Below are 144,179 nucleotides of genomic sequence, written 5' to 3'. Positions count from 1 at the left end.
TCAAATATCCACTTTTAAACATATTCCGCTTACCTCCACTTACTTTTACAGCCTCTCTCTTACATACCTCCCAATCGAAACAACTAGAGTACTTTGTCAATGGGTGCATATATTATGGACCTTCAAAATGCAGGCAGAATAAAATACATTAAAAAATTCTTAAAAAAAAAAAAAACAAATTTATTAAATAAACAATTAGATTTATCAAATAGCCACTTTTTAAACATATTCCGTTTACCTACATCCACTTTAACCACCTCTCTCTTACATATATCCCCTCGCCTAAATAAAAGTTAAATGTTCCCTGTCCCTCTTCTACGTTACCTATAAATACGCTGTAACTCTAATTAATTAAAAATGTTTTTATTAAATTTAAATTTAATAAGGTTCAGGTTGACCCAAAGCCGCTTGGTTTTATATTTTATTTTATTTTTTCTTTAAAAAGAAAAACACACATTCCCAGGTTACGAATAACTTGAAAATATTTGAAAATCTCCTACTGCCACCACACCAAGCGGAAAATATTGCTTATGTTGTGCTGGAGGACTTAGCCAGCCGAGAAATTGAACAAACTACGCCTGGGTGGGACCCAAACACGATATCAACTCAGCCACTGACCGGTCATAGATATATTTATTAAAGTTGTATTAATTTTAAGTTATTTTATTCTCATGGTTAAAAATGATTTATTTTTAAAAATGTAGGAGAATTAAAAGAAGTCCGTGAAAGGAACACACAACGTTTTATATTAAATAATTCAACAGTTTTGAATTTCGTCTATCTATAAATTTGTTTCTACATTTCGTTTGCATTTCAAGATTGTGGCCGTTTTAATGGTTCTTTCTTATTAGCATTTTTTTAAATAATTGTCATTGGGATAGGGACGTTTCTTTGTATGAATTGTATTATTTCTTGATTGAAATAATTAAAATTTTTAAAATTATTGTATAATTACGAGTTACACAAATGTTATGATTTCAGAGGAAAATTTTGTTAGCTTTAGAGAAAATTTGAAACATTATTTTTTGGAAAAGTTGTCTACGAATTAAGAGGGTATCTATTTGAAGTAGAATAATAGAGAAATAATTAGTTACAGAAGTAAGAATTAAAACAATGTGTAAAAGTAGGTATGACAGTTGAAAATAAGAATGAAGTAGGTACTTATTTATTTATTTAGACATATACAGTACGTTACACATTATGAGGTAGATAATATTATATTAAATTTACTTGGATACGGTAGGTACCTATAATGCTTGTCCATACCAAATTATCAAATTACGAATGGATCTAAGGTGAATCCAAGTATACAAATTGGGTATGAAAGTCACACATTCAGATGAAAATATATAACTGATAAATTATCTAGGTACCATAATATAACTAATAGCCACTTGTGTGCCTTTTTTGTATTTTTTATTTCAAAAATATATGTTAATACCGCACTAGAGTCCCAACTGCCCCCAACAGTCAGTGAGACTTGGTGTATATTGTGAGGCTGAAGTTGGTGGGGAGGGAAAGGATACGGGGAAGAGGAAGGTAGGGAAGTACCTGGCTATTCAACTCTGGTCACCATGCACAGCTGTTTCAAGGGACGTTTCAATTCTTAATGGTGGTCTTACACTAAACTGAAAGTATCTTCCACTCTGGAAAGTGTCGAAAATATACCTTATATTATTTTAAAATAATAAATTATGATAAAAGAAGAATTAATCAAATACAATTTGTTTGCTCACGCCGGGATTTGAACCGGCGACCTCCGGATTGCTAGTCGAGAGCATTTGACCACGGATGCCCTAAAAATAAATTATAATGGCAGTCAATAATTTTTATTTTTTATGATTTATTTTCTATGGTTTTGCAATAATTATCCATATAAGAATGGGATAGGTAGTCTCCCTTTTAAGGCAATACTAGAATTATCTTCCAATAACACTGAACTTCATTAAAATAGTGTCTTCAATTTCGCTTTGGGTGGCCAATGAAAACAATAATTATCACACGACAAAAAATAAGCATTTTTTCAGAACGCACAACTGACAAAACGAAAATAACAGCAATTCTAATTTCACGTGCAATATGTCGTATTTCGCCTCTTGATGGCTTGAACTAATTAACAATTTAGAATTTAAACGGAAAGGAAAAAAGCTCGGCGAAAAAAATAAGCATCACCAAACTTAGTCCGGCGCCAGTTCTGGTCCAGTGAACATTGTGACGCCCCATGTCTGCTTTTGCAGTTTATTATAGAAAGCTTCATTTCTGTAAACGAAAGTATTTTAACTTGTATAAATTTCCTACAATCTTATTGAAAATATGTATAAAGTAGGAAACTAGGAAGATGAAGCTTGATACTATTATATAAATGAGAATGATTAATGGCCGCCTATTAAAAATAATAAAAAAATGTGCACATACGTCATATCATGTTCACCTGTAAATATTTTTAAACATTATATTTATTTACAGGGGTATGGAGAAAGGATACAATATCGCACTCGCTTGTCTTGGCACACATTATTTGCTTCATTCACATTCATGCAAAGCATCATATGCATTTCTCTGTTTTTCAACAGAGACTTGAAACGACTCAATATTACGTAGATAAAATACATTGATCGTGCCACATCTTCCTGGGATGTTTCTGACTTCTTTCATTCACTTGTAAGTCATATTTTCGTGACATCGGGGCGATGTGACCAAAATATTGGGTTTTCTTTTTTTTATGTCTTGTGCTATGTCTCAATATATGGACATTTTAAAGAACGTCTGCATTAGTCACCCTACTAGTTAATCCAGATGATTGCGAGGATGCGGATATTATACACTAATCTACTTGCAACGTAAACTAACTAATCTATTTATCGCAGTTACATCCATTCGATAAATTTTTGTTTTAAATTTTTATTTGTGAAAGCTTAACCAATACGACTCTTAATTTTTTGAACACCGGACAGATTTGAGAGGAAATAATTGTCATTTTGCCTTCAAGAAAAGTTAATAACGCGTGCTATAGACTGAAGGACCCAAGGCGGATCCCTGCGGTACCCCTTGGTCCTTGGGTCTTATACTGTGATATCAGATGACAGATCCGGATCAACTCTTACCAAGTTAGGGGTTAGCAGAAAGGACTAATTAAGGACAAAATTATATTATATTAAATTCTTACGACCTTTCATAAACTTGACTGTTTCAAGCCGCTTTGAAAGTTACTTCTAGATGTCTTTTGTAGGTACAAATCAGAATCTTGACAACAATTTTTGGCGATAAACATTGATTTGAGTTTACTTTTAAGTCGTTACCTACTTAATAAGTAAATTCCATATTGAATATAATAAATTCGATTAAACTCATTTTGTTAGGTGGGCAACTGTAGTTTTTGCTCAAGTATTTCATAATTAAATATGCCTATTCTATTCGCAAACACATTTTCCATTGTTTTCCAAAACACTATTTAAATACTAGGATGCTATTTTTATAATCTTTTAAACCTAATACATTGTTTTTGAATTGAATAGCTAACTACAACATAGTTATTTGACTTCAACGGTTAGTTAACATATAAAGTTGTACGTTAAGATTTGCCCATGTGCCAACAATGTAGTAGTTATGGTCAAACAATGGTTCATCAGTTTGGTTAAGATTTAGAAAATAAACCATTGTTGTGAGAGGTTTGATAGCAAAAATGCGAAATGATGAAAATAAGATTATTGTTTAATTCAATTGTTAATCTCTGAAACTTTGTGACACATTAACTTACAATCAATCTCCAACCTTCAACAAGGAGTTGTGGGAAATGGAACACTATATAGGTACCTTGAATTCATCATTGTACAGAACATGTTACGATAAAACAAGAAATCTACTTTTCTGGGGCAACGCCTTTTTGTGCGGTGAGTTTGACGTTTTGGAAATTATAGCAGCTATCTGTAATTTCTTGACGCCCTCCGTGGTCGAAAGGTAAGGCTCTCAACGAGTAATTTGGAGATTGCGGGTTCTAATCCCGGCGTGCGCAAGTAAATTTTATTCGATTATTTTGCGTTATTTAAAATTTTATTAATTTAAAATAATGTATGGAATATTTGCGGCACATTCGCTTCCTGTTCCATAGCCCTGGTGAAAGACAAGCATTCAGAATTGAAACGTTACTTGAATCGGCTTTAGTTTGGTGACCAGATCTGATAAGCCAGGTATTTTCCCATCATCCTCTTCTCCAACTCCTTCCCCTCTCCCCCTACCTACAGCCTTGTAATATTAAATAATCAAGACCTCATCAAAAAAATTAAAAGCTAATGAGCTACGAAGCAAACATATCAATTTTTCAGTAAAAAAACATATGAAGACGTTTTTCTTAAAAGAGATTGTTTTTAACGTATTTTTAAATGCTCGGGCGAAAGCCGGGTACCTACCAATTACTAACTATCACTATACACGTAAAGGAGTTTTTGTAGGAACGATATAGATTTTTTGCGATAGGCATTGCCCTCAAACCACTTTGCCCGAATTCAGCGCGTTTTGGTAGTCTTATTTGGGAAGTTGTGTAAAGCTGAAATGAAAGAGAAGAGGAGAGGATGATTGTAAAAGGTTGGCTAAAGCCATTTCAAGCAATGCGTAACGTTTCAAAGTTGAATGGTGGTCTCTTACTTGGATAATACCTACCTACTAAAAGTATCTTTAGCTCTGAAAATAACTATATCTTATTGTATCGTAGGAATAACGGACGTCTAATGCAATCTGTATTCAAATGAGTGATACAAAATTCTAAATTATTTACAGTAGGTACTTAGTTGACGTCCGAGGAAGACCCGGCACGACCAAGTGAATCAAAAAATACTTGTGTCAGGTCACGTCAAGAGTCAGAAAAACAGAACAGTGTATATGAGATGATATATGAATGTCAATGAAGTCAAGAGACATTCTCTTTGCCTAACGCTGCAGAAAACGGCACGATGGTTAGTTTTTTTAGATGGTTAGTTAGGTTAATTTAGTTACGACTGATGTTTATATTTTTCAAAAGTACCAGATTTCGATAATCGAAAATAATTGAATATTGGTAACCCAATACGGGCGCCAAATCAAAGCACGTGCTCGTAATTGGTCAGAAAAGGCGCTAAAAAGGGCGTTACAGAAGGGTCCGGCAGATTTGAAGAAGGAGCAGTGAATATTATTTATTGCATATCCAGTGTCAAAGTAAACCGAACATGCTAATGATGCGTAGGCCACAAGCCAAGAACATGGATATGCTATCAAATTACATTTTGTCTATGCGTGAAAATGACATCTGCCGTTTTAGGCAAATATTTTGTAGGAACCTAGTTATCTACTTACCTTCTGTGGTCATTCATCACACGACACCATATTACTGAGCGGAATTTGGACTCATCCATAAATGATGTTCTCCTATGGTACAAATGTTACTTGCCTCCAGTCTTCAGTTCTTCTCGTCTCGCTCCAATACTCTTCCACACAGTTCATCCATTTTTGGTCATTGGTCTTATAATTACATCGATCTTTAACTGCATTATAAGATCAAAACTAGAAGGGCCCCATACTGACAATACTACATAGAATTATTACAACAAAATACAAGTTATCTTTATATGAGAATGCATGGTGTGTACCCGCGATTAATGCATCACATGGATTTGCTCTCTTAAATTTTCTCAACTAGAGGGAATGGGGCTCTTACAGTTACATCGGAACTTAAGCAATAGACAGCTTACTCTAAGGTCAGCAGATTTAGATGTTAGTAATCGTCTAATCTAACTTTCTAGGTCAAATCGAGCCGTTTATTATGATCGCTCTTTTCGTGTAACAGGCCCGCTCATCTGGAATAGACTTCCGTTAGCTCTTACTAATCTCCAAAATTAGGCTGAATTTAAACGGGCCTAAAAAAATTTTAAAAATTGCTACTTCCTCAAACTTTTCGGTTGCCTTTGTATTGTACCTTTTTTAAAATGTCTGCTCCGAAGATTCTCATTTCTGAGCACAAACTACCTCCTGTTTTGTATTATGTTTTAGTTTTAATGTTCATGTTTTGTCCTGTCTTTCTGTCATTGTTAATCTAAGTTTTATCATCACTTTGTATAAACAGTATATTTAGTGTTATATTATTAGATCTGTATTGGGTAAGGCACACTGTAGGAATAATTTTAAGAACATGACCACTAATACTAAATTACCGTTTTTATGTTTGTTATAGTAAAGCGTACTTGAAGTGAAATTACACTAAACTGCGCTATATAAATGCCATGTTATTATTATTATTTAAAATAATAAACTCTTTTATTGACAGCCCATCCCTCCTGGAATGCTGTAATTTGTTCGTACCAAACAACTACCGCCAGGGTCGACACCTTGACTTGTTGTAAATTAAGGCAGAACTGACGTTCAGGCCCAGAATAGAATGACAAGAGTATGGTGAGTCAATTTTTTTTATTTAAGTGTAGGTATATAAGTAGGATAAGTACATTGTGATAAGTAGTATAAGTACATTGAGTAAAACGCACAAACTTCACAGTTCTGACAATACAAAAATTACTTTGAAAATATGTATTAATTTTCCTCCACAATAATAAAAATACGTTTAGCACTTCACAAAATATTCGTAATTTTGTCTGTCTTTCTGTGTCACTCTGGTTCAATGAACTCTTTCAATAAAGATTTATTTTGAGTCATTTTTAAAATTGGAACTGATTGTGTGACGAATTCAGAAAAGCGGTAAAGCGCTTACCAATGACATAATACTTAAGTAAAATAAAATTTAATTGTTTTGATCTGATGTGTTAAGAATTCAGAACCAGTGGTTTTTCGCAGGTTTGGACTAATATATTATTATCATTTATAATGTATGTGACGATGTATGAATGTGAATGAAGCAAACAATGTGACATGTACCGAGACAGGGTCGAGGGGCATTTTCGCGAAGTCCTCCTTTTGCTCGACAACTTTGCATTGTTTTGTCCGTAATTTGTTTCTTCGTACCGTGTCCGCTCAATCCTATCAAGATGGTAGCCGTATTTGATAGTTCCTTTTTATTCCACCAGAACGCATGAGCGTTGCGACTGTTGCAAGCTGCTAAGTCGGAGTAATCAACATTAGTCAAACTAGTAGTATCTACTCTGCCAACCCTTACGCACCAAGGATTGATGGTTAGTTCTATAGTAACAATAGTTTATAATTTATTTCATTCACAAGTTTAAAATTCCAAAACATGTTTTTAAAACCATCCCTCAAAGACATGACTCTTGGTAGATTTTAAAAAAACATCTGTTTTTGGTTTATTCATAAATTAGATGTCGGCATGCGTTGATTTTTATATTTCATAAATGATTGAGAACCATACGTCCATTTTTGAGTTCTGTTCTTTTTTTGTGCCATTTCGGCGTCGTTTGCGTGTTGTATGTTTGACCCTTTGGTTTTTTTGGCTCATTTTTTTCAACTTGGGTCCAAACTCATTCACAAATTTAAGTTGATACCAAAATTGGTATACAGACTTTACGGTACTTACCTAAAATATAATATAGGGAAGGCACAAGACAAATTAAAACAGATAAGTAAGAAAGTAGTCACATGAATCAGATTTTTTTACAATTATTGTTTATCGTGTATAAGCGATAGTAGACCTCCTGTCAGGTATTAAAGGCCATTTAGAAGCCCTGATATAACTTATATGGACTTTTCTTGTGGGCTTATTTTAAGAATATTATTTACGCAGAAAATACGGGATCTGCAACTAGGAATACACAAGCAAAAAATGTGTATATTCTTAATGAGCCTTATATCACCACGAATATCGGTAAAACGCATTAAAAATTGCTTGGCAAACGCCTGGAAATGGTCGATTTTAGCAAGCCGGTTCAAATCCCGGCGTGCGCTAGTAAATTTTGTTTCATTAATTTGTGTTGTTTCAAAATGTATTAATCTAAAATAATAGATATTATAATATGTATAACTGTATTTGTTGACCAGACCTGAATTGCTAGTTACTTCCCCACGTTTTTCTTCTCCATCTCCTTCTCTTCCCCACTACCTTCTGCCTCACAACATACCCCATTTGCGGATGCCATAGACTAACTTGATCGAGATGATGGTTTAGCCATAGTTTCCATAGATAACAATTTTCATAACGACAGAGCTCACCGTTTGAGTTTTTGACAACTTTTTCATGAAAACTGATAGAGAAGATAACTAAAATTGACAACTGTATTAAAATCTTTCCAAGAATGACAATATAAAAAAAGCATTTTAAATTCATCAAACAGCAGTAGAAAAATAAGGTATTGTGCGAAAGACAAGTTTTTTAATGAGTCTCATTTACATGGAATTTATATAGAATTACCTAATATAATGAAGCTAGCTAGTTAGATAACCTGCAATAGTCTAGGAAAAGAGAAGGTAAGTTGTATAATTCAATTTAAATCATCATTCAAATTGACCAACAAAAAACTTGATCCCAAATTGAAAACATCTTCGGTGGGTAACGAACTGACCTCCAACGAAATATAATAAATAATAAAATTAAATCGTCGCTTCTTAGTCCCAAATCCCAACAATTTATGAATATCATTCGTCATGAAAACCCAAACAAACCGTTTAATAGGCGATCCACTGTGTAAAAATATTAAATAAATATAAAAAAATCCGGAATGATTAACACTTTTTTGAACGCCGCGCTTGAATACGGGTGATTAGAGTTAATTCTTGAATTATTATTAATTTATTGTTGGATCTTTGGCCCGTTCCGCGTTCAAAAGGACTCACCTTAAATAGCACCCATTTAATATGTGTGTGAAAGGAATATTCGTAATAATATTGCTTTCTTGACCTGAATAAGAAGGGAAAGTATTTTGTTTAATAAATAAATACCTACATATATTTTTATGGGACTTAGTACCAGTGACGGCTCGTGGCTTTTGGGTGTGATAGAGTGCTGATTTTTAAAATTTAGACACTATTGATGTTGTTTAGTCTTAAATGTAAAAAAAAATTGTAGTTTAATTTTTTGTGTGAAGGTTTTCAGTAAATTTCATTTTGGCAATAATGTTGCACAATGAAGCAGTGTGAACTAGTAGAGTGCTAATAAAATGGCATTATTGATGTTGTCGTATTTGAAAAACTTTTTTTTAAATTTTTTTCTATACCAAACCACACAAACCCTACAGTCGCATACGCAAATTAATTATAATATTTTTTAAATTAGCGTGATCCCTCTAATATTCGTATATACATATCTCCCTTTCAAATAATCTTGTTCTTCTTATAACGCTTATAATCATAGAATAAAGAAGAAAACTAGAAGTGCCTTCCTTATAAATTTGAATGTAAATAAATGTTCCATTTAGCCTATGATTCTACAGCTATGATCCATCCCATTTAAATTTCGTAAACAAAGTTTTATATTGAAAATTTAAGATCCGATTGAACAAATATTTGGATCACGAAACACGTCCACGAGGCATTTCTTGTGTTTACTTTATTCTATGCTAATGAGAGAACCTTACACCAAGTATCTATTTACATAGTGAAATTCATTTCATTAGATCGCCTATTACTACAAAAGGCTTTAATAATGCACTCCACGCTTGATTCATCAACCGATTGCATTATTCTTTACCAATCTTCGAATTTATCTGTAAGTGCATTGGATATAGTATAGCATCGTATTAAAATCTTATATAGCTACCGTACATTCATTTATTGGTTAAACTATTTAAAGACAACATTTTTCTAACGAGGCATCGGAGGAATTGTATTAGAAAGCTGCGGTGAAACCACCTTGCAATAAAAAGGATCTCGTTCATTAGGAGTGGCGAGAAGGCTGTAAACCGTATTGTGCCTACCTTCATACCTAAATAGGTACCCAGCCAGCACAGAAAGGTGGTAGTAGTCCATTGGATTCGCCGACACGTTGCGGGGTGACTTATTGGCGGGCTCAGGTTAGTTAGTTGTTACAACGAGATTTTATATCTTCAATTTAACGCCATCAGTACCGTTGACTCATTTTTCGAACCTCTTGGAATATTCACTTACTTAAAATATTATGAGAAAAATAAATTTTTAAAGCATGGAGGAAATATATAGTATGTTTTAAAGTTTGCACCTACTATAAATGGTGTTTGAAAACTCGTAGTACAAGCGGAAAATTGGTGGATGTATATCACATTGAAAATCCAAAAAATCATTTTTTTCGATATATGTATAAAGATTTTTTTTACCATGTTTCATTGTCTTCGCCATTTAAAAAAAAAAAAAATTTTATAGTTAATACCTCACAAGAGTCCCAACTGCTCCCGTCTGGAGCCAGTGAGACTATGGCATCCCCAATTGGGGGATGTTGTGAGGCTGAAGGTAAGTGGGGAAAGGAAAGAGGAAGGTGGGGAAGTACCTGGCTATTCAGATCTAGTCACTAAACACGGCTAAAGCCATTTGGAGCAACGTTTCAATTCTGAATGGTGGTCTTACACCAGGGCGATACTGGTAGTATCTTCCACTCTGGGGGTTCCACCATTAAAGGGTTAAAAAAACAAAGGTCCTTTGGAGAAAGGTCTACGCTTCAGTGCATTTTAAAACACATTAATCTGCTTATGTATTCGACTTCGACTCGATTTACTGGAAAAGTAAACCTCAAACAAAAAACTTATTTCACAGAATCGTCTCAGCATGTGATGTTGATTTGCCAGTATCCTACAAATACTTGAATTAAAAACCCTCGATTTTGTGCAGAAATGTACTTTCATAATATATCGGTACACGTGTTCGTGCAACTGCGTTGATCCTGTTTTTTATATTATGACGAAATGCGAAAATATTAAAATTAAACACGTGTTCCAACATCGCCATAACAGTGATAGTTTATTACGAAATCTGTCAATTCATTCGTTAAAGACCTGCAGTCCCGCTTTTAACAAGATTCTGAATAATTTGAAGAGATTTTTAATAAATTTGCAATATTTTTAACATGACTAAGTTCCTCCTACGTGGTTGTAATCATAAATTCGTATTAAAACTTAACCTGTATTATTGCTGTGAATTGAAATCAGTCAGAGTTGGCAATCAGGCCGATATTGGGAGATTTTACCAAATCTTTTGGCAAATAATAGTAATAAATTAACACAATCCAAAGAAAATTAGTCTGCAGGCAATTCTTAATCAAATTAGATCCTTCCTAATGTGACATGAATTTGATATATTTTCACTTTATTAGGTTTCTACAATAAAACTAAATATATCTCTTTATAGACGCTAATAAATAATATTTGACTTTATTGTGTTGAAGCCGTTAAGCACCGATCAGCCTTAAATGATTGCTCAAGGATTTTATACCCAAAGGGTTTATAGTCAGACTAAACGAAAATGGTGCTGTTTTGAGAATTAATAACAATACTTAGGCTGTAGTTATCTACTATCCTACTTTTTTTACATTAGCTCTACATAGCAGGCCATGAGGGAAAAAATCCCTCAGGGTCCATGTTAATTTTGTGTCATGTCTCAGGCCATGTCTTTTTAGGGACATGAAGGAGAGTCAGTTGAGTCATTCCATAGGTCAGAATTACAGGAGAGAGTGAATGAGATGATATATGAATGTTAATGAAACAAGTGTGTTTCAATACAGTTAATATAAAATAATATAAAAGAAAACAAGGTGTCTCTCTTGATAGCAAGCTTTCTTTTCGAGATCACATAACTGCAATCGTTAATAAATCCCTCAAACTACTTGGTTTCATCACTAGAATCACTTCGTACTTCAAAAACGTAAATACCCTTAGAACTCTTTACTGCTCTTTGGTTCGCCCCCATCTTGAATATGCTTATGTAATCTGGTCTCCTTTTTATGCTGTCCACATTCGACGCATTGAATCTGTTCAACATCGGTTCTTAAGAGGGATTGCTAGGAGGCTAGGTTTAGAAAAAGGCAAAGCATAAACCTTTGTCTACTACTGTATTTTTCATTATACTTTATTCGTGTTATTATTTTGTAATTTAGACGATGTCCGTTAATAAATAAATAAATGTATGGTGGTATTACTTCTCTTCTTACCGCTGTGTGGAAAAGTTTAAATAAAGTTTTTTTTTTAAATGAATGTAATGTTTGGAGACCATTCCCACAGTTAAGATATTTTGCCAAATAAGGCATGCTGTAAGGAAAAAAACAGTATTGGCGTATTATCTTGGTAAATTGGATTCCAGGGGGAAAAAACCATAAGGATTACTCCACCAGTAATGGGAAAACTAAAAAGGCATCATCTGGTGAAAAACAGGATTCATTGCAAAGACAGGAAGGATGCATAATGCATTATACCCAGCAATGGGTAAAGCAAGGATAAAGTATGAGAATTGTAAAAATAAGTGTACTTTGTTTTCTCCTAAAAAAATGGACATATTAGCATCAGGATTTTAAAGCACATTTGATACTATGACACTGCTACAGGAAGGTGAACAGGTGAACTTTCATGGTGTTCATTACACAATTTTATCTTTAAATACTAAAATCCCTTGGTTACACAAGTAGGTAGTCAAAAGGGAATGAAATCAATTATTGTGACTATAAAAGTGTATTCGGGACTCCAAATGATTAGTCCTTTTGACGACATCACTCAGTTTCCTATATTAAATAATGTATTCATATTTTTGCTAAGTCAAACACCACCTCGATACCTTTCACCTGAAGATATCGGGTGTTGGTAAAAAATCTCAATAAAAATAACATAATAGTAGTTCAGAACCTCACATCTGGGCGGCCAGCGGGTCGATTCTTAGCCATACAGCCTCCAACCTTCAGTATATAAGCCTCTGACTGTGGCCACACTGTACCGGCACTGTATAGGTAGAACCTTCTACCTCCCGACCAACAATTCAGCAGATCGCATTCAATTCAATTGCATTCAACTCAACTGGGTGATAATTTATCCAACAATTAAATTAATTTCTTTTAAGCGCAGCGAGAACCACAGAAGGCTCAACGGTTTTGAGTAGATAGTCAATTGTTAAACTTGAGTCAATACTGTTAAGTTTGCAACTATTAAGTGAAAGATCTTTTTATTAATATCTATTGAATTTAATATTTTTTTTTGTAAATTTTGCATGTACGTATTTTGTTATTATGAACACGTTGGTCGTTGTGGAATTTAACAAAAAGTATCGACGTTGTTTTTTTTGGAATAAATTAAACCTAAAATATAAGTCATTCCGAATATATCTGAATACGTGTTCACCCAGGTGGCCTTGTTAAAATGAATGTAATAGACGAGATACAAAACTTTTATTATTTTGAAGAATACGTGTTCCGACTTCCACATAACATATTCTTGTATTACTGATAACTTGTTATGATATTTGTCATTCGTTACAGGCCTCCAGTCCCACTTTTAACAGGACATACTTTGACCAGATTTTTATTAAATTAACAATATTTCATATCAGTAAATTATCTCCTTAAAGGAAAGACATACCAGACTATTGTTAGACCCGCGATAATGTATGGCTCCGAATGCTGGACTATGTACAACTCCTACTCTAGGCAACTCGAATCAGCAGAAATGCGAATGCTTAGATGGACGGCAGGAGTATCATTAAAAGATAAAATTAAAAGCTCACGCATTCGTGGTAGCCTGGGTGTCACTGACATAAACAGTAAGCTAGAGGAACGACAGTTAAGATGGTATGGGCACATAAGACGGAGACCACCAGACCACACAGTGAAGCAGGCAATGTCTATAGAGCTTCAAAGACAGTCATCCAGAGGTAGACCAAAGAACTCCTGGATGACCCAATGCTCCAAAATCCTACAAAGAAACGGCCTAGATGAAAGCGACACTCAGAACCGAAGAAGCTATAACCTGAGAACGAGAAGAGCCGACCCCAACAGCCTACCTAGGCAATGAGTTGGGATAGTGCTAGGAAGAAGAAGTAAATTATCTCCGTGTGTGCATGTCTTACATATACATCTGGATGAATGAACTCAAAATTTGAGTGTTCATCTTCAAAATTGTAACTCATAACGAGAAGGATTTGTACGGGTGATAAAGTAGGTACGTAGGTACCTACCTAAAATGTAATATTTTAATTTTTAAGGAAATTATTTTGATTTTTTTTTCAAAATTTGAATTAACACATTCTATGATTTTTCACGGGTCTGCAATACACTGCATTAGTAAAATAATAAGGATCTCCAAGTAATCTAAAAACATTAGACTATCAAAATTTAGTACAAACAGTTTGAGAACCTCCGTCGCAAATCTCCCTGCAACACACAACGAAACGCAGCAATTAGATGAAAGGTCTCAGACCATTTTACAGGCGGGTGATTGATGGTCCAATGTCCAGCATTCAGTCTCCAGTCTCCCTGGAGAATGTGTATATTGATGATTCAATACCAGCCAGTAAGCATCGCCGCGGTGGGGGTCAATCAAAATAGGCAACTATTTAAAAGTGCCCACTTTACATGTTAAATTTTGTATGTCCCTTTCACAAATAAAGAACTTCTTAACCCTGGATAGCTAATATTGTTACTGTATCTCAACAAGTAAACCATTCGTCTTTTTGACGAACAATTTTTGAAGACATTTATTTTATTATTTTTTTATTTTTTATTCATTTACGCCATTCATATTAATTTAGTGTACATTATTACAAATAAACATAATAATAATTAAATAAATTATAATAATTTTATAGATACAAAATGAATTAACGTAATCCACAATAAAATCAACACAAAATCAAAGAAGATAGAAAAAAGATATTAATATAAGGTATTAAACAACAAAACTCAACATAAAAGAAAATGTAAATAATATATTGCAAATTTAATAATGTTAGCGAAACAAAATGTTGGATATTTCTGATTTAAATAATAGTATGGAATAAATGAAAATATCAGTCTTTGAAATGAGGAATTAATAAAGTTTTTTTTTTTTTTTCAAAAGAAGCAAACACATTGTGACTTGACATTTTAAATAATAATGTAATTGGTTTTAGATGAATGAGCAAAGAAAAACTCTGGAAGTCTCATCTTATGATTTGGTACTCGGAATGTTATTAACTATTAGTTATTAATTAGTTATGTAGTAAAATACAGAATAATGAGTCACACATCGCATGCGAATCAATTTTGTGGACCTATTTATTTTGGTAACCTTTCAAGTTGACACAACTATCTGGGAAGCAGGTTAACACTGAGTTACAAGTTACAATTGAGAATTGACTTACTTAGTCGGTCCTTATGTAAACTTTCCAGGTTCTTTTAGCAGACTTGATATGAATACAATATGAGGGACCAATACATCCAGGATCCAAAACATAGACACTGCACGGCTTGTCTTAGTGGTAAGGTAATGATAAGTTGTCACTGAGGTAGGTACTCCACAAGTATTAGACTGTTGTTGTCAGAACAGGATAGGTAATTGGGTAAGGAAGTGAGGAGATGAAATACTGCCACATATGTTGTAGTTGCGTTAACAATGAGGATTTAATTTAAAGAACATAACAAAAACATATCTTTGTTCAAGTTTTATGTTCTCGCATTCATCACATATCAATGGCACTACTTTTTATCGATTTATTTTACATCCTAATTTCACCTTTTAACACTTTTAAAAAATAAAAATTTAAAAAACTAAAATTTCTAGTATCGAATAACATATATTGTTTTGAAAGCGTTGAACTGAACATTCGACAAAATTACTAGTAGTCAGTAGGTTCCTCAAAAACTAAACAACTTACCAACTTAACACAACCATGCGCACGAGTCTAGTGGCCACTCAATTGATACGTGACGGCTGCCAAAAGATCTCAACAAGTGCGCATCACTAGAATGGGTTCTTCTTTAATGTATCAGCCGGTGTATACCAGAACATCCTTCGGACAAAGGAGTTTTTCATATAAAGCTCCGTTGCTATATAATATGCTTGGAGAAAATATAAAAACTATAGGTACGTTAAATTCATTCAAGAAAATGGTCAAAATCTCCGTACTAGCTGAGAATGATGATTTTGGATCACCCATGTTGTCGCTTATATCATAATTCCTTGTGGAAGCTCTGTTTCGATACAATCCTTATTTACTTACTGCGCATGCACTTATTTACTTCTAAAATAACTTTTGGTTATTTATTATTATGTTACTTATTATTATTATTATCTACTTAATTATCGTATTAATATTTACTTTAATTATTGTCTAGCTAAAATATTTACTTACTTACTTTTTATTATAATATTATCTACTTACCTATCGGTTATTATTTACCTTTTTTTATCTAGTTATTTTTTATTTTTTCTTATTTCTTTATCTTATCAGTATGGCTTCCTATGCCTGTGTCTGATAAGCCAGCACAGGTACCTTGTACTTTAGTTAACAGAAGAATATTATTGTTGCCAACTTACTTAATAATGCTTCTTTTCTTTTCTTTTCTTTTGTTGACTTTTTTGTTTTTTGTTTTTATTTTTTTCATACATTTCTTACTAAAATTTTGTTTATTTTTGTCTACCGGTCTCGAAACGTCCGTGTCATAAACTTTTCTTTTTTTGTTTAAATTTAATTTAATGTTGTTATTATTTTAAATTTACATATATGTATTTTTTAAATGATATTATTGTAAAGCTGCACATCTTGATACAGGAATGCCCTAGTGAGATGTGCAGAGTATGCTTTTTATGTAAAAACTGTTTTTTGAATTAAATAAATAAATAAATAAATAAATAAAAAAAAATACCTACTCTCTGTAAAAGCATTAAAAATATACAGGTATTTGAATATTATAATGCTCGTCATTTTGACGAACGTTAGCTATCAAGGGTTAATAAACGTATTTTTAGGCATTTTTTGCTTTTTTTAGTAATGCATAATGTGTTTATGGGAATGTTGAGCAGGTTAATTGTGAGAAGGGATGAGGAAGGTTGGTAAATACCTATCTAGCTAATCATATCAGGCCACTATATAGTGCTAAAGCCATTTAATTAAAGTTGCGATTCTAAGGGCATTCAGAAAAGTAGCTTCGATACTGTAACGAAAGGCAAATTTTTTTTATTTTTTTTTATAGTGAATACCTCACAAGAGTCCCAACTGCTCCCGTCTGGAGCCAGTGAGACTATAGCATCCCCAATTGGGGGATGTTGTGAGGCTGAAAGTAAGTGGGGAAGGGAAAGAGGAAGGTGGGGAAGTACCTGGCTATTCAGATCTAGTCACTAAACACGGCTAAAGCCATTTGGAGCAACGTTTCAATTCTGAATGGTGGTCTTACACCAGGGCGATACTGGTAGTATCTTCCACTCTGATATTATGTATTTATTTATTTATTGTATATATTCTGTATTTAACGATTATTATTTTATTTCTATTCTTAGGTTTGTGGAAATTACATAATAAAAATGTTTTCCCTTGCTGAGTTCTGAAATTGTTCAAATTTCGATAAGGAGCTTGCTGATCTGCACACTTAGTTCTAAATGGTACATAATAAATGTGTAAGTTTTTTTTCTAAAAATCTATAAACTATAAGCTTTAGCAACTTTTTGTAGGTAACTTGTTGAATACAACGACCCAATTTATTGTAATTGGATTATTTTTTTAACATCTTGGAGAGAAAAATGATTGAATCTGTCGGGTAAATCATAGATGGGTTGATTTTGTTAAAATTATAAAATGTCTCCATTCATAGGCGCGCCCAGCGTTAAAGCTTTGAGTTAGCCTCTATCCCAGTCCGCCCCTGTTTTCCGTATCGCCGGCGGGCAATCAAACCTTTAAAAAGCTAATGATGAGCCGGCGATTAAATTGACAAGCGTCAAATAAACGACCTGCTCACGTCAAAATAAACCACCTCATATAGTAATGCCCGTAATTAACACCATACGCCGACCTGAAGAACAACATAGGTACCTAAAGATATACTAAAGAAATTTTATTAAATTTGATTCACGTTAATCTGGCAGCGATTAATACTACTGCAAATTACTTTAATTGGTGTGAAAATATCAACAGATTTCACAAATTAGCATTAAGCGAATGCTGACATAATTACAATAACCTTTAGCGGATTATTTACTAAAATGATGCCATACTCAATATTATTTCACCAATATTTTTCGGGTACCTAAGTTTTCGCCCTCATAATGTCCACTCTTTCACGTATTCCATTGGTTTTTTTTTTTTTTTTTTTTTTTTTTTTTTTTTTTTTTTTATAGTCGGAGGCGGTTTACTTACGTTCCCCGCGAGCACTTAGGCCATAGGCCCATTGTACTATCTCCCATTTTACCTCATTCCCTTGCCAGTAACCCGGTCCCTTTTATGAAGTTCACCAGGGCTGTCATTGGATATGTGGCGATGTCTTCTGGTTCCACACTGTGTCTTCCCAGGTATCTGAGCCTTATTCCCAGCAGAGCGGGGCATTGGCACCATAGGTGAATTGGAGTCTCTTCCTCCTCTTCACATTTCCTACAGATGTTGGTGTTTTCCACTCCCAACAGTTGCATGTGTCTCCTGAGATGGCAGTGTCCCGTTAATAGTCCTACCAGTTCCCTCAGTGAGTTTCTGTCCATATCGAGTAGTTGCCTGGTTCGGTTAGGGTCCGGTCCGTTTATGAGTACTTTAGATTGCCTCATTCCGGGTGCCTTCTTCCATTCCTTCCAGTGTTGGGATTTGATCCACCTCTTGATATGTAGTTTGGTGTGGCAAGCTGCTACTCCTACGGCCGGCTCAGATCCCACAAGTGGTGCTTTCGCCCCTTTCCTTGCTAGTTCGTCAGCCCGCTCGTTGCCCTCAATACCTTTATGTCCCGGTACCCAGAGCAGGGTTACTTTATTGATGGTCGCCAGTTCTATTAGGATAGTCCTGCATTCCATCACCAGTCTGGAGTCGCATCGGTTACTTTCCAGTGCCATTAAGGCCGCCTGGCTATCAGAACATATGTTTATGTTCTTATTTCTGTACCCGATACTCATATTCTCCTGTGCGCAGACTAAGATGGCTTTCATCTCAGCTTGAAACACAGTGCAGTGCATTCCTAGAGGTATACTGAGTTCCCTCTTAGATCCCTGTAGACAGACCCCGGCCCCTGTTCCTTCCTCCATCTTGGACCCGTCTGTGAACCAGATTAGTTCCTGTTTGGAGTTTGGACCTGGGACCGTGTCCCATTCCTCCCTTGTGGGGTACGTCACTTTAAACAGCTGTCCGAAGAAGTATTCGGCTTGTTTGCCGTCCTGCTTCATCCCAGCCGTCGGACTAATTGCCCTCAGTCTTATTCCTATCTCCGTGTGACTGTTTCTGGGCAACTCTCCTCTCCATTGGCCATTGCAATGTAACCTGTAGGCTGCCGCCATCGCCGCCCCCTCTATTTCTATGTTTAGTGGGGGTAGGTTCAGCAGCACTCCCATGGCTAGTATTGGAGTGGTTCTCATGGCTCCTGTGATGCTTCTGCATGCAAGTCCCTGTATGTGATTGAGTGTGACCATCACTGTTTTCAGTGTTGTTCTCCTCCACCAGACCAGGGCTGCGTGCATGATCCTTGGTTTTACAACGGCTGTGTAAAGCCATTGCATCATTTTAGGTTTGAGACCCCACGTTCTGCCGCAGATTCGCCTAGTTGCCCACATCAGAGCACAGGCCTTTCTGCCTACAGTTTCCACCTGGTTTTTCCAGCTCAGTTTGGCATCTATGATGACTCCGAGGTACTTAACCGTGTCAGAGGGTTCTAATTCCTTTCTATAGAAGGTTGGATTGCTCCATCCTTCTAGTTTCCTTTTACGCGTAAAGATTACTAGTTCTGTCTTGTCTGGGTTGACTGACAGTCCTGTTTCTTCACACCATTCTTCCACTGTTGCCAGTGTTGACTGTATAAGGCCTCGGGTTGTGTCTGCATCCCAACACCTTATTATGGTTGCAATGTCATCCGCATACCCTTGCGTATATAGGCCCCTGTTGTTGAGTTTCCGGATGAGGTTGTCCACCACCAGGCTCCACAGCAAGGGTGATAAGACCCCTCCCTGTGGACACCCTCGTGTCACCAGCACTTTGATGCTTACCTCACCCCTTGTCACCGTAAGTATCCGGCCTGAGAGCATGTTCCTCAGCCACCTTCTGGTGGTTTTGTCGAGTCCATGTCTTTCTGCCGCTTCATCAATGGATTTAATAGTGGTGCAGTTAAATGCTCCCTCTATATCCAGGAATAGCCCTACCGCCAGTTCCCCAGTCGCTTGTGCCTGCTCCAGTTTGTACACCAACCTGTGCAGTGCCGCGTCGACTGACTTATCTGCTTGGTAAGCAAACTGTAACTCGTGGAGGGGCTTCTCTTTCAGTGCCCCGTCCCTTATGTGCCTGTCCATTAGCCTCTCCATTGTCTTCAGAAGAAATGAGGTGAGGCTAATTGGGCGGAATGCACCTGGTTGGTCGTAGTCAGCTCTCCCCGGTTTGGGTATGAACACTACCCTTGTCTTCCGCCATGGTATGGGGATGTATCCGAGGGCACAGCATGCCCTCAGGATCTTCGTCACCGGAAGTAGGATTGTATCTAGGCCCCTCTGTAAAAGTGCCGGAAAGATTCCATCCTCTCCTGCGCTTTTAAAAGGGTCAAACCCTCTGATTGCCCATTTAACTCTGGAGGGAGTAACTATTTTAGCCGCAGTGTCCCAGTCCTTACCTTCCCGTGTAACTCGGGCTGGTGGTGGACCGGTATCATCTGCTTCTAGCTTTTTGTAGCCGGGAAAATGTTTCCCCAGCAGTACCTCCAACTCCTCCTCCCAACTGTTGGTATATCCTCCATCAGCTTTTTTGAATGGGCCTTTTGCTGCCCCTGGGTCTTTTGCAAGAATTTTTTGGATTCTTGCAGTCTGTGGGATGGTTTCCACCTCCCCACAGTATTTCTCCCAGGAGCATGTTTTGGCTTTCTGGATTGCCACCTTGTACTCTTTCTGGTATTGCTTGTGGGCATCCCAGTTTCCTGACTTTTTGGCCTTGTTGAAAGCTTGCCTTACTATTTTCCGTAGCTCCTGCAGTCTTCTGCTCCACCACGGTGTTTTGTCCCTGGTACTTGTCTTCAGAGGGCAGCTATTTTCGTATGCCCTTATCATTGAGTCCCTCAGTACTTCTACTGCGTCCTCAATTTCTTCGGGGCAGCCGTATTTAGCTGGGAATCTTGTCATTCCTATATTTAGTTCCTCCGAGTATCTAGTCCAGTCAGTTGCTTTTGGGTTCCTATATGTATCGGTCCCCGTTTTGCTTGTTTCTCCCTCTAGTTTAAATTGTATGTGTCGGTGGTCCGACAGGGATGGTTCGTCCGATACTCTCCATCCTGAGACTCTTAATGTTCCTAGGGTGAGGTCTATCACCTCCTGTCTGTTACTTATAACGAAGGTGGGTTCCCTACCTCTATTAAGAATCTCAAGGTTCACTGTCATCAGGTATTCCAGGAGGTCCTGTCCTCGTTTGTTGATGTCCGTACTCCCCCACACAGTGTGGTGCGAGTTAGCATCTGCTCCGAGTATCAGTTCCCTACCCTTCTCCCTGCAGTCTTGGACGAGTCTCGTTATTTCCCTTGAGGGTGGTGGTTCCACAGAGTCATAGGGCATGTATGCTGATGCCACAACTACTTCCCTGCTTCTTTGGTCCAGCGTGACCTGTAGCTTCACAGCCACTAAGTCCCTACTGCAGTGTTCGGGTAGCAGTGTGCCAGGTATCCCTCTGATGAGAATACAGGCCCTGGGTCTGTCCCCCGACTCGTTATAATAGATTAGACCTTGGTTCATGTTTAGTCCTCTGACCTTCCCCCTATAAGTCCAGGGTTCTTGGATCAGCGCGACGTCCACACTGTCCCAAGTGACTCTACTGCTAAGCACTGCAGTCGCTGCCGGACTGCGGTGCAAGTTTATTTGAATGAACTGTAAGTTTTTAGCCATTACTGCCTAATCCTTAAGTCATTCCTCCTATTTACGCTCCTCGGTGTTAGGAGAGCGCACCGTGAAAGTGGCCTTCCTTATCCCAACATGCGCCGTCATCCCCATCTCCCTCAGCACCTTCACACTTTCCTCGTCCACACTCATGATCAGGCGATACATGTTCTTATCCCTGATCGAGTCGTGGACGATCCATTTTTTTGTGTGTAGCCGGGTAGTCTGGTTCTCCAGCAGTTGTAGCAACCTATCGGTGCTTACTGCTCCATTTTCGGGGATTACTGCCATAACCTTTACGTACTTTGGCAGTTCCTGCAACCCCACCACCTCCAGGTCGCAGCCCTGCCATTTCCGTATGGTCGGCACCATCTCCCTCAGCCATGTCTCTGACTCCTTGTCGGAGCAGGTCATTTTCAGGACGCCCCTCTGAGTGAAGCATTCGTCGAATCTGGGTTTGAACTGCCCCTTTGGGATGCTCAAAATCAGATCCGCGGCCGCCTCACTCACGAGGGCCTCCTGCTCTTTTGTAAATTCTTCCTCTCTGTTCCTATGTACTACAGCCACTCGAATTTTATTTCCAGCGGCTTCCGCATAGGTAGCAGAGGTGAGAATTCCTCGGGGCTTTTTCCTGGAATTTCCCGGTGAAAGCCCCAAGGGTTTAGGTTCTGGTGAGGTTCTTCTCCTCTTCCCAGCCTTCTTTTCCCCGGGCGTTCCAGGTTGCTCCCGGTTACCTTCTGCGGTCCCCGTTAGCTTCCGGTCTGTCCCTGGTTTGCCTTGCCTGGTTCCGGCCTTCGAGGTCCCTGGTTGTCCCCAGCGGACTTTTACAGTCCCTGGTTGTTCCCGGTTTCCTTCCTGCCGCCCCTGCTTCTCTCTTTTGAGTTTTCTCCTCGCAGCCCCACTGAGTTTCTTCCCACTGATGTGAATTTTCTTCACATCGTCTGACAGGGACTTTACCTTGTCTTCCTCAGCGGTGGTTGTTGGAGTGAGTCTCTTCTTTAAGTCCCCCCCTCTCCGCTGGTTCCCCGAGGGCCCCAGTTGGAGTCGGGGGTTCTTAAAGAAGTTATTTTCCAGGTCCCCTGATGGTCCCTGCATTTCCACGTCTGGATCCCCTGGGGGATCCCGCCGTGTTGCGTCCGTCGGAGGTCCTTCTTTATGGTTCCCAGAGGGCCCCTCAAGGGAAGAGTCCACCAGGGTGGTCCCATCTCTCCTCTCCACTTCCTCTTGGTTCCTCAAAGGCCCCAAGAGGGATGAGTCCACCGAGGCGGCCTCAACTCCTCCTTCCACTCCCCCTAGGTTCCTTAAAGGTCCCTCGTCAGTGTTGTTTTGGTTTTTGTTTTTACAGTCCATATTTGGTCCCACGAGTATCTAGGGAAATAAAAGGTCCACCCCAGCAGAGCCCCGAATGCTGGGGTAAGGTCTGTATACTCCGAGATGCGACCTTGTGTCTCGGAGGAACCGTTCGTGACACTGTTCCCCAGTGTCATTCAGCCCTGAGCACGGTATCTCACACCTTAGCTTGGGATGGCTATTGCAGGTCGTGTTTCCACTCCCTGAGCGATGGGTTCGCCACACTCCCTACGCTGGATTCCATTGGTTGATACTAGATACTAGGGCTTTCAATCCCGGGAATTTTTTTAGCACCGGTAATACTGTGCTAGCATTTTTCAATCTAGTTTTAATATTTAAATTATTATTAAAAAACAATTGTTGTAACAAATTAGCTAACATAAATTATTAAATAAATTCCACCAATATAAAATTATCTGCATAAAAAATGCATAATGCAATTAAAAACTTTTCTTGTAGAGAACATCTGAAACTGTCAGACGAATTGCATTACAATAGCGAAATAAAGTGAAAGCTCGACTGCCTGAATAATTCAGTGTGGTGATGGCACAAGACTAAATGCTGAATGTTATTAAGATTTCAATAAAACTTTTCTTTCTTCTGAAAAAACAGCACAACAAATATAACCTATCCAAAAATTTTTATCGTCAGTATCCGAAGATTGCAATTTTGTGCAATAAAAGACATAAAAAATATATTCCCACGGATTAAAAAAGGTCGTGAAACCAACTAAAATCCATTTATTAAGACAAGCGCAGCACCCGGATTACGGTGCCGACAAGAGGCCGGGATTCCTAGTTCACGGTTTTTGAGATCCCAGGTTTGAAAGCTCTAGTAGATACCTACATCCCACAAAATAGGAGTAACTCTGTCTAAAAAGTTAGTTACTCTCGCTCGACCGTGCTGGCAACATTGAGGTTTAGTAAATTTTTCACTCTTAATTTTGAAGTTTTTTGGCATTGCAATTATTTCGGTGACCAGATTTGAAAATCAAGGTACATTTTAACTTTCCTCTTTCAATTTTGCTTCTGGAAATTGAGGAAACCATAATCTCAATGGCTTCAGATAAATAAACAAAAAAACGAGAGAATTTCTATCATCGAAGCTGTGATTGCTGTTAAATATATCACACATGAATTCAAACCTCAACTCAATTCCAAAACACGTACAATTCAATCTTATCTCTAAAAAGTCAGTGTTAAATCTGAGCTTATTACTGCCTCGCGTGAGAATTAATTACCCAATCAGCATCGGCCGCACCGGCAGTCAGGTACCTACCCAAACCACTCCTAACAGTCCCTACTGCCCACGGACCAATTAAGGTGCGAGGAGGGTGGCCAATGTGGCCATGTGACAGCTTAATTAGTTGCCTGACTGAGAGTTGCCATGGTTACTGCCAGTTGAGGAGATAGGGACAGAGTTGAATTGACAGATGCTGATAAACACGTATAAATTTTTTTATGTTTTCCTTTATGTAGTTGGTATTTGTTTTTTTTAAATATTTTTTTGCTGTTGCTATGGACTGTAACTCATGATACTAACTTGTACACCAAGCTCGCTCTTTATACCAAGCCTACAGATCGACAAACGTATCTATGTAGTCGGGTAAATCGACACTGCACATTATAAATTGTACTGTTAAAAAAATACTGAATTTATTTTATCTGTCATTTTCATAATATTGTGTAACAACCGCTCTGTAAACTGCCATCTCAACACAGGCGTTTCACATCTAGGAGATAGGCAATACTTCATTACTGTAATTAAATCTAATATTAAAATAAAAAATAAAATTGGATACCAACTGTTACTGTGATCGTTCTAGTCTATTCATCTATAGATACCCATTTATTTGTTATATGTGTAACAACCTTCTCCAATCAAAATTTTGATATTCTTTTGGTATTTAACCCGTCGAGTAACGTAGTAGCCTTAACTCAACGAAACATATATAGCCGTTGCGTCACGTTGTACAATATTTGCCACCAAATGACACATCTTCGTGTTCTCATAAAAATCGTTCTATATTATTTTATATGATAGTCAGACATGTGATATAAACAATTTTAGAAAGAGATGATATCAAACTTTCTCTTTGCTTTTAAAAATGTACACTAATATAATTACGTTAAGAATTACATGAAATTGAATTTCAAGTGGGAATATTTAGGACGGGTTGTTTCAGAGAACTTGAACAATTCTTTAAATTTCAAAGTATATTTTCAAGTTCCGTTAAAAATTTAGTCAAGTTCTGTTATTATTTTAGTTTTGTCTAGCAACTAGCCTATAATTATATAATAAAAGAACTTGAATAGGAATTTCACAGAACCTGAAAATAAACGTTGAAATTTGATGAAATCTGACGGATTTTGAAATTAAATGATACTATATTGTCTAGCTAGAGGGTTCTAGGTTTAATTGATTATGTGGACATAATAATATACATGTTATTGTGGTGTACGCACCAATCTTATATATATATGTGGTAACTTATTACCTAATTTCATTATTACTTCAAAATAATTTGTCAACAAAATAGTAAAATAGCTGATCGCGAAGAACCATGTACCTACAACCCACAATTTGAAAATGTTCTATGGGTATCTACTTTGCAACCAATTCTAGATCTACCTACATGCAAGAACTCTGTAAAAGTGTAGGAATCCTCACAAACCAGAAAGCATCACTTATTTTATGGGTGAATCTAATTGTTAGTTTTGTACCAATAACGCTGCTTACACATTTTTTCATCCGCAATTTTCAGAAGTGGTTTTCTTGTCGCGTGTCGTGGCGACACTGTGTCATTAATTCCTAGAAACAGAAGCAAAAAGGTAAATTGTAAGAGTCTGTATTTGGTCATAATTAGTTAATAGCAGAATCCAGAGACATTGATCCGAATACAAAAACTAATCCTACGTGTTTCAATGAAATGAGCGAGTGTTGTACAAATGTATTATGTCGTATGGCTCCATCGAAGCCTGCGTCAAGTTAGCCTCTCAGAAGCCGGGCGTATTGTACTGAACAGGGCTCGTACATACTTTAATAGTAGGTACATAACTGCTGACCCTGTACAAATCGCAATTACATCCCTGTATTGAATTTGGTAGCTACTTCTGGTCTGGAACACCAAAATATTTGTCAGGCAAGGATGCTTCTCTTGTTCTATCAGTACTGCAATGGAAGATGCTTCGAGGTACTAGCGTCATTGATTCCTTCGGCACCGTACAAATTCGGGAAACACGCCATATGTGCGCAACATTGGTACACAGTTGATATTTGTCACATGAGATAGCGGAAATCAGGGACGCCCGAGGAAGATATGGTGATAGGTATGATCAAGTGAATTAGATACTCGAGTCGGGCCATGTAAAGTCAGAAATATTTTTTATTTATTTATTTTTTATTTATTACTTAACATTATAAATGATAACAATATGCAGACTTATATATATAATTTTTTCGTTATTATTCTATTTCTCCATAAGTTGAGCTCCAGGAGCTCGTGTTTATAGGAGGAGTATTTAAATTTAGTTCTAATGATTTTTTAAACAATAATCAAAAACTTTTGAAATAAATACAAACATAATATTAACATAGGTACACAAATTAGAAAATTGTGTTTTTAAAGATAATTAAAATAATACATCTTTTTACAGATTAAGTAAGCGTGAGGAAATTAAGGGTACAATATATCAAAAAAATTTAGAAAAATAGTTTTTTTTAAGTCAATCAAATTAATATATATACCTATATTTTTAACAGATTGATTAAGTATAAGAAAATTAGGGGTACAATATATCACTATTCAATTTGAGGGACTTAATCAACTTTTTGAAATGTTCATAATTCACAGTTTCGGTTACACTAATTTTATTTTTGGAAAATAATATATTGTACCATCTCACACCTAAATACGAATAGTGGTGCTGAGCCGTGGTCGTTCTAAGCATAGGAATGTCTATTAAGCCATTAGTTTTGAGTCTATTGCTTATGCTATCTGAGGGGTGAATTTTATAAATAAAATATTCTTTATAAATTTGATATAAGGCGATTCTCTTATACAATTCTGTGATAGATGGTACATTTAATTCCTGAAATATCTCTAAAGTAGGGGAGTCATATGGTTTTCTAAGGATGATTTTTATAGTTATTCTTTGAATTGTAATTATGGGCGTAAAGAAGCCTTAAAAGCCCCTATAGAGGAGTATGTATGAAACGATTTGACAATGTGAATGAGGCAAGAAGTGTTTGACAAGACCGAGTTGTTTGTCGATCCATCCTTTCTGTCTACCCCTGCAAAGCGGCGTGATGGTAAGTTAGTTAGTTTGTTAGAACTGTTCGTTTCTACGACTCGTTCTGGAGTTCAACAACTCGGCTGTGGAATGATTTGCCGGCTTCTGTGTTTCTTCCTTCCTACAACATCTTCAAGACCCATATTTACTTTTTCTTCTTATCAAAAAGACCGTCCACCCAACATCCTAGAAGATGACGTAGACCCTGAGGGAAATTATTTTTCTCAGGTCTTCCTGTATGGATTAAACGTAAAAAATGTTATTTCTTGGGATGGAACAAAAATATGCTCACTATTTGAGAGCTTTATGCTTGTTATGCAATGCGTATATAATATATAAATATGTGTAGGGGTGTAGAATACAGATGGAATGATAATAATGTAATCTAAGCCACGCCCACACATATTATATATTATATTACTTGTCTGTGACGACCCTATGGGATTGTATGACGAGCGATATCGTAAGATATGCCACGCCCACACATATTTTCGTGTTATATCGCCGTGTGTAAATAACTATCTTAAGAAATAACATGACTGGTTTACACCTATCAAAGTCTCTTTACCTTCGTAGTTACTAGAAATAATGATTTTATGATGTAACATATCGCGATATACAATATTATTAAAACTTATATATAAAACATATTCGATATACTTCAGGCATCATTTTGCTGGCATTCAACTGGTTATCATCCCCTTTGATAAATATACATATGAAAATAATTAACTTTCCCCTGTCTCCACAATTTTTGTCCATTCCAATTTCCCCTTAAATTTCCTACTCAACTCATCTTCGCCTCCTGAAAAAGCCCTGACATGAGTGAGCAAAGCACTGTACCTACAAGTAGTACAGCCTCCAGTGTACAGCCTCCTTATAGAGTTGTCAGTGCGCGAGAGACTTAATGAGATAATTAACAAGATGCTGCGGTATGTACCTTTAATCGTACCTCCTAGTTAGTGCAAGTTAGTTAGGTGACTGGCTGTATAGGTAGAGCGGTTCACACAACAAGTGATGAGGTTTGCTTGGATTATTCGGTTAGTTAGAATCAAATGCACTAATTATTATACAGTAAGATCATCTGTAACTATTATTAGTGCAGGAATATCGCTTTGCCATTTCCAATATTATCCATCTAATGGAGTAATGGTGTACGATGATAAAGAATTAAGCCCTTATGCGGAAAAACAGCGTTGTATGAAAAAGTGAGTTCTGAGATTTGGGCTGTTAAACAATTTATTTAATTTCTATAAATAGATTATAATTTTTCATGTATTTTAATCAGTTAATTCACGATATATGAGTAAAACACACGCAAAAGATTTTTTTTCGTTTTTAATAAAAAAAAAATAATAATTAATTCGATAAATAAAAAATAATAAAAAAATTAACACAAAAAATTAATAGAAAAATCTGAAATGGTCTTTATCACCATAGTGACAAATGTACAAAGCGCCGATCACACACACTGTCAGTTTTAATTAAACAATGGCCGACTTGTGCCAAGAGCGCGCTACCGGCCGTCACCTTAGCGCTGTTTTCCTGCATAATAGCACAGTTATTGAAATTTATATTTACTAAAAGTAAATATTTAAGCTTCATGCTAAAGGACTTACGACTCTAAAATAGCATATTGCATACTTTTTAGACCAAAAAAAAAACTTTGAGACATACGAAGAAAATGATATGACGGACTAGGTAATTGTAGCTAGGTTTTTGAAGAATCTTAAAAAAAAAACAAGACTTATACAGGGACATGTCACAAGGATGGAAGACAGATGACCACCAAAGAAATATAATAAGTCTGCAGAATGAAGTTTGTGCTAGGAGACCTTAATTTGGGTGCCTGGACGGTGGGGAGTTGAGGGAGAGTGTTGCATATAGACAATCTGGACTCAAGTTTTGCAGATGATGATGAAGCGTTTTATTTTTCAGCTTTTTGGAACCGATATAAAGATGACAGATACTCCCCTGGAGCGCAATAATTCATGACTTATTATCGCGCAACTGTATACTTATGTTCTGTATATTTTGTAACTAATTAATTCTTACGGGCATGATTTCGAATAAAACTAGCCTACAACATTGATTACCAAGCTGGTTTTCTTGTTGACCTTTAAATTTTAAAACACTGCTTTTTTAACATACCTATGTTATAATACACTTCTATTAGAAGACTGTGTGATACTTATAAGTAACTTAATTCCGTTGTGTTAACACGTTTTAATACTTATAGATAAAACCTCACAACGAAGTCGTCTCCTAATTGTTTTTATGCAGATGAAAATGATTAGATTATACTTATTTAAATAGTTACTGACGTCAGTTAAATAAGGTTTCCGATTTCCCAAAAATGGCGAAGTTATGGCTTTCTAAGTAATCATTAGTAAAATGTATGCAATCATTAGTAATATGTCCGGCCGACAGCAAAAATTAATAATTTGACGGCTTAAATTTTCGGTACTATCAGCATGTTTCAATAAAAATGATATATTTGTAAACAACATTCAATTTATTTTTAGGAGACGCTCTCATTCTATTCAGAGAAGTGAATCTATCAGACCCCATCACCTTTTTGTTGAACAGTACAAAACCTTCCTCTCGTGTGGGTGCTTAGAAATCAGAGGCCCCAGCTTAGAATGCAGACACAATCTGTGAATTCATTAATTACTCCGTATAATTCTACCCAAGGGAAGCGACAGATGAAATAAAACAACTTCATTACTTTGTGATGGAATTGTATTGATAATGGGTACATTGAAAACTTGGTTTCTTTCACTTATAGGATTTTTTACGACTTTTAAGCACGAATATAAATCATTTCTGGCGCTATGTATATAATGTATAACATGTAAATTATTCAAAATTTAAAAATAATTCGTATTGTAAATTTAGTATTTATTATTTATAGGCCAACAAATACTTTTACACAAAAGTGATACTTGTATGAAATCATAATTATACATTGTACGCAGGAGAGTGTGTGTTGTTTAGGAAATATTAATGATGAATGTCAATGTCATTATAAAGTAGGAACAAAATACGCATATTCCAGGCATAATAATTGATGACAAGCTTCTCTGGGAAGCACACATTGAAATTTTGACGGAGCTTAATAAAACAATACTTGTATTTATTTTTAATATACTAAAGAATGTTCGGGTAATAATAGATCACTTGCGTAGCGTCTACTTTGCCTTGTGTCAAAGACATATAGTACACGGTATAGCAGGCTGCGGGGGAGTTGCCCTTACTTTGTTAGGTTCCCTGACAAAAATGATTAAAAAAAGTAATCCTGCTAAAAATATACAGAAAGCCCTTCAGGCAACAAACAAAGTCACTTTTCTACTATTAAGACACAATTAAATTAAGACACAATTAAATTAAGACACAATTAAATTAAGACACAATTATATTAGGACACAAATAAATTAAGACACAGTTATATTAAGACACAATTAAATTAAGACACAATTATATTAAGACACAATTAAATTAAGACACGATTAAATTAAGACACAATTAAATTAAGACACTATTAAATTAAGACACAAAAGCCAAAACACGAAGGAGACTTTAATAATAATAATAATAACATAGCATTTATACAGCGCAGTTTAGTGTCATTTCACTTCAAGTGCGCTTAACTATAACAAACTTAAAAACGGTAATTTAGTATTAGTGGTCATGTTCTTAAAATTATTCCTTATATTATTACTTCAATACAGATCTAATAACTTAATGTACAGTTTATACAAAGCGATGACAAAATAAAGAATAACAATAACAGCAGGACAGGACAAAACAAGAATATTAAAACTAAAAAATAATATAAAACAGGAGGCAGTTTGTGCTCAGAAATGAGAATCTTCTCAGTAGACAAATAAAAAGGTACAATAAGGAGGCAACAGATTTTCCACAAAAACTGCGCTATACAAATCATCCAAATAATATTATTATTATAGCAATAACTAATATGTATTTCTCATCACTGAATGACCAACGAGAAAGGATCACAAGGAAATTGAAGACCTTATTTATTTAAAAAGGGTATCCTTGGGTTTACAATACACGTTTTATTTTACGGGTAGATGCGCGCTAAATACGTAATACAATAACATAGTAATAATACTTTCTATTATGTAATTTTTAAATTTGTCTCAATGTAATCCTTGTGACTTATCACTTATCGCTTATCACCATATTTAGATAACATTTCCCGAAGACTCGTATGTTTGGCATCTAAAAATAACCTTTTTAACACCTTTTTATGATATTTTTAGCATATTATAAATATCTCACGTTTTTTTGCATCTATGCCAATTTTAGCATTTAAGCAAAATGCTATAAATAAGTGACTCAAATAATGCCTAGCTGCTAAACGTTCACTTAATATTTGAAGAGTGACTTTTCAATGTCTACTAAGTAAAAAAAATAACGTTTCGAGAAATAACAGTATTTTACGTTTTGTACGTTTTTGTCAGATCTAGTGATTCTTTATTGTTACATGTTAAAACAAATTTAGATTCGAGTCTTGTAATCAAATCAATTAAATATAATTTTGTAATTTGCATTCATGAAGGCGCTTATTAGAACAACGCTTTTTCTGAATTACATGGAGAAAATTTAGTGATAAGAAATATTGATAATTTATTAAGAATCTCAAATTATTCGTTACCCGGTTAAAAACGGGACTGCAGGCCCATAACGAATGAATTGATAAGTTTCTTGATAAACTTTAAGTAAAATACCAATGAGTTGTCACGATGTCGGAAGTTCATAAAAATCCTAACATTATCGCATTTCGTCACAATATATTATTAAAACAAACGCAAGAGCATGAACACGTGTTCCAATAATATTACGAATTTACTAAAAGTTTATTAAGAACCGGCCTGCAATCCCGTTTTTAACCGGATTGCAGAAATTTGATGAGATCATTATTATCATTATTTAAAAAGAATGAAATTATTATATGTACTGTACCATTCGTTATTTCGGGTACTGGCATTATACCTAGCTTTCTCATTAAAAATTTAGGCGTATTAGATCTATCAAAAAAATTATATATAAAAATGCGAAAATCAGTCATTTTAAATACATGAAGGATAACGAAAGTTTTTTTAAATATTTATGTTGAGGGATCAGTAGGATTTATAGGCCCTGTTAGAAGTTCTACCGAGCCGAACCCTCTGATATGAAAATATCTGGAGTCGGTGAATTATTTTCCCATTTGATCTCTGGTAAGTTGACGTGTTGTTCTAGTATGTGTTTTGCTAATATAATGCACTTGCATAAATTTGATTGACTAGATGATCGTTTGTGGAAAAGTGTGTAGAAGGGTTTAGTTTTTCCTATGGGGAAGATTTAAATCGGAAGAGATACAAAAAAAATTGTTCGAAACACAAATCTAAATTGAAAAAATCTTCCGAGAAAAAATTAATTTCTGGAAAATTAATGTCTTCCGGGAATATTTATAATAATATAAATAAATCATAAATATAACTAAAGAAACTTGAAGACAATATCTCAGAGTGCCTCAGGGATTAACATAATCTAATTAATAATTTTTAAACTCAGACATTCGATGAATATGCAATCTAAACATTCATATATGTAATTTTTACATTCTACCGTAGACATTCAATGAATATGCACTCTAAAAATTCATATACGTAAATTTTTCACTCTACCGTAGACATTCGATGAATATGCACTCTATAAATTCATATATGTAAATTTTACACTCTACCGTAGACTTTCGTTGAATATGCACTCGTTTTATGTACCTACTAAAATAAAAGAGCAGTTTCGATACCTGCCCATTAAAAATCTCCCTCACTTCAGGTATCATTTAAAAGAAACGCTCGTGCACTTTGAACCCGAGTCTCGTTGTTAACAAGCAATCGTGCTAACTACCGACTCCCTATTTAACACAGTAACCTGTTTTTACTTCAGTTAAGTGGATATACAAGGGAGGTATACAAGGCTCTACCTTTAAACTGATTTGTACAGGGGAAAGAGTTGCAGCGGCGAAATACCGCTCCAAGGTGGAGCATTTTTCTTATATAAGCTGACATGTTGTTTGTGTTAGGTTTAATCAAATAAAAACTAGAACAATACAGTATGGGCCGCCATCATATCGGTTTTGATGTGAAGGCATCCAATAAGCATGTTAAAGAAATTTCGAACTATCTTTGTTGAATTAATAATGTAAGCCATTGTGACGAAAAAAAGTGCACAAGTGTATATGACGCAAGTTCCAGGGTGGTAGATACTTTCATTATGGCCCTGTAAAAAATCACCATTAAGATCACAAAAAATGTGTACTTACTTCATTCACTATACTCTTTAAGTACTTTTTATGATTTATCTCTAAACTTGTATAAAAAATATTGTACACTTTTATTTGACACTGAGCATTTTCTATATTCAAAATAATTTTCTTTCATACTTTTTCCTTATTTAAATTTTAAAAAATATTTAAAATTATTATCTACCAGTCAATCTGTGAGAAATAGTTAAGATGCACGGCGCAGGCGAATTCTCAAGTTATTGTTATACTAAATTATCTTTTAATTACTGTCTGTATCTGTGTTTTCTCCTTAAATAAATAAATAAATAAATAAGAATAAAAACCGCTCCAGAGGGTTGAAAGGGGTTGCGACTCTTGTGCGGTACGCACTCGAAAAAAATGTAATTAACACATAGCGCTCAAAGTTATTTCCATGATAAGCTATGAAGCTTACAAATATTAATTTAACCTTCAAAAATAATCAAGATCCGATATTGTTTACAATTTTTTTTGGTTCAATTAGAAAAAAAGCACTGATTAAACGGTGGATTAAATTTTGGAATCTTGAACGAAACGGTGAGGGTAAGGGTGAATGGTGAAAAATAACATTATAATTTATTAAAATATTTTCTTACCTTTTAAAACGTGTATTCAATCAAATTCGTTGAACTGTAATACTGTTTTAAATGATATGAAAATGTTTAAATTGTAAGACAGAAGGATTTTCACGGACTTGGTATTTCTGTATAAAATTTTAAATAATGCATTTGATATCTCAAAATTGCTCGCATCAAAAAGCTTTAGGATTTCACTACATAGTACTACGTAGAACTCGGGATTTATTTCAGTGCAGAAATTCTAACTACCATATGTATTCCTCTCAACCCATAATTCTGATGGAGGGAAATAATTATACCATACCATTAAGTCAGTGGAAATTTTCAATTTATCATTAAACAAAAACAAAATGTATTAACTATATATACTATTCATAATTAAAATCACATTAATAATAACGTCTGAAGTAGGCACTATATCCTAAAATCTTGATCACGCTTTTTTGTGTATAATGTTCGTCGTTCGCTTAGCGTGGACATACGCCATCCAAGACACCTCATAATTGGAAAAATTAAGCAACAAGCACTTTGTTCTCCGGACTTCAAACAATGCGTGCCCTTTCCAAATTAACTTAAGAGCGCGGCATTGACATACCGCCGGCAGCCTCGTTCCAACCTCTCCCTCTCTCCCATTAACCCGAAATGAACTTGAAAGAGAGATCGCGACGGATCTTTCGGCGTCAGAACCCTAACTCGACTGAAACAATAGTCAATAATGCCCTCGCAATAATTGGTTGGGCGAGAAGCATATAAAGGCCCACTGACCAAGTTAGGAAGTGGACTCTAATATGAAACAAATGCCCAAAGCAAACAATTATCCTAACAATTAGCTCTTTAAATGGAAGAATGGGCATTTTGGGAAATAAGAGTGATTTTTGGAAATTATTAGGAAATTAGTTCCTTATTAGTAAAGCATTGTGCTTAAGGCAATGATTTTCAAATTATTATTGTAGGTAATTAACTAATTAACTGATTAGTTAATGCTTGATTTTTTGCAATGATGTATTTTAATTTCTGGTATTATGATAATTGAAGGTAAGTTTACAAAAATAAAATGTTTGAAATAAGGTTTAAGACTTAATTAATGCGAACGTCGGGATAATGTACAGGGTTTTCCAATAAGAGGTGTTCTTTTGATATTCAATTGTAAATTGGTCAATGGTTTCGAAGCTTGTGTGGCACGTAGCGCCGTCTTGTTGAAAGTAAACGTTGTCCAGATCAATACCATCCAATTCCGGCCATAAAAAATCATTAATCATCTCTCAATAACGCAATCCATTCACCGTAACTGTTGCTCCTGCCTTATTTTCGAAAAAGTAAGGTCAAATGACTCCGCCGGACCATAAACCGCACCAAACAGTCACACGTTGAGGATAAATAGGCTTTTCAACAATAACACTTGGGTTTTCCTAGCCCCAGATGCGACAATTTTGCTTGTTGACGAAGCCACCGTGGTGGAAATGGGCCTCATCACTCAAGATGATTTGCATTTGATTCACTCAAGTGAATTTTAATGCGTTGTTGAAGCATGTATCGTTCCATTTTTATTAATGGCGTAGTTTCTACTTGTTAAATATTAAAAAATGACAGCTTCAAAAGTAACCATATCTGCCGAAATAGCGGGCTATTTAAAATAACACCTCTTATTGGAAAACCCTGTATCTACTTTGTTTTGCGCCGTTTAGCGGCAAAATGTATCACGAAATTACACAGGCGTGAATTTTACGTACCAATATTAACACTGCCAGAATTGAATAACATTTACTATTTTTCTTCATTATAAGCATTACCCCCGCTATACTGCCAAAGCAGTTTGTCGGCAGGTCAATTTCGCAATATTAATTATAACACTAAAGCACACATATAACGAGAAACCACAATATAGAAAATATGTATAGAAGAATAAAATTTCATATTACTGCAATACAAAGACATAAAATACATAGACAGATAGATATAACACAGTCACACACACACTCAGAGGCAAACTACATTGTTATACTAGTTTATTAAGAAACAATGTGAATTCTTCTTGATCAATTAACTATTATTTCAGCAATTTTTTGAGTTCAGTGGTACATTTTGATTCACTTTTTTTAGTAATTTTTGGAATGGATTTTTGTTTTTAATTTATGGAATCAATTGGCATAATGAGAATGGATGTGAGTGAACGAAGAAAGAAAGAGGAGAATATATGAAGGAAATGTGAATGGTAGAAGTCGGGGACGTCCGAAGAAGACAACGCACGATCAAATAAAGATGAAGCCTGAGTCGTGCAATGTCAAGAGTCAGATAACAGAAGATTAAATATGAGACGATGTGTGAATGTGTATGGAGCAAGGAGTGTATGCTAAGACCGAGTTATTCTTCGGCTTCCTCTCTGCCCACTCCTATGGGGAAACGGTGTGATGGTTAGTTAGTTGGAGAAATACTTTTATTTTTACGATATAAAATATTATTTCCATGCATAAATAGTTAAAAATTAAAACTTATTACAAACAACATTTTTCAAAGCGGGCAAAATGAAGTGTATGAAATCAATTGTGACTATTATAGTGTATTTAGGCCTTCCCAGCAACGTTCAAGTTTTTATTGACTTACTTGCTAGTTGGGAGCGGCTCTGGTGCGTTGTGCGTCTCGTAGGCGTCCGTGCGACGCTAATGAAATCAAGGGAGACATATTTTAAAACAATTACACCAAAATAACAGTGGCAAGTGGCAACGCCCCCGATCGCTTAAACGTTTTTACATCTGTAATCACCTACTCAATCATTTCTTTATTTACAATTATTAAGAACTGGTAGTTTCTGCTCTTGCTATTGTCGTATATTATCAATGAATAAATAAAAGTTATTCTTTATTCAACGTATATTATCAATTTGTAAGTACAGTGTAGTCACCTATTTTTCAAGATTACATAATAAATAAATGGTTTATCAAGTGTTCATTTGATTGAACACTGGACCAGTTGATAGGTATGGGTGAATAGCAGAGCAGTCAACCCATATTATAATCATTGTATGTTTAACTTCTCTGTCGAACGGTTTTACACACTACCGTAAGAACATCCCTCCAAAAAACGGACCGAATTAGGCTTTATAAGGAAGGCTCTATTTTCTATGGAAGGTGAATAGTTGTTATTGTGTTTGTGTATCATCTCCCATGTTTTAATTGTAGACACAACAAATAATTCATTGAATTACTTTTTCATAACATTTTTATTGATGAGCTACAAAACTCATTGTAGGATGAGAGGAACTTAGAATACATAGGAGGGAGTTAATAGGTACAGTTTTTAAATTGGAATTTTGATATAAAAATTGTAAGTGTCACATACAAAACAGTACAAAAATAGAAAGAGAGAGGTTAAGTTGAACAAACAGGAAGAAACAAAAAAAGAAAACAAACAGGGATATACACATAAGCACAAAGTCAATATCGGAATTTAGAAGAAGACACTTACCCACATTACCCAGCAATACATTGGTAAAAATAGATTATGCTCGATTACAAATACAGGGGATAGAAAAGATGAGAGAAAGACACAAAACAAAGTACAACACGATAATAATTACGCATTTTCGATTTTGTATGTTTTTAAAAAAATATTCTTTCAAATTATTACTATGAATTTTTGGATTATGCTGGCTGTTTTTATACATATCTGGAAGAGAGTTATAGTGTGAAGGCAATAATTTAAAAAAATATTATCTAGACATATGACGTTGAATAATTCAAGGTCGCTTCACAAAGCCCGAAATAACAGAGCGTTAAAAAGTTACCTAACGAAGAAAAGAAGAGATATCTAATAGAAAAAAGTTAAGTTTGGTTTTTACAGATGATAGATGTCGCGAGCATTGAAAAGGTTTAAATTTGTGAGATAAAAAGCAACAAAAAAACATTTTGCTAGATGATGAAAAACATGTTTCAACAACTGTTTGTACACTTTTTGTAAATTGCGTAGATGTGTGCAAAAATATAATAAATGAAAAAAACATATACGTCAATACAAGATCATCGGATAAAATTAACATAAATTTTCGGATCGGATCGAAAATAGATGGTTGGAAAAAGTTACGTATTGATAAATGTTTTAATACCTGGTAATTACTTAGCAAATCCAGTATTTGTACCTTTGGATTTAAGTCAGTCATCGTGCTGAATATGTATAATCAAAAAGACCCAATACATTTCAATGCTAAGGAATTTAGCACGGGAGTTCACATAAGCTTACCTTTAAGAGCAACTGAAAAACTGAACGTAGGTGAATTAGGAAAAATAATGATTGTGCAATGAGAAAGAAAATTTAAAATTTAACAGATGAGTCAGACTAATTGGTCTGTGACTACAGTAAATCCCTCATACAGCCCTGACTCAGTCATAAATATCAATGCATTTAGTGCAGCATTTAAACGTACTCTCCCAGGCTCGTTTGATAATTAGATAGTCCACAATGCGGCATCTGTTTTCCTCAGCATGAAAAAATCACCGTCTTTGTAGTTTGAGCTCAGGTGCTAAAAACCGAACCATTAATTCTACCCACTACCGTACCTACATACATCGCAAAGGTGAGAGGCGGCTTAGTTAAAGGTGGTCACAGATAGAATAAGAAGAATAACTCGTTGTTTGAATTTGAACAAAGAATAGAACGCGGAAGATATTTGAAATTTTACAATTCCCAGGACCCTTAGAGTTAGGTAACTTTGGCGTTAAAATTCTTTGTTATGGAGGTTGCAAAATAACAAAAACATGACCTTTGATTCTTCGTAATTAGCAGTAACCGAGCTTTGTGTAAATAATAAGTAACAAAGTAGTATACTTAGAGACATAGTAAAAATCATCGAGATACAAAGAGCAGATAATTGCGTGAGCATGGAAGAAGAGAACGTGTCAAGTAATTTATGATTTTCTTATGATCTCCTCGGAGGCAATGGGACTGTAAAATCTCCAATTGGGTTCTGTTGTAAGGCTAAAGGTAGTGGGGAGGAGTACGAGATGAGGAAGAAAAATATTGGAAGCACCTTGCTCACTGAACACGGCTAACGCCATTTAACGTAAAGCTTAGATCCCAAATGGTGGTATCTTACCAAGGCGATACATAAAGTATCTAGCGATTATGAGAAGGGTTAAGGAAGGAGTTATAATAGGTTGTAAGAATTCATTTGTGGGATCAGAGTATATTTTCGGACAAAAGAGATGTGTAAAAATCATGACCCCAGACTTCTTTTGTTTGCTAGTTTTTAGTGATACACACACTCTTCCCACTTTTTGCGGAAACAATCAGCTTCGCGTCTTATATATTTTATTCATGACTGTAATATTTATTCTTTGAATATTGACTACTTACAATTCTCACAAACGTAACAAATGCCAACAAAAATTCAAACAACCAATACAGTGAGTAAAATTTACTACCAACAAATTGCACACTGTTTAATGATCACATTAGTACAAACAAATAAAACAGTAGGTTCAGTAAAAAAGCGTTAATGGTACAAATAGTAAAGTTAGCTGTTTTTTTTAACCCAGAGGTCGTGGGATCTACTCCTTGCTGAGCTTAATCATATCTTTTACTTCCTCATATCTTTCACTTGGCGCTTTTACAGTCACACTAATGTTTGTATTTTCAGTGAGAACTTTAAGGTCTTGTTCGTTGTTTTAACGTACTCGTAATACCACACCTCGAGGTTAGTAGCGGATTTTGTCATCATCGTCATTATCAGAAAACACCTTTTTTCAGATCAGCAACATCGTCAGCTTATTAGAAGGTCGAATGAACCAAGCCCAATCTAGATACTAAGATTATAGATTACGCTTTTGGAGTACCAGTTCCTATGGTTTAAAATAAGTTTTCTCTTGAACCGAGACACCAAAAATAGCAAAATTCGTAGCGGAATTCACCTCTTCAGAAAATCACGTCTATGATGTTTTTTGTAATAAAGATGTGATTTAATATGTTGCTTGTTTAATTTTTTCTATTGTTTCAGAGCTAGCCAGTTAGTATCAAGGAAGGTGCACTAACAATTGCTTTCAATAAAATCTTTTCGTTTTACTTCATCGTGCAAATTTGGATAGTTAGAAAAATTAATTTATTTTTCATTGTAAAATATCAAAATAGCAGTTACCGATAATTAATCTGTGCGAGTAACTGCGTTTTTTTAAGACAACCACTGGAGTGACGTTCACCCAAATTCGGGTTGGTAGGTAACTATTACGAATTAAAATTATTTTGAACTTTCCGTAATCAGCTTATATGTCATTTGATTGCTCCTATCGAATACCAAAAGAAGTCACGAATGTTCCTGTCAAGGTAAATTTTGCATATAGTTTTGTATCGTTTGGTCGCGTGTAGTGTGCATGTATAAATCTAATAATTTACAATTAATTTGTAAAAAGTAAGCATCTGATTACGTGCAAAAATTGCGTTTTTTAAATGTCTTTGACTATAAACATTTCCAGTAGACCATAGACGACAAGACATCATACATAAATAACATTCAATATTGCCCCAAATAAGTACAGGTGACTGATTATTTAAAATCCTGTTAAAAACGTGACGGCGTGACGGAACGACATTTCCTAAGAAACTATCAGTACATCCAGAACACATCTGAACACGTGTGTATGCAGCTTTGCATTTTCTCCGTGTAGGGAAATTTCCGAAACTAACATACATAATCACGCGTTTATAAATTTTTCAATTTAAAAAAAAAGTATAAAACCTAAAATATGTTAAAAGCGGTGGGTGGATTAATTGTCTAAACAGTAAGCAGTTTATAATATTGGGAGGTTTGATTTTTGGAATGAGCGCGGCCGAATCCAAAATCGAACGCCCGCAAATAACTATCGCTCGAGTGGACATGTAAGTAATTGATTTCACCCTTAAGGGGAGAATTTTTATAAAATTAGTAATTTGTACATATTATAGTGATCATTGACTGTCCATTGAACGATTGAATCAATCTAGTTTATCGCAGATCCTGGAAACATAATATATTTTTATTAATTTATTACAGGCCCTAGTGAGCTTTTACATTATATTTTAATGTGAAGATGATTGACTGAATTAGCATACCTATAAATCAACCAAAAGTAATGGACACAAAATAGTCTAAGAAAGTTACACCGAAACAATAGAAGTCATTTCAGAATAATGCCATATTAGAGGATGGACCATTAATCAATGGACATGTGCAGCCGGGACCATTGAAGTCAATTGCATTTTAATGAATTGCATGGTCAGCTGCCAAAATTATGTTTCAAGTGCCGGCAACAACAAAGAAAAAACTTATTGGTCAAACCCTGCCAAATTTACTGCTAGGATCCCGCCCCTATCTTTAAAAGCCTTCTTTTCACAACAGAATTGTCTAGAATTGATATACGATTTACTTGCAATTCGAAAGTCCTAATTTCGGACAATTGGCTCTGAAAAGGACTGTTTTTGGTTTTTGTTAATCTCGGAGGTGGCGCCTTTTTGTAGCTTTTCGATGAAATATTTTTGAAGCTGTCAATGATGAATGGATAGTGTTTTTTTGCGGAGTGGGTCGGAACAAATTAGCAATTGTGGGCTTCAAAGAAGGGCTAATTTGAGCCTAATTGCATTGTCTCCCTTGACTAATGATGCACGCTTAAACACTTCGAGATACCTAATTGGTATGTTCATTATAAAAATGATCAGCTGAAATAACTGGTGCATATTTTGATATTAGTAACTGTTTCACTTTTAAAATAACCTTAAAAATATACGTTCATAGTACCCAGAAAACGTTTGATACACTAGTTTTTACGCTCGTTATTATTCATAGGATTAGAAATGTTGGGGTGCGATCGAATATTTTAAGATTGGTTGTGAAAATGACCGAAAATATAATAGACAGTACGTAGATACAAATTTGGACAATAGTGCAAAAGATGAAATTGCAAATTGCAGTGCATATTTGATATTGGTAGATAAGCGCCCCCGAGGTGATATCTCAAAAAAGCGGCGCTATAAAAATTGTCCAATAAATAAATCTACTTCTCCAATACTATTTTATTTATGGATAAGGTTTTTTTGTTTGTGAGGATATTATTTTTGAGTTTCATTCTGGATTTGAATCCTTTTTGTAATTTTTTTTAACGCTTAATATTTGCTTCAGACTGTGGTAATTTTTCAAATATACGAATGCTTTAAATTGATGCAAATATTCGTAGGTATCTAGATACATTGGTTAGTACTAAATAATCATCCTTTACAACTTGATTAAATTAAATTTTTTGTTCAAGGTGTTTTATTCCACTATACTGTGTATTAGGGTGTATCGATTTTTAACTTTTTTTTTGTTTTCAAATTCCAAGTTGAGAAAAAGTTGCTACTAGGTACCACAACTTACCACAAAAAGTTTTGGATTTTTAAAAAAATGCTTAGGTCTCCCGCACAAGGCCTAAAGTTTTAATTTTTTTCAAAAAATATCCAATTTTTTTTAAATTTAAAAAAATAAAATCGTAACTTTTGTGTTTATTCCAAGTTAAAAAACAGTAATATTAGGGCATAAAAATAAGTAAGAAACGTTTTTTTTTATAAAAAATGGATTTTAGGTCTCCCGCACAAGCCCTAAAGTTTGTTAATTTTGATGAAATTTTGTAATTTTGTGTACATATATGAACTATGTTTTTTTAAAAGTTTAAACCACTGGAATTAATTTTAATTTTCTTACAGAAGGCATAAAATGAGTTCAGAACAAAAAAAATACGATTTTTTTTTTTTAAATTTAAATTTTTTTTAAATATTTTTTGAAAAAAATTAAAACTTTATGCCTTGTGCGGGAGACCTAAACATTTTTTTTTTAAATCCAAAACACTTTGTGGTAAGTTGTGGTACCTAGTAGCAACTTTTTCTCAACTTGGAATTTGAAAACAAAAAAAAAGTTAAAAATCGATACACCCTACTGTGTATAACTTCTGATTCTACTTTATCCGATGACTGTTTATTGAAAAAAGTTTAACCAATGAACCATAATCATAATCCCATAATTCAGTGTTAGCACAATACCGACTATTTAGTTCCACATCTCAACGGAGCATATCTCTTCAAACAATTTACTGCAATCCCTTGCACCTTTAGATCTTTAAAGACCTTTAGCGAATTATTGTCTACTTCGTTACGGTTTGTACGAATTCTTCATTATTTGTTCTTTTCAATGGTTCGTCGTGGTCAATTTAAAACAGCTTACACTGAAATTAACTCGGGTTCAAGAGATCTCCGAAGAAGCAGCTGCTCAGTTTCCGAAACGTTTTGAGGTGGTCCTGGTATTTATGACACCTATTATATCGTCGAACAAAGGCGATTATTCTTGTACCTCTTTGGTATTATTCTCTCCTGGTACCGAGTGGTCATGTTTACGATATTTTGTAAGTGGTTTAGTTGTTGCTTGTTCTTTTGTATCCCTGGTTTTATGAACTCGGTGTGTTTTAGAATTGGCTGGTTCATATAACTTCCATTATTGGAATAGAATACCTACATTTGAATTCAGTAAACACACCTTTCCATATTGAGTTGAGGATCAAAAATAATTACTTGATATTTTTTTTCAGAAAGAAGAAAAAGAAATTTTTATAATATGTACTTACTGACATATAATTAACGATGACACTATTCAATGAGTAATTTTATTTTATTTTAGAAGCTATTTTACCGCAAGGGTAGATGGAGAGGATATAATGCCACATGCCCTCCTTGCTTCATTCACTTTCATTCGTATATTCTCTTATTTTATACGACTCGTGTGTTTATTTCACTCGATGTTTCTAAAAACATTAACAGATCGTTATTTTCTTCGTCCATCTGATCTACACGTTTAAACAATATAAGCATTCCCTTCTTTATCTTATTCATTACGTTTATACTGACGTTGTATTGCTTTCGATTTTTTTTGCATGATGTATCTCATTTCCTCTCTATACTCTTATTTTTGCCCTTCCTCTGAATGTTTTATGACTAACTGTAAAAAATCAGGGCTGTAATCAGAACTGTATTGAAGACTGCTCGTCTCGCTCCCATTGATATACTTTTGTTTACTACCACTTGAGTCTTTCAATAATTGGATTTCCTGCATTTATCCTGCTGTCAAAAACCTTAAGCGAATTAACTTTAAGAGCATCTCTATAATTTAATACGCATTTATAAGATGTCATTTTGTGCAAGCTGAATTCTTCAGAGGTCTTCGAGAATGAGACACTTTTACAAAGACTCTTTTGTTAGTAATCAACAATAGACACTTCCATAATAGCAGAGACATCATAATAGACCACATATCTAGTGTTTGTGCATCCGCAATCACCTGGTAGGTCTACTCAGAGTCAGTCAATAGACAGGCAATAGACATTGCCATTCATTGTCATGAACCAAAACACTCTTAGTTCATAGCAGCACCAAATTGCTTCTAATTGTGCCCAGTTCATTATTGTGTTTGTATATCCTGAATATCTTTGTATATCCTGAGCATGTTTGTCGATTCTGAGCATGTTTGTATTGCTTTTGCATTTACTGTTCTTGTTGTTTGTCTTTTGGTGTAAAGGATCACGCTGTTGTAGTTTTGAAGCGATTGATTGATACGTTTTTCGTAGTATCGGTCGTGTAAAAGCGTGGTTTTGCATTGACGCCTAGGTTTCGAGTTGATAAGCGAAGGTTGATGACTTCATTGAATAGTAAACCACCCACAATGCAACATATGAGTATCTTTGTAGAATCTTTACTTTTGTTTCTGAGATCGAGGCTTCAATCAATGTTGGACTTGACACTTGAAATATGAATAGTTCGTGTTTTTAGATGAGTTTAATCAAATTGCTGCCTTAAAGTTTAAGTTTAGACTTACGGAATTAAATACTTTGTTTATGTGAAAGCTCTATGAAACAATACGTGATTATTATGTCAATGATATTTAAAAGTCATGATTATGGAAATACATTATTATTAATATAGGTTGAATTATTGATGGTATTTACAGTTTATTTTATTTTGGACCGGACCAGTTTCATCAGTATTATTTTGTGAAAACGATATATAGGTGCATTCTCAAATCAGACCGCGTGACAAATTTAGAAGTTCTTCATATAAATGCCAAAAATTACAAAATTGTTCAAGGTACGAAAAGACCAAACACCACAAGATCTTGGTTATACATCGATCTAGAATAGTAGCACAGAAATATCGTCGTAGTCATATCATTCAGAGTAACAAACACCTACAAATGTTTATCGACGTGACACGTGACTGGTACGTTTACAGTTCCACTGCGTTCTTCCAGGCCACAGCATGTAGGGTGAAGATTTCACTGATGATAGCGAGCCTTCAAAAGAAGAATAGTTAGAAGTAAGCTTGACATTTCAAAATATTGATTTTTAAACCTATTATCAAACATTCTACCACTACTTACTCTTGTTGTTTATGACTTACTTCGTTACGATCGCGCTTTACGTGTAACTGGTGTGCTCATTTGGAATAAACTTCCCTCTATCAAGAATTCGGCTGAATTTAAACGGGCTTTAAATAAAATATTATTCAAATTATCTAAATCTTCGTAAATCCTAACTTATTTTAAATTGATTATATTCAGTAATATTCTAAAGCCTCGATGTTAGGTTTCGGTTTCCTCTTTATTGTAACTTCGAGGGCATAATGTTTTTAGCACGGAACATAAACTGGCTCTAGTTTTATATCTTTTCTTGTTGTTATTTTGACCTGTGGTTGATTTATTATATTCATTTGTTTATCCATAATCGTAAATATATTATATTTATATTTATTTATTCTTAAAAACATGACCCCGAATGAGGTGAATTAAAAAAAATATATATTTATATATTCATTTGAGTTTCACTATTGTTTTCGGCAATGAATGCAAATCTTGAAAACGGAAATTAACCAACTTTCTGACATCCGATCCAGCTGAAACTAGGCAGCTAGATTCGTTGTCGATGACAGTACATTCTATTAACTAGTGGCAACCACGTATACACACGCTAATACACGAAATATACGAATTTCTCTGAAATCGAATGACGTTACTGCAATTAAAATACACAATAAATGTCGGTCTTATCCAATTGTGATTTGGCTTGGTTGGTAGAGTCATCTATTCCAGTTCCTGTGAAGGAAGGTTCAATACTCAGTCAAGTTTTTGTTAAATTTTAAAAGACTATAACGTGAAATAACACAAAACTGGCTATATGAATGAAACAAGAAAAAGCTAGAGTTCCAGAGCATCATCTATAATATGAAGTAAGTAATAAGTTTCTCAAAGCCTTTCCACCCGGACGACCAGTTTAATGGGTATTTGCTACACATTTTGACTAGCATAAAGTTCACGGTATTAATAATTAACACATCAACACAATGATACCAGACAAAATAAAAGTACCATTCATCAAACTCATTACGAAAAATCCAATTAATATCGTTACAAAAGTGGCTTTATATTAAAAGTCTGTTAATTGCCTGGTTAAATAACACAGTGCTTTGGTTAGGTCTGACTGTGAATCTCCTGCACCAGTGACACAGAAATCTCGGGGTTGGCCGATCCGTTTTTTTATAAGACTTCAGTATGTTATTGATACTATTGTAACATATCATCTAAACGAAACATGTAACAGAACAAGAAGTAGAAATATCAGAAGATAACAGTCTAAACTGCTTATATTTTTATTTGGTTATAGGCATTGTCTTGGTAAGACAGAGACCCTGAATTCGATTCCAAGTTGAGACCGTTACCTTTTTATTATTTTGTCCTGTTCTGTTTCATGTTTCGTTTAAATTATTTACTATTATTTTCTTCTTCGATGGTAAATTACATTGATGGGCACATCTTTGAAAAGTTATTCCAATAAAACCGAGTTTCTAAACTTAAAAATAGGTCTTCTTTCTCATTGTCTCGAAATTATTAGAAGTTATTCCAATAAAATTGAATAGTGTAACATTTAATTTTCTTAATTAGGCATGTGGGTATTTTTGTATTTATATTTTAATTTAAAGTTGCACCTACCCTATAAAAATCTGCGCTTGTGTGTAATGTATATGGGGGAATTTAGTTATTATTAAAAAGCTTTTTTTACTGCTATTGTTGCTATTTTAAATTAAATTTACTTTTTAGTTTGAGTGTGCAGTAGGTATGCTTTTTAGTTATATTTTGGATTCTTATACGAACGAATCATATATTTTCTGGTAATTATATAAAGCATTTGTTGTTCTCTTGACCCATTTTTATGTCTGAATTGGTATTTTTATAACGTGTATTTTTACCTTAGATTTTTTGTATTAAAAATTGATTTGTTTATGTCGATATTTTAGGTGAACTTGAAATTGGCGTCAATTCAACTCAACTCGGAGGTTTAGGAAGGTTGGCAAGTACCAAGCTATTCAGATGTTGTCAGTTAGCATTTTTATCAAGCTCTAGAATCATCAACGCGTTTCCGAAGAGATGTCTTTTACTGGGAGGATTCCGAGAGTATATTCCTCTTTGAAGCGATATATGAGTCGTAATATTATATGCGAATGGACTGTAATCAATAATTGTGTTTACGAGCTAGAATTGGAAAAGGATTGTCACTGAAACTTGGTCATTTTGATTCATATTATGGCCTTGAGAGACTTTTCTGGTTATCAATGCACAAATTTTTGTAAGAGACCCGAATTAAACACACTGAAGGGACATGTTCCCTTCACTGGTTTTCTTAACAAACTGGTAATCTACCCACAGATAAATTGTTGAAATGTCAGTGAGGTAGGTATGTAGGTACTTCACACTGTTAGTCTGGGGCAAGTAATTGGATAACAGACAATTGAGTGGAGGAATGTATGATATGTGAAGTATGTTAAGGGGAAATGCATATATAAGACGTAGAAACTAAATATCGTAAATTTGCTTAGCGTTCCAAGTATAAGATACTCTTACGGGCGTTTTTTCGGTAGATATTCCTGCTCAGGAATGTTTTGAAGTTGAGATTTTGTAGTCTGGATTCCTACTCAATAACTGTTTAATTCAACGAATGGAAATATATCTTAAGTTAAGCTTTAAAAGCAACTACATTATTTCCCTTTAATCGCAAGAAACAAACAGGTTTACTTACATAAGAGATCTTTTCATATGAAGTTAATTAAATTTGAGCCAAAAAGTTTTTCATTCTAAAGTTGCTTAGAGATAGGAGTTTTTTTGTGTATTAAAACTAAATAATAGTTGAAGGTAAGGGGAAGAGGAATATAGGAAAAAAATAGGATATGTTTCCGATACATTTCATACTGACGCATAAAAAGAAATTCAGAATTGAAACATGTACACCCCTTTAACTGAACATTCCTGTATTCTTTGCATAAAAATGTCCACATGGGGGTTACCTCATATTTCATCATATTTCTTGATGGATATCTATTGGCTCATCTAACGATTTCTATATCGTTGGTCAACACATCACATGTGTATTGTAGGATGCTGTGTAGATTAAAGATTAAACAGATGGTTTATTAAACCAAAAGCGTAAATATTAACGGGTCATTAGCGAACAACAAAAGGCTTTTTATTAGTTGAATGGTTATTAATTACCATCTTGTATCTTGCGTCTAATTATGCTCGGGGAGGGGAGCTTAGGAGATTGATATTGATCTCGATAATATGAAAAAAATCTTTGCTGTCTTATTCTTTATTAATAATCCGACAGCTGATTTTATGTAGCAGAAAATACTCTCGAGCGGTGAGCTCTGACGTCATGCAATTTACACACAATACTTACTCTATATTTTTTAGAAAATTGTTTTATAATTTTATCAACCGCAATTCGTCTTTTTTGAAAAGTGCATAATGAAAATATAAAATCATTAAAAGTGATAAACAAAGGCCTATAAACCTACCCTAAGGTAACAAGTGGCGGCTCTTGACTTTCGAGTGTGATAGAGTGCTTGCTATGTTTGAAAAAATTGACACTATTGGTGATGTTTAGTAATATAATTGTTGTTTAATACTTTAAAATTATTATTTATTTATTTTAAAAATATTTAATTATTGAAGACAATATTAGCGATTTCTAAACGAAAATCTGAAACAGAAAAATCAGAAAAGGATACGGTCACATCTAGGACTCGAACCCAGGACCCTTGTCTTTCCGGGACACCGTTCTACCAACTGAGCTAATGGGACCCTATCCCCCTCGGTCACTTTTAACTGTGTCATACTTCGAATAAGAACTACAAAAATCGTCTTCATTTTTTCACAGCACATTTTTAAATGATGACGATTTTTAGGAAATTTCAGATTACTTGAAAATACTCATACAAAAAAACCGATTTTTCCAAAAAAAACTAGAAATTTTTGGCCACAACTACATCAATAATGCCATTTTTTGTAATATTAACTCTCCAGTACAATCAAAACGAGCCGCCACTGAAAGTAAACCCATTTAACCTAGATATTTTTTATCACTTTTTATGATTTTATATCAAACCTTTGGAACACCGGACCCCTTTCGAGGAGCCGGATGCGTTATATCAAAAATTAACTCTAACGTGTTTCAAGCGCAAACGATTCAGTTAAATGTTTTTATGCATTATCTTAAATATGAGGCTTAAAACGCATTTCAAAAAATTGTGTCGTTCGGTGTGTCAGCGGGAAAAAAAATCAACGGTTTTCCAGAGTTTTTAAGCGTGTATTGCCACTGTTCTGTACTGTGCGTTATCATTTATCACAGTAGGTACATCATCAAGAAAACCAGACCATTACCTGCTTGGATTATTAAAACAGTGACATTTGGCGATATTAATATGTAAAATCTGTTAAAATTTTCATGCAACAATTTTACCTGAACTATTTAGAACTTTTCAATGTCGAACTGTAGAATGTACTTGTTTGATTCATACTTTTCAACGCCGGTTCTGCATCAATCTTCTTGTTTCTCCTCGACAAAGCACAAAATTTGTAAAAAAATATAATTTCGGTACGTTTACTCAAATTTTAGAAACTAAAAAAAGTTAAATACTAAAACTTGTTTTTTATAAAATAAAACTAAAAATACACAATTCTATAAGCTGACCACTGTGACATGAATTCATTATGATAATATGTAGGTACCTACTGAAAGCAAAAGTATTTTTTTTTAATCTAGCGATTAGATTTCACATCCGAAATATTACGTAGGTACAAACAAACGAAATTATATTGTTTATCATCATTAGTATCCCTCCCCCAGCATCCATGGACCATAGCTCCACGACCAAATAACAGAAGACAAGACAAGAGTAAGATTTGCCTGTAAATGGACTAAGACACAAGCTGCATCCCTTTCGTCTTAGCTTCCTCTGTCTTCTCGCATCGCCGTGACTCCGATAATAAAAATAGCTGCATTATCCTTAATGGCCCTCTGTCGTACTTTGTAATTAGTCAGGATTGGATTTATATCAAATTTCTTATACATATGTTATAATAACATATGTAAATGAATGTTTTATTCTACGACAGACCCCTTATTGAATTCTCCAATATCCTCAGATAATTAATAATTATTATTAAACCTAAGTTAAAGTTATTAAATATATAGCAGTTAATTCTGGTTGTAGAAGGCTTTATAAACCTAAGTTAAAGTTATTAAATATATAGCAGTTAATTCTGGTTGTAGAAGGCTTTATAAACCACAATATCATTATATAAATGAATGACGGTGATTAATACCAATAAAAATCAAATCGATCATTAAATCAATCTTAAAGACGTAAGTGAAGAAGGCGTGTGAAAATATATTTGGCGCGCGGACTGGTGTATTGGACGGACCTACGGTCGAATATGCCGTATCAAGAAAATCAATCTTTCTGCGGGGTATATTTTAATGAATTCTGATAAACGCATTGCTAAAATCTCAGGTGTTTCTGACTGAATCACACAGGAAGTTACTAATTCATCGTCTAAAAAATCTGGTTCTTAATTATATAGTTTTAAAACGTTAGGTAATGTTTTCATCAATCTTAAATATAATAACTCAGATCCCGTGGGCATCTGTCTAAATTTTTAAAAATTATGTTATAAAGCAGTAAATCACTTTAGTGAGCTCTGGCGTCATAAGATTGGAACAAATTGAACTTGACTTCTATTTCTAGATTATTGTAGCTATTTGCAGTGCGAAAAGTATTTTTTAAATTGGACATACACAGTACATTTAATTAAATGTGATAGTGTAGGTTCTACATTTAATTTTACACAGTTAAAGTAAGCGCATGTTATTACGTATGTCCATAAAATATCTTAGTAATTTCATATGAAATGAGAACAGTTCAGAAGAAATTTTGAAATGAATAATTCATGCTCATGAATTATAATTGACTATTAATAAAAAGTGTTTATTTTATAATATATATTTTTTATATGCGACATGAAGCGAAAAAATAGGTTCCGCTTTTATACCTACAACTCTCTCAGCGCTCTAAATAAAACTACCAAATCCGGTCTACGCGCACCGCTTATCGCGTTCTAATAGTCGAACAAGTTTCGACGAGATATTAGTGCGCAGTAGCGCCTCTAATTGTAGCTCTATGAGTGTAAATAGTTTAAAAATAATTTGTATCACACAAATTTATTTGCTACATTAGTGTTCACATTGAACATCAGTGCCATCGACAAACTACTGAAAAGTAGTTTATTGGAACTTTTCTATTTTTTTTCTGTATTTTTATTTTTATTATTTACTGTAATATGTATTTTTTGTCTTGCTTTCTTTAAATAAAAAGTAGCTTTAGTATAAATGTCGATTTTCATTTTCAGTCATTAAAAACTTGTATTATAAGTAGGAACTAGCTATTCAAATCAATTTATGCAGGTATTAACAATCTAAACATTGAGCAGTACCTGATTTATACATTATGATAATTTCACATTTTTTTCGTAAAGTTCCAATAAACTCATTTTTTTCATAAATGCAACCCATCATGCGGTCCTGTCTTCCACATTTTCCACAAACACTATCTCAGTCTGTTACTCATCTTAACAAGTTAATGATCTGTGAAAATATACCCGGCCAATCTCTGCGAGGAATCGCAAGATACGAGACGGGATGCTGCGGGTCCATATCATACATACATAGCCGTAGACACCTAATATAGTGGCAAGGCTGCAGGGGTTAGTTACTGGTAACTCAATCAAAGAGTTTATTTTGAATTTTACTGCACTTACTTAGAAAAACGATCCTGTTAAAAAAGTGACGGCATGCGAACTTCCTGATAAAATATTAGTCATTCAGAATAAATCGAGAAGACATGTTCTCTTCCTAATAGATATCATAACGATATGTTACAGTATAAGTATGCCAGTATCAATATCAGTATTTGTATTTCCACTTTTAACAGGAAACAGGAATATAAGGAATAACTTCAGCTGATTTTTAATAAATTAACTGTACAACAATATGGATCTTAATCAACTAAATTGATATAAATGAAAATTAAGGAATCAAGCAGAGATGTGCAAAATGGGTACCCAAAACCATTTGAAATGCAAAATGGAAATGGGTCAACACTTTTCCATTTGAAAATGCAAAATGCAAAATGGTTTTTAGAATAGCATTTCAAATGCAAAATGCAAAATACCGATTTTCAATGTAGAACAAACATATTACATGATGGTAAATCCAAAAACACCACGACCACGACTACAGATTATGAAACCACAAAAAATTTGCGCGGGACTAATGTTGCCAACGTTAAGAAACCATAAAAAGCCATAGAAACTGCTATCTAACATTTAATATTACAGCGTCATGGCCCCATGTTCAGTATTTGAATCAGTATTTTTTGTAATGGTATCACTCAATTGCCAGGGCTCCTACCAGGGAGCAACTTGACAAATGAAAATTATCTCTCATAGCGAGGTTGAGGACCGACTGATATTTGGGGCTTATGAAAAAAAGATGGGTGGAGATAGTAGGAAGAATGTTGCAAAAAAGCATTTAAAATGGAAAACGCATTGAGAAAAGCATTTAAAATGCAAAATGCAAAATGATTTTTAGAAAAGCATTTAAAATGGATTTATTTGAAATAAAGCACATATCTGGAATCAAGATGTAAAAATGCAACCAGGTTTAGTTGTTTGTCTGACAAGTCCCAATTTTTAAAAAGGTGTTACGAATCTAAGATTTAAACGAAGATCGAAATTTTAAATGTTCAACATACTTTCGCTAAATAATTGTATAATTGAACATTCTACATCTGTACTGACTGAATTAAGTTGTATTCATTATAAGACTTTTAGTGAATGTTTTAGTCAAAACAGCTTCGAACTTAGAGCTTTCAGCATAAAACTTTAAGGATAGAGTTTTACGTTTGAGTATTGAGCTTTTGAAATACCAAAACTATTTTCGATTAATATTTAAATATTCTATACTTATGTATACTTTGTCGATTAGATTGGGATCCAAAAGGATAAAGTAGAATTAGTATAGTATAAAGATTAAATAAAAACCGAATTGGACAAGACAATGTTTCACTGTGCAAACAGACCAATTTAATTGACAATTAAGTGCAATTCTAAATTCGGTTAGAACTTCCACAGATGAAACATATAAAATAATTGAAGATAAAAAAAAATCGTATTTACATTAAAAAAAAACAATCTGAATACTCCACAGCACAACATAAACACTCAACCTGAGCAATAATCCAAAATATATTACTGACTACCATTTTTAATACATATTTTGGACGGAGAAAAACTAGATAGATAAAAATAAATAAAAAATTACTTTGTTTTAATACACTTTATTGAGTAATATATGTCCACCGGTTTCGGTTGCACTAAACGTTCTTTAGGACAATGGAAATATAAATTAAATTAAATAGAGAGGGCAATTCAAGATAAACAAAATGAAAAGAGAAAGCTTGTGCAAGAGGAAGAGAGCATCAAAGACTGGCTGGTGGAGGGACAGGTAGAGGACTACCCAATGGCGTAGGATTTTGTACATGAGTAAATTCTCTTCCCTTTGCACGTCTAAACTTCCTTCAGAAATTTGGCCATCCTTCTATCCTAATAATAACTCAGCCAAACTTTTAATTAATTGTAGAAACAAATAAGATAAATCAAGCCATTCTGAACTCTACAAACTCAATTGCAAAGATTGCCCGGCAGTATATATATGTAAAACCGCGCGTAACGTGAATATTCGAATTAAAGAAAACATCAGGTGTTTGACAAGAATGGACTTTTCAAAACTTTCTGAACACTTAATAGATACTAACTCATAAATACAGGAGTACTAACTCATAAAAATAGGAGTACTAACTCATAAAAATAAAATTGGAATACATGTTAATAATTTAGAAGCATTAAAATATCCAAATCGAATAAAAATAAAAATAGAATTGCTCACTTTTAAATAAACAGTTAGAATCAACCGATAGTCCAATTTTAAAGTTGTTCCCTGTAACCCTATGTAACCCCCACCCTTTCCCTACCCCTCCACCAGCCAGTCTTTGTTCCTCTCCCCCTCTCGCACATGCTTTCTCTTTTCCTGTCCTCAGTATTTAATTTAGTTTATATTTACAAGTTTATATGCCAAGTTTGTTGTTTTCTTTTTTGCTTGCGCTATCCGCGATGATTAAACCTCCCGATTCAATATTCTCCCTATATTACGGTACTTCAAGGATAACACAATTATTTTACCATATTTACTCAAGCGATATTTGGCATATTATGCCACGTTTGCAAAAACGTTTGAGCGATTGCTTTCCAAAATGTGCCAAATTTATAATAATATGGGATAAACTGTGAAATCTATGTGGTTACATTGGCTTTAAACCGTACCTATATATAAGCAATTTCATATGTTTCCATATTAATATTTTGAGGAATGGTATTAATGAAATACGTATATATATACATATGAAATAGTATATATATACATATTTTCACTCAATTGGTGTCATATATATATGAATCCATAGTTGTACCATTCCAAACGCCACACAATTGATTTGAAGGTTTTCTAAAGTCTTATTTCGTTATTGTTCTAATCACTGGACAGTTCTTTTTCCTTTATTTATATAATCTAATAAATTGGTATTCTTTCAAACTGTTTCGAATTTCGATTAAAACACTATAAATCTTCAAAAAAATGAAGTGGTGGGTTGCTTGTTTGTAATTTTGCCCCAGGCTCGGTGGTTTGGCACCAATACGCCACTGGTATATAATCTTTGCCATCCATTAAGAAGAAAACATCAACTAACTCGGTGATTAAGTATTAGTCAACCAATTAATCAAATCGGATAGTCGAAGTTTTAATTACGAGAAGTAATTAACTACCGCGGAATCAAAAAATCTTGTAGTATTCGTTTGTAAGTTGAATGCAAGATTTATTTCGGTTTCAATAAGAATAATTGCCTTTTTTATTTTTGGAATAACTAAACGAGTAAAACCTCTAATTATACTATTTAGTCATTGAAGACAATGTTAACGACTCTCAAACGGAAAAGTAAAAAAAAATCAGGCGCATCCAGGAATTGAACCCAGGACCTCTTCGTTGCCGGTAAAGTGCTCTGATCACTGAGGTAAACGTTAATAGATGTCCAACAACAAAAAATTGATATATTTATTATTTAAGACAGTATCTAGATTGCATTTCATACATAAAAATGTACGTTAAAGAAATGAAGATATTGTCGGTAGCTCTCAGTTGAAGTATGAAACAGTTAAAAATGACGTAAGTTGATATGGTAGAAGGAAGAGGTCCTGTATTGAGATGCAATTTCTAGATTGAATTTGTTTTCTGTCTTTTCTTGCTATATTCATAATACGAGTATGTTTACGTAATGCTAATGAATCTTAAAGGTATGTTGCAAAACAATGTAAACTCCATAAAAGTAGCTGTTATGTTATTTTTTAGATTTTTTAATAGTATTTTTGTTGTGTGGCATTCCCAGTTATAAGCAATGTTAAGGTGAATCGCTTTGTGGCTTTTTCATACAAAACTTTGGAAATTTTTTTCAAAATTTTTTCATACAAAAAACAAAGGATTTGTGGCCAAAATAAAACCAAAATGATTTTTATTCTTCCATTAAAACGGTTTAACAAATGTCTTGTATGGAAAAGCGCTAATTTATTTAATTATTTTTTAAATTATGATAGTTTCTACATTTGTTTTAACCGTTCACAGAATCCAATATCTGCATCGTATTCGATTAATAAAAACCCACTTTTCTTTTATTAGTAACATTCATCGAAGACCCTGGAGTTATTTTGGACAGAAAGCTTACCTTTGATAGTAATACATAACACAAAGACTTTTCATAATGCAGGGTCAATGAAACTAATTTACTGCCCCCTTGTGAGATGGCACTAAAATATGCATCTCTCGATGGCCTAGCGCACACATGTGTTAAGTGCAGTTTTAAGTAAAAACAATTAGGTGTTTTGTAAAGCATTTACCAAGAAAATTCACTTTGTAAATAGATGTTTCGTGTAAAATTTACTGTACTTCTTTCATCTATAATGGATAACAAATTATTATAAGCTATAATTAGTCCCTTGAAATATCCATACAAATTGAAATTATCTCCCAAGTAAAAATAAATGCCACCGACGGATATTGAACCCGCGTCTTCTGATGTATGGTCAGGTGCTCTGAGACCACTGAGCTACGTCGGCTTATTTCCAACACGCTAAATAATTCAATATGTACTAGTACTTCAACCAACAATTACTGCTTATTGTATATGTTTTTCACATGTAAACAACCAATTTTATTTTGTAGGGAGATATTTTCAATTTGTATGGATATTTCGAGCGAATAATTATTGCTTATAATACCTAATTTGTTATCCTTTGTGCTATGCATTAAACCTCGTCTTATAAACATTAATTTATCATTAAAAATGATAAAATGAATATTCATATTAATTTTGTTACTTTACATCTATTATTTAAGTGGGAGTATTATTAAAAAATGAATTTTCAAATTGCATTTAACGCGTGTATCTATGCGCGAGGCCATCGTCGCGTATGGCCTCGTATTTATACTTGTAAATAAATTTTAAATCATATTTAAACTTGCACCGTTTGAAGAAAGTACAAAGATGTTTCTTAAAATGTTAAATTTAAGTCAAGACAACCTGTGATTGACCTGTTATACAATATTAACTTCAAATCTAAAACTGTGACTAGTTTCTGGTCGTGTTTTTCGTTTTAAATTAGTGAGTAACTTCATCGACTGCCCTCAAATGTTATGTCTTGTAAATATCAGTGACCCTGTTTAATACAGTCGACTCCACCGTGTTTTCCGTTATGACAACCATATCACTTACTACTAGCGTGATTTCACCAAGCCACCAATACAAATACAAACCTTTTCAATGTATTCAAAATCTCTCCATCCTGCATCAAAGAAAAAATAATTAATTGTGAAAGAAACTGATATTTATTTCTATACTGTACCACATCATGCGTTGCTGTGGCTCAGTCTGTCTGTTTAGATAGAGAAACAATATCGCATGTTGCTTTTACGTCCAACAAATGACGTTGTTTAAAAAAAATCATATTTGACCAACAGATGGAGCTGTTTTTAAAAAACAAGCGTGTTTAAACCTGTCACAGGTGACATCTATGTACAGGGTTTTCCAATAAGAGGTGTTATTTTGATATTCAATCGTAAAAGATCAATGGTTTCGTTGCTTGTGTGGCACGTAGCGCCGTCTTGTTGAAAGCAAACGTTGTCCAGATTAATACCATCCAATTCCGACCATAAAAAAACATTATTAATCTCTCGATAGCGCAATCCATTTACCGAAACTGTTGCTCCAGCCTCATTTTCGAAAAAGTAAGGTCCAATGAATCCGCCGGACCATAAACCGTACTAAACAGTCACACGTTGAGGAAAAAGAGGCTTTTCGACAATAACTCTTGGGTTTTCCGAGCCCTAGATGCAACAATTTTGCTTGTTGACGAAGCCATCGAGGTGGAAATGGGCCTCATCACTCAAGATGATTTGCATTTGATTCACTCAAGTGAATTTTAATTGGTTGTTGAAGCGTGTATCGTTCCATTTTTATTAATAACGTAGTTTCTACTTGTCAAATATCAAAAATGGCAGCTTCAAAAGTAACATCTACCGATATAGCTGGCTATTCAAAATAACACCTCTTATTGGAAAACCCTGTAATATAGGTGTGTCAAACATTCAAAGTAATCGGTGAAAACTTTCGGAGATTTAAGATTTTAAACAAACGAACATTAACATTTTTATATAGATTGTGTTTATAACATGATAAGAGTATTTAGTGTACCTACTGATTTGAATTATATGTACTGATATCATTGATTAAATAGATACATCAATGACCGCACACGAGTCCCAACTGCCCCCAACCGTCTGAAGCCAGTGAAACTATTGCATCCCCAATTGGGGTATATTGTGTGGCTGAAGGTAATGGAGAGGGGAAGGATATGGTAAACAGGAAGGTGCGGAAGTACTTGGCTTTCCAGATCTGGTCACCAAACATGGCCAAAGCCACTTCAAGTAATATTTTGATTCTGGATGGTGGTCTTACACTACGTCGATATTGAGAGTATCTTCCACACTCAAAATATGTAAATTGTGAAACAACACAAATAAATCAAATAAAATTTCGAATAAATTGTCGGCATTTGAACCTCCGATCTCTGGCTAGCTAGTCGATGCCGTAAAAAAGGCCGTTTTAAAGCTTTGGGGATCATGAGAGAGGCACGAAATGAAAAAAAATTGTGAAGGTCACATGTGTTTATTGGTGAGTCAGTCTAGCCGTAACGAGAGTTGACGCTGGACAGAAGAATACACCGGATGCTGGCTGATGATGGCAGGTCAGGCGCGGGTCAGTGAGTCGACGCCGGGCGCTGGTGACCGGGACTCGATGAAGGTCAGGCACTGGCGAAGAACGTAGGTCTTCAGGCACTCCAGTGCTGACGAGACGGCCGAAGGTGCGGCGGACCTTGTAGGCGGTTGGAACGGGAACGGTGTGACCAGTGAGGATGCTGCGTGTCCTCTTGATGGTCATGATGGCGTGGAAGAAGCGCTAGTCAGAGACGCTGGAACCAGGGCGCTTGTAATCCGAGTAGTGCTTGCCAGGAACGGCGATCTGGACAAGGCGCTAAGATGATGTCCCGATAGTCCATGATGGTACGGGCGAAGCCGGATATACGTCCTTCGCGCTAGTAAGAAGAGCGCGAGTGATCACTCGTTGAGCCTCGTAGACTGACGGCGGAATGATGACTGACTGACTCGCTGCGTCGGGCATATTTATACTACACGGCCGACGGTAGCAGTAGGTAGATGGATGGCAACTAAATTCTAGGCACTCGCACAGACTGTGTGTTTCGGGAACCTTCGATAGCGTGGCAATAATGCATAGGCGGAAGACTCGAACCTTCTGACGAGTTCTCGTAATGTCCCAGACTGAGTGCGCGATAGTATTGTCGCGAGTAGACAAGTAGGTCCCTGCATACTTTGTTTACGATGCGATGCAGGTACATAATTCGGGAATAGGTACTAAGTAGGTCAAGCGATTTATTATTAATTATTTAATGTAGATTTTTCTCGACGCTACAAAGCTTTTTTTACCTTGCCAATCCTTGAACCCACGGCTTCAGGATTTCAAACCGTGAAGCTTTGTGATGGATTTTGGCAAACTGTTTGAACACTAAGCTCTTTACATAATTGTATAACTATATGCAGGAAAATATTCATCAATATTTTTTATTACTGTCTATATCTGTATTTTCTCCAATAAAAGAAAAAAATAGTAATCATTCACTTGGTCGATCAATAAAAGGTATAAAAACCATGTAAGTACAAGAAAATACTCGAACTATCCACATATGTTAGTAGCATTAAGTCTGCTAAATGACATAGGTATAAATAGGTGAACACGTAATGGCATCTTGGTGAGCCCGCATTAAATGGTGGCAGTATGGACAATTGGGTTTCCATCGACCGTGAAAAAACTCAATTAAAGTCGCCCGCAAAAATAGATACACTTCATTTTATCTAGGGTGGTCCATTCGCTGCTAGCTCCACTCTAATTATTACGGATGAAATGAACAATTACAAAGTTAATTAGAAAGATTTTTAAATTTTAAATTTAAGAAAAATGCATAGTCCCAAATGCTCCCTGTTAGCCGGAGCCAGTGAGACTATGGCACCCTCAATTATTGGGTTTGTTGTGAAGTGGAAGGGTATGAGGAGGTGAAAGAGATTGAAAAGTGGAGAAAAGAGAACCTGGCTATACAGATTTGGTCACCAAACATGGATAAAGTATTTTTTATAAGAAATTTATTTACACCAAAATATAACCATAGTTGATAACATAGTAAGTTATTTATTTAGTTACTAAGAAAAAATTTTAACGTTGTTGTTTCTTTAGTGTTAATTTCTTATATAAAAAAATGTATATTAGTATATTTTATATAGGTATATTTTTATATTGTTATATTTTAATATTGGTATAATTTTATTTTGAAATATTTTTATATTGGAAAATTTTTATATTGGTAGGTATTTTTTTTATATTGCTATACCTTAATATTGGTATATTTTTTGGTGTTTTGAAATCTGTTAAGTTTTACTAACCGAACTTATATTTTCTAATAACTATTTAAAGATTATGTTCCTTGAAGTACCTATTGTTCAACCGAGGTGTTTAGAATTTAATTTAGCCAATAGTGAGAACATATATTACGTGCCACAAGTTTTCTACCAGCACTATATTAAATTTTATATCTATGCATTAAATATATGTTTACCAATCCACAAAAACTTACAATAAACTCCCTACTGAACTGCGATTCGTTATTGACAAACAGAATATTTCAATAAAATGAAACAATTAAAAACAAACCTTACAAATAAAAATGTATTAATTCATCCCTTATCAGGCATATATGCTTCCCTTTTCTGTTAAAGTATACATGACTACTAATGCATATAAATATATAAATAAATGTAAATGAAACTCATATTACAGCAAAAAAATATGTATATTCAAAAAACACAAACTTACATATATATAAATAAAATAATAGGGAACTTACTCCTAGAGACCTTCACCTAGGTACGGTATACTTACCCATTCAGTTGTAGATGATTATCCTACCAAACTAAACGCACTAATGTAAGTTATGTAAAAGTTACGCTTAGCGAATGACTTAGTAGAAATACTTTTGTTTCACAATCTTTTGAACTACGCTTTGATGCCGTCTCCAAAATACACAATAATCATATTGGCTCTCGAATTAACTTCTTACGTTTTACAAACATTCGTTTTATTTGGCGAATGTACTAAATATTTGCCTTAGTCAATAATGTGATAAATTTTCTTTATCACACATTTGTACGACATAACGGTGTAGATACCTAATAGATAAAACACGACTTCTCAGATAAAAATAGATATTCTAGTTATTTTTAGTCCGGATGAGTAAAATGTAGGTAACTATTAGCTATGGGAAGTGAAATGAACTAACACCAGTCACGTTGTTGATATGTAGATTTTACACGGAGAAACATAAGTAAGGATGATTTATTATTTTTACTGAATCGCAATGACAAAGGCTAAGAGTCGCTTACGATAATGCTTATCGTCAACTATTCCGCCTACCGAGATACTGCAGCGCTACGGAAATTTTCCTGGAGGGAGGAAGGTACGCTTTCACAGCGTTTCACCGCTACGCCAGTCAAATAACACTATCAGATGGCCCTGTGGAGGCTGGAGATGTCCAAATATCCCCCATAAACGGATGTTTGCTCATATTTTTGTGTTTATCTTTTTTTCACTTAAATTCCGCATTTTTGTGCCTATCCACGTATAATTATTTTTCTTATTATAATTATTTTATATATTATTTCAAAATCTTGAATTTATTACATTGCACTATCCCTGCATACATTTTGGAATAAATTCTGATCATCATTTTTTATTAAAATACTGTTAAAAATGTGCCTGCATAGCCATTTTCTAATAAAATATTAGTTATTCATGCGCACTCACTTCTCTGCCGCATCTCCTTCCCGTCCCCCTTTCTTTAAACTGCAAAACAATTTAACAATTGGGAATGCCTTAGAGCTATTGTTTTCCGAATATAGATAATGAATACTCATAAAAAAATCCACAAAAAAATAATCCTTTAACTGTGCAGGAGTTGATAGAATGCATTGTCATCGACAACGAGTCCATCTGCCGAGTTTTAGCTCGATCGATGTCGGGAAGTGGTTTAATTTTCACTTCCAAGATTTGCATTCATTCATTGAAAAAAAATGAAATTCAAATAGATACATTTAAACATCAGACAGTACACAGGTAATAACTAATAGTAAGGTATCTCGATGTATAAATGTTAAGATGTGGCAGTTGTTTGTAAGTAGTGCGTCTTGGTTTAATTTAGTACATTTAATCGGTCGATTAACAGCGGACTGTTACAGCCGCAGACACCAAGGCGGGATAAATGTTGCGGAATTGTATTTTAAATCCTTCTCAAACGAAGTGTGCAACTAATTAGTGGAGGGACGGGGAACAAAACGCGGTAAGCGCAGAGCGCAGTCGAGGTCTGCCATTATACGGAGCAGTGTATTTTCAAAACGTTGTAAAAATATTTTGAAAAAAAACAATTCCTAAAAAAATAATTAAAAGATTTTTTTTAAATGTTTTGCCAATCTAATATATGTAATGTGTTCAATCAAATGAAAATGAAAAATCAAATCTTGATTAAATATCGAAAAAAAATGTTACACGGAAATAATTAGGAAAGCCTGTTTTATAGAAATCCTGTTAAAAAGTTATGGCAATCCATTTCCTGATAAAATATTGGCCCATTTAGAATATATCGAAACACGTGTGCATGCAAGTTTTCTTTTCTTGATAAATATAATGACTAAATTCGACAATGTTAGTATTTTTATGAACACGTGTTCCAACGTCCTCATAACACTTTACTGATTCTTTGTTGGGAAATCTGTAGCCTGCAGATATTCGTATTCCATTTTATTAGGAATACGAATAATTTGACAAGATTTTTAGTATTTTATGTAGAGTAAGTTTTCTCCGCACAGATAGGTAGATTTAATTTCACATTTTATTAATTTATTTTTTATGTGAAACCGCACAAGAGTCCCTACTGCTCCAAACCGTCTGGAGCCAGTGAGACTATAGCATCCCCAATCGGGGTACCTTGTAAAGCTAAAAGTAGTGGGGAGGGGAACGAGATGTAGAAGAGGAAGGTGGGGAAGTAACTGGATATTCAGTTCTTGTCACCAAACACGGCCAAAGCCATTGCAGCAAATGCTTCAATTCTGAATGGTAGTCTTACACCAGGGGGATACAGAGAGTGATTTTCACTCTGGAATTTAATTAATTTAAAAATTACCATGAAACCCATATTACATTAGGTTATTTACTGTTGTGACTTTATTTTATCATTAATGCTTCTGGTGTCTAGAGAGGTTATCTACTGTTGTGGTTTTATTTTATAAATAATGCTGCTGGTTTCGTCTGGAAATTTAACACCCATATTACATATGGTTTTCTACTGTTGTGGCTTTATTTTATCATAATGCTTCTGGTTTCGTCTGGTAATATAACACCCATATTACATTATGTTATCTACTGTTGTGGTTTTATTTTATAATTAATGCTTCTGGTTTCGTTTAGAAATTTAACACCCATATTATATGAGGTTATCTATTGTTGTGGTTTTATTTTATCATTAATGCTTCTGGTTTCGTCTGGTAATTTAACACCGAAATTACACGAGGTTTTCTACTGTTGTAACTTTATTTTATCATTAATGTTTCTGGTTTTGACTGGTAATTTAACACCCATATTACATGTGGTTATCAATTGATGTGACTTTATTCCATCATTTATGATTCTGGTTTCGTCTGGTAATTTAACACCCACATTACATGAGGTTTTCTACTGTTGTGACTCTATTTTATCATTAATGCTTCTGGTTTCGTCTGAAAATTTAACACCCATATAACATGAGGTTTTCTACTGTTGTGACTTTATTTTATCACTAATGCTTATGGTTTTATCTGGTTATTTAATAATAATAATAATTGGATAATTTGTAGAGCGCCGTTTTTGTGAAAAATCACCTCAAGGGCGCTGTACAATTTATTTCCTAGGATCTACATTTGTTATTTAGAAAAGATACCAAAACATACTTACCTGGCAAGTCACTTCCAACAAACACACTTATATTAAAAAGTTTATGCTTATAAAAGATAGAACTGCACGCAGAGGACACTATATCAAAAAACACTGGTCGTCGCATGATCTTAAGTCTGCTATAGTTTTTATTTTAATTTAAATGTATTTTAACTGTCTTAAAAGCCTACAAATTGTTAGTTGTTATCATTTTTATTTATTTATTTTTAATTATTATTTTCATTTATTTTATTTTATTTTTAGTATTTTTTACATTTTGTTAATTTAAATTTAAATTGCCGTCAACTGTGAAAGTGGAGGTTTCTGAAATTATGGATACGACTGTCTGAAAAGGTGCGTTTTAAGTTTAGACCTAAATTCTGTCGAGTCTGCGATCATTCTCAAATCATGTGGCAGTCCATTCCAGGCTTTAGGTCCTGACACGGCAAAAGCACGCTCACCGAACTTAGTATCTGGTGTGCGCTTTGGTTCCTTCAACCTTCCGATAGCTGATGACGTTGCTGACCTAAGGGTTGACTGTCGGGAATTGGAATCTTCTGGAATACACAATTCTGATAAATAAGCCGGAGCCATTCCGTTAAGTGACTTAAATACCATCCAGCATACCTTGAACTGGATTCTTTCAGGACATTTGAGCCAGTGCAGATTTTTGAGATGCTCTGAAATGTGGGAGTATTTAGATACTCCGGTGATAAGCCAACAACAAGATAAGTTAACACCCATATTACACAGTCATTCAGTCTAAAAAGTATTGAAAACAATCTTATAAAAAGAACTGCACCATACATTAATTAAAGTACCTATACAATAACCTAACCGTTTAGTCCTGATAAAAAGCTATCTGGCGAGTATAATATTGCGCATTGGTAGTTGCGCTGCTATAGCCAAACCGATATTACCGAATCGACTTACGCTGGTACCACTGCAGGTATTTTCTATAAATTTACTTTCCTAAACGTTAGACGGCTAAGTAAAAGTTAAAAATAATAATATATTGACATTGTCGAAAGAAAAAAAAAATCACTTTAATATACATTGACAGTTCACATGTACTTTTGACTCTGTTCGCGTAGTATATATTTGAGTAGATAGGTGGGTATTCACAAAGACTTGATGGGTAGGAAGATCAAATACTGCATTTGTTCTACCTACCCAATGTACCCATCCTAAAATGTTACCATGACCGGAATAATTGTTGCAATAAGAAAATATGTTAAATTCTGCCTTTAAAACTCACAAAATGCTCGGTGTAAATTAATACCTCAGACGGTAAGGTAAGTGTGATATAAAGGAGACTGCGGAGTATACTTTCGTATTTTTGCATAAAGTTTACAAGTGAAGTCATCTTGTAGCTGGCATACTTTGTGTGCACCAACTGCGACGGGTAAGTACTTTTCTCCTACGTCCATTCTTGGCTTATCTAATTTTCCAGAAACCCAGATTTAAAATATTGTGGAGTACTGTTCATTGAGATTAGCGGATGTGTAGAAATTAATTCTTAGAGTCTCTCTCTCTGGTTTCAATCCTGGGATTGGTTTGCAGCAATTTCATCTAATCTCCTCTTCCATTCTTCCCTGTCTTGTGCGGCTCTTTTGACTTGTGCATATGATGAGCAGCGCACGTCCACCAGCAGGTCCTCCAGGTACTCTCTGCGTGGGCGTCCCCTAGAGTTGGTCCCCTCAGTCATACCCTCCATTATGACATGCCAAGAGGCCTTCTAGAGTCTAGTTCACCCCAATTCTTTAATAAGCTAGTTATTTTGCAAAGGTTATTTTGAAACGGTTATTTTGTAACGGTTATTTTGAAACGGTTATTTTGCAACGGTTACAAAAGTTATTTTTTTAATGAGCGACATATCCATTTTTTTTTGCATATTGACAGCTTATCCGGTACCTTGAAGGCCGCGCTAGAAGCGACGGTTTTCGTCTACCAACTATTCTGACCGTGCTCGCAAATATTGCTAAATGACCATAGATGACAGAATTCGTCAATATCTTACTGACCTATGTCTTTATCGATAGTCTGTTCTGAGCCCCCAGAAACGAAATTTTGCCTAGCTTGAAATTACTACATTAGATTAGTAGTAACCTCACAACCTACCCCAAAATCCCTAAAAATTAAATATTTTTAAACAGTTTCACTGTGGTATTTCAGGAAGCAGTCTGCAGGGTGAAGATTGCCCTGGAAATCGTCAACCTCCGATAGGAAAGAAACGGTACCAGTCAAGCATGTTTTGAAACTGTAAAGTGTGGCGATTTTCTGAAATCTTTCTAACCTAACTTAACGTTTTTTCTAATATGAAATTATTTATTTAGCACAAACATTATTAATTTAAATGTTTCTGGCTTTCATAGTATCAGAGTATGTTTCAAAGTATGGAGAGAGGGACGTGAATTTATGTAGATATTAATTTTATTGAAATGGGTAAATTTAAAAATTGTGTTAAAGATTGGAGTCGAGTTCAGACTTAGAAGAAACGAGATGTTGAACACATTCTAAAATTTAAAAGTAAAAAAAAAAACAGATTGTGACTCTCTCCGTGGTATAATATCGCAAATTTCGTCAATGTGTAATTCTGGCAGTGCAATCCAGGTATGTGTAATTTACACCTGTGTAATTTCACCTTGACACCGACAAATTCAAAAGATTTGGTTACTCATTTGTTGGCCAAAATCTCATTTTCTAATATCTTTGGCCAAAATCGTTGGCCACAGTTCTCCAAAGTGTTTTAAGATAGATACTATTGGATAAAGTTCACACTGTTACAGACATCATCATACCGATGAAATCGGAGGGGTCGTAAGTAAATATGTACGCTGAAGAAATTTGAAAGAACTTCGGTTTTGCAGAATTAGTGGTTCTGAAACTGAATTTGATGACGCTTTATTTAAGGTTAATCTCTTATATATATCTGTCTTCCCATCCAGACAAAAAATAAACATTCAAACAAAACATTAAGTCACATCAAACACTTTAAACGTCACCTTCCGTAAAGAATAAAGGTCTGTTTACATCACCTGCTTGGCGTATCCCAGAAAATTCCTCGGTCGGGTTTAAAAGAGCTTTTTATTAACTAAACAAAAGGCCCTGGTATCACTTTGTTAAGGCCGGTGTACACAACCATTTAACGCCGTCTGCGAAGGCTACCTACTGCTGGCGTCTGTCGTGCTGTTTGTGTAACTTGTACTTAATGAGGGACAATGTGGTAGGTAGGTACAGTGTGAGTAGGTTGGTCGCTGTCGATTTATATGTGCAGTTGAAGCTACGCATAGGTTCGCTTTTTAATTATCGTGTGCAAATTAATTATCTAAAGTGCGTTCTCTATAAAAGTTTACAGATATAAAAAACAAAGGATCTGTCTTTCAAGTAATACGCCTCTGAGAGCATTGTACTTTTTTATATTTTCAGCAGTTGTTTTCCATAGAAAGAGGGAGAAAGGTATAATGAATTTATCAGCGGTGACAGACAAACATGTTATAAATTACCTGACAATGGAAAATTCTTCCATCTGCCATTATTATAGGGTACCAGAGCAGACCCGTGAAAAATCACAGGATAGTATAAATTCTTGACAAATCAATTTTGAAAATGACACTTAAATTCAAAGAAATTTGAATTTATTGAACCAGAGTTACGCAGGACGCACGGACAACTGAAATTAGTATTTTAGATACCATAATCTAAAACTTCCGGCAACGAACAAAAAAACATTGGGAAAACCTCTTAAAAGCCATTTCCTCAGCAGTTTTATTAATGACTGACACATTCTTTATTTGTTTTGTAAACTCACTGGGAATAATACATTATAAATTTGTTATCATTTTGTAATGTATTATCGTGTAGTAAATAAATAATTTATAAGCAACTGGTAAAGCTAGTAAGCTGCAATAATGGAATGATGAATAATTGAACCCACAACGCCTTACTGGGAATCCGATGCATTTATCCACTCGGCTACTACCCGGCCATATTTATTTATATACTAATATGTGTTATTTAACCTTGCGAAGGAATGTTTTAATAGATTAGTTTGCACACACATCGGGACATCCAGATATCCTGAGGTCAGAGGATCTCTCTCTATCTTCGGCCCCATAAAGTGTGATGATATTTTATAAAAATGACCGACTCCTGCTTAAGTGTGAATAAAATAAAGATATCATAACTCTAGCATACCATAAGCGTAGTGGAAGAGTTGTTACACAACACCACAACACAATGTGAAGTAAATGTTTTATGTGTACCTATGTACATATAGATATACGAGTATAATATTTTTTTATTTTTTACTAGAAAGACAAACACTCCCGGGTTTCGAATAACCTGACAATATTGGAAAATCTCCCACTACCACCACAGTGAGCGAAAAACATTGCTTGTGTTGTGATGGAGGACTTAGTCAGCCGAGGAATTGAACACACTACGCCTGGGTGGGACCCAAACGCGATGTCAACTCAGTCACAGACCGGTATTAGGTAGAAATATTTAATACCTACTTTACTCATAATCATAACACACACGGGTAATATTTACGTCACTGGAGTACCTTCTTACCAATTATTGTACTCGTTAAATTATTGTAATATTTTTAACGAACACCTCACAATAGAGAGTTTTTTCCAGCATCAGTTTTTAATGGGCTCCGCTGCAAACAGATTTAAGGGTGGAAGCGGTGGGGTGGGGTGGGGTGGTGTAAGGGGCATCCCCACCACCTAGCCCTGGCCGTATCGCTTCCAGTAAATTCGTCAATTATTTCCCGATTATTAACCATATTTATCTTCAGTGGCGGGCCGGGAATACAGTTAGTAGGTACTAAATATAAAAATAAATTGTGAACAGTGCGATCGCTGTTTATGTGTTGATTGTAAAATACGAGATAATCAACATGATTAAGGACGGGTTGTTTCGGAAAATTTAAACAATTCTTCAAATTTCAAAATTAATTTTCATGTTTTGTGAAAGTTTTTTTCAAGTTCTGTTATTATTTTAGTTCTGTCAAGCGACTAGCCTATGATGATATAATAACAGAAGTTGAATAGGACTTTCACAGAACCCAAAAATGAACGTTGATATTTGATGAATTGTTCAAATTCTATGAAACAACCCATCCTTATATAGAGTAAAGGAAAAAAACACGTTTTCTACATATATCTATTCTGAATAACTATTATTTTAACAGGTAATTGGCATGCTATCACTTTTTTAACAGGATAATTTTTCTTCGTGTGTTCAACAGCACGGAATTTAGTTACAAGATGGCTATAATAACATACCCCATAAATAATTATTAATGTTTGTTTTTAATACTCTTTCTTTAAATTTGTTTTACTAAAATTAATATGTGTCACATGTTTGTAAAAGCCCGTATGGGTTTAAAAATTACTTACGTAAGGTATTATTTTATTTTTATTAAAGGTTAATTCATTTCTATTTTCCGATTATCAGTGAGCTGCCTGTAGCGTGTGGGTAGGTAGTTATGCAAATAATGATATAGGTAGGTATGTGAGTGAGTGCGTGTGTGTTTGTTGTATAGGATCCAATTAAAACAAACAAACGTCAATGGCGGAATTCAGCATAATCCGATTATGGCACTTATTTTTCATCCCCGAACAGCATTCACATAAGGGTTGAATAGCAGGCTGTTCCGAGATGAAGTTCTTTTTATCTTCACCCACAAAAATAATAAAAGATTTACGTTTTTGTTTGTTTTAATATTATAGAATATTTAAAATAAATATATTTAGAACCGGTAATATCTATGCATCTTAAGTAAGTAGAAACTGTCACTGTGCCACTGAAGACATAAACCGATAGAAATTGTGGGCGTGATAGAATTTGTGGGCGTGTCGGTGTGTTGAAAAGAAGTTAAATTTGATTGTCTTCATTTAATTTTCTAATATATAGTGAAATTATTAAGCAGATAGTTCATTTCAGATGTTGGGTGAGTTGGCGACTTTTTCTTCAAAATCAATATATATCAAGTATTTATTTATTGCATCTCACTATAAATAAATAACATTTTTTCTAATAAAAATTAACCTCAATAGGACTAAGCCTGTATCAAGGTTAACAATTTACATTTAAGTGAAGCAAACATAAAGTAATCACGAACATAAAGTAATACTAGACATAAACGGCGCTCTACAAATTATCCAATTATTATTATTATTATTATTATTATTAAACACAAAATATTTCAAAAATAAAAAGTATTTTATGTGTTTCCAGATGGGTAATTTGACACCTACCTAAATTGTAACAATATTTAAACCATAACTACTTATTAACCCTAGATAACTAATCGCTCGTCGAGGCGACGACGCGCTACTCGGCGAAATTCGAAATCACCTACTTCCCCCCGCTCCCCGACCTTGACTCTTTCATTACCTTCCTAATTTGAGTAAACAGAGCAGCACGTGACGCGATTGCGGCCACACGCATACTAGGACGTGCCCTATGACCATCTCGTCGTCCGCTGGACGAAACTTTAGTTATAAAAACAATTTTTATTTTTAAGGTACGTACATTCATATATTCTTATATTTATTGTTAATGTTGAAGAATCTTCTACAATAGAAGCTCCGGTTCCATCTAAGTCAAACGTGCCTAAAATTTGCTACCTGTGTCCATCCAAGGCCCGGAGGATGACCAAACACCGTTGCACCAGATGTAGAAAGGCTGTTTGTTGTCCACATAATGTTGACATGTGTGGTCACTGTGTAGACTGATATTTTGATATTAATTTGTACTTATTTTCTTCATTATAAACTTGACTTTTGTGCCACGTAACAAGTTCCTATCTTAATTAAATATTTTTGATTTATTTATAGTGTTTTATAGCGTAGTCCACTCGACGAAAGTGTAGTTACAATGAAACAATGAAAACAGTTTAGTTATCTAGGGTTAATCATTATTCCTAAGAAGAAACTTGTAGATGATAAAGACATCTAGGGTGACATTCAGTTTCTAGAAAAATGGGACTTATATAAAATCTTTTTATTAGAAAAAAAAAGATACTTACCTATATATTTTTTTTATTTTATTTTTTTATTTTTTTTTATTTAGTTACTTTTTAAAATAATTAGGTACATTTTTGTATGGCACATGAAATAAAATATATAAATAAAATTAAAACAGATCATTGAAGTCCTCCTCACTAGGAGATCCTGTGCTGAGGGGGACTATATATGTTAGAATACGTTTTCAGCAACTAAGATGATGTTTTAAATATATTAGTTAGTTCTTCTTCCGATATTTCCATAAGCCAAGATTTGATGTCCTTAATGTAGTTATTTTTCGTTTTCCTTTGTTTGATGTTGAGAGGGAGTTTATTATATAATTTAATTGCTAAAAATTCAGAGTTTCTTTGTCCAAAAGTAGAATTACATTTAGGAATATTTAGCATGTCTGTTTGCTTGGCTCTGGTTTTATGATCGTGAGAGGGGTTTGCCTCTGGTTTATTTTTTAAGTGATGAACTAGAATATTTTTAGCATAGATTTTTTGTAAACTTGGAACATCAAACAGATTAAAAATATCAGTAGTTGGCGTCCTTACGGGGAGCTTTAATATGGTCTTTATGATCCAATTTTGAGTTTTCTTTAGTAGTTTAATATGGTTTGATGATGCTGAGCCCCATCCTATTATTCCATATTCCAGTAGAGAGTGGCATAGCGCATAATATACTCTCTTTAGATCTGTAGTTGACAAGATATTTCGTAATTTTTTGAAGAAATAGATGAGTTTTGTTAGCTTTTTTGAGGTTCCTTCGATGTGTGCATCCCAATGAAGTTTGTCGTCAATTACGATCCCAAGATATTTAATTGTTTTAGTTTGGACTATATGCGGGCAAGAACATTGCGGATATTTATTTAGACATTCATGTAATTTGAGTGTATGCTCATTCGTTGGTTGACCTCTGTTGGTTTTAGAGAAAGTTAGATATTTAGTTTTACTCACATTTAATGTAAGGGAGTTTGCTTTTAACCAGTTTTGGAGTACAGTCAGACCTTGCTCCGCTTTTTTATGTGTGCTTGTCCAATTTTGTTCATAGAATATAATGACAGTGTCATCTGCAAAGCTCATTATGTCTCCTTCAATGGGAAGACTCATAAGGTCATTAATATAAATGAGAAATAGTATTGGACCCAATACGCTTCCTTGAGGGACACCGTACTTGATTGATAGTGTTTTGCTACTTTTATTACCAATTTGTACATACTGCTCTCTTCCAGTTAAGTAACTTTTAATTAGATTTAGAGTTGTTTGTGTTATTCCATTTTTTTTTAATTTAAAAAATAGTATTTCATGGTCAATTGTATCAAAAGCTTTTTGAAGGTCAATAAAAACTGCCAAGCATTTTTTACCTTCATCCAGTTTTTTTATAATTGTATTTGTTACTTTAGCTATAGCATCACCAGTACCCAGGTTTTCCCTAAAACCGTATTGTGTCGTTGATAATATTTTATTTTCATCCAAAAATTTAACCATTTGTTTTTTTATTACTTTTTCCAATATTTTCGATAGTGTAGGTAATAGACTAATTGGTCGATAGTTAGATATATCATTTTTGGGACCGCTTTTGTATATTGGAATAATCGTAGCAACTTTAAGACGTGTGGGAAAAATACCTTTTCTTATTGAAAGATTTACAAGGTACGTCAGTGGGTAGATTAGCTCATTTAGTAGATATTTAATTGCTCTGTTTGATATCAGTTCATTTCCCGATGAGGTATTTGTGTTTAGGGAGGCTATGGTATTTCTTATATCTTCACTTGTTATCTTGACTATGTTAAGGGAGTTTTCTTGATTGACATTTTCATTCCATACTGTTTTTTCGGCAGTAAATGAAGATTGTTTGATTTTATTCGCTAAGTTCGAGCCTATATTGCAAAAATAGTTGTTTGCAAAGTTGAGAATTTTTTCTGGATGTTCTGCAAAAGATGTTGGTATCCTGTCAATGTTTAATTCTTTAATGTTTTTAACATTGTGCGAGGCTTTAGCGTTTGTAATTTCGTTTATAATCTGCCAGAATTTCCGGGAATCATTATTACATTCCTCGATTTTCTTTTTATAGAATGCTTCTTTAGCATAACGGATTACATTTTTACAAATGTTACGATATCTTTTGTAGAAGCGATGTAAATGGATATCATAGGGGTGGTTTCTTACTTTTCTGTGGAGTTCGTCTCTTTTCCTGATTGAGTTGATAATGTTCTGACTAATCCAGGGTTTAATATGAATATTTTTATGAGATATCTTTTTTTCTGTCGTTATGGTGTTTGATAGAATAATGTTCTGAGTAAAGTCAATAAAATAATTCCAAGCAGCATCAGTATCATCATTGCCAAGAAGGTTTGACCAGTCAGCAATTTGTAGCTCGATTTTAACGTTTTCCCAGTTTGTTTCAGACTTTGCTATGACAGATTTCTTTTTTTGATTTATAGATATATTTTTATTATTAATAGATAGAAGTATTGTGTAGTGATCAGTCAGTGTAGAAGGGTAAATAATGGTTTGAGTTAATTTATCAGTTTTACTAAAAATATGATCAATGCATGATTTGCTTTCATTCCATACTCGTGTAGGTTCATCAACCAGGCTTTTAAAACCATGGTGAGCTAGTGTATGTATGTAATCATATTTTTTTGGATTTCCATTTTCCAGGATATCAATATTTATATCTCCGATAATAAAAACATTCTTAGTATTTTTGAGTAAGTTAAGCTCAAAATGTAAGGAGTTTAAGAATGGCTCCAGATTTTTTGTAGAAGGTGATCTATATATTGCGAGAACTGTTATATCCTTACCAATTGATATCCTTAGACAGTTTGCGTTATTAATATTGATCTCTTTGACTTCAACTTCAGTGTCTTCTTTAATGTATGCAATAACACCATCACTCTTTGTATTATTCATTAGTGTGGAGTAAGAGACATATTTATCAATTTGTAGAGGGTAGTGTTTATCAGTTAACCAACATTCAGTAAGTATAATTATGTCCCAGGTTAAATTTAAACTTTTAATTAATATTTGTAGCTCGTCAAAGTTTTTGTTTATGCTTCTAATATTTTGATGCAGTATGTTAAAATTTTTGTTCATTGTTGATAGGTTAGGTAAGTTTGCTCTTTTTGCATTAGGTTCCGTGGTTAATGTAGTGTCAGCCATTTTTAATTTTTGTTATATTTGTTATTTTGAGCCATTTTATTTATATGATGTTTTTCAAATCGTCTATATGTTTAACGTAAATTATTTTTTCGTTTGCATTTCTTCTTGCCATTATTTTTCCCTCTTTGTGCCAGACGTATGCATAGTTTTTTTCTTTTGAGATTTGTTTGGTTTTCCAAAGAAGTTCCTTATGGTAAGGGCTCAGTTCTTCAGCTATGTATATTGTTTCAGTTGAAATATCTTTGATCGCAGCATAATTGATATTTTTTCTATTTGCAATAAGCTTGTCTCTGGTCAATTTATCTGAAAATTGCACTAGTATTTTAGGTGGTGCATTGATTCGCCTATCAGGTATCCTTTTTACCTCTATAATTTCGCTGTATTTTAGGTCCACTCCTGCCGCCGCTGCCACTTTTTTAACCACTTCAATTTGCTGTTCCCCATTTTTTTGTGGAATGCCAGTTATTTCAATATAATTAGAGCGGGTTTTGTACTCCATATCTGAATTTTTTATTTCTAATTGTTTAATTATAGTATTTTTCTCCTGGTGCTCTTTTTTTAGGTTTATAAATTCATTTTCAATTTTTTTGTTTTGAAGGATTGTTAACTCTAGTTTTTTAATCAAATCATCGTATTGACTGCTCATAAACTCCATGCTTTTTTGGGTGTCCTGTTGTTGCTTTTCAATTTTTGAAATAATTTCTTTTTTTATAGCATCTAGTTTTTTTTCGAAAATCAGTGTAATTTTTTCTATGCTGAATTTTTCTTCAGGTTCAATGTTAGCACCCTTTCCTCTAGTGTTAGCCATTATTTACTGTTAAATGTAACAACCTGCCCCGGTTTTAGATATTGAAGTAGAGGTACAATACCGGTGATGACAGTTAGAAGTTTTATTTTTATCTATGGATAACTATGGAGTGACAGTTTTATAAGATTTATTTTCAATTTTTTTTTGTAATCACTTTAGTTATCCGGGATTACGGATATTAAATCGATTTTTTGTAATCTAACTCACAGTTTCGAGCACCTTTCCACACAAATCACTCACTTTCGGTATAGATATTATAAATAATAGCAGGATAACTTATTTGCACTTGTATACGTATTTGTAGTCCATAGAAAAGAGGAATATATACTTCTAGGGTTTAATTGTTTAATGAGTAGTGTGCATATACTTACCTAATATTTTTTTCTAAATTACGTAACGAAAACTCTCGAACGGCTTGCTCTGGTGTCATGATACCTACATATTTGCGTTGCTTTTACTATCTTGAACTTCAACAAAAAGGCAAACGGTCAATTTTATTGTTCTAACACTTATAGATGATTTTTTAAACACCTATCCATCATTATGCTCAAATTGTCAGACAGAAGAATTTTCACTGACTTGGTATTTCTATATAAAATTCTTAATGATTTAGTTGATAGTCCGGTATTGCTAGAATTGATAAGCTTTCGGATTCCACAACGTAGTACTAGAAGTCAGGATTTATTTCAGTGCAGAAATTCTGGGACTAACCTTCCATATGTATTCCTCTTTGCCCAGAATACTAATGGAGGGAAACCATTATACCAAGTCAGTGGACATCTTCAATTGATGTTTACACAAATATAAAATGTTGTTAATGAAGCAATTCAGTTATGTACAAAAAATAATGTATATTTCTTAATATTCTCATGTAAAAGCCCCGAAAAAGGGCGTTAATAAATAAAAAAAATAAAAAATAATTTTAATTCATTCCTTGGGAGGTAATTAAATTGAAACTTAAGCCCCCATTTAGCTAATTGACTGCTCGCAGTAATTAATTACCATTTTGGTTTTATTTTTTAAATCACTTTAGTAAAGTTTGATATGTTAGGTACATTTGTTAAAACCACCCTGTACAATCTCCCCCAAACGAACGCATGTAGAATTCATACAGAAGCAAGTCGTGATAGGTAGTTAGCAGCGAAGGTAATACAGGGTGGGCTAAAGAAGCTATCGAAATAGGGGCTGTAGTCAGTATATACCCATTACCAAGGCTGCCGAAGAGCCACGGAAATTCACGATTACTTACGAAGTTGGCGAACGATAATGTTTTGTTTAGTTGATAATGTAGGGTAGGCATCTCAGGGGATAATGTGTACCTGCGTAAGTAGGATACATACAAAAACTCGTTGTATGTTCATATGTTTATATTAGGTTCATTGCACAATATACAATTACAAAATGGTTTTCAATTTTTTTTTGGTATCGAAAAAAACTACGATAATAATGGCATTTTTATGATAACGATACGTTTTTTAAGAGGATTTAAAATGTGCCATTTTTGATTTGATACCAAAACAACGTTATCTTTTTTGTTGTTGCATATAGCGTTGTTGACGTCATGCCCCGGCCAACATCGGTGACAGTCGTCTTAACCAGTAGCGTTTTCTACATCATAATGACTTTGCAGCCTGTTTGCACTGTTTAGGAATGTGCAATTTTAGATCGTTTTGAAAATCAATAATTTTGAATTAAAATATTAAAATTACTAGTTTTTAGAAAGATTATCAGAGTTACAAACATTAACCTAAAAAAAATCTTAAAAAAAAGTTTCTTTGCTCTGGACCCTCATGTCGCGAGTTATAGCCTTACTAATAAACGTGTTTTAAAATTTACACAACTCATAAACAAACATTTAGGATACATTAATAAATGTTTATCAGTTGCGTTAAATTTAAAACACGTTTATTAGTAAGGGGGTAATATTTAAATAACATCGAGAAAGTTGGTACCCAAACGTCGTAATCATTTCATTAATTAGAGTAGAATATATCCTGAGTAAGATAATATACGAATAGAACGTTCTCAAAATAATAGTTATTTATTTTATTTTTTATTTTTTATTCTAGATAAAAGAAAATTACATTTTTCACTTATTTAACTAGAAATAACATATATATTACACATAAATATATTACACACTGATATTATTCACTTTCATTGTTTTGTTGATTGAGCATAAAATTGAGCAATTTTTTTTTAAATGTACCTATACTTTTTTCATTTTTAATTTCGTCTGGGAGGCAATTGTATATGTTGCTTCCCTCGTAACCAATAGATTGCTTGCTATAATGAGTATGTATGGTGTTTAAATGTATTTTATCGTGTTGCCGTGTAAAGTGTGTGTGTACTTGGGACGTTTTAATGAGTTCTGTATTTGTATGTATGAGTTTATTATTTATTTTGTAAATAAGAAGACATATATTATATTCATATAATTTTCTTAATTTTAATAGTTTTGTTTCCATATATAATTTTTTTGTTGATGTTCTAGATTTGAAGTGAAATAGTTTTTTGATTACTTTGTTTTGTGTTACCTGTAGTTCGTTTATATATGTTTCACATGTATTTCCCCAGATTTCAACCAAGTAGTTTAAATGTGAGTGTACGAGGCTATAATATAAACCTTTTTTAATTTTATTTGGTAACAGATATGATATCCGGCTGAATACGCTAATTAAGGGGGTGATTTTATCTTTAATATCTTGAATATGCTGTTTAAAAGTTAGAATAATATAAGTTAATAGTAAGAATAATAGAAGAGTAAGTATGAGACGATGTATGAATGTGAATGAGGCAAGGAGTGTGTGCCAAGACCGAGTTGTTTGGCGGTACTACTCTGTCTACCCCTGCGGGGAAACGGCGTGATGGTTATTTAGTTAGTTAGTTTTAGAACGGTCTCGTTGTTCAATTGTCATAAAACGATGTTTAGTGGACCTGGTCTGAATGTCCAAGGTTTTGGCCAATGTTACTATTTCCCTTCTCGCAACCCTCAATCAGGTCAATTTAGATGGCGGGTATGGGTACCGCCGCCCCGGGAACCATTAATTAGATAACCCTATGCCATAGTGGTTAGCTGCTTTGGTGACTTGGCTGGGTACATGAGATGTCAAGGCTTGGTGGCGGATGTGTCTGCACGGAGAAAAATGAGTATTGCTGATTTTTTTAAATCCTGTTAAAATCGAGATAGCATGCAGTTTCCTAGTAAAATTAAAAGAACTTGTTTATGCATCTGCGTTTGTCTTGACAGTATTTGCAACTGTTTTTCTCATCGTTTTAGAAAATCCACAAAAATTAACAATTGCTTAAGATTCTCTTCAAATCCTCCGTCAGAAGCCGCCTACAGTACGCTTCAACTGTGTAGATACATTTTCTACATATAAACAAACAAAGAGAGAGTAAAGAAAAAGATTTTGAAATAAGTTTCTTATCACATGCGAACTGATGAAATGATGTCTGCATGAACCTTAAACCTCTTGATTAACGCTGAGATATTAGAGACCAAGTGATGCTTTACAAGATAATTCACAATATTATGGATAGCCAGTACCTATTACAAAATATACATTTCAGATGTCCGTTAAGAGTTACTCGTTATTCCTACTAGCTGCTACTAGTGTGTACCTAGCGTTGCTCTTTTCTCTACTTTCAATAAACATAATATTCATGCATTATATACATAAACCTTTCCAAAGAAATTTTCTAAATGATAGTGAAAATCCTGTCAAACTCCGTTGCATGGCTTAGGAAAACTGAGCGCACAAACCAGACAGACGCGGATAGCGACTTTATTTTATACGGTGGTTAAGTAGGTAAGGTTAGGTTAGGTTAGGTTAAAAAAAATTTTCATCGTTTCCAATGTCTTTATATCACTTTTTAAAAGTGTGTTGAATTGTCACTGTGTTGAGTTATCATGGAACCATTTTATACTATTTAGAGAAGAGCAATACTAATTATCTGGAAAATATATTTATAAAAAGAAGCTGTATCACTTTTAATAGATTATGCTAGGACATTGATTTGTTTAACTCGAACTTCACTAAATTCATAACATTCTTACAAAATAAATTTCAATCGAATATGTCATAAAACTAATAATATTTTATTGATATTTTTTTCATTACAATTCCTTCTTTTTTTCCTGTTCTCCTTTCAGTTTAAAATGGAAAAAAATGATTAAAAATTAATAACAGCAGTTTGAATTGAATAACATAATTTTCTCTGATTGTTATTATTGATACCTACTTACTCCGTATTTAAATTTAGACTTAATAAATAGGTACATTTAAGTACTTGCTCTACTTTAGAGATATTTCGGGAATTTAATGTACCATCTATTATAGAATTGTATAAGAGAATCGCCTTATATCAAATTTATAAAGAATATTTTATTTATAAAATTCACCCCTCAGATAGCATAAGCAATAGATTCAAAACTAATGGCTTAATAGCCATTCCTATGCTTAGAACGACCACGGCTCAGCACCACTATTCGTATTTAGGTGTAAGATGGTACAATATATTATTGTCCAAAAATAAAATTAGTGTAACCGAAACTGTGAATTATGAACAATTCAAAAGGCTAATTAAGTCCCTAAAATTGGATACTGATATATTGTACCCCTAATTTTCTTGCACTCACTCAATTTGTAAAAAAATATTTATATATTAATTTAATTGTCTTTAAAAAACTATTTTTCTAATTTGTTTACCTGATATATTGTACCCTTAATGTCCTCACGCTTACTTAATCTGTAAGAAGATATATTTTTTAAATTATCTTTAAAAACACACTTTTCTAATTTGTGTAACTATGTTAATATTATGTTTGTATTTATATCAAAAGTTTTTGATTATTGTTTAAAAAATCATTAGAACTAATTGTAAATACTCCTCCCATAAACACGAGCTCCTGGAGCTCAACTTATGGAGTAGTAGAATAAAAAAAAAAAACAAAAAAATGATATATCCATATTGTTATAATTTATAATGTTAAATAATTTACAAGTAATAAATAAATAAAAAATATATATATATATATCATAACTCCTTTTATTGTATTCATTTTTTATTAAAAGAAAGACAAACATTCCCGGGTTACGAATAACCTAAAAATATTTTTAAAAAATCTGACTACTTTAAGAGGAAAATGTTGTTTGTGTCGTGATAGAGGACTTAGCTAGCCGTTAACTTATTAAAAAATACTCCTGCCTAATTTTCTACAATTAAAAGTTAAGCATTCATTATGCAATAATTTTATTTCGTTTGACGACATAATTCGTGGGACAAAGGTGGCACTGCAAGATACGAATCTTGTGAGCTTTCACAAAAAAGCTCTCATTATTTCAAATTATTTTAAAGTAAAAGCTCCCTAGATCAGATAGTGTCCCCATGTACTTTGAAAACAATCAGTTTCCGTTGATCCTGAATTTTTAAATAAGGGTCCTTGTTCGCTTTAGTCCTTTGTTGTCTAAGCTTTTCCCTACACAAATTAACTGTCGTTTAGCTGCCTAACTCTTTAGTATGCTAAACATTTGATGTAGATACAATCGGATTAGGATTAATATTAAATATGCTTGTAATATTATAGCAGATGGTTCGTTCTTCGAAAAGCTTACATGATTAAACTAGCATAATTTTAGTGATTTTTGTTTATTTATTTTTAATGTGTAAACCCGTAAAAAATTGCAGGATATATAAATTATATGTGTGTACTGATATGTAGGTACGTATAAATTATGTATGTGTACTGAAATGTATTATATGTTTGTACTGATATGTTATTTCTGTATGATGTTTGTAAATTATTGACATGCATTTTTTTAATATTATATTTCGATATTATGTTGGTAAAATAACAAAATGTGATATGATGTTTTGTAAATTTTCGACATGTATTATGTTTGTTAAAAGACTTTAATTAATTAAAGGGCGTTAAATAATTAAAATAGATAATTGTGAAAAAGTTTAATTTACCGTGAAAAGAGCCAAATAAATAATTACCCATTTCAAATAAATAATAAATTAATAGTAATTATTGGTTATATGATTTTGTTATCCACTTTACCGCTGTCTGATATGATTTAATACTTATCAGTTTCAATTTTGTATTACACAGTAATACGTAGAAATATTTCACATCACGCGAGAACCGAAATTAAAAATTCACCAATACATTAGTGAGCTTTAAAAACTTTTGTACCATTTTCAATAACTATAAATGTATATGGTATAAAGATATATTCTGTTCTTGTAATCTATCAACTGTACCAAAAACGTGGTGAAAATTTTAGTCAATAATTTTTCACATACGACCTTGTATGTGAAAACTTTACTACCTAATAGAGAAACTGACATAAAATAGTTATCCAAAAAATATTTACTATGCCAACCATTTTTGTCGCTTTTGCAATGTATCGATTTTTAAACCGTTTTTGTAAAATAAATATATTCCTAAATGGAAATTTGTATTATTGTATCCAAAAACATTAATTTATTAGAAAAAGAAATCAATTTTTTTAGATTAGGTTAGGTTGTTGCCTGTTTTTAGCATTTACCAAACAAAAACAAAAATGTTGAAAATTTCTAAAACATTTCAAACAAAGTGAAATAAGTAAAAATATGGCACGAATGTCATCTTGTTCGTACAGTTTTGTAAGAATTCCTAAAATAATTCCTGCCGAACGAAACAATTGAATTAAGATGTATATTGTTGTATTTTTTTGAGTTTAGAATCTGTAAGGCCATTAACATAAAAATGGGAACAAGCCTGACTTCATGTTCCTGAAAATAAAAGGAATGCGCTTACCGATTAATGTACTAAAATTTTCATAGGTTTTCGGTGAAGTGAGAATGGAATGAAACAGAGTGGATTGTGGAATGAAGTTTTGGTGTAAGCTTCGAAACAGAGTATTCTGAAAGCAACTTTCTTAGTAATATTTGTTACGCTTTCAAATCATGGTAGTTGTCTTTCATGACATTTTAAAAAATAACGATCGTAGATACAATCAATGATTAATATATAATATAAGGTAATTTTGTAATGATATCTTCCATGGTTTCGATCCCTGGCTACGAAACCAGAGGTGGCAGGTTTAAATCCGGCGTGCGCAAGTAAATTTTACCATATTTATTTTGGGTTATTTTCGAATTTCTAAATTAAAAATAATAGGAATTTTAATAGTAGATATACGAACCGTACCTTCTAGGGTGGTAGATATTTACAGTATCATCCATGTGAAACATCACAATTAAGAATCAAACGTTGCTTGAAATGCTGTGTATGGTAACCAGATATGAATAGCCAGGTACTTCTCACCTTCCTCTTCCCCATCTCCTTCCATCCTCACTGCTTTCAGTCTCACAAAATACTCCGATTGGGGATGCAATAGTCTCACTGACTCCAGATGGTTGGGAGCAGTTGGGACTCTTGTGCGGTACATATTGACATAAAAATATAAATACAAAAACATATTTATGTAAAAATGCCCTGAATTTTTTATCCACAAAGGCAAGGCTTTGGCTAAATTAACTAACTACCAAACCAGATGTTTGCGCAGAGAGGATGGACAGCTGTATAACTCCGTTTTTGCAAACACTCCTCGATTCATTCAAATTCATACATCGTCTCATATCATGGGTAGATATTCTTTTATTATCCTGACTCTTGACTGAACACGAATGTAGTTTTTGATTCACTTGATCTCAATCGTGTCACATCTTTCTCGGGCACTTCTTTTAAATTTAGGCTATTAGTCGTTAACCGAATCACAGTGCTCTTGAGGTTATTATTCAAAGAAACGGCGCTATACAAATGATCAATCACCAACCTCGCGGTCGGTCGGATTTTGAAAGGTAAATAATTAACAGTGTAAGGGAGTTAAATAAGCTAAACAGTTCTAGTAGACAGGCACCTAATATTATAAATTATGCTTTTTATAATTACCAGCGAGGCAAACGAAATTTTGCAAAAACTATTGTTTTAAAATGTTATCAAAATAAACAAACAAACAATTAAATTAACATATTAAAAACATAATCCTTTTTCGACTGGGAATTGAATGTGTGTTTTTTTTAAGTGAATGCCGCTCAACAGTGCGGTGCCAGTAAGGCTATAGCATCTATACAATTGGGGTAGGTATATTGTGAGGATGAAGGTAGTCTGAAGGGGAAGGAGATGGGGGAGAGGAAGGTTGGAGAGTACTTGGATTTTCAGATCTGGTCACTAAACATGGTTAAAGCCATTTCAAGCAGCGTTTCAACTCTGAATGATGGTCTTACACCAGGGTGATACTGAGAGTATCTTCCACTCCGATGTGATCTTATGAGGGAAAACCTGCATACCAACCTTCGAATGCCGTGTAAATAGGGAGGTGGGTAGGCACCTTTCCCTTTGTTACTTGGGGAAGATTTCTTCCCGCCGGGAAGCTAACGCAAAACTCAATAAAATTATTTACATTTTTTGTTTTTTTTTTTTTTAATGAGTTTTATTATTCACAATGTACAACCTAGCTTAAAATTAAGCTTCGTAATTTTCATACATTTTTTAATCAACTCTTGATGAAATTTTAATTTTGGACAAAGATGTAATTAAAAAAAATTACTTTACGTCTGGTACCTAGATAGGTAGGTAGGTACTCTGTAAAAAAAAGGTTAATACTGTTAGTACTAACCTACCTAGGTCATCCAGGGTACCTTTTTGCGTTAGTAAAAATCTATAAATAATAGGTACCTACTAAATATTACATATCTACCTACTCTACTATCTTCCACTCTAGCGATTTTTGAGTTTTTGGTGGTTAGTTTTTGGTTTTCGAAATTTTGAGTGGTCGGTTGGCATAATGTGCCAAATTTATAGAACCTAAAAATGTGGGATAAACTAAAATAAAAGAGATGCTTTCCTACAAATCTATACGATTAACTTATACTGCCCATTAGACAGAACACAATTTTTTTAAATATAAATCATACGCCCTTGAGGTGATTTTGCACAAAAACGGCGCTATACAAGTCATCCAATTATTATTATTACTGTACATTAACTCTTGGATCAGCCAAGACATATGAAACATCAACGATTTTATTAAAATTTGTTTATTTATTGGACAAATTGTATAGCGCCGCTTTTGTGAGATATCATCCCAGGGGCGCTTTACAGTCAAACTAAAATCTAAGTATTTATTTCAAGGTGGTAGGTAAGATGTTGATCGTCTTTTATTTTAAATTTAATTCTGAGTTTTAATTTTTTTTAACGCTGGAGTTCCTAGTGAGACGGACACAGCACAATGTAATTTAAAAAAGATGAAAAAAAAATGATATTTTTATGATGACACAAATTTCCAAACAAAATCGGAAAATGAAATATTTTCATGGCAAGTGGGTAGGTATCTACCTAATGCGACATTTATATTTCTCTATTGGTAGATAGTAAATTCATAATTTAAAAAAATACATAGGTATTTTACAAGGAAAGAACATGGTACCTAGCTACAGGAAATATATCTTCATTATGTTGCAAAATCTAATGCAATTAAATGCAACCGTAGTTTATAATAATTCTACACACAAAATATATTCCAAGGTGCATTCCAGTACCTACCTACTTTAAATAGGTGGGAATCAAAACATAACAACATGCGATATAATACCATGATGTTGTAAACCAGCCAGGAACCAAACACATATATTTAAACTTCACTCCACGAAACAGTTGCATTCTTCAGTCCACTGACACAAGGGGGGTTCAAATTCAATTTGTGCGATAGAAAGAGAAGAACCCCCCTACTAAACCGTGAAAAAAGAATCAATTCAAATTCTAGCCATCTGATTGGCTCATTCAAACCGCCGGCGTTCGAAAGGCGGGGCCTACCTTAATATGGAGACAGACTCCTCCCCCTTCCACGACTCGACCTGTTTTTAGTAATAACACCAAGTGACAGGCTAACCGGTTCCCTCTTGGTTCAGTTTGTATTCGTGCGCCCGTCGAGTCGGTCCTGTGCTAAGTCCGTAAAAAGCTTTCCACTTCAAATTTAAAGACATTGTATTGCATTGTACGAAACGGCATCGTAAATAGTGTTGTCCAACTTTCCGGTCATCTTGCAAAATATATCGATATTGTGCAAAATAAATAAAATACTATTTGAACTCATTGATATAATACCTACCTATCTACCAAAAATTTGTGTGATTTTTTTTACTAATGCTGAAATTAACAATTTTGTGAACTTTGTTGTTGACAGTGGTCGGTGAGATTTGTGTGTCCGTGTTTTTGGTAAACACCAATGGATAGAACAGTAGCGAAGTGCGAATAGAAGTTATTAATGTTAAAGAAGCAAACGCCTCCGTTGTCAAAGAGAGACTTTAGTATGACGATTCAAAATCTGTCGGTGGCCAAACAAAGACAAGCCATGGCCGTATCTCCGGAATCTTTGAGACCGCTGGACCGGTCCACCACAAACAACAATAACAATCATAATAATAAAAGTTCGAGAATAAGCTTCAGCGTAGCTTCTCTGCTGGCTGATACGCGACCAAGATCTAAAGCTTCTCCTTTGAGAGATGAAGATCTGGAAGCAAACAGCAGAATATCTCCCGAAATCTTTCATCACCACCAAATAAATCCTCACTCTCCGCTCAGGCAGTCCCCCCAAGCAAGACCCGAACTCCCTGGACAAAAGCGTGAATCTACCATCTCTCCCCAAATGAGAATGATGAGTCCAATGGTGACTCAAAACTCAAGTCCGCCTCTGAATCTGAACAACTCAAATGCAGCCACCCCACCTTTAATGACATCATCAGAAGACGAATACGAAGATTCAGTCAATCAAGAAGATTCAATAGTAGATGTAGAAGATTTAAACATCGATGGCTCTGTTAATGGTGAAGATGGAAGAACAAGCGACGAAGAAAGAGAAATGATCTACAGAAGACAGAGGCAATTATTGCAAGAGAGAGAAGGTCCTGGACAGGGGCCTATCAGACCGACACCTTTTAGCGCGTTAGCGGCAGCCGCTGCGGCCTACCAGGCTGGGCTGGGTGCTCCGCCCCCCGGCTGGCCCGTGGGACCCCCAGTCCTGGGGCCCTTTGGACCTGGAGGACCTATGTTCCAGGGACCAGGATTCCCTGTTTCGCATTTATCCACAGGTAAATAAACTTTATTTAATGAAGTCTTTTTGACGGACATATAGGTACCTACAGATGAGCGATTAGCAACATTTGTGTGATAAAACCACATTATTGCACAAATGACCTATTATCAGATGGTACTTGTTCGTAAAATTAAAAAACACAATGATATTTTAAAATGCCTACCAAAACATACCTACATATATTGGAGGATGAAAAATACCTACTCAATTATATTGTTTTTTTTACAAAACTATTGCGCAGGTTTGCAACTTTTGCTAATAATTCTACAAATCCAAGTTTCATGTCAAAATTCACGAATTTCAACAATTCATTTAGGCAGACCGTCTACAGAGGTATTTAAAGAATACGTCAAAAACCTAATTAATAAATAAAAACCCTACAAAAAAACATTCGGTAGGTTTGATGTTTTTTATGTTTATGTTTTTTCTCGATATATAAGTTTTTATTTCAACACCCTGTCATCGAATATACCAACCTTCGTCAAACGTAGTGACACTTACACCGTGTTAGATCCCATTTGAAACAAGATTAGTTTGTATGACCGATATTTACCGATAGCGCAGTTGTTAGTAGGTGCAGAGTTAATAGAGTCTTTAAAATAATCGACATTGCAATTTAAACTCATTAGGTAGATACTGGTACCGTTAATTAAAAAAATAACTCTCTAATAATTAACGCGTTGAGAGAACTCATGCTATGTGCAACTGTTTTGTTTGTTTGAAAAGGGACAAGAGATTAACTGTGGATATTTTCTTTTGCCTCTTAGCATTAACGTAGTAGGTAGATATTTAGGAAAGTAATGTATACTTACATAATATAATAATAAGGGTTGGTAGCACATAGAAGTGTAAAGGCAAGATACACTATTATCAACTTATGGCTAACAGATTGCATCCACCGGTTATTCAATCACTAATAGAAAACTCTATGTACATTGCGTTTGACCAATGAACATGATGCTGCGTTAGAATGTAATATATTATTATTTATTTTAATTCTGTACAGTCAGGTAATCTACAGGACCTACTTGCCTGGGAAGTTACTTGAGATTAACACTGTTTATTGTTTATTTAAGAAACTTAGATACAGTTCACACGCAGATGACATAATTGGAACACATGTAATTGTATCTATGCAATTATTAATTTTCGTATAGGTAGGTAGGTACTTAGGGATGTTATCAATAAATTTACAATTAAGGTTAGGTACTGGGTAGGTTGACATTATTTTTTCTCAATAAGACGCATTTAAAAAAATTATAGAGTAAAATAATTGCGATCCAAATTAAGTTATGGGTGGATTGGTATCTACAGTTCAATTATTAAAAATATTCTCGTTAAATTCATTGACTGCCTCCCCGCTGTGTTATTTGCCACCGGTAACAGGTAAGTAAGTAAAACTCATAACATTTTAATTAATCCAAGGTATTAAAAGCATTCAATTAAATTCCCGTAATGGTCTCACGCTTAATGTGAAGTAATTCTACGTCGCTCGTTGCCTTCTCAATTAGCACAAGTCTAATCAATTTTATTAATTAGAAATAGATAGGTAAGTACCTACATAACTACCTGCTGTATAAATTGATACATATAAAGGTACCTACTCTATGTGGGTACATACCTACATACCTATCTATTTAACTAGCTTACCAATAATAACTCACAGTAATGCATAGATAATAATACTAGAGTTTGCTAATAATCAATAAAGATTTTTCCTTTAATCTGATTCATTTGACAGCTTCCGTGGTTTCTTTACTAAGAATTCGGAGCTCGCGGGTTTTAAAATAAGTTTTGTTTATGTCACAATCGTTGATAAAATGTTTCTATTATTTGTCATTCAGCGGAAGTTGATAATAAAATTGGTGACCACGTTTTAATACTAATTTTAATAATTGTACCCATTCACTCCCACTTATGTATTGGAAGTTCTTTTTGTCTTATAATGAGTTTTGTGAATCATCGGAATTGCTCTAGCAAGATATAAAATTACTAAAAAATGCACAATTTAAACCCAAATTGAAAAACTAGCCATTTGAGCAATTTACGCAAATGTTACATCCTTTGCGCTAGTACCGTAAGTACCTACATTGAACTATTTTTTTAAATTTTCAATAAACCTTTCGTTTTGTAGTAGTTACCTACCTATCTACTATATTTACCAATATAGGTAGGTACCTAACCTACCTACGCCCCACGCTTCTCATATCATAAAAATTTTCAATCTCAAAGTTTTCTTCCTAGCTAGATAGATAATGCATTGATTTAAAAAATATATTTCTAAACTCATTCTCACGGCGAGTACGTTACTTGCCTTTATAACTTTTTTTTATCTGAAACGTCTTTCACCTGAAAACATTCAGGACTCTATTGTTGTCTTGTATTTAACTGTCGGAAAATCTGGTAATTAATCATCATTTTAAACCAATATGTTGATGTTTAGTTTCAACACATTTAAATGTGGAAGATTCTCATTTGCCAAAATACAGACTACGCACAAAATATAATTTGACCGACGCCAATTAGCAGATAATACCTATGTAATTAACACCTATTGGTTCTGTTTTGTTCACAAACATTTGTCCACTCGCTACAATCCGGTAAAAAATACGTTAGGTATATCTATTTATCGGTATGGAACCATTTCATATTAGAACAGTAGTTAGTAGGTAAGTCTAATCTCGTAGTAAAAAAAATCTTATAAGATTCAAATGTATCTAACGCTATAAGAATCTACTTGAATTTTTTTTTCTTCTTTCGTAGATGTTATTACATTATTTTGAGATATTTTATCTGCACCTTGCAAAATAAAGGTGGCTCTGATGATAGCCAACTTTTGATAAGAGAGAACAACTGAATTATAAACATAACATTAGTACCTACATGCAAATTATGCAAAATTCTTAAGAGAAAAAGTTGATAAAATAAATATACAATCAAAAAGAGTAAATCAAACTGAATACTACTCAGTTTTGTAAGACACTATGTAAAATACAAATGTAAAAACAACTGAATAAACAAATCATTTAAATATATATATTTTAAATAAAAATCTAACTAACGGGTACCGTCGGGTTTTTTGTTATTTTTTTTAGCTGAATACCCCACAAGAATTGAATCGCCTGGAACTAGGGAGGCTGTTATCATTTTTTTTTATTATTTATCATTTGGGTAATTAATTTTTATGGTTTATTTTTCTTGGAGAAGGCAGAGGATTTGAGCCATTGTTGTCTGCATGCTACTAGTAGGTATATACATATATAGAAATGATAAAAAAAAATAATGAACCTCGTCGAAGGCGTCTCTCAGTAAGCAGCAATTACAGGGCACAGAAAATAATTGATTTTAAAATTGCACACTTTTACGTAAATAAAGTACGTATCTTTAATTATTATTTCAGCAAAACACCCTATAACTAAACATAATTAATTCTCTAAAAACAAACGAGCTCGTGGTTAGGTGTTAAGAATGTATCCTTATTTAATATTTACTAGATATTAATTGCATTTTAATGGTAAATATTGAATATTTTATAATGCAACAAGAGTTCGGTTGGTATTGTTAACACCTCTCTTTAATTAAAATCACATTGCGAACATTCATCCCATTTGTAATTAGGTAAATAATTTTTACCGCATGGGGAACCAATTATCCGATACTAAGAATTAGCTAATTTGACTTTCGTGTGAACTTGCATTGCAATTATCTCTGTGTAGGAAAATATAATTATAGATACCTTCTGCCAGTGGCGTCCGCTGGAAAAAATATTTTTTCGATTATTTATTGCCAAAGGTATCCTCCACCTACCTATTAACACCTTAACACCTTGCAGCAGAAGTACCTACTGATAATTTAAAAAAAAAACAGTTAAAAAACACGACTATAATATTTATTCAATCATTTTAGGGAAATCGACAGTTTACATTTAATCCGTTTGTACATATGTGTTATACAGTAAAATAAAACCAATTATGGATTTACTCCTTGTGACTTTACTTCTACTGTGACAGCATTAAATGGAATAAGTAAATTAAATTTTTAAGAAAGAAATATGAATTAAAAAATTTACACAAAACAAAAGATTATATAAAACCGAAAAATTTACAAAACAATACATTTATAGCCATGGAGAGAGGTTGAAGATATAAATCAAATCATAATAGAGTTATAAACAATAGAGACATAAACATTATTCACAAACCATCAGAGAAATATTCTTTTATTGACCTCTTGTATTTGGTAAGTTTGCAACTGAAAATATCAACCTTGGATAATACGCTACTGTAATTATTGCATATATATGCAAGGTAACATCATATATGTAAGAAGAGACAATAATAATAGCTATATTTAAGTTTGACATAACTTTCAGCTGACAAAATTAATAAAATTAAGAAAATTTAAATGTCTATGGTTTACCAACTTATATAACATAAGTTCCTATGAAGCCATTTTTTTACTAGTAGGTACAATGATTTTATACGAAATTTGCTAGTCATTTGAATAATCGATAAGGCTTCCATAGCGTAGAGGTTAATGCGTTTTACTTTTTTCTGGGAGGTGGCGGATTCGATAGATTCATATCTAACATAATTTCTTTGTTTGCAGACAATCGATAAAATTGAAATGACAGAAAAGGATAGAACATACATTCGAATAAAGTATGGTAATACAAAACAAAAATAGTAAATATTTATACGATATTAGGGATAAAGTCGGAATGATTTTACATAAGGCGAAGCTTAATGCTAAATCACTATTTTTATTAATCTTTATAACGAATCGGTGTACATTATGAATACCAAAAAACATTCTTTAAATAAATTAAAGATTTACCTATCGTTTCGCTCGAGTAAAATACAAATAAAATAATAAATTACTCAATAAAAAATATAAATGCAAATGTATGAACGCGTAAAGGAAATAACTTTAAAAAAAGACAGTGTTATAGCTAAGATTATCTGTGACAGTTTCACTTGATTAACTTTTTTGCTTTCTTATAAAATTATTTAGAAAATAAATAAAAACCAGTTTTGTGCTTGAAATCGAACGTTTCTAGACTCCGTTTGTCAAGCGAATTTAATACCTATTAGGTATCTACAATATAAGGTATACCAAGAATATACACATTTTTGGCTTGTGGCTTCCTCTTAAGGGTCTTTCTTCAGTCAGACAATAATGTCATTCAGGAAGCTTTCCGATTACAATGTCACTTCCACATCTTTATTCAATTGCACATACATAGATAGAAATGTCTGAGAAAATCCTATGAAATGATACTGCACACCACTGATACGTCGGTTAAGTGCAGTGAACGCTAACCGGAAAAATCAGAAAAATTGATGTAAAAAAAGCAACAATTTTTTTTCTCATCACATTTCATGACTTTATATGAATTTTAAAAAGTCTGCTGATTTGTCATGGAACCGTAATGAACACTCCTACAATATAGGTTACTAGGTAGGTACTTATTACAAGAAGATACCGCTTTTATATCAATGCTTTGTATTAATTAGTAAAATAAGATCCATAATCTATTGTGAAACTATTGCTTGCTTATTGGATGAGTTAATAATTATAAAGGTTGCATCACACAGCTGTGACACTTAGATGAACATTAAGCTGTCGGTTTATGGTAAATTAACCATGATAAAGTATACATATTGTTGTGTTTATTTTAGTATTGATCAGGACGTTTTTACTCGGGTTGATAATCACTAGATAGGTTGGTATCTATTTACAAACATCGGGTAGGCATTTAATATCAAGAAAACTGGTCAAAACTATATGCATTATGCTTATAATTCTATAATAATTATTAACCTCTGATTATTCAATATTTATTATGCCAATTAAATAATATTAATTTGACATTATTGGCAATTATGCACAGTGCTTTCAAATCAGTATAAAACATTATTAATTCTTTACATTAATTAATTAATTATATTACTAATTAAGGAAATGAAGGCACATACAATATATTTTCGTAAAATAACAATATTAAATATATTTCTTTGGAAAAATTGGACAAAACTCATATTAGTGTCAACCATATATTATTTTGGTGAACGGATAAATCATCAAAATGATAATTCATCACAAAATAAAAAGTTATATAAAGTCATGGAAAGTGATGAAACACAAATTTTATTAACTGGGTTAAGTAGGTTAGGTTAGGTTAGGTTTAATTTTTTTTTCATCGTTTATAATGACTTTATATCTCTTTTTAAAGGTGTGTTGAATTGTCATCATGTTGAGTTATCTTGGAAACAATATTATATACCTAACAGGAAGAAAATGATCCTGTTGTAAAGTGATAGCATGCAAATTTCTTGGTAAAATATATCTCATATAGCATATTTCGGAACACTTGTTCACGCACGCGTTCTTTTCCTAATGTTAATATAATAAATATTCTAAATAATATTGGTATTTGTATGGCCTCTTGTGTCGTCGAAAACATTCGCTTTTAAATTATACTTTATTGGGAACTCTGTCAATTCATTCGTTAAAGGCATGCAGTCCCGTTTTTAACAGTATAACGAATAATTTGACCAGATTTTTAATAAATTAACAGTAATTTATATCAATTAGTTTTCTCTACTATCGTGGATAGTTATATAAGTAGTTAGTATCGGTATGCACGAATGCACGATCATATTGCTTACATTTGCTTATTAATTCATTGCAAATTGCAATGTTACATTACTCGAGAATCTCTTATCACTCGTTTTGATATGCCTGAACTAATCATAATAAAAATAATTGCCGACTTCCCAAGTTAAAACCGGTAAAGAAAATTGAATGTGGAATGTTGATGGTACTTTTAATAACCTATGTCCTTTGAGTTGGTTCGTAGGTACCTAAATATCTATGGCAGGTACCAGTGGCGTACATATTATGCCCAAGGATAGGCTGCACGGAGAAAACGTGCTGTTATAAAATATTGTTAATTTATTAAAAATCTAGTAAAACGCATATATGTTATAAGGACGGCGGAACACGTGTTTGTAAAATTTCTAAATTTGTGGCATTTCATCATTATATTTATCATGAAAAGGACATATGCATAAACACGTGTTCCGGTGTATTCTGAATGGACTGAAATTTTATCAGGAAATGGGTTGAAATCACGTCTTTATTATCATACTCGTTTTCTCAGTGTGTGTGTAGTTTTTGCAGTTTGGTATGAATTATTGTGCAATGAATATTTATTTAAAAAATATCATTTTACTATCATATTGGCGAACCGATTAAATAAGCGTAGACACATGTTCCTTATCAAATTAATAGAAAAAAATATCAGAAATAAGTTGATTTTTTTAAAATTTTATTTATTTTATTGTTCGCTGTTCTTAGGATAGGCAATGTCTTTATGAACTTCTTGCCGCTGCACGGGAAAGTAGGTACCTAAATACAAACTTTATTTATTTAAAATAATATTGTAAATTTTTGTAGTTGGTGTTCCAATGTGTTAATAATTTTTCATTGAAATAAAACGAATTTAAATTTAAACTTTATTGCATGCATGTGGGTAGGTAGGTATCTGCCTATTATCTAATCGATTAATTTTATCAGTGGTTTATCTAATTATGAACATGAATCAATTTTGTTTTGACTTGAGCGAACAGTTTTGTTAATATATACGTAAACCGGTTTTAATCGAAACTGAATCGAACTAGAACTGAAACAGCGGTTTTAAAACTATGCGATTAGGTGTCGGTGAGATATTACTGTAATATTTTTCTAGTGCAATAATTACCAACTAGCAGTTAAAAACCCGCTCCGCGGGTTTTTGCTGCTAGGCCCTGCGGGCGGCACTTGGTTGGGCTGCGCCCAGTTTAAGTGATATTAACAACAGTTACATTTAATAGATAGATATTAGGTCATTCACAGAGAGAGGGTGAGTATATATTGTTAAAACACGGAACAGGAAGGAGTTAATGAATAATAACATGCTCAATTTAGGCATAATAAGAATGACAGTTGTTGGAATAAATGAAATTTTACGTATTTGTGATGGATTATTTCAAATGAAACACTATTATTGACTACATGTCTACAACTGATATTAACTGTTATGGTACCTAATATAATTTGCTCATAGGAGACTTGCAGTGCTTAAATATGTGTTACAACCGTCAATGTCTATAAGTTGAATCAATATCGTATAGTTTGTCACAACAATTAAAGATAGTTACAACAAAGTTGACTGAAATAATACATTATTACATATTGATTAATTGTACCCGTGTTTATGGATAAAAGGAGGGTAATTGTGCAATGTGATTAGCAGTCGGTTTAATTAAAAGGTGTGAATTTTACTCCAACTGGTGGTAATTCTTTTCCTAAAACTGTTACTGTATCTAATAAAGTTTAAAGTTAGATTATATATACACCTTCATCAGGAGAGTAAAAATCTATATATAAAGGTAGATTATTACAAAATAGCGCCCCTGAGGTGATATCTCACAAAAGCGGCGCCATGCAAATTGTCCAATTAATAAATAAATATAATGTTTACATTTTATTATGTACGTATGCCTTGATATACAATGGAAATAGATAAAATAATGTTATCCGATTAAACTTTATTTTATTAAAAAACAAATAACTTTTTTAACTTCACTTTATTATATACAACCAATACATGTTTCATGAACGAAGTATACACCGAAGTCAAAAATTAAATATAGATTACAATTGGAAAAAAGAAGTGGAAGGAGGGGGGAGGGGTAAGAGTAGGCTGGGTTTATAAGAATTAGGAATTACAATATGAAAGACCAGTTAAGTGGGAAAATATTTAAAAGAGAGTTTATAAAAAAAAATTCTTGTTAATTACATCTACTTTTATAAACATGTTCTCTTATTTCTAAAATTTCGAAATTATTTATTTGTGATGCTTTATATCCTGTGTGAAGTATTTTAAGACCTGAAATTTTTTTTTGCATATAACCATAAAACAATATATTCATAAGACAAATAACATTTAATAACGGTTATTCTAATAAATTGATAGTTGAAATACTAAATAAAATAATTAAACATATTATCTTCAAACGGTATTTTTACCCTAGTTGCTGTGGGCGTACAGGGCCCGCAGATACTTTAATAGTACACAACTGCTCACCCTGTACAAATCGCAAGTGCGCCCTACTGTCGAATTTGGCAGCCATCTCTGGTCTGGAGCCCCAAAATACCTGAAAAAAACCCTTGACTCTGTGCAGAAACGGGCGGTCCGTTTGATAGATTCCCCAATCTTAACAAACGGACTGCAATCTTTAGAGCACAGGCGTCAGGTAGGTATGCTGTCCTTGTTCTATCGGTATTACAATGGAAGATGCTCTGAGGAACTAGCGTCATTGATCCCTTCGGCACCGGTGCGTAGTCGGGATACACGCCAAACGCGCGCCCAACATTTGTACACAGTTGACACTTGTCACATGAGAACGGGTCGCTTCTATGATTCGTTCTTAAGTTCAACAGCTCGGCTGTGGAACGAACTGCCGGCCTCTGTGTTTCCTCCCTCCTACAACATGGGACTCTTCAAGACCCATGTTCACTCCTTCCTCTCCACAAAAAGACCCTCCACACAGCATCCCCAAAGATGACATAGGCCCTGAGGGAAATTATTTTCTTCAGGGCCTCCTGTGTGGAGTAAATATAAAAAAAAAAATAAAAAAAAAGTTCTTAAGATATAAATAAACAATGGCGTAGAATTCTGTTTGTGGATAACGACACTTCTAAAATTATATATATAAACATTCCTGGTACTATTCAACCGGCGTTTTACACTAATAACAGAATGAATAAATATATTCTTAATAATATAGATTGCGAAAATCAAACAAAAAAATCAGGAGTTTATAAACTCAATTGGGCTGGATTGTAATTTATTTTACAAAGGTAGAACCAATAGAAACTTTGAAGTCAGAACTAAAAAACATCTCAGGGTTCTAAATGGAAATAGTGAATATGAGTTTGCAAATCATCTTTTGAATCACACTTTCGATAAAAATTCAGGTCTTAAAATACTTCACTCAGGATTAAAGCATCGCAAATAAATAATTTAGAAATTTTAGAAATTAGAAAACATGTCAATATAAAATCAGATGTAATTAATAAGCAAAAAAAAAAATAAATAATAATGAAAAATGCCATTGCAAAGTAGAACTAAACTTCCAGAAGAAATCTTATTATTAAACGCTTGATGTTCAAGTAATTTTGCATATTTAAATATACGCGCCAGTCATTTGATTCGTTTCTTCACCGCCAGAGGGGCGCTCTGTCGGCCACCTAGCCGCGATGCGTATCGGGTATCGGCCATATTGAATTAACGCGTGCTTTTTTCGTCAAACGTCAAACGTAATCACGTAATTGTGGATAATTTTCACTGTAATGTAATTAATCCAATGGATTATGAACTTTCTAAGACATATTTTCTTCGATATTATCCAAAAATTGTATGAGCAGAAACGATATTTTTTAAGAAATATCGTATTACATGTGGCGATTCTATTTCAGTATGAAATCGTGTCTTAATCTTTAAAGTCTTATTTAAACACAATTTGAATTTGACCAATCACAGGGCCTACACCGTCCAGACGCTGGAGTAATAATATTATCAGATAGGTAAACTAACTTGCAAAGGAAGTATTAAAAAAAGATTATTTTGGCATATCAGGTGAAAATTCGATACAACACAAGTACCTAATAAAAACCATAAAACCGTGAAGTAGTTGCAAAATCATGAATCTAATTTTTTCTCATTTTAAACCAAAACCAAAATTTATTTCGAAAAATATAAGATACTTAAATACCGACCTATTTAATGAATAAACACAACGATTTGAAAGATGAAAAAAATCAACTCGTAAAAAACAAAGTTTTATACTATTTATGTAAATCTATTTTTATTAATATTTTTTTTGGATTGAGGATTGAACCTTCTTCCCAAGGGATTGACTGAAACGAGTGAAACGCGGTATCACTTAAGTCAAATCCTATTTGTCAAAATTATTTCGTACATCAACTGCTACATTTTTTTTAAATATCATCCAATTTCAGAGAAATACGTGTATATGCGTGAGTGCCACCAAAATTTAATAGAATACATTTTTATTGACAACGTCTATTGTCTATCTGCCAAGTTGTAGCTCTATCGCTATAGAAAGAGGTTAGGAAGCTGTTTAATTTTCAATTCCAAGATTCCATATCATTTATTAAGAAAGTTAATAAATGAAGAGGTAGTTATATCAAACATAAATTACAACACAATTTGTACGCATTAACACCGGCCAATTATATATTTTATTAGTCTGTCCTTGTGTAGGAACTCAACTAGTCTCATTAACGTGCTTAAATTTGATAATCTCATTAGAGTGACTTGTAACACTGAAGTGCATTATCCATTTGTTATAAATGCACTTATAAAAATTTGCATTACACCGCAGTTAGCAGTGCATTCTGTGCAATAGTGTGCAAATAAGTACATAATAAGAATGTGCATCAGTAACCTCGAATGTTGCAAAGTGTGTCTAAAGGTGCAATACAAAGTATGGAGGTAAAATTGAGAACACTTTGTTATACTATAATATTATGTCGATATAAGAATTGAGTTACTTCATTATGCTTAATATGTGCTAAGTGTCTTGAATAAATTACCAACTATGTAGGTTCATAACATGCGTATGTTACTATTGACACGTGGGTTTATTAACGTAAGTTGAAAAAATAACTCTTTGTTTCATGTTGGATAATCATTATCATTAATAATAATTGGTAGAGGGTTCTTGGGTAGTAATTTAGTAAGTAACCTACCTGTTTAATATATTATCAAATTGTACCATTAAGTAACAAGTAGGTGTTTCTGCTATCGTGGTACGAGAACACGCCGTCAGATGGAATGCAGGAAAACACTTCTTCTTCTTGACATATAAATTTATTAATTCACAATATAATTGCAGAGGATCTTATTTTCCTCTGCTTAAACTTAAACTGAAAGAAATAAAGGTCTAGTTTCCTCTATTCTTCAGTTTTCCCTAGGTTTACATAAACCTAGTAATTATCTCACGACTGACTGCCTAGGTACGCATGTACCTACCAGTTATTTCAACACTCGCTCCTCCGTAGGTACGTCTGTACCTACCCGTTATAGCAATACTCTAATACTGTCCTTTTTCTGGGAGGTATCTGTATTTAAACTAAATTCTGAAGGACGTTTTACAAAAATAAAGATGTTCCACCCGCTCGTTGGCAAACAACATTCTTAACATAAATAAAATGCACTTAACTATTATTAATGATACAGACGTGACTTAAACAATACAAATATTTTAAAGGAATTATTTTAAAGGAGATGAAACTTTATTTGGGGTTTTTATTACTATGGGACAGGGGTGGGAAAGGTATTGGCAAATATTTTTAGGCATAATGGTTTAACTAGGGTCATCATAAACATATAAAGCGAACAGCCCTATTTGAAAGCTGCCGCCGCTTGCAGTAAAATGTCACTAATTCTTAAATCATAAATGATACACAAACAAGACAATATGTTTATAAAAATACCAGGCCAATGAATTGTTTTATTGTAGGGTCGAATCTGCAAATGTGGGAAGCTACACTTACTTTAAAAATACGAACTGTGAGAACTGGCCTGAAAGTTAAATTTTATTGAGCAATATGTAATTGTCGCATTCTGGAAGATCCATACCTCCTCCCGTGAAGATACTTCACAAAATAGGCAAAGAATGCGACTGTTATCTTCATTAGGTACCTACTCTACTGCTTGTCTACGAAAATTACCAGTTAATTTTATTAAAATATCTGAAATACAAATATTTATGCTACTCTTAAAACTAGAAATTCCGTGGAATATGTAAATCTTATGACTAAAAATTGTGTAGTAGGTAATGTCTTAAAACTAGAAATTCCGTAAAAAATGTAAATCTTATGACTAAAAATTTTGTAGTTGGTAATGTCTTAAAACTAGAAATTCCGTAAAAAATGTATATCTTACTGACTGACTAAATGGTTGTAGTAGGTAATTTCGCATTCACCTCCACCCTTAAACCCGCCTTGAGCATGTATGTATGTAATATTTTGTATTAATTTCTTCGCACTTTCTACTGAATTTACACTATCTAAATAGTCGTTCATGTAATGTTTTGTTTTTATTGCTTCGAAGGCCTGGGGATACTGAGATAAAAATTGATCCGCGTTTTTATTTTTTACGAATTGCGCCGAACAAGGTGATGATTTTGCGCCAAAAATTATAAGAAGGGAAGAAACCGCGTCACGCGCCTCTCTTTTTAACGCTTTTTGTAATGTATATAAATTTTTGCTGTCAGATACTTTTAAGAAGTCTGTGGTATGATGGAATATTAATTTGAACGCAATCCATTCAATTGGATTGCCGTTAAATGTGGGAAGATCATTAACTTTGGGCCTGGTATTATATAAAGACATTGCCTTACCAATTGATTCCGCGAGACGGTCTTCAGTTATAGCAGGTGTTGGTCCCTGGAATCGGCCCTGCGACTCTGGCCACTGTTGCCCGTTGCGTTGCTCTGCTAAGTTGAATGGCTGCTCTGATGTAGGCAGCTCCCAGCAGCTACTGCTTGGCTGCTGATGCTGCGTCAACTGCAGCTGAAGAGATTGCCCTACCAAGGGCTGCTGATGTGATGTTCCTCTGGGTGGGAGTAGCTCGTACCGCCCGCCCTGCTGCTGCTGCTCCAACCGCTCTCCCAAGTGCAGCGGAAGAGCCTGCTCTGTCCGAGGCTCCAATTGCGATGGGAGAGTCTGCCCTGCCAAGGGCTGCTGCTCTGAGGATCCTTTTGGTGGGAGTAATGTGTACCGCCCACCCTTGTTCTGCTCCAACCGCTGTTCCAATTGCAGCGGATGAGCCTGTTCTACCCGAGGCTCCATTTGCGACGGGAGAGTCTGCCTTGCCAAGGGCTGCTGCTCTGAGGATCCTTTTGGTGGGAGTAACGCGTACCGCCCACCCTTGTGCTGCTCCAACCGCTGTTCCAATTGCAGCGGATGAGCCTGCTCTACCCGAGGTTCCATTTGCGACGGGAGAGTCTGCCCTTCCAAGGGCTGCTGCTCTGAGGATCCTTTTGGTGGGAGTAACGCGTACCGCCCACCCTTGTGCTGCTCCAACCGCTGTTCCAATTGCAGCGGATGAGCCTGCTCTACCCGAGGCTCCATTTGCGACGGGAGAGTCTGCCCTGCCAAGGGCTGTTGCTGTGCAGTTCTTGTGGGTGGTTGCAGTGATAACCGCCCATCATGGAGCAGTTCCTGTTGCTGCTCTATTTGACCTCGAAGAGGCTGTTCATCGTGATTTCCAAGTTCTGATGATGAACTGTGATGTGACTGGTCTACCCAGTCATTAACTCTATCCTCGAGAGTCCGCTGCGAAGTCCTTGATGCAGCTTCTAAAACGAGCGCCGCATGTTGCTCCTCTGCTTCCAAGACTGACATTGCTGCAGCCATCTTTGCTTCGGAAGCCTTTGCTTCAGCCATCTCCGTAAGTAGGCGGGCCTTTTGTCTCGTGATGTGCACCTTGGTTGCTGAAGCTTTTATTTGAGCCTCCATCCAGCTCCTGCTGGTTCGCGCCTTGCTGCCGCAGACAGATGACGTCTTTGTGTGTTGTCCCGCTTCCATGATGCTGCTGTTCCCGATGCGGCTCGAAGGACCATATGTTTCTGCTATCGTGGTACGAGAACACGCCGTCAGATGGAATGCAGGAAAACACTTCTTCTTCTTGACATATAAATTTATTAATTCACAATATAATTGCAGAGGATCTTATTTTCCTCTGCTTAAACTTAAACTGAAAGAAATAAAGGTCTAGTTTCCTCTATTCTTCAGTTTTCCCTAGGTTTACATAAACCTAGTAATTATCTCACGACTGACTGCCTAGGTACGCATGTACCTACCAGTTATTTCAACACTCGCTCCTCCGTAGGTACGTCTGTACCTACCCGTTATAGCAATACTCTAATACTGTCCTTTTTCTGGGAGGTATCTGTATTTAAACTAAATTCTGAAGGACGTTTTACAAAAATAAAGATGTTCCACCCGCTCGTTGGCAAACAACATTCTTAACATAAATAAAATGCACTTAACTATTATTAATGATACAGACGTGACTTAAACAATACAAATATTTTAAAGGAATTATTTTAAAGGAGATGAAACTTTATTTGGGGTTTTTATTACTATGGGACAGGGGTGGGAAAGGTATTGGCAAATATTTTTAGGCATAATGGTTTAACTAGGGTCATCATAAACATATAAAGCGAACAGCCCTATTTGAAAGCTGCCGCCGCTTGCAGTAAAATGTCACTAATTCTTAAATCATAAATGATACACAAACAAGACAATATGTTTATAAAAATACCAGGCCAATGAATTGTTTTATTGTAGGGTCGAATCTGCAAATGTGGGAAGCTACACTTACTTTAAAAATACGAACTGTGAGAACTGGCCTGAAAGTTAAATTTTATTGAGCAATATGTAATTGTCGCATTCTGGAAGATCCAAGTAGGTATCGTAGAATAAAAAACCTTGTGTGAATTAATAAGTTTGATAAGTTTAATTCGGAATAAACACCTTTATACAGGGTGTCCGGGGGTAAAGTGGGCTAACTTCGAAAGATGATCTTACATGATGGTAGAAGTAAAAAATTCCAATGTTTTTTCCTACACAAAAATATTATTCCAAAGAAGAATATTTATTTCTCATACAAATAATTCAACATTTTTACCTAAAAACATAAGAATTTCGAAAAAATTTATTTGACTTTCTTACTTCTAAAATAACATAAAATCATCCCCCCCCCCGAAGTTAGCGTATTTTAACCCCGGACACCCTGTATCATAATACCTATTGGTTTTGTATATTTATTTTGGAAATAAGAAAATGACAAATATTCCCCGGTCACGAATAACCGATTGTTTTTTATAACCAGTATTTTTAACGCATCTCGTTTCCAACATTATAAGCGTATAATGATGGATGGCTTAGCCTGCATAGGATAGAACCTTTGACGCCTTGGTTGGAATCTGACGCTTTGAACTACTCGGCTACTAACTGGTCAATGTAATAATTCAATAATTAGTTACTTAGGTAATCAGAAGATTGCTGGACTATTCTAACGTTAATCACTTAATTAGGTACCTACCTACCTTCGTATTATGTATAATTATATATTTGTTTTTTTTTGTAATTCCATTTTTTTTTAATCTTGAAAATTATTGGAATTCTTGGGCAGAGAAGATATGTTTTATTTCTTACTTTATGATCCGAACAAATCTAAATAATCACATTTCTAAGACAGATATTAATTAAGACAACTTTTTTAATAACAAGAGTAAAAATATGATAAAAAACTCTTCAAATGCAAACATTTCTAGAAAAATGTTTTTTTCTGGAAAATCTTGAAAATTTTATGAAAAGTTACGGCATGTCACTGCCATGTAATTTAATCATTTATTTATATTCTACGAAAATTCCAAGTGAATTTTTTTGCTGTTGCATTCCACCTATAACTATAAAAATAAGAAAATATTTTTACCTACAACAATTACTAAGCGCGGTTTAGTCGCTCTGTTGTCGGAACGGTAGATACCAAATGAGATAAAGGTAAGTAATTAATTGAATTAACTACTGCGGAAATACTATCTTCACCGCGTAAATAGAGGTGCTTTTTTAATAATATACAAACAGCCTTATCCGATGATGGTTACAACATGTGAACATGGCATTAGAAAATGGCGTTGATTGTTAATTGTTGATTCTGTAAAACGTTATTATCAATAGACATGACTTGTGAAATAATTGAATAACTGCAACATATTTTTATTAAATTGATCGCCATGAAGAAAAAAGTGTATCGCTAATTTATTAAGAAACTACTCAAATTATTAGTAATCCAGTTAAAATCGGGATTGCAGGCCATTTTCTGATAAGCTTTTAGTGAATTCCTAATATACCGGTACACGTGCTCATGCAACTGCATTTGCCTTGATAATATATCCTTGTAATATCGTTCCGACAACGTGATAGTATATTCCCGTGTTTTACTAAGTTTAACAGAAAACTTATTGAGTCCTTCGTTAATGGCCTGCAATCCCGCTTTTAACCAGATTACCGATAATTTAAAGAGATTCCTAATAAATTAGCAATATAATTTTTCTCCGTTCGGTCGTAGTCGGAATAATAGAAGAGTATGATGGTATGGATAAGATAAGTTATTGTGAATTGAGCAAGGAGTAGGTGTAGTTACACCTTAGTTTACAGTTATTTAATTCATTGCTTCATTCCAAATAAGTAATAAACTTTTGTGGACTTATAATTTACACCTATTGGGTAATTAATGTATTCTGTAGATACCTAGGTAGTCTAACTTATGATAATGGTGTCCCCTTTGAAAACTATTTTATCACGTTAAACTGTGAAACTAAACATGCAAATCACCGCTAATAAGGCGATTGCATAATAGAACGTCAATAAATACGTGTCGAGATAAGAAATCAGAATTGCAATTCAGAGGAAATAGCTAAGAATGATGTGATATTGCAGACTTTGGAAGAAGCGAACGCTAATCTGCGTTTATAATCTCCGTTGCATCAATCGCTTCGACTCCTTGCGTTAGTTGTTTGCGCCGCCGCGGCGTGGCGCTAAACGGAAGTGGTATATCGCGTAAAGTTAAACGGAAGTAAGGCTTCGGCGCTGGAAACGGAAACGCCGAGATACGGAGGATGGAGGTTCCATTGTCTCCCAAGCAGGCGGCTCATCTCAGTAAATTCACTGCGCTGCAGTTCAATAGATAAATAAATGATTGAGGTGTAGAATGTTTTACCGTTTTCGATAAGGGATTGTTCCACGTCATTTTAAATCAATTATTAAGTAAACAAGTACTTTTTTTTAGTCAGTATATAATTGTAAATCTGAGCATGCTATTATTTTAAAAAAAGAAAAGGTTTTCTTCAGGTATTAAGTTTTTCATCTCTCTAAAGATCTGAGCATAAGTTTTGAGAAATATTTTTTTAAATAAAAGCAGTAGTCACCTACATAGCCAACATATTTATAATATAAACCAATAACTTGTCAAGGTGGAAATTCCAGAGAAACATCTAAATTAATTTAATTAATTCGTAAATATTTAAAAATAGTAGGAAATCTATTTCTGTTCTCAAAAAAATCGAACTGCATTTCTGTCAGAGTCAATTCACCTATTTTCACAATTTCTTTTTCATCTTTAACTAATGGACTTTAATTTAAACATGTCGCTATGTGGTTTTTTGTTACGCGTAATTTTAATTATATTTTATGTGTTTATTTATTTTAATATATTTACGAAATATTTTCCATTTAACTATGTTAAGTCTGTCTAGTCTTTTAAAATGTATCTAAACTGTTCATTCTCAAACTTCCTTTTAATTTCTTGTTCATATTTAAAAATAAGTTTTTATTTTATTAATGTCTTTTTTTTCCGAAATAAGTTTTTTTTAAACTCACTGGGAATAGTATATTATAAATATGATTGTTATTATATTGTCATAGGATATCACTAAATAAATATATATAAAAATAAATAATTACAAAATATTACATTTAAGGGCATTCTCAGTCATGTAGACTATATCAGAAAAGAAGAGCTCTTGCGCCTGATAAAGGAAATTAAATTTAAATCGACATGTGCTTATAAATTATTTCTATCCCATATAATACCATCCATAAGATAACCTTCCAAAACTTGACAACAGATGTCACCACGTCACATAAGATAGGCTTTATTTGAATCCGTTCGAACAAATAATGTTCCAATATTCAAAATCATCTCCCTACATTTCTTAGGGGTGGTCTGTTTCAACCCCTTGCCTTTTGTTTCCGGTGCTGTTTTGTTTTGGATCTTGTTTTGTTTTCCGAAATCCCTTCAAAGGGGATTTGTTGGGATTCCGAGAAAATCTAAAGACATTGTGACGTTTCGATTTCGCATTTAGAATAAGCCGTCGACATAATCTCCGAATTTGTAACTTGTGTCAAATTTAAATAGAGTTATGATTTTGAAATACAACGACAAACAATCACTTATTCTTGTTGAAGTTAAAAAAAATAATCACTACAAAATATTTCGTCAAAACTATTGAAATATTTTATTTGCCCTTATAAGCGTTCGTTTCACAACAAGGCAATGAGGAATACATATGGTAGTTAGTCACAGAATTTCTGCACTGAAATCATTCCCGACTTCTAGTATTACGTAGTGGAATCCGAAAGCTTATCAATGCAAGCAATCCTACACTATCAAATGCATCATTTAGAATTTTGTATCGAAATTTCAACCCAGCAAAAATACTTCTGTCCTACGATTTGAGCATATTTTATGTAATTACAAAATTGCCGGAATATCCATTTCAAAACATAGAAAACATAGTAATAGTTTAATTTGTATACTTTCAATAGTTTATCCATAAACATTTTGTGTAGGTTCCAGATGGAAAAGTTGCACTCAAGATGACTTCTATTACAGGCAAAATATAACATTAGATTCAAAAGTAACTTATCTTTATCCTAGTTAAATTTCTTAACGAAACAGATCAAAATTACCGCCTTCCCAATCTTCAACTCTCTCCTGTTCTTCTCTTTCATAATTTCACTCAGCATTCGTAACTTTATTTCACAATAAAATAATAGGCACAATTTTTTTTAATTCCGTAATCCACAAGAAGACTTACTTTCTATATCCAATAGCCCGCTTCATAGACATATCAAATAGGTTCTGGTTCCAACCTACAGCCGCCTCCATGTAGAGGTATACAGTGCGGAATATTTCTAAGTCGGGAGACCAACCACTGAGCAACCGCATATGTCAATGCAAGTCGCTTATTAAGATTTATTATATGCCCTGACTCTAATTGCATTCTTAATAATTCATCAGGTATAATGTTGAATGCATCGATAAAAATTAATTGGTGTCGGTGACCGAGCAATTGAACGCACAAACACACCAACTACCTACTTTATGCTAAGCGAAAAACACATTGAGACATTAGAAAAGATTAACATTCTTGCATATTGCATTGCTACGTAATACAAAAAACGTAGTTCTGTGTCGTTAGGCAGACTTGTACATTCCAGAAACACGTTGTAGATTTATAATTCTTCGTAAGAGAAGACAGAACAAATAAATAGGTTAGGTTATTTAATGAGGTGGACCATCACAAAATAGCGTTATATAAATTCTGTGTTATCATTATCAGTATTATAACACATGCCTTTTTGATACGATTGTATTATTTTTTTAAAATCTGTTTACCGCTCAAGAATCAAGCCAACTGGTCTTATAGACGTTTTACACGATCCTTTTCCTTGTATTAAAATATGTATTATTTAAAAAAAAATCTAATTATTGCACAAGAATCAAACCAACTGGTATTAAAGACGTTTTACACGATCTTTTTTTTCATCTCTTTTCCACATGGGTCGTAATTTCAGATGGATTCGGTATGATAAAAAGTAATATTTGGCACCGTCATTATTTTACGTACCTATCTATTATTTTACGTATTATGTGAATTTTGCCTCCATTTTGTGGATATTTTTCCGATATTTTGTGGCTATAGATTATGATCTATTGATATGTTAACCCTTTCAGTACCAAAGTTCTTCGTCAGGAACATAAAGAAAAAATAATTTCTCCTCCCCGTTTTTTGCGAAACGCTTGTGAATGATATTCCTCATGGTGTCTATTTTTTCTGCTAGGTTGCAATCTTTATTCCAGCAAAAATACCGTAAATAAAATTATCTCAATCATGAACTCTACCAAAACCATATTCACACATTGACTTGAACATTCTCCCTAATGCGTTCATGTGCTACTTTTGTATTTTCTTCATTAATTTATTATGTGTGTAATATTCCTTTTCTGTAACTTTTATTTGATCATTTCGCGTAATATGTATTCTGTAAGACATTCTGACAGCCGTTCGTTAGTAATAAACAAATAAATAATATGGATTATGGATTTCTAGATGCTACCGAAACTTTTTCTGTTTTTTTTTTTCTTTCATTTGACAGTTGCTTATTAATGTCTTCAATGATTAAATATAACAATTTGAGGTTTTACTCATTAAGTAATAAAAAAATCATCCAAAACTTTGTTGAAAAGTCAAGAGATGTCGCACTACTATAAAAAAATGATATTTTTATCAAAGACACTATTTAGATTGCATTTAGTTCTGGAAAATCATACATAAAGACAGCAAGCAGCCAATAAAAATATGCGTTAAGAAAATGAAAATAACAATTGGTTGTTCTTAATCGAAGTATGACACAGTTAATTATGACAGAAGGGGAGATAAAGCCCTGGCGAGGCTGAAGTCCTGGGTTCAATTTCTAAATACGACCGAAATTTTTGATGTTTCTAATTTTCGTTTGAGAATCTCTAATATTGTCACTGATGGTTAAATATTACGAATATTGTGTGAATTTCTTTGCCTCAATAATCGGTGTTTAAATATTTTATTTAAAATAAATGTTTGCAAAATTTTATCGTTAAAAGCAATACATTAATAAACTACGGTTGCAGCAACAAGAAACACATCGCATGATTTATATCGAATTAAGTCATCCAAACGCTCAATAAAACCCTTGGCGATAAAATGGCTTATTAAATGATAGCATAACAATCAGCTCTTTTAATGTTAGTACGAGTATTAGTAGGTGAATACATTTCAATTCCAAGTTAATATATAATTCATTGCTTTTATTAACTATTGTATGAGGGCTAATGTAATAGTGAACTTAGTAAAAAAATAAACTGTCCCTTATTGTTTAACAATTCATTTCTGAGCTAGTATTTAATGCATTGCTTTTATCAACTATTGTATAAGTGCAGATGGAATAGTGACTTAAGTCCAACTTTATTTTTTAACAATTAATATCTGAGTTATTATCCAATTCATTGCATTTATCAACTACTGTATGAGGGCCGATGGAATAGAGAGGTAAGTCAAAATTGTTCTTTATTGTTTAAAAATTAATTTCTGAGTTAATTTCCAATTAAATACTTTTATCAATTATTATATGAGGGCTGATGGAATAGTGAGATAAGTCATAAACTGTCATTTTTTGTTTAAATATTATTTCAGAGTTACTATTTAATTCATTACTTTTATCAACTATTATATAAGGGCCGAATGTATAGTGAGCTAAGTCCAAATATATCCTTTATTGTTAAACAATGTATGATTTTGACTGATTGTGAAAACGTAGAAAGGATTCACTTCTGAAGAGATAATCCGACCAGCCCACTGGCTTCGGACGGTGCCGAACAGTTGTGCTCTGAATATTTAATTATATTAGTGAATATTTATCGGAATTAGATTCCTCACAAATACTGCTTGGCTATTTCTGCAATCGTAAAAAATGAAATAGCATATAAATAATAAAGCATTCAGCTCGTTATGGTTAATCTATAATTTAATTTATTTATTCGATTGTTAAAGTAAATACGTTAATAAGGCGAACGCCAATTTGCGTGATAAATAAGTAATAAAAATATTGAAACAATATGTAAGAGAAAATTACAAAGATAACCGTCATATTCTGCGATGAAATACAAAGAAATTGTTATTTTTATAGCCTAGATTAGAAGGGAATAAAATACGTTATAACATTTTTCCTTTTGAGACTGTGTCAAATAAAGGCGTAATGAGTTTATGTGAGAATAAGTCTTTGATAAGGGTACTTTATTTAACGTACCTACTTACTTCTTATGTTAACTTTTCTTTGCCATTTACTTAAGTGCTTTTTAATCTTATGTTGTTTCAATATAGAACCAACATATTTTTACTCTACATTTACATAAACTTAAGAATAAAACCAGGTGAGTTGATTATTAACATAAAAATAAATAATTTAATTATACTATTCCTTTGTAAAAGCCCAGAAAAACGCGATAATAATTAGATAAATAAATAAAATGCTGTCACGGGACGCCTGGATCTCAAAACAAAAGTCACTAAGGCTTTATATTTTTGGTTATTATTTTATCATTATTAAAGTATACACAAGGAAATATAATACAAATGAAAAATTCATCATCGCTTGGAATAGATTTAATGAGAATAGAAGCAAATATACCGCACAGAGTTTTGGCAGCCGGGCGGGAAGAGCTAACGTGTTTCGCGGCTGGCCTAAGCGTGATTCCTCGCGAGAGCCACACGATCCTCAAATCACTCAGAATCTCAAGTAAAATTTTAATTTTGTGGCTTGAAAGGTTTTACCAAACTACAGCAAATAAGTAAAACATAGGTAAATGTACATAAATAATTAGTTAACATATTTGCTAACTATTTAAAATCTAATACTCGTATATTCTCTAACCAATCTGCTCATAATATTTTGAAACAATAATTAATTCAATTGTGTAATCTTTTAGAAAGTTGCAAAGTGTACGCCCTAATTAATTTCATAGATAATTTACTCGAGTAAATATGAAACAATTTTTTTTTTAAATAATTTACTAATAATTATTACATACATTAAAAAAAAAACGTGATTACATTTCAGAAGATTTGTAGTTTGTTGATAGGTGACTGCTTATCGGTTTAGGATTGTTCGCATGTTACTTGGTAATTAAAACCTTATTTTCAACAGCGAACGCTATTCTTGGACATGCATATTAAAACAGCTTGTCAAAAAGTTGTGTCGTAAAGAAAGAAAAAATACTCAATTTTAAGACAAAACAAATGTGGCAAATGCCATATCCGCTTTGAAAAGAAGGTTTGAATCGGAATGTGTCCCGGAATAATGAATAACGTATTTTTCTGTATTTCTAAGTGTCATCGTAAAGTTTGTGACGCTTTTTTCTGTCTTTCTAAGTGTCATGGTAAAGTTTGTTACATTTTTACTGTCTTTCTAAGTTTCATCGTAAAGTTAGTTACTTTTTGTGTCTTTCTAAGTGTCATGGTAAAGTTTGTTACATTTTTACCGTCTTTCTAAGTTTCATCGTAAAGTTCGTTACTTTTTTGTGTCTTTCTAAGTGTCATTGTAAAGTTTGTTACATTTTTTCTGTCTTTCTAAGCTTCATCGTACAGTTTGTTAATTTTTTCTGTCTTTGTAAGTGTCACCGTAAAGTTTGTTACGTTTTTTCTATCTTTCTAAGTGTAATCGTAAAGTTCGTAACATTTTTCTGTCTTTATAAGTGTCATCGTAAAGTTTGTTACGTTTTTTTCTGATATAGTGTTTTTTTACGGTTTCTGTTAAAGGATATTTTGACCGTATAGCAAACAGTCTATTTAGTAAACAGTATTCCACCCATCAACATCTGTGAGATGACATCATGAAATTTGTAAAAGCTTATTTGGTCAGTGAAATTTTCAGCTCAAAATATTATATGGGCTATATCGCCAAAATTTTTCAGCTTTTCAGTGAAATATCAGGGTAGGTATTTGACTCAATGAACAATGTTATATCACCGGTAAAGCTGGTCAATAAAACTATTAATTAAAATTACGGAAATACGTATTATTTTATTTTTAAAATACTGTTATGTGTAGATATAACGCAATCGTCTCGAACCAGTGAGACTATATCATCCCTAATTGGGGTATTTTGTGATGCTGGAGGTGAGGGGGGGGGGGGGGGGGAGACGAGGGAAAGAAAGGTGGGTTGTACCTGGCTATTCAGATCTGGTCACTAAGCACATTTAAAGCCATTTTAAGTAACGTTTCAATTCTGACGGGTGGTCCTTCACCAGGGCGATACTGAGAGTATCTCAGATAGTGAGAATATACTATGTATATTGTTTTAATTGAATTAATAATTTTGAATGACAAATTAAATTTTTTTAAAGTTACTTGCGCACGCCGCGATACACTGATTAGTCGATTAGTCTAGAGTTTTACCCTCAACTAAGGATGCCCAAACGACTTATCATTAGGTACCTACCTTCAAGGTGGGCGTCAAACGTTGACAGTCTGCGTATTCGTTTTACTAATTAAATATTTTTTTATCCAACTCACATTTATTTGGCTGATAGTTTGTGCAAAAAAAGACTTATTTTAAATAATTTATTTGACTCCTTATCTTTTGACAATATCGTTAAAAATTCTCAATTTTTAAATATATCCATCTTTTTAATGAACTTCCTTTCTATCTGCTTCAATTTTATAACAAAATCAAATTTTGTGAGAAAATAAAATATTTCAGTGGAAAAGAAGGTTAAGTAAAAAAACACCATCTTAAATCTTTTTCCTAATCTCCCTAATGGAGCGGAATGACAAGTATTCAAATACATTCATTTGGTTAAGTCACTGTGTAAGCACTTTACGTCAAAGCTTCCCATTGTTTTGAACATAAATCAGGCCACTTTGCCTTTGAAGTCTGCGCGTTCAAATGCCGAAGCGTTCAGTGAATTCTTATTTCTCCTTCCTCTCAATTAAATTACATTTGCTCTTTTTCGACACTTGGGGCATTCGTAATTTCGCTAACAATTAGCGACTTTGCTCGTTTTTCTTGTGCGTTTTAAGTGAAAGCTTTAATGTGAGGAAGCTATGCTTAATTTCAAAGACTAGCAAATGGTAACAAAAAATTAAACACTTGTATGAGAGTGCTTTTCTAAGTAAATGGAAAATGTATTTCATTAGACAATTTCAATTTCAAAAATATTCCGATTTAAAATTATTTTAATATTAACTATCTTTACTCTCTAGTTTTGTATTATCCCAAGAATAATCTGTGCAAATTTCATAACGTCAGAGTTCACTATTTTACAGTTCAGCTGATTGTGGTAAATTTGAGCTTTTATTGCAAAAAAATAATTTATTGTTCAAGAATTTTATAAAAATGATTGCCATGTTGAAATGATAATGGTGTGAATGCGTCGACTTCCAACTTAATTTCTTTCTAAATCTAGTTGGATTCTTACTGATAATTCTTCGATGCGTGGTAAAAAGCTATATTTTGATGGTTTCGACGATTTTTTTATCTAGAATCATTTTTTAACAAATTACTACGAAAACCCCACTAAAAACAAAAATCTTTTCTCCCAGTGAACAAACCACATTATTAAGAAAAAAAGTTATTTATCTCCCATGAGAAATTACGTGATGTAGGTAACTACACCGAGACGAAAAACGAGAAATTATATATTTTTTAAATCCAAAAATATTACACATTTCAAATTAGTATAGAATAAATATAATCGAATAGGTATCTCTTGTCTGAATTTGAAGATATTATTTTAATAATTTGATAATTTTCTGAACTACAACTGAAACTTACTGCCCGTTCTGATAATTATCATACATATCAAACATATCTACCTCAGATTTTTGAAAATTTACGCCACTACGCACAAGGAAAATATTTAGTTTAGTTCCTGAATTCTCATAAGTTGCCCTGAGCTATTCGAAGCTGCCTTCGTTCCAATAATGTAGTTAAGTTCCTTTGAAATTTCTCCAAAAATGTCATGTCGTTTAAAACATACTAAATCTTCTCGGATTCCGCCCTCAGTCCAGACGTTAAAACATATTTTCATTTAGCTCACTACAGATAAATTATTTTTTGTCACTACATATAAATACACTTGTGTTGTAACTTTTGACGGTGGCACAGTGCTTTAATTATGTGTTTTATTTGTGGTCAAAGGGTTTTGTTATAATTTCGGTTTAAACAGTTGAGAATATGTTTTAATTTACTGGAAAATGATAAGTATTTAACTGTTCTAACTAACGAACCATCACGCTGTTCTTTCTCAGGGGTAGGCAGAGAGGACGGACTGCCACATAACTCTGCCTTGACACATTCTCCTAGCTTCAATTACATTCATACACCGTCTGATCCTAACTAATATTATAAATAGGAATGTGTATTTGTTTTTCCTTCTTTAACTTCGCAATTTGCGACCGATTGACGTGATTTTTGATGTATAGGGAGAGTTGGAAGTCTGGGAAGTGACATAGGCTACTTTTTATTCCAGAAAACATTTAATTTACGTGTGAAAATTCGTTGTAGAATAATTTGAAAGCTTGTTCATTATATGTTCTTCTGAGATTCTGAATATTGACAGGATCTGACTAAAGTACTGTATTCACTTGATCGTGCCATGTCTTCCTCGTGCGTTTCTGTATTTAAGTTAACTGAAAAATATGTAGAAACATTCCTTTCAAATTTTCATATTAATTTTTATGACTTGTAAATGAAATACAATGAAAAAGTTTTGAAAATATAATTGAACTCAAGAAATAATAAGAATGGTTATGTTATTTTCAATGTATCATGATGAAAAAAAATTGCAACTTTATGAAAAATGCAGACAGAAAGGGAGAGCAAATTTCATGATGCCTCAGCTTAAGTTAATGATCAAACGGAGTTTTTATAATTTTAAATGTTTAAAATTTTTAGAATAAATCTGTTTTTATGTGGGGTAACTTGTATATTATTATTTTTCGAATATTAAATACATAAAACTATTAGGTTTAGAAATAACAAAAAATTTACTCGATGGAGTCTAATTTTAAACACATTAATTCAACAAATAAAAATCTCTTTAAATTTAAGCAAATGTCTGCGGCCATTAGATAAGTCAAAGTTATTTAGGTGTCCAAATTTATCCGGAATTATTCAAAAATTTAAAAACTTTGAAATATATTGCTAAGCGGCTCAATAAAACTGAAATAATATTTTCACTGGCCGCACTTAATAGTATGCATCTTACTAAAAGCCAACAAGTAAAACATTTAAAATTTCAACGCCCATACTTCTCTGCCAAATAGACTGCATCCCGAAAAACAAGGCACTACATCGAGTAACCTGATAATAATTTAATTTCCATCCTAAATGGACTGCATCCCACATAACAAGGCTCCAAGATTATAATCACCATATTTCGATAAAAATCCATTTTAAACGAGTAAAAAAAACTAACGTGTTCTTTTTTTAAAAATGCCTAGCCTCGTGGTAACTTGAGAGCTTAGAACAAAAGTACGTATATTATTTTGAAAAGCTGCCATTTTGTTTACGCGTCGAAAAGACTAGCGAAAATTTAAAAGAGCGGCGATCAAGTAAATGTTTTTATTGCGATTTTAAGTTGTGGCAGTAATTTATTCGGCCGATGCTGTCGACATTAATTTGAACGGGCAACGAGATGTCAAATGAAATCAGCATAAAAAACGGTCTGAAAGAAATCGAATAAATACCACAGCGCGCCGCGAGTATGACACTGTCACAACTTAAAAAAAAAACATGTAAATGATTACATAGATAGTGACATTTTTTCTAAGTAGCGAGTGTTTTCTTCAATATTTAAAGTTTTTTTAAGTTGTCATATTTTTTCCAATGGGTTGTCTTTTTTTAATTGAGTTGAAATTTATACTTACCTGCGTACCTATACGGAAATATTGCAGGTTAAAATTATTTTTAGTAATTTAAATTTTGCCATTTGTATGTCCAAGTTCAAAAATGTCTAATTGATTATTAATTATATTTCTGTTATTTTTATTTTATTTTATATTATAGAAACAAACAGAACATGATTTACAGAGATGAAACAATATATAGGAATAAGATACTTCATGTTGTATGCCTATGATAGGTTTCCTTGTGATGTCCGCTAATTGGTATGTTTATTCCTTAATTACCAAGTGAAGTGTGTAGTATATAGGTGTGTGTGTGACGTGCGTATGTGTGAGTATTTGTGTGTGTGTCTGTATGTATGCGTATTAAACATTTTAAATTATTGACATGATGCCACGTTTGAATTTGGGCAGTGAAACCGAAAAAATGTCAATGTTAGAGTTAAGACAAATATTATTTAGAGTATGAAGAGCTCTATTAATTGGCGAATTAAATCTTGCATTTGTTTTATAATTAAGCGTGTGGAATAGCACTGTATATCGTGTACGTCTCAAAGGTATGTTAAAGTTAATAAGGCACAGAAGTTTGGTACAGTCAATGTCATTGTTTGAAATTCTTAAAATTTAAAATTTTCTTTTGATTAATATGGCTCCTACAATACATTTCAAATTTATCAATTGGTGCATTATAATAATAAATTTCGTTGTTTATTTTGTGTATTGGCTTTGTACTTTTTTGGTAGCCTAATTTCTTTGCACTTTCTTGTGTTATGTCTGTGGATGTCCTTGTTGTATATAATTTTCTTTGAAAAATATTTTGGTAATAGGTTGTTTATTATTTGATGTATAAATATCATCGCGTTGGTGATCAGCATCTCTTATGTTATCACTATTATTATTTCAAATATACCTATTTTATGTACTATATTTGTACCTTCTAGATCTGGGACTTGTATTTAAAGCCTGGTGAGGTTATTTAGAATCGTTACTGGAAATAATTTTGAGTTTGTTTGACAGAAAGAGCTATGTGGCCTTTTTTCATACAAAAGTCAAATTTGGATTTGATGCCAAAATAACAAAAAAATTGTTTTCGTCAAAAGGTATAGCAAATATATAGTATGAATATGCGCTATTTTGTTAATTAGTGTTTTCAATTTTGATTTTATTGGCAATTTGGCATTTTTTTGGGAATAAATATAACCTTATCTACTACGTTATACAACAAAAAATAAAATAAATAAAATAACAGCGGTTTTTGGGTAGAAATTCTAAATGACGACAAATTTTGGTTCCAGCAAAAAATTGGTAGTTTGTATTTTAAATTTATACCCCTCAAAATATATTTTTTCATAATTTTATTTAATTTCATTTTTCATGATGTTTTTATAGTAAATAGAACTTTTTCAGATAATCATCATTAATCCAAAAATATTTGTCAAATTTGCCTTAAAAATAAATAAATATTAAAATTTAACTAGTACATAACCGTATTAGATATTCGCTTTACCAATCGATTAAAAAAATGAATTTCACTGTTTGGTCAAGTATTTTGGCTTTAAAACCAAATTTAAGTTGTGTATTAATTCCTCTTATTCAGCAAAATAGACAGGTTCTTACTTTCAATCCTTCCTTTACACGTTTCTTTTTCTTTCCACTTTCTTTCAGCTTCACAACATTCACCATGTTGAAAGAGACTTCTAACACCTATCGACTCACTCTCGTTTCAGAACAAGCTACACTTAATTGATTCACATCCTTTAATAGTTTTTAGGGTAGTTTAAATCATAAATCCAACAAATTTGTATCTAGGTATATATATCTATGCAAACATTATTAATCCAGTTATGTTCTGTCAGTTAGCAAGGGTCAGCAATTAAAAAGCGGTGAGTTACAGGTTTTTAATTGATAAAGTTCGCAATTTAATTGTGCGGTGTTCATTTCGGTTGCTATAGGTTTTTATGATCATTTGTCAGCCCTAACACGCGATTCTATTATCGAAAAATGTAGACTTAAGAAATTAATAGTAAATTAGTTGTACTGTGGCATGGAAGTTTGCATGTTTCGCGTAGAACCTGACCGTGTTCGTAATAACAACGGTGCAGAAATATGGATACATTAATATCGGGATATTGTAATCACTTGAGTATAATAAGCGTCGACTGCACTAAGGTTCGACCTCTTATAAAACTCAAAGTATTCAAATTGGATAGGAAACTTATTCTTTGAACGACTGATTTTATAAGATTTAAGTACTTTCTTCGCTTTCTTGTGAAATAAAAATATCTAAATATAGGTAGGTATTACATTTTCTCTTAATGTGAATAATTTGAAACGTTGCTTGAAATGGTTTACTGACAATGATAGGTAGGTACTTCCCAACCTTTCTCTCACCATCTCCTCCTCATCCACACTCCTGCAACAACTCACTCACAACATACTCACTGTTGGGATACCGTAGTTGCACTGGCTTCGAGCAGTTTGAAATCCGTGCCCTATTCTTACGAATAAAATTAAAATCAATAACTTTCGATTTCTCCTCGATACGTCCAAGACTGTCGAGAAACTAACTTGATTTGAGCGAATTAATAGTGCTATTTACAGGCAGTAAAAGGGTGTGGCAAAGACGTTGTATTATACAAAAAAATCATGTTATTTATGAATGAATTTTATTTATTAGGTCATGATAAAGGTAGAAGATTTTGAATATTTGGAAAATCCCGAATCGTACCGAAGATATAAGCCGTCAAAGCGTGACATCACGGAACGTGCACAGAACTGTCACACTACTGCAGCGCTGTTACTGGAATTATGAATTGTACAACATGTGACAATCATTATACCAATGTTCACTTTGAAAGCTACTAAAATCATTATTTTGAGACATTGAAACCAAATATTACTTTTGTTCATAACTTAAAAATTATTAAAAAAAGTCAGTATAACTACATTTTTTGAACAATTTTTTGCGATCTCCTTAAACAATAAAATACATAACTATTTTATTGATTCCAATAACCGTATAATACCACTATTTTTTAAGTTTAATATCCGTCGCTGACTCTATTATAGTCGTGACAAGGTTTGCTGGATTTCTCAGTCGGGTAAAACTAGTTATGATTATAAAAGGCGAACACGCCACTAGGAAGTATGCCTTTTTTCTACCGCCGCCAATGCAACCGTCTCCTACTATATATTATACCTATCTTAGGTTGCTGTATTGTGCAATGTATTGGAAAAATCCTTTAAAGGAAAATGGAAAATCTCTTTATTACGGAGTATTGAAGAAATAATAGAGACATTTTTTTATGATTTTAAAACGAAAAAGGCATAAATTTAAGCAAAAAATTTTTGGCTACCATTAAGCTGAACATATTTTAATTCGTCTTACTACCATCATAGTAAGCGGAGAAAGTTGCTTGTGCAATAATGAAGGACTTAGCTAGCATAAGATCAAACCCTTGATGCCTGGGTAGGATTTAAAAAAAATAATTAAAAAAATAAGCCTTCGTCTAAAACTCAAAAAACTACCGACCGGCGATTTCAGGCGTCACAAGATTTGCACACCTTTTTTGTCTACATTTTTAAGGTCTATTACTATTTTTAGATCATACTGCCATTTCCATCATGCGCTGCGGAGCCTGAAAAAATCATAAAACTGTGAATTTTAAACGGACATAAATATCGTTAACGCCGTTCAAATTTATATTAAAAGTTTTTTTTTTAAATTTTAAATTATATTTTTTGTAACTGTGAATATTTCAGTTATCCTACGTAAAAAAACACCCCATTTCTTAACAATTAATATCCATCTAAAAATAAAGTGAAACACTCAATAAAAATAATAATCGAAAACGGAATTCACGCTCAAGTCGGGAAGTATTTAGTCGCACAGTCCAAACGTTGTTTCGCTAATTAAAATACGCTTCGAATGTACCTCTAATCGATTTTACACAAGCAAGGGCCGGACTATGATCTATCATAAATAGGTCTACTATCTACCGACTAAATTTGACTTCATGTGAACTGGTCTTAAAACGCAGATATGTGATTGATGTTGAGTTTTAGCGTCATGAAATTTTGAAGAGCTTTTTCTATCTTGAATTCTTTGACCAACTCAATCTTCTTTACTCTCAAAAAGCAATTAATTAAATTAATTAATTAAATTTTATATTTTTGAAAAGAAAAACTTTTGATACCACCACAGTAAGCGGAAAATGCTGCTTGTGTCATGGTAGAGGACTAAGTCAGCCGAGAAAATGAACTCAAGCTGCCTAGGTGTTATCCAGATGCGATACCAACTCAGCCACTGTCAGCTATGGTGTCTTAAAATTTGTAAAGCTTTTTTGTTTTGAAGTCAATAACAATATTTTTAGAACGCTCAGATATTTCAATCATGAGATGTAAAAAAATATAAAGAAAAAACAACTAAACTGTTAAAAAATTAGTCTACACTCTGTATTATTAGTTACCTATTTTTTCTTCAAAATCATGGGCTCAACCCAGCTGAAGCCAGCGATTAGTAAAGTTAGCAATTAGTAAAGCTAGCGATTAGTAAAGCTAGCGATTAGTAAAGCTAGCGATTAGTAAAGCTAGCGTTTAGTAAAGCTAGCGATTAGTAAAGCTAGCAAATAGTAAAGCTAGCGATTAGTAAAGCTAGCGATTAGTAAAGCTAGCGATTTTTAAAGCTAGCGATTAGTAAAGCTAGCGATTAGTAAAGCTAGAGATTAGTGAAGATAGCGATTAGTAAACTAGCGATTAGTAAAGCTAGTGATTAGTAAAGCTAGCGATTAGTTACATCATTGGTAAGTACTAAAGATAAACATATAATAACAAATAATCATGAATTTATTATGCCTTTTTTCTATGAAAATCCATGAATTTGAAATTTACCAACCTTTTTTTCAAGATAGCAACAACCTACTCATTACCCATTGTGAAGATTTCCTATCGAAGAGAATTCCCAGACAGAAAAGCACTAGATTAGTACCTTTGAAAAATTTATGAAAAATTGCAACATAAAGTTAACATAGATATCTCTACCGAAAGCTTTTTCCACTCAATTAAATCAAAGCTCTGATATAGAGAGTAGGTATAGAAAATCACGAGAAAAGTCACTATTTCTGTTTTTCGTTCTATTCTTATTTTGAATATTCTAATTCGAAATCCGGCTCATGATTAGTCGGCGAAGTCCGGCACGCCCGACCAGGCCAATCGGCTTTGATCTCCCGCGCCTGCGCAGAAGGGAAAACAAAAGCGTAGCGATCGGAAATTATGTGAATTCAGTATTTAAATTGATCGTTAACGAATTGCCTTTGATACGTGCTGTGGTCTCGTTTTCTGTAGGTATCACAATACTAATTTTATTAATAAAATATTATTTATTTGATCACTATCTATTTGTCAGTATGATATTACATCTTCTCTGCTTACCGCCGATGAAGTTTTAATGTGAATATCTCATTTTTCTCTGCCAACTTCTCTCAACTCTCCTACGCCATCGGGACTATGGAATCACTAATTCTGTTATGTTGTGAGCCTGAATGTAGTGAGGAAGGGAAGTAGATGGGGACGAGGAAGGTTGGGAACTATCTAGCTGTTCAGATCTTGCCACAAAACACGGCTAAAGCCGTTTCAAGCGACCTTTCGTTTGTAAACGGTGATACATCAACAGGGCGATACTGAAAGTACCTACCACTAATATATCACATAAATTTAACATTTTCTAACATAATTTACAAAATCTATTTACTCGACATCAGTGCTACGAACAGGCTATTGAAGCATTGTATGGGAGAAACTGCATGAATGTGGGAAAATAATATAGGTGAGTGTACTGAGTTGTCCAGTGTCTCTTAGTTATCGCTGTCATCCGATATAATAAATTGTGATAATAACAGTCTATTGTCTATTATTCCACCATCCCAATGCCACACTAAAAACCATATTTTTGAAGGTCAATATAAGAAAGCAAACACCTCGCATTCGTCAATACTATTTTTTATTTTTTATTTCTTTTTAAAAAGTATTTATGAATTTCATTAGGTAGGCCTACTAATTAAATAAATTCAATAATTATTTAAAACCATTTTCACGAAGTATATTAATTCTTTTGACTTAAGCACTCTGTTTCCTTTAAGTATTTGTCACGGCAGTAAAACAAATCGACAAAGGAACTCGACAACTCTAAAAGGTTGATGCCTTTAGGATGTCAATAATAGAAATCCTTTTTTGTGTTTATGTAAAAATTTGTTTTGCAGGATTTCCGCTGAATTAATTAATAATAAAACCAGCGCGTGAGGAAAGCTGTTTTGCTTAAATAAACTATTTACCGTTTCTTACTTAAAAATATATCTAAATATTTCAAATTAATGAGTCTCATTTAATTAAAACAGTAAAACGTTGCGTATCGATGTTCCAATTATTCCAAAGTTTGAAAATTTGAGCGATTTTTCGAAGGTCGTAGAACAGATGTAAAAATAATTTTTTTTATTCTCTTGTTAGAGGTGCACTTCATACAAGTTTTTTTTATTATTCCTTAAGATTTAAATTTAGGTAGGTACGTACATTTAATAATAATTCTTTCAATAATTTAATAAATTTGAATTTCGAAACAAGAACGTTTTATTAAGAATTGTTTATACTTACATTGGTATAAGATTTTTATATGTTTTTTTTGTTCTCTTGATATATTTGAATTTCGAAATAAGAACATTTTATTCTTTTATTGATTAGTTCAGTGATTTTGTCGCCCAACTAAGTAGAGGCAGTTCATCTTGGAGCGACATCTCGAGAGAGACTGACTGGCACACTGCCAAAAATACTAATGTCCCATTCGAATGATCTATTTGTATCCGATGTATGGACACGTCCATACCATTTAGAATCATCCACGTTAGAATGTGCGTTTAGTATTATGTATTTACAAAATATTAGCTTAGTAGCAGGCATCCGAAACCGAAGAAAGGAATAACCTGATAAAAAAAATTTTTCAGGAATCCAAAAATTTCAATCAAGAAAGTTCGTCAAAAAAATGTAAATAAATAGATATAGACAATTATAAACACCATATAATTTATGACGTAAGCTATGGTAATATGAATACGTACCTTCATAATAAAAAAGGTTTTTTTAATTCCTGATTTAGGGTCTTTTTCATACAACGTTGTTTTTGTTCGGAACAAATATTTCCTCTGAATATTTTACACTATGAACTTACGCTGAGATGAAAAGGATTTTATGTTTACTATCTAAGGGTAGGCAAAGAAGATGGACCAGCAATAAATTCTGTATATACAAACACTACTTGCTTCATTCACATTTATACATCGTCTCATACACACCCTTGTAATTCTAATTAGATAATTTTTTTACATTAACTCCACAAGAGAGGCCACGAGAAAAATAATTTCTTTCAAGACTTACGTTATCCTTGGGGATGCTGTGTGGAGGGTCTTTTTGAGGCGAGAACACCGCGGTGAAAATATAAAGGTTGTTAATTGTTGAGCTTTACAAATTTATTTTTTCATATTTTTTCTTTGATTTTTGATACTTTTTTCTAAAGGGTTGGTGATAGCTTAAGGCTGACGATAGAGTAGAACACTTGCAACAGTAAATTTGGAAATTTATTGCAACCGAGAGCTTTTTACTGCGAGGCAGACGAAATACGAACGGCTCCACTATTTATGCGTCACAAAAAAATAAGAGCTTTTTAATAGGCGTCGGATAATCTAGCGCATTATTTATAAAGCTCTTTATTAATAACTTAAACATTTAGAACTTAATAAACTGTGGAATAACGAATGTAAACGTTCATGTTTTTGTACAAATATGAGGCATAATCAATTAAGTTTATTATGATGGAATTATACGCTTTTTGTTTCAATTTGGCAACGGATTTGGTGAACGATATTATTGCGCTGCACATCAGCTTAAATTATATAATATGTGAGCTTTTAGGAATGATGAGCAGTTTCAGATATATATGACAGGTATATAACAAGAGTACCTATCAGATATGTATATCTGGTAGATACTAAGATACTAAATGTAATTTTATGAATAATAAGATTTACCTACATATACCTAGATTACATAGATTTACATACATTTATCTAGATTACATAGATTTACATAGATTACGTAGATTTACCTAAATTTACCTAGATTACATAGATTTACCTACATTTACCTAGATTACATAGATTTACCTACATTTACCTAGATTACGTAGAATTACCCACATTTACCTAGATTACATAGATTTACCTACATTTAACTGGATTTCATAGATTTTCCGACATTTACCTAGATTACATAGATTTACCTACATTGAATTTGCAATTTTGTGATATTTCAAACTAGCTGTACTCTTATGACTAATTTCATGCGTATTCATTTGGTCTAATGGAAATCGATGTTTTTCCCTTACTGTCATCGTGAAAAATATGATCTAAAGGGTTTTAGAAAGAAAAAAAAAACACCATGCCTTGTATATATATCTAGAAGTTAACCACATAAGAATTTAAATGTGCACTTTTATGAAACCAAAGCTGTGACGATGAGGTTTGTAATATATTTGCCTTATAAAATGCTGGTGTTTTCTAAATGTATTTTAACGTTATCAGTAATTTTAGTTACAAAAATTAGGAATTTAAAAAAGGTACAGTATTGTAGTGATTTTTGATTTTTACTCCTAATTAAATATCATCTACTTCATCATAATGTATTACCCAACCTCACCTATGGTGAAAATATCACCTACCACTACGATAATTGGGGATGAAATATTCCCGCTGGCTCCGGACAGTTAAGGCGGAACCTGAAATAATGCGGTCAAATAAAGGAATACATAAACCCATTGTCAAAAACAGCTTATAAATATTTTTCTAAATTGGTGTAGGTAACTCTGTTTAACATGTAGCTATAATATAGTCACTGGGGGAAGTAAGTTAAGTTGGTACATTACTCACCCGTAGAAGTGTGCACGTCACCAAGCTGCGAACCAGTGTTCAATTAGACATGTTTACAAATATTTCAGTTCGGAATCCGCTTACATCTTTACCCATCTTAACTAGTTCGTCGGCCCATTTATAATATGTGTTTGTTAGTACTAAATACCGAGTGAACTAAATTACTATGTTTCTCCACATTTTAGTGCGTCGAAGAAATTACGGAAGCAACGGTTATAAAGATCACGCTGATTTTTATAAGCGGTATTTAAATATGAACGATATGTTTTTTTTTAAATATCTAATTCGCTTACCTATCAAATATTGAAACAGTACTATCTAACAAGCTTAGTGCTTTACAGTCCATAGCAATTTCAACATATTTTGTGAAATAATTCTATCATCTCAGTTTATTTTATTGTTTTTAATATAATCACGCGAAAACTGTATTACTTCTTACTGTCTTTACTTGTTTTATAACATTTTATAATTCCATAGTGTTTATTTTTTTATATTTCTTTGTCATTTATAAATGTATTGTGTAGGTGCAAATATTGAATCAACGACTTGAATTAATGGAACGTTATTGGTCTGGAACATGTAAATAATTGCTGTTTATGCTAAATATATAAATGACTGTTTGTTTACTAAATAAAAAAAAACAAAAATACTACTTACACTAAATCCTTGATATCAATGTAAACGTACTACTTACACTAAATCCTTGTTATCAATGTAATCGTACTACTTACACTAAATCCTTGATTTCAATGTAAACGTACTACTTACACTGAATACTTGATATCAATGTATAAGCTGAACCTGTAGGTATAAGTGAACTAAGGCGTTGTAAAAATTGCACAGTTCTTTTCGTTAAGAATTAAGTATTAATTACAATGCCATTCTATTAAATTTGCTTTTAACTTTGAACAAATGGGACAAAATGCTCCATTTTAGGTTTGCTACATAATTTCAAAAAAAGTTTTTAAAAATATTTCATATTTATTGAACTTTGTAAAGTCTGGTATTTTGCAACTAATAGATAAATCTTTAACAGTCACACAATTAGAAATAAGGATCAACCGTAAATAAAAAAAAATGTAATGATTCTTAGATTGCGTTTTGTCGGAAAAATATGTTTTGAAACGTACAAAGCCTTGGTAAGTTCAACCGAGTGAAGCAATTTCCAAACCATAATGTATGAATTCATTACGTAGGACAAAGAATCATAAAAATATAAAATATTCAAAGAAATCGTCGAAAATTGTTTTCCTAAGGATGACAGATTGCATCTAATTTTTTGTTTTATTATTTTATAACGATTAAAAGATTATTGTTGTGTTTTATAATATTTTATTAATTTAATTCGGTTTTAATTAACAAAATTTTACAATGATTTTTTATTACTTATTTCGTACCTATTGTTATTTTATTTTATTCCCAGTGTGAACTTAGTTTTATATTATAAAGGAAAATATTGTTAACGTTTCATTGTTTTCATACTATAAAATAAAATATGCCCAAATTAAGCACTTGGAAATAAAAGAAATTGTTCTATTGTGAGATCGATAGATTATCCCCGATATATACATGGGTACTTACTTACCTTGGTTGCATAAAGAAAATTGACATATTTTTTAAATAGCATAGGTTATGCCATGTTGCGCGTTCTCATTCTTTAGCCAACGTTTCGAACAGCGATACAGTGTCTATAATCAGGGATGATTGTGGTAAAGTGTGTGTTTATGTATGTAAAAGTGATCGGGGTGGTATTTCAGTATATTAATTAGTATATCGCGCTACTGAAATCTTTTCCGAAACCATTCGGTGTCCCATATTTATACTTGTGATTTCACGGTCACCTCGATACAAAATTACGTCTTAGAAATATTGAAATAAATGTTCCCAACACGTATTGTTTAAGACGCCATGGCTTGTTATACCTGAATATGTATAAAAAATATCGGCCACTTCAGTCCTCAGATCCAAATGTGTTGACTCTAATAATACATAATATGATGTGGTGTGCTGAAGTAGACATTTTCGTCCATAATTTGTACAGCTACTCATACACGCTTTTCTTCTTTCTCCTTTTAATATTTTGTGTTTTTCTATGTAGTAATTAATACACGATGCTTCAATTAAATGTGTTAACATAAATACATGCTACAATATTTCTAGGAAGGTTGATTATTATGCAAAAAATTGGCTTTGTGTTCTGTGAGAAGCAATAAATAAATAAAATTAGGAAATTGCTCAAAATTAAATACCAATTGTTGAGCTAATTATATTATGTATAACTTTTATCTCTATTTATGTCTCTTGCCTCTCGATGTATTACTGGTCATTTAAATGAGTTTTTGTACAATTTTGCATAGATGTGTTTCCTTTGACTGACTTTATGTACCTATTTGTAAAATAACTGTTTAACAACTGGATTATTCTCTCGTAAGTGGGAACATCTGTAAAAATCCAGTTTGAATAAATAAGGTACTACCAATCTAAATAATGTTATTATCTAACTTGAGAAACTGTCCAATTTGTCTTTTGAAAATGTTCGGCAATACAATCTAAAGTAGTTGTTCGCTTCTTTACAGACGCCAACGGAGAGCCGCCCAAGCTGAAGTGCAACCTGCGCAAGCACAAGCCCAACAGGAAGCCCAGGACACCCTTCACAACCCAGCAGCTCCTGGCCCTGGAGAAGAAGTTCAGAGACAAGCAATACCTGAGCATAGCAGAAAGGGCTGAGTTTTCGAGCTCGCTGCGGCTTACTGAAACACAGGTTTGTAACATACTTTACTTTGAAACTTTTGATAATTGTAGAAGGTAGACGCAAAACTATTGGCTTACTAATATGCCAGAAATGATGTATATCATGTTTGTACGTTATGGTGTAACAGGACATAAACTTAACAGGATGAAATTTAACTTGGAATAACAGAAGTACGGATGGCTTTGGACATAGGCTTCCTTCAAAAGTCTCAAGTTTGGTTGATTCTTTGAATATTTTATCCAAATGAAGCTAGCAGTTTTTTTCAGGTTGTCAGACTTATACATTTTTTGAAGCTCAGAATCTTTTTACTAACTAACGTTTGAATTATATTATTATCCTTCTGTCGCTCTTAGAACTTCTAATTTGCTTTCATTTCTTTGTGTGGATTTTTATGGTTGTGTTAGCAACCTTTGGTTTGCTCCTAATGTACTAAGCCGATTTTTAAAGCTCGAATAGTGACACCCACGCAAAAGAAAAGATGATCATAGATCGACTTTAATCTAATGATTCTTTGATAATTGATCATTTATTTGTTGCCTGTAAGCTTTCTAAAATCTTAGTATTAATTAATCTATAGTATTCCCAAAGAAGTTTTATAGCAAACCTGTTGGAATTCACTTCATCATTCTTTGCAACTTTACTAAATAATTATTTTGTTCTCAGGTGAAGATCTGGTTTCAAAACCGTCGCGCAAAGGCGAAGCGACTTCAAGAAGCCGAGATCGAGAAGCTGAAGATGGCTTCCTTCTCCCGTCACCCACACCACGCCCTCTACCCGCACGCCTTGCAACAGTACTTCCACCCCGCCCACCCCATGGGCGCTCTTCTAGGAGGGAGACCTCTTGGACCCCCTGGACTCCTGCCTCCTCATCTAGCCATGCTGGGAGCTCACCAAGGACCCCCAAGTCCTCAGCAGCAGAGACAGGATCAGCAAAATATGCAACATGGGCAATAACTTGAACAGAAACCAATTGATTTGAGTGTAACTAAAACGATATCAGGAATTCCACAGGGTTCTCAACTAGAACCGTAAAAGTTATTTGACGAATACCGTGAAAGAGTTTTCAAAACATGAAAAAATTGGATTCATCTCTCCATGTTGGGAGTTCATAAAATACACTGGAGTCCTCGGCAATAGAGACAAAATCATGGAAACTTGCAATATGGATAATCACTTGAAAAATTCCTTGATTTTGGGATTTCTACAAGGTTCAAAATGGATTGATCTATTCAGGCCACGTTATAAGCTCTACAAGAACACCTACAGGTCCTCAGTATAAAAGACAGAATCAAGGAAACAGGCAATATGGACAATATCTTAAAGACAGAGAAGAGTGTAAAGTAAATGAAACGATTTCGGGATTTCCACATGGTTTGCAACTAGATCCAAAAAACAAAAACAACGTTAATTAAAAAGCAATGGTACAGATTTTAAAACCCTAGAAAATGCGCTTGTCTCCACAACCATCTAAGATAAACGCAATTGTAATCCAGTAATTAGAGCAACGCTATGAACAACAAAATGAAAGCTTAATCACAAGAATGCTGACACATTTTAAACTTTTTAACGTGGAATTAACAGATCATCAGAAATCAGCAGAATCATTGAAGATTATCAGTCATAACTATAGAAGTTAAAAGTAAAGCACAAAAAAATAATTTTCTCAACAAAAAGCATATAAAAAACAACAAAAAAACAGAAGACGCCATTAAACATTGATTGATAGAATGAAAAGTCTGTTATGTTACTTGAATTTTAATTAAAATATAGCTTACAAAATGTCAAGTAACCGTGTATCAGTACTAGAGAAAGGTGTATATTATTGTAGATACATGAAATTACTTAAAAATTAGAAAATACATTTAATATAAATATCATTTGGAGAGAGATTTTTCGGACAGATCTCATCGAAGACAAATAAATTGATTAGTTAGTTATACAGAATCGATGTGAAAATAATATTATTTCATACACTTATTCCTTGCCATTTGATGTACTTACTGCTTAAAACTTAGTCATATGTAATTGATTCATTAATAATCATACAAAATATAAATTTGCAAGCCTTCACGGATAAAAATGAGTATCGCTGAATTATTAAAATCGTGTGATAGCATTTCGTAATAAACTATTAGTACTTCCAGAATATATCGGAACACGTATGCGTACAGCTGAGTTCATCCAGTTATTATTTAACGACAAAATGCGAAAATATTATAATTTTTTTGGACACGTGTTCCGACATCGCCATAAAACATTAGTGTTTTACTGATAGTTTATTAAGAAATCTGTCGATTCATTAGTTAAAGGCTTGCAGTACCGGTTTTAACAGGAACACGAATAAATTGAAAAGATTTTTAATAAATTAGAAATATTTTATGTCATGAAATTTTCTAAGTGTTCAATGTAGGTTTTACAGTATTAAATATTATTTTATAAATAAATACTTTCGTATGACACTAAAACGAGCATTTTACAGAGCCTCAGCTCATAATAGAAATCTTGTTAACGACTGAAAATATTTCATTTTCAAGAACTTTATCCAGCTTTCGATAAACGATCGCATTAAATTTCTACAACTGTCAAATTAATTACTTCAAAATAAAGATTACTATAAATTATATTTTTCAATAGTTCTTTTGTAATCGAGGCGAATTAGTTTTTTCATATGACAAAAATGAGTACGATAAAAATAAAAATACATATTTCCTTATCATTTATTTAATTGTGTTGGCCTATTTCATAATAATTTGTGATCTTTCAAAACGTTTAATTAAAAAAAGCGTTTTAATCTACATTTAATAACATAGCCAATAAACTTAATAGTACTAAAATGATATTGTAAATTTAAATAATTTAATGATGATGACATATCTTACTATTATGATGTTCCATTATAAGAAACTGTAAATAAACTAATGAATTATAATACGGCTTGCTACATGTAAATACTTAAGTGAAATGTGTACATTTATTATGGTATAAAATTAAATTATGTTTTGAAATATATAACTTGCCTTTGTATGTATATAAAACCAAAGATAAAAATGTATATTCTCTCTTTTAAATTATTTAAAGATTGTTTTATTTGAAGTATAACGTGTAGTAATTTTATTTATAAAAATTTATTTCTCTATCAATCTGAATTTTTTTCTCTTGTACTATTTACATACCAGTTTGCAACAGTGGCAGCTCGTGACTTTTGAGTGTGATAGAATGCGAAAGTTTGAAAAATTCGACATTATTGATGTTAAATTATTATAAGCAATAATTAGTCGCCTTAAATTTCAATTCATATTGAAAATATCTCCCGAGTAAAAATAAATGCCGCCGACGGGAATTGAACCCGCACCTTCTGATGTCTGGTCAGATGCTCTGGACCACTGAGCCACGTCGGCTAATTTCCATTGCTTATAATAATTTATTATACTTTGTGCTGTGCATAAAACCTTGTCTTATAAACATTAGTTTATCATTAAAAAATATTTATTATTGATGTTATTTATTCCAAAACGTTTTATTTTTTTTTTAAATCAGATTTTTTGTATGAAGATTTTCAGGAAATTTCAGTTTAGGCGTGAATTTTGAAAACGAATTTTCGAAAAAAAAAGGAAAACGTTTTCGGCTACAACAACATCAATAATGCAATTTTTTGTAATATTAGAATTCTAGTGCACCCAAAAGTCACGAGCCGCCACTAGTTTATAATTCAAAATTTACGGCAATTTAATATGTGTTTTTAATAAATAGATATTTTTTAATTATTGTTCATTTTTATAAGAATAGGGTGTCCTAGAATTATTTCACTGTAAAAATAAATATAACCGATTAAAAATAATATCGTTATGATGTAGAATAGAAAACGGTTCGTCTAAGAAATGTATGTACGAATATTTAAAATGGATGAATGTGAAAAACTTAAACTTGTAGGTATATACATATATATTATTTGATAAAATAATGCGGATAAATGTGTTTTGTACATATTAAGTTGAAAATATAATGGTACAATTTATGAATAATATAAAAATAAATAATCACACTTGGAAACAATTTGTGTTGAAAAATAAAACAGCTTTTTATTATCAAAGTTGAAGATAATCTCAGTATCACCCTGTTGAGAGGCCTCCATTCAGAATCGAAACATTATGGTTGCTTGAAATGGCTTTAGCAATGTTTCGTGATCAGATCTGAATGACCAGATTTTTTCTTAACCTTCCTTCTTCCCTCTCCTTCCCTTTTCCAATTTCCTTCCGACTCATAAGTTGGACCTAAAAATACCATGCCTGAATCCAACAGTTGAGACTCTGCTTGTATCATATCGTCTTAAGGGCCTGCAGTCCTGTTTTTAACTGGACCGTTTTTACGATCAATTTGAAGAGATTCTTAATAAATTTGCGATATTTTAAATCAGTTAGTTTTATCCAAGTGCCATAAGAAGAAAGAGAATTTTGCACATTTTGAGTAGGTACGTAATTAGTAATAAAGAATACAGTCTCCTCGATAAGGGAGGGAAATATTGAGGAAAAACATAAAGCCTTTGAGCTAAAGATGACCATGATATATATATACGACATAATGTCTTAAAAATAGCCCGCAGTTCTCCGTTTGTAGATAACGAGAGTTTGTAGATACTGTGACGGTCACTGATACTACCTACATTGTGTTCAAAACATATTTTTAAATACGCTTACGCAATATGAAATATAAAACATTCAGAATGAATATAGTACCTGTTTCTTTAAAAAAAAAATTAAAAATAAACTGAATGATAATTTTTATCAAAATGTGTGGCATATTATATCTAGAAGGTATGTTGAAGAAAGGTTTTTTTAAATTTATATCAGTACAACAAAAATAGTTTTGTATTTGATTTATTGTTTATCTTATATTTTATTGATCTTTCCTACTTGCCACATTAGCTTGGGCCATGTTTCAGCAAGTAGTCTACGACTTCATTTTGCATAGTATAAAAATTAACATTAAACACACACATTAAAAATTAAATTAAAACGCGTATGGTTAGTTACAAAATTTAGGCCGAAAATGATCAGCTCCTGAAAATACGAATAAATTGGATTTTAATATAAATTTGTCGCAACTAAATAAAAAAATAAAAACTCAACATTGAATGGGCCAAAATTTAATCTAAATCGGTTTTATGTCATTGTTACATTTTTTATTAAAGTTTCACAATACTTACGTCCAGCAAAAATGACTAATGTTGGTAGGCATTAAAGATTAAGATTACCAAGAAAATTGGCATTTTTTGAAATTATAATTTATATTTAAAAACAAACCAACTTTCACCTGCATACATGATAATGCATAATACACAGACACATGGCTATTATGCAACAAATTTAAAATTATTATTTTAAAAAAATTGTTGGTTTGGCCCAAAATCATTTTTTTATGAAAAAAAGCACCGCTTGTGTTCCTAAATAATGTTACAATGTATCATTCAGAGTTTGTCTTCTTCAACAAGCAATAAATAATTAATAATCATCACTGACCCCTCCGTATGACCGCCGCCGATATCTTGTGCCATCCACTTGGTGGCTACATTGTTGTGTTAACTCGCAATTAACTCGGAGATAACAATTTATGTTTGTTTTTATTGACGCCAAAGGTCGAGCAATTATTTTACAATCGTTAATGAAGAAGAACGCTTATTGCGATACGCAGAGTATCTAATTAGCTATGCATTAAGTATTTATATTATAGAAACCTTAGTTAATTCTATCTCGGATATGGCAGAAAAGAAACCGTTAGCTTCAAAAAGTTGACGTTTTGCTTTGACAGAGAAATTAAAATTCATGTTAAAATAAGACACCGGCTAATAGCCGAGTGGATAAATGCTTCGGGTTCCCTCCCGGGCGTCGTGATCTTAATTTCTCTGCTAGTCCTCCATCATTGCATTAAGGCAATGCCATACGTAGTAATGCAAAATCAGGTGTTTTTGGTTTGAAAATTTGTTCGCCTAGAAATTTTTCAGATGCTTTAATTAAATACTGCGAGTAGAATACAACTTGGCCTTTGAAATAATCGAGTATTTTTTAGATAATTCTTTTTATGAGCCTAGAAAAAAATAATGTATAAGTCCTATGAAAACTGCTTTAAAGTTCAAAATCTCGTACTTACGAACCCATTTTCGGTTGTGATTTTATTGTATAATGTGGCAAATTAAGTTATTTATAAAATGATCGAAATTTTTTTTAAAATATTTATGCCTGAACATCCACAAAAGAAAATAAAAGGCTCTTTTTGGCCATGTTTTTTTCTTGCATAAATCAAAACAGGCGGATGGTGTTAAGCGGGAATTTAAACCTTATCGCCATCTACGTAAGGGTTTTTATTGATAGTAGCTCAATTTAAAATATTACACGACGTAGTGCATCGCCTTAACAATATGTTTTGCCTACCATAATAATAATAATATCACAGTTATTTAATTTAGCTGAACGGATAGGTGAGTGCAATACCCTGCTTGCCATATAAAAGCACACATATATAAATGAATTACGTGATATAAAATTGAATACATTGGAGGTGGTCAACCACTTTCCTAATATAAGCACTAAATTGTTACTCCTTGAAAGATCTCACAAGGCTGAAAATAAGCTGCATTTAATGTGAAACGAATCTAGACCCCCAATGTGTTAAGAAGCAGCGTGCAAATACATACTCGTACTATTCACGCACAAATAATAATACGGAAGTGAGAGCAAATAAAATAATATTTGACTTGTCGATGGCCGAGTTGACATCGCATTTGGGTCCCACCCAGGTGTAGTGTATTCAATTCCTAGGCTGGCTAAGTCCTCTATCACAACACAAGCAATATTTTTGGCTTACTGTGGTGGTAGTAGGAGATTTAAAAATATTGTCAGGTTATTCGTAACCTGGGTATGTTTGTCTTTCTTGGAAAAATAAAATAAAATAATTATATACTTAGCCCTTGTACTAGAGTGGACTGAGGAAATTTTCCATGTATTTTGTGGGGAAGCGCCCTGCCACTGGGTGATGTCCTGGACGAGAGTGTTTTCTGATTTCTGGTAGCGCCCATTCCAGCTTTTCTGTGGCGCATCAAAGCAACGAACCCATGTACCCTTCCATTTTCGATCGACTACGAAGCCCTGCATCGCCAAGGGAGGCGGAAAAGCGCCCTGTATTCGTGGTTATACTGTATTCGGAGTGTGTTCATGATGCCTTGTGTGTACCTTGTCCGTAGTTCGCTAGTGTATGTCTGGAATAGTTGCTTCTTCACCGGAGGACTGTACTGTTGAATATCCTTCTTATATAGATAGTAGTTGGAGTTTTTCAAATTTCGTCATGTTAATTGTGACTAGTGAATCGGTGACTGACTGCACGAGCTTTTATGATAGACTCGAATTAAACGCACAAAATGAGCAATTAACATGTTCACTGCACAGGTTTTCTCAACAGGCTGATAATGTAAAATAAATTATTGCAAAGTCACTACTGAAGGTGTGTAGATACTCCACACCGTCAGACAGGGGCAGGTAATTGGATATCAGGTAACTGGGTGGAGGAATGCAGGAACATATTATGTTAAAGGGAGATGCATATAGTTGCGTCGACATTCGTGTAATTACTTTTTCAGCTCGACAAATGTGTACGGATCTTCAGGTAATTTTTTAAGGACTTAAAATTTTGAAGTGTTCAAAGAAATTATGTTATAATTCTGTAAAAATTTTGAGTGCGGGGTATCAAACAGATATTCATTGTCATTGATCTGTCTGGGGATAGGAGCCAAAAGGTCTCATGTAAATTGGCGACTTTTTTTTTTTTTTTAATTAGTACAGAACAATTTTATAAAATAAATTTACTATCGACCGGTTTCGGAACAATTGTTTCTTCCTCGTGTTTAATATGTATCCATGTTTAGTGGTTCAAACGAAGATAATGTTTGATTTAATTAAAATGGATAACAACAAAGCTATATAGCTACAATCAATAGTATAAATAGATGTTTTATCCTGAAACAAAACAAAGTGTCTGATAATTTTGCAATTAGAAATAATTAATTTTATACATTGTTGCATGAAAAATCAAACAATCTTATATTATTTAAAATAGGGTCAATGCAGTTAATTGCAAGAAAAGGAGGTCAAATCTTAACTCCCGGTTAGGTCAAATTATCAAACTAAATTTAACAACAAATTTATTTCGCAGTTATCATTTGGAATAATTTTTAATGACCGTTCAGAATGTTGATAAGAAGTAAATAAATAATTATGACACTGTGAGTAATTGTTCGATAATTTAACTTTAATATTAATAATAATTAGTGAGATATAATTAATATTAAGAGTAACTTTGTGAAAATTTTCATGCGCAACATTATTTACTAAAACTTCGTATTTTTAAATTAAAGTTCGTTAACAGGATTTTCAATCAAAATTGAACAATACAATGAAACAAATTATTACACCAATAATTGTAAATATAGAGTTTATTATTGATGACACGTGTATGTTTCATAGTGTTTTCACACTAACGAAGTGTTGGATTCCGTAAGTGTAAACTTAAACTTTAGGGTGCACAGTTTACACCCGCGCTGTACAAACGGGTTCCCTACAGAACATCGGACCATCCCAAGCTGAGGAAATTTCTGAAAGAAACATCTGAAGAAATTGATTTACCTATTACAAAGGTCATTGTAGTTATTTTTTTTATTTGTACTTAAAACAAAATAAATAAAAAATGTTTTACATATCGTCACTAATCACTCAGATGAATGATTAGTGACGATAATACCTACTGAATTTTTATACGTTTTTAGTTGAAAAAAATTCACCGGAGACCAAAATGTCACCTTACTTTTTACTCCAAATAATCACAGGTATCACTGGTTAACATGTTCACTACCAGCCTTTGACAGCGTGGCTTGGAAAACTCAAAAATTGGAGCACACGCCAATTGGCGTGTGCGGAATTTCTCGAGACGATCGACCTCCGCCAAATGGCGGAGTTGGCAGTGAACGTGTTAATGGTAAGCCTAGTACGTCTTAGAGGTTCAACCCACCCTGTATTGTATTTATACATACTAAACCGAATAAGACATAATACAGATTGACATAAGTACCTATTATAAAGTATCTTTACTTAGTAGCCATGTTTTCAGAATTATATTTGACACTAGTTGAAAATTCATAGTTTTTAAAGTTACTTGGTAACATTTTAAAAACGTTTTTACACTCCATGTATTGTATATTGTCTGGTCAGTGGCTGAGGTATCGCGTTTGAGTCCCACCTAGGCGTCGTGAGTTAAATTCCTCGGCCCTGCTTAGTCCTCTATCACAACACAAGCAACATGTTTCGCCTTCTGTGGTGGCAATAGGAATGTGGCGGAAATGTTTGTGTTTCATAAAAAATGTATTATTTTTTTATTTTATATTGACAATTCGTGGTGGAATTCCAATATAATAATATATTGAAAAAAATACAAAATAATGATACTTTTTTCCACATATTTTATTTTTTAACCGTTACCTGTTTCAGATTATTATAGCCATCTTCATACTGGTCTAAAGATCTCCAGTTAAAGGTCACAAGTTTGACCGTTACTGGTTTCAGATTATTATAACCACCCTTAGTTTGGTCTGAGTTCCCTATTTGCAAGTCACCAGTTCGATCTATACCGGTTTCAGCTTTTCAGAAGATCCTCAGTTGAAGGTTACCAAGGAGTCCAAAACTATTAATAAAATTATTTCCACTCGTAATAGTACAACTTAAAAATGACAGAATTCGAAATGTGTACTCTGTACAGTGTAAACTGAGTACACGGTACCGGTGGTCGAGGTATTTAATATCACGGTAAGGGAATGGTTAAGAACCTCTGGCAAACCATTTCGATACCATATAAAGAACATAGGTGCGATTATTGCACATAGGTACGTTTTTACTTAAGTAAAAATTCCAGAATCTCCTTCAAGCTAATTTGTACATAGGTGCAACATTACATAACCATATTGAGTTGACCGACTTCTTTGTATGAATCGACTTATACCACCGACGCATTACCCCGAGATACAAGTGTTTCTGATTGAGCAAGGGGCGGTGAAGTGGGAACAAGTATAATTAAACAAAATGGCCAAAATGGCTTCGAATATGGACATTAAAATGTACTGGTTGACATGGTAAAAAAAATAAGGCGTATTGGCTAGGACTTTAATGGAGTGATTTAATTAATAAGACGAATGAATGGAGCATTTCTTACCTTGTGCAAAAATGGTTACAGTTATCTAGTTTAATTTCTGTCGCATGCCTGCTACAAGACAGTGCAGGAAGCTACGGCAGTATAAAGTCTCAACAAAAAGTGTCGCCAACATCGTTCATCCGTACTGTTGCCAATTGCATCTACGCACATCAGAGTATTGCCTTTGTATCTACCTACACATTTAAAATCACCTTTATAAGTCATATTTTGATATTTCATAAATATACGTGTAAAACAATTTTGAAATACATCACTAGGCTCTCACAAAACTTACGTATTTTCTTACCCACCGCAGTTTTCCAATTATAACAATACTTAACAATAACCCTACTGGGATAGCTCTTTCTCGTCAACAATACTTCCCCTGTAAAAAGTTTAAAAAAAGCTCAATGCATTGTAGAGGATACAGAACAGTTATGAAAATAATTGATACGAGTACTTTAAAAAAAAGATATTTACCAACACCTAAGGCAGGCAATCAGAGATTAAGATAGATAACCTTCCTGGACGAGCTTAGATAACCTAACCTAACCTAACCTAGCTTAACCCAACTGGGATAGCTCGTTCTCGTTAACAATACTTCTAATAAAATATAAAAAATAGCTCAATGCATTGTAGATGATACAGAGCAGCTATGCAAATAATTGATAGAGTACTTTACAAAAATATATAAATCAATAAATAGAACAAATAAAAATAAATAATTCTAATAAAACTTTAATTTGAATCAACACCAAATGCAGGATTCTCAATGAGATATTTTCAAGATGACCTTCCTGGACGAGCTTTTGTGTGTTCCATGAAACAATTTGGGTGACAAGTTTTAGGAGATAAGCTTCTAGGGATGCATTCCTCGATGTGAGCTACTGTAATCTATAGGCGACATCAACATATTAAAATTCCAAAAGGAAACGAAAATTTTGTGATTCAACTTCTGCAGAGGAGTTTCTCAATGTAAGATTCTCGAAAGAGACTTCTGAAGATGATCTATTCATGACAAGCCTTTCAAGACGAGTTTCTCGAGACTAACTAATCAAATCAAGCGCATGAAAAGAACATCCCTAGACCAGATTTTCAATACACGTTTCTCAAAATCAAACACCAATAAAGAAATTGCCGATAATTCAAAATAGAGACATGCGAGCAGTATTGAATTTTAGTAGGTATACTACAGATAATTAATATTCAGAAAAAAACTAGGAATTTTAGGTGTGAGACATCAAATAATTTAAAATACCCCAATATTTATAGTTAAGCTAAAAAATAATATGCTGCCGAAATACATGTTTAAGAATATAGATATTAATTTTGCAATACATGGCTACCCCACGAGAAACTGTGGAGATTTTAGGTTTAAAAAAACAAATTTGTAGGGAACCCAAAATAATCTCTATTTTAAATGATTTAAGATTTTTAAGAGGAAGCTACAAGCCAAAAATGTGTATTTTCTTGGTATGCCTTATACTCTAGGTAATAGGCAATAAAAAATCGCTTGACAAACGGAATCTAGAAACGTTCGATTTCAAGCACAAAACTGTTTTTTTTTTATTTCGTAAATAATTTTATAAGAAAGCAAAAAAGTTAATCAAGTTCGACAATGTTAGCTAAAATACTGTATTTTTTAAAAGTTGTTTCCTTTATGCGTTCATACATTTCAATTGAAAAAAATGGTAGTTTACATTTATATTTTTTATTAATTAATTAATTTTCTTATTTGTATTCTACTCAAGCGTAAGGATAGGAAAATTTTCAATGTGTCAAAAGCATTTTTTTCGTATTTGTATGTACACCAATACGTTATAAAGATAAATAAAAATAGTGATTTGGCACTAAACTTTGCCTTAATGAGCTACCGACAGGAAGATAGGAAGCCTTGCTGTTTTTCTTATTCATTACAGTATTTAGGTTATGCCCAAATACTGTAAAGAATAAGTTTTAGATGTATTATTACCTTTACTATTGTCCTTAATGTCACAGAAATAAGTTATTAGAAGGTCTATACTAGATAAAAAAATGACATTTTTTATAATTAAATAAAACGTACAAAAAAATAATAAATGAGCATTTTTATTAATTTCGATACATAATATTTATAATCTATTTAATATTTAATATCGTATAAATGAACTGAGAATAAAGTAAAATATAATTATAATATCACGGTTTCCAAAGTCCTCCTCACTAGGGTTTCCTTCTCTCAGGTGGCCTGTAGTTTTTTTAATTTTTTTTTATATTTTCTTATTTAGTCTCTAGTTACAGACAAGTTTGATGACAAGTTTCTCGAAACGAGCATCTTGAAACGTATTACATTTTATGTTGAATTTATTAATTTGTTTTGGAAATGCTTTCTTCCATGTGAGTGGGTAACTATTCCTGTTGTTCTTTAATCATTGAAATAAACTGAAGAAAACACTTACCCCAACTGTCGAGTTACGGTTGATATGAAAACAATAATTTATGTTTATTTATCCAATTAGTTCTATTGAGATCGAAACATTCATTAAATTATAATTAACCGTATAAATTCAATTATCTAAGTGAAACGCATAAGTGGGTTTTTTCACTCGACAACTGTAGCAATTTGTGGCCAATGGAAGGCAAAAACTATTTGACAGTCACTTAGCTCTACGCAGGGGGTCTCACTATAGGCACCTTTCAGCATTAAATGTCAAGAGAAGTTGCAAAACTGGATAGGACGCAGAATAAACTGAATAATGCAATCCAAATACCTATAGTACAGGTACGCAACAAAGAGAGCAAACTTGGAGCTATATTTATCGAGGATTTCTTAAAAAATGACTTCATTTGGCAAGGATTTTTGATGAAAAGTATTTCTCAGCCATTTAGATTTTTTTTTGAGGATTCTTGCAAAAGGGTCGTGGAGCTTTTAATTCAATGAGAAGTAAATAACTCAGCGAGACGAAACAAAATGTGGAGTTTTGCAAAGAATGCAAGGCTGATGTAAGCGTATTGAGTAAGGTTAATAAAGGGACGCTTAGATGGTTTAGGCATGTAGCAAAAATGAACGAAGAAAGAAGTGTAAAGAGAATATTCGACGCAAATGTGAATTGCATAAGAAGTCGCGGACGCCCGAGGAAGACACGACACGATCAAGTGAATCAGATACTTTAGTCAATCCATGTCAGGAGTCAGAATAATAGAAGAGTATGTATGAGACGATGTATGAATGTAAAAGAGGCAAGGAATTGGTGCCAATATCGAGTTGTTTGGCGGTCTGTCATTTTTCCCTACCCCTGTAGGGGAACGGCGTGATAGTTATAGAAGTTTTAAATTACACGAAACTTTAAAAAAAGTTCCCACCTGTTCATAACTACGTAAGCCTCATTATATAACACACATGAGTGAAAGAAAATGAAATAGACGAGGTAGATGAAGGTTAAGACTTAAAGTAGGGATTCCCCCTTAGAACGAATGCCTTTAAACTGCATGTCAATATTGTAATTATAATGGTTTTTGTAAACATTTTTTTATGATTAATTTATTTCAATATTTATGCATACCTATATTTTTCGTTATATACTCGTAAATATTAATAAGAAATTGAGAGGATAAAATATTAATTATAATGTTTTTCTTGGTTCTCCTCACTAGGAGTTCGTGTATTGAGGCGGACTAGGTTTATTTAAGGCCCCGTAGTAAGTGTTCAAAGATGGTTTGAAAGCGAGATATATAAATACAAATGTAGAGTAAGTGGTAGATATTAAAAAAACAATATTAGTGAAAATATTTAATAAAACGCGATTCGTTTGAAATAGAGCAAAAATATCTCAACAAATGCTTTAGTTGCATTTAAAGATACACTGTGAATTGTTTCATGTTTGTAACATAAATAACAGCACAAAATGTGTTTTTATTAATTTTCGGAGCTTACTTAGCGATTTTTTTCTATCGAGAAAATTTCATATAATTAACGTTACGGCATAACAAATGTATGGATATTATCTTAAAAAATAACACTTTTTTTTAAAACTTCAAACTTAAATGGTGAACGAAGAACTTGTTATAAACCGATAGAAATTGGTAAGGACTCACCTTAGCACGAACGCTTGTTAGCATATTTTTTATTAATATGTGTTTTCTTTGATTTTCCAATATGTTAAAACATTCTTAGCATATATATTTTGAATGTTAGGGGCATCTTGAAAATAACTTTCGTCGGCATCTTTTTTATACGATCTTCTAGAGTGGTGTTTATTGTATTTATTTTTTTAACTAATTTTATTTTAGTAATTTGTACATTTAAGTTTACAAATTACTAATTAATTTGTTACATATAAAAATACTATATTTTTTCTTGCTTGATGTGGCTCCTACACAACATCTTGAACTTTCCAATTTGGGCAAACTTTAGGTTTTCCGGCAGCGCATTATAGTATTTCATCCCTTTATATAGTATAGGTACTATTCCGAGTATTCATACAATTTTATTTGAAAAATATTTGGGTAGCAGGTTGTTTACTATTTTATGTACAAATATCATCGTGATCGAGGTAAACATCTGTTTCACAGCTAGCCAATTTAGTTCGTTTAACATTTTATTTACTTTTGAATATCTATTTCGTCTGAGTATTGTTCTCATTGCCCTATTTTGGAGATTTTGAAATTTATTTTGTTTTCGGTCGTTACACAGGAAAAAGATAGTTGAGCAGTAGTCAAAATGTGGAGCAATAATGGAGTTATTAATGGTGATTGCAGTTTTTTCGGACAGTTTTTGGCGAATTCTTCCCAAAAAAGATATCTTTTTTCCAATTTTCTTCTGGGTTTATTCAGCATAGTAGATGTTTTCAAATGCACGAAATATAGTTAAAGATGGCTATAATAACATACCTAAATAATAATAATCATTCAGGTAAGGTTAAAACATTCTTCTTTTTACTTCATGATTACTGTTCCACTAATACTGTATATATCACATGTTTGGGAATACCCGTATGGGTAAAGGTAACTGATTAACTCACCAACCTGACAATTCAACATGAAAAGTGATGAAAAAAAACTAGGTTAAATAGGATGTGTAGGTTATGTTAATAGGTTACTTTATTTACATCGCTTTTTATGACTTTATATCAATTTTAAAAGGTGTGTTGAATTGTCATTGTGTTGAGTTATCATGGAACCAGCCTGACCAAACGGTCCCGCGTGCCGAAGATTATCCACCCCTGCCGTTCAGGATGTCGGTATCTACAATTTCCAGGTACGTGACACATTTTTACTTGCGTTAAAGTATTGGCGTGACACGAGTTTTGATCTTCATATGAATAAATAAATAAATTTAATAAAATAATTATAAATGCAGGACAACAGGAATACCACCTTCGAAAGTCGTGGAATCCATATCAAATATTATGTTCTTTTAATATAAAATATGATTAAGGACTCGAATAAACTCATAAAAACTATAACGATGCCATAACATCTTTGATGGCAGAAAAGCGTTATCAAATTCATAAGAATAAATTAATATATTATAGAAATGATATCAATTTTATTAGAAGATCAAATTGCTATTCTTACTAATGAGCTCACAATTTAAATGCTTTTAAAATATCAGCTCATTAGAAGGATAAAAAATTGATTGACCGTGTTGCGAATAGTTGCATTTTTCTTTCAGTTGGCAATTATATACAATGTATTTTTATGCGTGCAATGCGTTATGAAGCCCCCAGTCCACGTTGGCCCGATGCGTCAATGGCGCCAACTCGCCAACCTGTGAACACCGTCGCAAACATTCAGGCCAACGTTGGCCGGTTAGAAAAAATCATCTCGTTTAGGCGGCAAATCGAAAATGGCACATTATAATAATAATAATAATAATAATAAAGTGTTTATTCCGGTATGTGGGGAGGTTAGTGCAGTCCCACACATTCCATATAGAGATACAATAAAATATATAATCAAAAACAAAAAGATAGAACAGAAAACCAAAGAAAAGAAAACAGAATAATAAATTGAGAATAAAATAGAATAAAATGATAAAATAATAGAATAATAGAAAGTTGAAGCCTTTAGGGAGCCGTGACTATGTTAGGAGCTAGTATTTTTCTCCAGTGTGCGTCAATGCTGGAGGATGGAGTGAGGTATAGAAAATTTATTCGACAACATAACAACATAAACTAAATATACATTCGATGTAGTAATTTATTTCCTCACGGAAATAAAAAAAATATGAAAATACCATGTTTGACCTCCCTTTTAAGTGTATACCGCACAAGAGTCCCAACAACTCCCAACCGTCTGGAGCCAGTGAGACTACGGCATCCCAATTGGGGTATTTTGCGATGCTGAAGGTAGTGGAGAGGGGAAGGCAATGGAGAAGAGGAAGGTAGATGAATTGTGTAATAACACTAATTCATCAAATAAAATTTACTTGGCACGTCGGGATTTGAACCCGCTTACTTCGAATTGCTAGTCGAGAGTCTTACCATTCAACCACGGAGGCCATCAAATTTGGATGGATGTGGAAAATATCGTAACCGCAGCTATTTATTTTTGCAGTTAAACTAAATCATAATCCATAAACGTAAATAATCATGAAGGCAATCATCAACACGACCGCTTCTACTGAACGCGTATTTCGAACTGTATTACGAAAACCGAAAATAATCGAGTTAGCCAATGTTGGCGGCCAACGCACGCAACCACCAAGTCGTCCTGTACACGTTGAGCAAGCGCGTTGGCCCAATGCATTGGGCGAACGTGTACACGCGCTATTTACAAGATGCATTACGTGTGGGAATCTAATATGTAAGTATCCAAAGATGATTGACTGATGAAAACTTGTTCTGGGAATATTTCAAGTGTGAAAGTTGATCACGGTATGGATGGTTATGAGAGTTATTACTTTAATCAAGTGCTGGTAATTAAAATATTCCTAGGGGTATATGTCATCCTTCAACGCTTCCTCAGTTATGAGTTATGCATATACGAGTAAATTATTGTAATTTATATGATCGAATTAATGATAATAATTAATGACACGAAGAAAAATTAGCATTGCAAATTTATTAAGATTCTCTTTAAATTATTGGTAATCGAGTTTAAAACGGTATTGCAGGCCTTTAACGAATGCATGAACAGGTTTCCT

The 144,179-nt window shown here is 33.3% G+C and overlaps 1 protein-coding gene and 1 non-coding gene across 3 annotated transcripts; one reads left to right on the top strand and one right to left on the bottom strand.

The window, feature by feature from the left end:
* The first annotated feature begins 85,592 nt into the window (after positions 1–85,592).
* Dr (muscle segmentation homeobox protein Drop) lies at positions 85,593–130,791 on the top strand. 2 transcript variants are annotated; one of them, XM_089646933.1, is made up of 3 exons: positions 85,593–86,730; positions 126,654–126,838; positions 127,493–130,791. In XM_089646933.1, exons 1-3 carry the CDS (start codon positions 85,908–85,910, stop codon positions 127,781–127,783), a joined length of 1,299 nt encoding a protein of 432 aa, XP_089503059.1. In that variant the 5' UTR covers positions 85,593–85,907; the 3' UTR covers positions 127,784–130,791. The 2 variants fall into 2 exon arrangements, with proteins under 2 accessions (XP_089503059.1, XP_089503058.1); XM_089646932.1 differs by having other exon boundaries at positions 126,636–126,838.
* Positions 130,155–130,227, bottom strand: TRNAS-AGA (transfer RNA serine (anticodon AGA)). Its single transcript has one exon. It is a non-coding gene; the product is annotated as a tRNA-Ser (tRNA).
* Positions 130,792–144,179: the final 13,388 nt, after the last annotated feature.

The sequence above is a fragment of the Hesperophylax consimilis genome, chromosome 25 (assembly GCF_061612785.1).
Source record: "Hesperophylax consimilis isolate HC1 chromosome 25, BYU_Hcon_1.0, whole genome shotgun sequence".
In the NCBI taxonomy this organism is placed as follows: Eukaryota; Metazoa; Arthropoda; class Insecta; order Trichoptera; family Limnephilidae; genus Hesperophylax; species Hesperophylax consimilis.
The sequence above is the reverse complement of the archived record's forward strand: the minus strand, read 5'-3'. Positions and strand labels throughout refer to the sequence as shown.

Bases quoted from the DNA above. Each gene is read 5' to 3' on its own strand.
- Dr (XM_089646932.1), top strand. From the start codon at position 85,908: ATGTTAAAGAAGCAAACGCCTCCGTTGTCAAAGAGAGACTTTAGTATG. The intron at 86,731-126,635 runs GTAAATAAACTT...AATCTAAAGTAG, and splicing joins TGTTTCGCATTTATCCACAG to TTGTTCGCTTCTTTACAGAC. The intron at 126,839-127,492 runs GTTTGTAACATA...TTTTGTTCTCAG, and splicing joins TGCGGCTTACTGAAACACAG to GTGAAGATCTGGTTTCAAAA.